The 144,179-nt window shown below is 38.5% G+C and overlaps 8 protein-coding genes and 1 long non-coding RNA gene across 16 annotated transcripts in view; 4 read left to right on the top strand and 5 right to left on the bottom strand.

Moving 5' to 3' along the window:
- The first annotated feature begins 38,947 nt into the window (after positions 1 to 38,947).
- On the top strand, positions 38,948 to 54,200 carry LOC135263582 (soluble guanylate cyclase 88E-like). 2 transcript variants are annotated; one of them, XM_064351805.1, is made up of 17 exons: positions 38,948 to 38,999; positions 39,802 to 39,984; positions 41,488 to 41,620; positions 41,726 to 41,900; positions 42,858 to 42,949; positions 44,289 to 44,546; positions 45,228 to 45,366; positions 45,577 to 45,702; positions 46,383 to 46,503; positions 46,705 to 46,834; positions 48,288 to 48,434; positions 49,071 to 49,217; positions 49,496 to 49,652; positions 50,099 to 50,208; positions 50,336 to 50,425; positions 50,656 to 50,774; positions 50,946 to 54,200. In XM_064351805.1, exons 2-17 carry the CDS (start codon positions 39,857 to 39,859, stop codon positions 51,307 to 51,309), a joined length of 2,436 nt encoding a protein of 811 aa, XP_064207875.1. In that variant the 5' UTR covers positions 38,948 to 38,999; positions 39,802 to 39,856; the 3' UTR covers positions 51,310 to 54,200. The 2 variants fall into 2 exon arrangements, with proteins under 2 accessions (XP_064207875.1, XP_064207884.1); XM_064351814.1 differs by lacking the exon at positions 38,948 to 38,999 and adding an exon at positions 39,204 to 39,266.
- A 4,403-nt stretch (positions 54,201 to 58,603) lies between these two features.
- Positions 58,604 to 68,868, top strand: tnfaip8l2b (tumor necrosis factor, alpha-induced protein 8-like 2b). 2 transcript variants are annotated; one of them, XM_064351791.1, is made up of 3 exons: positions 58,604 to 58,899; positions 65,951 to 66,273; positions 67,192 to 68,868. In XM_064351791.1, the coding sequence occupies exons 2-3, from the start codon at positions 65,956 to 65,958 to the stop codon at positions 67,432 to 67,434; spliced, it is 561 nt and encodes a 186-aa protein (XP_064207861.1). In that variant the 5' UTR covers positions 58,604 to 58,899; positions 65,951 to 65,955; the 3' UTR covers positions 67,435 to 68,868. The 2 variants fall into 2 exon arrangements, with proteins under 2 accessions (XP_064207861.1, XP_064207851.1); XM_064351781.1 differs by lacking the exon at positions 58,604 to 58,899 and adding an exon at positions 58,944 to 60,344.
- Positions 68,869 to 70,829: 1,961 nt separating this feature from the next.
- Positions 70,830 to 75,712, bottom strand: lysmd1 (LysM, putative peptidoglycan-binding, domain containing 1). The gene is made up of 3 exons (XM_064351768.1): positions 74,750 to 75,712; positions 73,942 to 74,270; positions 70,830 to 71,687 (listed from the first exon to the last, which is right to left on the bottom strand). The coding sequence occupies exons 1-3, from the start codon at positions 74,927 to 74,929 to the stop codon at positions 71,516 to 71,518; spliced, it is 681 nt and encodes a 226-aa protein (XP_064207838.1). The 5' UTR covers positions 74,930 to 75,712; the 3' UTR covers positions 70,830 to 71,515.
- A 476-nt stretch (positions 75,713 to 76,188) lies between these two features.
- scnm1 (sodium channel modifier 1) lies at positions 76,189 to 80,089 on the top strand. Of its 2 annotated transcripts, none has more exons than XM_064351745.1 (8): positions 76,189 to 76,574; positions 76,730 to 76,800; positions 76,988 to 77,076; positions 77,192 to 77,286; positions 77,456 to 77,556; positions 77,983 to 78,167; positions 78,293 to 78,428; positions 78,888 to 80,089. In XM_064351745.1, exons 1-8 carry the CDS (start codon positions 76,524 to 76,526, stop codon positions 79,030 to 79,032), a joined length of 873 nt encoding a protein of 290 aa, XP_064207815.1. In that variant the 5' UTR covers positions 76,189 to 76,523; the 3' UTR covers positions 79,033 to 80,089. The 2 variants fall into 2 exon arrangements, with proteins under 2 accessions (XP_064207815.1, XP_064207825.1); XM_064351755.1 differs by having other exon boundaries at positions 76,217 to 76,574; positions 78,004 to 78,167.
- Positions 80,090 to 81,143: 1,054 nt separating this feature from the next.
- On the bottom strand, positions 81,144 to 93,473 carry tmod4 (tropomodulin 4 (muscle)). Of its 2 annotated transcripts, none has more exons than XM_064351724.1 (10): positions 93,197 to 93,473; positions 88,392 to 88,563; positions 87,735 to 87,891; positions 86,068 to 86,190; positions 83,821 to 83,913; positions 83,409 to 83,539; positions 83,054 to 83,161; positions 82,722 to 82,865; positions 81,981 to 82,125; positions 81,144 to 81,587 (listed from the first exon to the last, which is right to left on the bottom strand). In XM_064351724.1, exons 2-10 carry the CDS (start codon positions 88,500 to 88,502, stop codon positions 81,565 to 81,567), a joined length of 1,035 nt encoding a protein of 344 aa, XP_064207794.1. In that variant the 5' UTR covers positions 88,503 to 88,563; positions 93,197 to 93,473; the 3' UTR covers positions 81,144 to 81,564. The 2 variants fall into 2 exon arrangements, with proteins under 2 accessions (XP_064207794.1, XP_064207802.1); XM_064351732.1 differs by having other exon boundaries at positions 88,392 to 88,542.
- Positions 93,474 to 94,358: 885 nt separating this feature from the next.
- LOC135263547 (uncharacterized) lies at positions 94,359 to 105,830 on the bottom strand. The gene is made up of 2 exons (XR_010332485.1): positions 97,559 to 105,830; positions 94,359 to 96,492 (listed from the first exon to the last, which is right to left on the bottom strand). It is a non-coding gene; the product is annotated as an uncharacterized LOC135263547 (long non-coding RNA).
- Positions 105,831 to 125,593: 19,763 nt separating this feature from the next.
- On the bottom strand, positions 125,594 to 129,967 carry mcl1b (MCL1 apoptosis regulator, BCL2 family member b). The gene is made up of 3 exons (XM_064351688.1): positions 129,281 to 129,967; positions 127,159 to 127,409; positions 125,594 to 126,664 (listed from the first exon to the last, which is right to left on the bottom strand). The coding sequence occupies exons 1-3, from the start codon at positions 129,768 to 129,770 to the stop codon at positions 126,548 to 126,550; spliced, it is 858 nt and encodes a 285-aa protein (XP_064207758.1). The 5' UTR covers positions 129,771 to 129,967; the 3' UTR covers positions 125,594 to 126,547.
- ensab (endosulfine alpha b) lies at positions 129,861 to 139,001 on the bottom strand. Its single transcript, XM_064351704.1, has 3 exons — positions 138,818 to 139,001; positions 135,985 to 136,107; positions 129,861 to 135,474 (listed from the first exon to the last, which is right to left on the bottom strand). Exons 1-3 carry the CDS (start codon positions 138,872 to 138,874, stop codon positions 135,304 to 135,306), a joined length of 351 nt encoding a protein of 116 aa, XP_064207774.1. The 5' UTR covers positions 138,875 to 139,001; the 3' UTR covers positions 129,861 to 135,303.
- The window catches only part of hormad1 (HORMA domain containing 1), a 9,666-nt gene continuing 4,461 nt past the window's right edge, over positions 138,975 to 144,179 (top strand). For 2 of the 4 annotated variants that reach the window (XM_064351659.1, XM_064351650.1), the window contains exons 1-10: positions 139,499 to 139,868; positions 140,388 to 140,446; positions 140,800 to 140,944; positions 142,050 to 142,113; positions 142,415 to 142,451; positions 142,678 to 142,698; positions 142,785 to 142,811; positions 143,024 to 143,091; positions 143,422 to 143,573; positions 143,911 to 144,068. In XM_064351659.1, coding sequence (XP_064207729.1) covers positions 140,414 to 140,446; positions 140,800 to 140,944; positions 142,050 to 142,113; positions 142,415 to 142,451; positions 142,678 to 142,698; positions 142,785 to 142,811; positions 143,024 to 143,091; positions 143,422 to 143,573; positions 143,911 to 144,068 — 705 coding nt within the window. In that variant the 5' untranslated portion in view covers positions 139,499 to 139,868; positions 140,388 to 140,413. Of the gene's footprint in view, positions 139,108 to 139,236; positions 139,428 to 139,498; positions 139,869 to 140,387; positions 140,447 to 140,799; positions 140,945 to 142,049; positions 142,114 to 142,414; positions 142,452 to 142,677; positions 142,699 to 142,784; positions 142,812 to 143,023; positions 143,092 to 143,421; positions 143,574 to 143,910; positions 144,069 to 144,179 lie in introns of those variants that run through there. The other 2 variants (XM_064351675.1, XM_064351668.1) reach the window with 2 other exon arrangements.

Genomic DNA, 144,179 nt, shown 5'->3' with positions numbered 1-144,179 from the left:
TCACTGACCAGATCAGACAGAACCAAAAAGAAGTGAGGGCCAGAACAGCTTCAGAAGGCCAGAAAGCAGGATGACATAAAATAAAAAATGTATCCCTGAAGTTGGAATAAAATAATAAAAAAACACCTCAAGCTAGACTCCAAACAAGTACATTTCCATTAATCAAATTACCAAACCACATGAAACCTCCCAAAGAAAACAAGTAATCTCCAACATTTGAACTTAAATCAGCATTACACATCATTCAGTAATTTTTCCCTTTGCAGAGCAAGTTCGGTCAGGAAATGTTCTCATACTCAACCAATCAAATACACGAATTGCTACATGCTCTCATGCTTACATAATCACATGCGCATATCTCTAATGGAGTGACTTTTTTAAACTGACATTGTTGCTCATTGCCTGCATTGCTCTTTGGGTGCTATGCTTGCTGCAGCTCACAGAATTGCACTCACCCTCCACCACCCCAGCTCTCACATGTTGTTTTGATCAGGTAGCTTCTAGGTTTTAGTATTTCTTCTGTTTAGTAGGGAAGATATATTGTGATCTCTGATTTATAGGTTAGTGCCTGTTGGTGTGTGCACAGACGTACCTAAAGCAGATCCATATAGCGCCAAAAATTACCTGAACTGAACTGCATTTGCTGCATTATGCCCTTGCAGGCTGCCCCTCACCCTCTTTTAAAAAACAACAACAACAACAAAAACAGTAAATATTCATGTGTTTGGTGGAAATCCTAAAATAGCACCTCACTTAACCTTTCACAACCAAATCAGCTGTGATGGAACACTTTTTCTTCTGCCTCAACAACTCTAACCATGAACTTGCTCTCTCATCGGCACCTTCAAAAGCATAGGATAAACTGTTCTCTTGCCAGTTCAGAGAGAGTGCCCTTCCTGGAGCCTTGGCCCATTGGTTAATAATGTATAGCAACCAGCCTGTGGCTCCTCACTCTGCATGTGTCCTCAGACCTGTCATAGTGTCACCTCTGCAACTCAAAGGATCTCAAGGAGACAGCCCTGCTTCCTACATTGAGATTTATTCATTATTAATACAATAAAGGTATTAGGCTTGTCAGCAGAAGGCCTTGGGATCAAACTCCGCATGGGACACTGCTGTTGTGTTCTTTAACTATGGTAATTTATGCAACAGACACAGTGTATGACAGTTACTGTATGAATTTTGGCAAGGATTAATGTTAGTTGTGACTTTGGGAAAGGTTATCTTTTAGCGCATTAAATAAATGATGCTTTTAGTTCAGAACAACCACTTTTTCCAGTAATAGCCCTTTCACAGAAATGTACTTTTTTAAAGTTGTACTTTTCCCATTTAAAACAGCATGACAATCTTGAATGAATCCAGAGGTAACTTAATTGCAATATGGCATTATACTTGTTTGGAGGACGTTTTTCTCTTGTCTTCACCTGAAGCCAGTTTTATTGAACCTACAGCTGAGCTTTCATACTTCGAAAGTCTGCTGCAAGTTAGCTTATGACATACAAAAATAAACATGTATGCACATGAAAGGAAATCTGCTATTGTGATTAAACTATAACTGAAACACAAATGAATACTGCCCTGTTGTTCTCCCCTGCTGTGTTTACTGATTCAGCCATGTGCACTGGTTAAAAAACTGGGAAATTATTAAGCAGTGGTGGAACTGAAGGCCAGATTTTCCCCTCAGGAACAAGAGGGCCCAAATGACCTTCTGGCACGGATTCCTCTGTCTGCATTCAGCACTATTTAATCAAGCATCACATTTGCCTGAGTTGTACAAAGTTACCTCTGGATTTGGAAGGACAATGCATCTAGGACCCTTGAGAAAAAATCTGACTGATGCTTAGGACACATGGACTAAACATATAAGCATACAAAAACATGAAATTAAAATGAGCTGAATAAGAAATAATGTAACGAGCATCCATCCCCTTCCAAAGCAAGGAAACCCCCAATAAATTAAAAAAGCCCTTTGGGGATGATGTGGGGATGCTGTGATTAATTCAGAACATCTACTGGGAGGGTGTCTTGAAGCTACCATGACCATGAGTCCGTTTTTTTATTGACACACGAGTTAAGCTGAAATTGCACCATGGGAAAAGGGGCTCATTCTGTTTACACAGGAATCAATACCCCTATGACTTTAAATAGTGAGTAATCTCCAGGTCAGCTGCGGAAATAGAAATGTAGATAGGGGGGAGAGAGAGGACGTTCCCATCTAGACCAAACATCGCGCTGTCCATGTCTCCTTTACAATATCCATCTAATAAGAGTAACGTCTGAGTAAATCACATGGGATACTGCACAATACATAAGGGTTACCAGCATGATGAAATACAAGGTGGCAGCAGATGTATTGATTCTGGCAGAGGAGCCCGAGGCAGAAATCACTGCTGTTGCAGGCCACCTACAGATGGAGCAGGGGTGCTTGTCTTAAAGTGATTCGCTCTGCCAACACAGACATCAGACCCTCTGTGGATGTGATATTGTTTGATTTGACGGTACATTAAAACTGGAAATGACCGGATAATGTGACTACCACTGAAACATTCAGCTACTCATGTTTCACCAGACTGTAGTTGACTTTAATATTGCCTTGATGAACAATTAAAAATTTTATGACCATAACTTTGTAAGTTGCCCTCCAGTGGTTTTGTGTTTTAATGATTGATCACTAGTCAACAACAATCTCCCACGTGTGTACAATTAAAATATTGGCTTGATTCAAACCGCATTATTTCAGAGTTCATGAAATTCCAGATTTACGGGGCTTGTTTCTTCATTCACAAATATTCAGTGGATCATGGACAACCACTTTTTTTGCCAATCCCATTTATGTCACACGTCACATAGAAATCTTTGCCCAATGGAATCTAGCTGTCAAACACAACCTAGCAACTTTTTAGGCCAATTATTGCAGTCAGCCATAAATGTCTGAGCCTGTTTCTCATACATTTTTCTCACACTGAAGGCACCAATGTAGAGGCCAATTTACCATTCAAATAGTCTAACAATCACAACAAATGATAAATCCAAAATCCAAGTACACTTTGATTGAAGATTATAGCCAAGTGACAGGAACTCACAGCAGTGTGGACAAATATCGTTTACTATTTTTTTGTGGCAGAAAGGGTTCTCACATACTAGCTAATAGGACTATGAGGAGTTATTTGGTCCCACTGGGTTACCAAAACCCGAGCTGACCTCCATATTTTGATGTCAGTAGTCCACAATGCCCAGGCAGGGAGGGGGATGCATGTGAATGATTTTAAATGGTTGGGGGACTCATAGAAGTCAATATGAAAAGAACAACAGTAAATCAGTCATGTCACTGTACTGTAGATCACTATATTCCTTACTTGTCCTTTCATCTTTGATGAAAACACTCTGAGAAACCTAAATAAAAATAGGTAAATGAACATAATCTGGCAATACCCTTGTCATCACATTCTATTGTCAAGGAAACACACTCTAAATTATATTGCCTTCAATATGGTCAACCTTCACCTTTAGTTGCTATGAATGCAATCACATATCATCAAAGCTCCATGGCTATGAGTTAAATATTGAATGCAACAATGCAGGATATCTCATCCTCATAAAATGTCGTTTAGGAATTTTTAAAATGCATTTGCATAGAAAGGCAATTTAAATTTACATCTGCAATATAATATAAATGAGCTGGCTGTTCAGAATGTATTTATTCATAGCACACTATTATAAAAGCATGCTGCAAAACCTTTATATACTGAAACACTTAAAATTCTAATCAGTCTAGGTTCGAAATTCTTGCTAGCTGGAGTGTATAACTTCTCATCTGCTAGATATCCATTGGACAAGTGGCTTGGTGAGACTTCGTGCATTAAGTAGCCAAGTGCTCAAAGTGAATGGCTCATCAAAATGGATGGGTACAGTTTAATTTAACCCTTGTGTTCTATTTACTTAATAGTACCTGTATGCAGTAAGTTTTTATATTATCTCAACTCAATTCCAAATAATATAAACAATATATATGGTTGATGATTACCGATAGCATTACATTTAACAATGAAAGTGCCATTCATCATTTATGATAGAAACAGGTAGATTAAAAACTCACTGTAATGAAGGCATGAGGGACATAATTCATGTCTATCTGTAAAAAAAATTAAATGAAAAAAGGTTCTCATGCATTAAATGTATTATTTAAATTAATTATTTTAAACTGACATTTTCAATTATTTTTCACCATATATTACTTATTAAATTATAAAAAAATCATATAGCGAAAAGACATAAAGTAAATACAAATTGCTGTTGTGTACGCAATGACGCCAGGATTAATTATTGTAATGACTCCGAAAAGTTAATTTGACTCAATTAGCTTTTATTATTTCACAAATAAGAAGCGCTGTGCTCCTTCTTGTTCAGCTAAACTGTGAAAAAATAAAAGCATGGGTCACCTCATTTACTGTATACCCATGCTCTCCAACCAATCAGAACACTGAACTTAGTTACATGTTTTTTTAATTATCTAATCAACAGACAACATTCTGAATACGCCACCATGATGAACAACAATAATAAACAGAAGACAAGAACAGATTTTCACTGGTTTAGTCACTTATGAAATACATCTCTAAAAAGTGTAATTCCTTTTTTGCTATAAATATAAAATGGCTCAATTTGACCCAAAGGATCAATGCACTGTACAGTTCTGCGTGAGAAATTCACTCATTACATTACATTACATTACAGGCATTTAGCAGACGCTCTTATCCAGAGCGACGTACAACAAGTGCATTGGTTCACGATGTAGAGGTGCAAAAGAAACACTAGAGTGAAGTAAGGATCGTAGTGCCAGAAGTGATCACATCGATCAGGACTCCAACCCTGTAGAGTAATCTGTTCAGCAAACAAGAATCCTACCAAGTACAAACTAGCACTGGAATCACATTTGCCTAATCAGACAAAAACAACAATCCTGCCAAATAAACCAACGTAATCATATTATCCTAACTAGGTACAGTGAGCTAAACTATAGGCTAGGGAGGGGTGGGGAGAGGTACAGCCTGAAGAGATGAGTCTTCAGTCTGCATTTGAAGGTGGTAAGATTCTCTGCTGTTCTGACCGCCACGGGGAGGTCATTCCACCAGCGAGGGGCCAGGACAGACAGCAGACGGGAGCGGGAAGTACAGACGCGAAGAGGGGGAGGTGCCAAGCGTCCAGAGGTGGCAGAACGGAGAGGTCTGGCTGGTGTGTAGGGTCTGATGATCCTCTGGATGTACCCTGGTGCTGAGCAGGGGGGTGACATGGGAATGTCTGGGGAGGTTGTAGACCAGACGTGCTGCAGCATTCTGGATGAGCTGCAGGGGTCTGATGGCGGATGCTGGCAGACTAGCCAGTAGTGAGTTGCAGTAGTCCAGGCGGGACAGGACCATCGCTTGAACCAGGAGCTGGGTTGCGTAGGTGGTGAGGAAGGGGCAGATTCTCCGGATGTTGTACAGGAAGAACCTGCACGTTCGACTCACCGCCGTGTGACTGTCCCTCTCCCATGTTCTGGGAGAGGGACAGTCTGTTGTCCATCATCACTCCAAGGTTTTTTGCGGTGGGTGATGATAATTTGATAACACTCAGCTTACTCACTTTCCCTGTGTTTTTTTTTTGTATTTGTTTTTGTCAACATTTTGAAAATAAAATTCTTCTTGGTTGTTAATGTGTACTCTGCTCATCTATTAAAATTGTTTTACAGTGAAATAACCATTCAGCACACTCTCAGCTGCAAATTACAGTCCATTAAATTATGTTCAATTAAGTTATGCGCAAAGATCTTCAACTGAGGTCATGTGCAAATAACCCCATGGAATTCTTCCTTATTTAAAATATCATAGTTATCGCATTACTGCCAACTTTGAATTATGGGTAGCAGCCTGGGGAAACTCTTGAAAGGGTGAAATAATCTCTGTCCTGTTCAGGATGGTGCCTTTGCACACAAGTGCACATGTGCTTCACTGTCACTAGATCTCCTGTCTTATATCCACTTTATTTCCTTTATATCCATTGCAACACTATCCATAAAACTATATCCACTAAACTATCTTCTCTAAGAACTGCAGGATTTTTTTACTCATTTAAGCGAATGTGGTGAATGAATGGGCCATAGAGCCCTTTGTTAACAGATTTTATAAATAAAGAATTGCTTTGCTAAAGGAAAAAAAAATCAAATAGGGAAACTATCATTATTTTTTGTTTATAAATGGATTAAAATAGGAAATGTCTTAAAATGTTGTGGATGTACATCATGTATGCAACAATCTACTGTACATGTTTTGTTATTTAAAATATCCATGCTGTTAAGTCAATATAAAATATTAAGAAACACATTTATAAACAATTACATGATTTTAAAAAAAGAAACCCATATCACTTTAATATGCTGTGCTGGTTTGAAATAATGTGCAAAAGCTAAATAATGAAATGAACTACAAAAAATAAAACATGCACCAATCAACAAAATTATTTATTATTAGTTATGCCTGGGCCGGCATGCCCCATACCTATATAGCACTGAGAGTTTGGCACTTTTCAGGTTTTCCTACAGAAATAACCACAGCCCTTAAAACATTAATTTCTAAACCTTCTGACCTCATTTCAACAGATTCACAAACAACTTCACACATCCACACAATAAAGCCACACTTAGGGGGTTTTGTGTTTCTTCTTCTTCTTCTTTTTCTTCTTCTGCTGCTGCTGCTGCTGATCACATCATCACAAATGCTTCAAGTTACATTAAACAATTTTGGAAACTTTGGGCAGCATTGCTTTGGAATGAAGTTTGGTTTATTTGTGTGTTTTGTTTGTTGGCCTAATTTTGATATCAGTACTTTTAATGGCAAGCCTAGATTATACAAGTTTGAATTCATAACTTACAGACAGTCCTTTGTATGGGTAACTTGCCATTTTTGCTGCACATTAAAAATGTGTTTTAATATATAAAACACTGCATAGCAATATCATATAAACACTGCTAAATTGACTTTATGACAGTATTACAGCAAAGTTGTGTTAAAGCTGTGTGTTGCAGTGTCCCTATGACATATGTGTTCAACAAAATCCATAAAAACAGACAATCAAAAAGGAAAATGTCACACCACCTTGAGGCTGTGTTCTATCCATGGTTTTTACTTTGAATTGACAGTTGACATGACACCAGCAACTCCAATGTGAGCCAGGTGTTAACCTCACATACAAAAGAGGTTATGGATTTTATTCAATGAGTCACTTGGGATCACAGGAAACACACATTTTGAGGTGACAGCACGGGCCTTCTTACCCTGATGTGATGTGACATGATGTGACCATGAAGGTAATCTGAAGAATCATCAGTTTTTCCTCCTTATCCTTTTGGACACTATCTGGTTCTCACACTGTAAAACCTTAGCTGTCGATGAGAAGAAACAGTCTTTCTCAATTTTTTGGGTGTGTGTTCTGATAATAAAACAGGAACATGTGCGATGAACAGAATAAGGCAAAATACAACCTAGTAGCCTCTCAAGTGTTTGTTTTTAATGGGCTAATTATGTATCCTCACATTATAAGTCATTTTCAGTTACTGGGGGGGGGGGGGGGGATTATTAGAGAAACCTGGACATCATTACCTATTAAAATGTAAGTCCTGTAAAAATACACATAATAAACTGTAAAAAAAATTTAATACAGTATGCTAGCAAATTTATGTCAAGTTCCATTCATTTATATGGGGTGGTTGATACATGTCCTCTTAGCAAGCTTTTGGTTGCTAAGAGGACATGTATCGACCACCCCATATAAATGAATGGAACTTGACATAAATTTGCTAGCATACTGTATTTTTTTTAATTTATTTTTTTGCTGGACCATCTCTGACTTATTTGCCGGCACAGAAAAAAATCGCAGAAGTACTGAAAAAATAACCACTGGAGGATACCAAGGATATTTTTTCCTACATAACTAGGTACAGGTTGTTACCGATATTTCGCCTATTTCATATATAGTTGCAAATCTGTTTATGTTTTCTTGTCTGTCAAACGAAGGTGGTCGCTAGTAGGTGCTCTCACTCTAGCATTAGTGATAGATGCACATCAACCGATTAACGGTTACGTTTATTCTTTTTTCACCACCTCAGGTGGCCCATCTGTTGCTAGGCAGAATTTGTGAAACATTTCTGCCCCTCCGCCCAACATTATTTGCGGGAGGTTTTCCCTGCTTACGCAGATCACGCTCACGTTGTCCTCCTAGCAACGATGGGGCAGAGTGCTCCGCTGCCCCACAGCAGAGAGATAGAACAGGGAGTGCAGTCCGCAGCGTGAGCACACACATAGGGCCTACACACAAAGGAAATGACTCTAAAACAGCACTAAAAGGATTGTGAGTCAAGTGTATTATATTTACACATGCCAATTTCACCACTGAATCACTATTTTGTATTAAATATAAAATAAATTATCCCACAACGTTCAGATGTTACAATAATCTTGCACCACAGCGCCACATTTGGTGGGGCACTGCTCCACATGCCCCTAATGTAAAAACGCCCCTGGTTCTGTATATTCTCAGCATCGCTTATTTCGCCCAAGATATACATGCCACATGTTATGTCCCATTCCATGCGCGTCTGTGTTTGTGTGTGTGTGTGTGTGTGTGTGTGTGTGTATTGAGTTCATATTTTTAAACATGCATACAGTATTTTGATATCCATGTGAATATTCACAAAAGATATTTACACAGAATTATTTTCTTTTTAATTTACATAGTTTTATTAGTGTTTTAATACATTACATTACAGGCATTTAGCAGACGCTCTTATCCAGAGCGACTTACACAACTTTTTACATAGCATTTTACATTGTATCCATTTATACAGCTGGATATATACTGAAGCAATGCAGGTTAAGTACCTTGCTCAAGGGTACAACGGCAGTGTCCTTACCCGGGAATCGAACCTGCGACCTTTCGGTTTATTCATTTCTTTTTTTTTTTCATTTATTTAATTGGAATTTGGTAGTATCCCTCCAATTTCAGATGGTGCATTTAATCTGTAATGTCTTAATGTGAAACTGCATGGGCATCTGACTAAACATGTGCAGTGGAAAAATGAGATGGAATGCGAGGAAATACTCTGGCGAATGAGCAGGACTCCAAATGGCCAGAGTTCCACTCCGTTCTCCAGCCCTGGCATGTGAGAGAGGCCCTTTCTGAGATCGATCTTGCTTTGTTTACCCTCTTTCTTCAGTCAGGTGTGATTTATTATCCAATACAGACTATAAACTGCTCAGCAGGGTGAAGCAGGGGTAATGGGAGGAAGAGGAGATGAAGCTTGCCACCTCTGCTGCCACCTCTTTCACTGCATCTCTATGGGGCTCCGAACACTAAACTCTCCCTCTGCGCGCACATTCAGATGCAAATTGACTGGAAAAAGACAATGTGGAGTCCTAAAATGGCGAATGCTACACGCGGGCGGTCATGGCAGACTGGATCTGGCAGGAGAGGGAGGCACGTGGCTGTTGTTCCATGCTGTGCCATCTGGCAAGGGTGGTGTGAACGAGCACAGTGGCCAGGATGGTTTATCTCACCGCCCAGCAGGCACAAAGACAATGGCTCTCGCAGACCAGCCTTTGGCTTCCTCGCTGAAGTCTTCATTATGTCTGCACATTAAGAGTTTGCAGTAATCGTCCATGTTGTTTTACTATTTATTTTTCAATTTATTTATGTAGGCTAAAATGGGCAATGTTCTTGGGGGTCCTTTTAAAAGGGAAAATTGTCTGGCAGCTGTAGTTGCTCCCCCTGTAACTGTCCCTCAAAGGCGCGCTTACACGAATCGGTTTAATGCTCTCTTGGCATGCAATCACAGACGACGGTTATAGCCACAGACAGCTATCATGAATTGATTCTATAATAAGCTTACAGCTGTTATTAAGCATAATGATAATAATTAGGCACATATTGTACTCGTCTGATTCATGCCATGTCCAGTGTGCACACAATAGAAGCATATTTCATTATTGTTTAGTGGATAAATCACAAATACTCAAGAGAAATTAGCTAAATTAGGAAAATAAAGGAAACTGAAAATGCTGGCTATTGTATATTTATATGGTAGACATATGAGAAGCAAAATATATATTAGTTAATTTGGAAAAATACTGCTTGTATTTTATTTATATATTATTATTATTATTATTATTATTATTATTATTCAGTTCAATAAAGCTCAATTTTTATCAGATCAGCATGCTTGGCTTTTACTTTTTTATATTAATTTGTTACATATTTATTAATGTCATATAAATTATATAACATGATGTTAATATAAATATATTTCCCTTTTCAGGGTTTTTTTTTTTTTTTTGTGAAGAGTTTACTCATCATTTAACATCTATCAGACACACCAATACAGTGCTGCTCTATTCCTCTGTTGCATTGACCTAATGGAACACCTTTAGAGCCAGAAGCCTAAAAAGTTATTTTTATGATGATAATAATACAGTATCATTCATTAGTACTATGTAACTCATTAGTCGAACATGCTACTCATAATAGGCATGACTGGGTGGTGAGCTTTTGGCTCATTCATGAAATTCTTCTGTGATCCCCAGAGGTGGTTACTCTTCATAGTTTTTTCTTGGCGGTGGGCCAAACTTTTAAAAATATGGGAAATGGCTATTTCCTTAGCTGTGTCTGTGCAGTATCTGACCTTGCATTCTTTTCTTGAAGGAAACAAGAGGTTATGTGGGCCTTTCTCAATAAGGGAAATTATTCTGTGTATAAATTTGGCACTCAATGTGAGGCTGAACATATCCAATTCCTACCCTAAATAAAAATGTTTTCCCCCTTTCTGATTTCCTCTATTATTGCATATTTGGCACACTGAATAGTTTCAGATGTTTAGGCAAAATTTAATATGAGACAAAGGGAACCTGAGTAAACAAAAAACACATTTTTTTTTAATTTCATGAAAAATTAAATTTCATTTATTTCATGAAAAGTTATCAAACACCCATATCACCCATGTGAAAAAGTAATTTTGCCATCAGAATTTTAGCCCCATCTTTTTAGCAGAATTGCTTTTAAATGTGCTTTGTGTTTACTCAGTTTCCCTTTGGCGAAGTACATTTACTCTAAAGATCTGAAACAAATTTGACGAAGTGCAACAAATATGCAACAATAGAGGAAATCAGGAAGGGAGCAAATACTTTTTTATGGCACTGTCTCTCCTACTGTAACATAAGTCAGAGGAAAACCTTTCATATGAGGCTTTCACGTGCAGTCCAAAAGTGACCAATCGACCAGGGGGGGTCACTGAAGAGCAATGAAATTAACCCACCCATACCCTGAGCAACAAAATCAGCAATTGCACATTGTCCTATGGAGCTACCAACCACAGTTGTTCTTGATTTGACTTGAGACTGTGGGGCTCATCCTGGCACCGCAGAGTGGTGCCTATACTGAATGAACCACCCTGCAGCCTAATGGTAAATAGGATTAAGAGGCTGCCTGGTGCTCATTAGACTGGATTGAAGGAGAGCAGTTTTTAAAGAGTTACTGTAGGTAGGTATTGCACATTGATGTAGTCCCAGATGTGCAGCAGTCCTTGGGGGCAATATGAGTGCCTGGCATGATTGGATGCTGATTGGTAAGTGATGCTCAGTTCAGACTCTGCTTGTTTCACTAATGGCAGAAGTAGAGAAGGAGCAAGCCCTACAAGACCTTACCTTTTTCATTTTTATATTTTTTCACTTCCACTGCCACAGTGTGCAGGCCTGGGTTTGGGCCATATCTGGCAGTTCACTCAAAGTTCTAGAAGCTCCCAATAGCATTTGATGGGTTAAATATGAAAACATTTACATATCATAATTTTCAATCTGAATACTCAGATGAGGCCTTGATTGCACCAGCATCAACTCAGAATAAGTACTTAAATACTGAAGTGGGGATCTGAATTCAAAAGTACAATTCTGAAAATATGTTTGGAAATGCAAATATCTGGTTGTGATTTGAGATAGTGACACACAGTAATATGAGAGGATACACAAGTGCCCTTTAGTTCCATACTAAAGACACTGTTCATAGGCCAGGAAGTTCACAACCTGCTCCCAAACTTCACTTTATCTCTCGATTAAATGAGAAAATATATACAGTAGCCTCCAAAATTATTGGCACATTTGATAATGATGAATAAAGAAGACTTTATAAAATTAAACATATAGCTAATAAGCTACAAAATGAGCTATAAAAACGTAAATCTTTTAAACCCATGACGCTGCCTCTGATGATCTTCTCCATGTGTCCCTTGGGCTTCTTCTGTTTGTTTTTCCTTGTGGGCTCCATTTTTAAAAGCTTGCCTGGTGATGTTTGACCTTGGTGTCCTCAGAGTATGCTTAAATCATTCCCCCTTTTTGCATTCAATTTGGATCTCTGTCCTTTCTTGTTTTGTTTTTTCCCCATAGGTCTTCATTGGTATTTGGTATTTGGCCAACGCATTCGCACATAGGCACTAGTTAATGAAGGACTAGAGTTTGTTGATTGCTGGTCTTCTTGTTTTCCATGTCTCAAGAGTACTGATTTGACATGTGTAGCTTGGTGGATTGGATATGGTGGATTGGTGGAGGTTTTTATTAAGGTCAATGGAATCACAAATTTTAGCAAGACCCAATGCATTTTGGCCAAAACCCTAGTAGCCTTGCCAGGAAGCTAAAACTTGGCTCTAAATGGATTGCTTCGCAAGAAAATTATCCCGAGCATACCTCAATATCGACCATGCGGTGGTTAACTGACCACAAAACTATTGTTTTTCAATGGACATCTCAGTCTCCAGTCTAAAATTAGTGATATTAAAGAGAAAGGAGAGCATACTGCAAATGCAGATTGAAAATTATTTAGGGAGGAATGGTTAAAGATCCCCCCATCAGTGATGAAATACTATAGCATACCACTCATCAGTGTTATCTATGTGAATGGAGGGTGCAAAGAATACTGAAAACAGAGGTTCCAATAATTTTGGCATGTGTCTTTTTGGGAAATAAAATGAATTCTTGTTGAAAAAAAACCTTCTCTGAACATTTTTTTCACACACGATAGAATACATTACCTGTGTAGTTTGTGCAGCTTTTTTTTTGGCAATCTTCATCTATGTTTTTGGAGGCCACTGTATAAGTTTTTTAGACAGTGATTGTTCAATTCAATATCCTTAACAATTTCTGGAGAGCACAGAATGGTATTTGTGTCATCTGAAATGCATGATCCCCTTCAACCAGGGGAGACATTACATTAAATCATTTGCATTTAATAGATGCTCTTATCCTGAGCGACTTAAACAACTTTTGCATTTATTTACATATCCATTTATACAAATGGATGTATGCAGAAGCAATTTAGGTTAAGTATCTTGCTCATGGGTATAACAACTGGTGGTGGTACGTTGTGTCCTCAGTGTCCAAGGCACACCCTGAATTTGATTGGTACACCATTTTGTGAACTTTGTAACTTTGGGGAAAATTTGGGCTGGTTTGGGAAAAAACACATTTGAAATGGTCGGCTCTTTTAAATTTTTCTGAGTGCAATTCAAAGGCATAAGAAAAAACAGCCATTTCAGAAAAATGACAAGATAATTATTCCCTTTGATGGTGTAATATTGGAACAGACTTTGTTCCTAAAGACAAAACTCACTGATTTTCGCTTTGGTTATAAAACTTCATATCCTGCAGCAAAGTCATGATCTTTTCTGTTTTCTGCATGCAGTATGTCAGCATGCATATGGCTGAGGGCCAAAGATATTCACCTCAGCTTCACCACATCAGAAGAGCCAGCTAGTTTTTTCCCCCCTCTACCAGCACTAACTGATTTAAATTAAGTTTTTTAAGAACCATTACCTTAAGATAGTTTACTTGCTAGATATTTTTGATATTATTTTTAGTATATATATATATACTAAAAATAATATATATGTTTTAGGTATTTGAAGAAATTTCTGTCAATCTGGAAACGTTACAATGGCTGGTATAGGGTCTGTGGTTTAAAGCATAAAAAAGTGAACAAACAAACAAACAAACAAACAAATACATAAATAAATAAATAAATAAATATTGCAGTGTATTAATAGCCAGTTTGTATTTTTAAATGTTTTGGCTGGGAATGAGGCAATAAAATTACTGACCCATTCATCAAAGTCCATTGCAGGCTAAAATGGCAGAAAGACAGAAACGCAGTTCTGAGAACAAGACAAGACAATGGCCTCATAACCATAAGGTCATTAGATACCCTCTCCAGCTGTTAGCTTACAGGCAGACAGATCACGGAGAGCTCACATGTTCACAAACTGAACTGACCATTTTATTTTATGTTTTCCTTGACCCAAGGGAATGAGGAAAATGACTGTGTTCATACCAGAAGAGAAACAATATTTCTCTCTTATCCCTGTAAAAAAAAAAAAAAAGAATAAGATGAACCGAAACAGGAGGATTTTAAAACCTACCATGCAGCTCCTAACTAACCAGCGTGTCTTGATTAGGTCATTTTATAGGTGTTGTGCAGAATCTGGTATCAATGTGAAAATCCTCCTTGACACACAGATTTAGGCAGAATTTTCAGCCCCTGTAAGCTGCACTGGAGCGGCAACATGTCTGCAGTCAATCTCAGTTGGAGGTCCTCAAAATCAAACCTAGCTTTCAACCAATAGGAATTGTTATGCATGCTTTCATTTTCAGTTTCATGTCAAGCCTGGCCATGGATACTAAAGTGATAATTCTGATGGTAATTCAGTTCGATATTTCATTGAAAAAATAGTTGGCAGCAGTTAAAATTAGAATTATAAGCATTGTATGTGATGAATATGTAACAGCTGACAGATGGTACTTTCTGTGATGTCCTCAAAGGTGTGCCTAAAACCAGTCAGTAAGATTTGAATCACAGTATACTGTGGTTTTTTGAGTTGTCAGTAAGAGAAGGACTGCTTTATACTGAAGGAAATTTCCTCTCTGGGGCCAGTAGGGGAAATTTGCCCTTGAAGACAAAATAAATATTACAATTAAGTACATTCAAGCCTCCTGCCAACAACTAAAATATTGCCAGGCCTTGACTGGTGCCAGACTGCTATGAAGGATGACTTCCTTTCAAGGGATTAGAAGGATCCAAATGTCCTCGAAGAGCCTCATTTTTTTACCTTTGACCTAAGAGCTTTAAATGACTCACTGGACACATGTAGTACAATTGAGGCCACAAATGATCACTGTAGTGGTTGACCAAAGAAAAAGTCATTTTCATTTAGTTGTCAAACAGATCAAGAACACTGTCCAGGATGTACGCATAGATGTGTAAAAGACTAAATAAAAAGACTATATCAGCATAGCCTCAGGGGTTCACTGGAAGATGCAAACAACTGAGAAGCCTGAAAAACAGAACTGGCAGGTCCATGATCCAAAGCACTCCCCCCACCTGCCAAAAGCTCACTTGCCTTTATTGATGATGGGACGGATTGCTGATGGAAGCAGTAGAATGAATTTTGCAGAGTACAGAAACATCTGCTCAGGTCCAACAAAATCCTTCATAATTAATTGGATGGTGCTTTATTTTATCTTTTAGCAGAACAATGACCTCTAACACACTGCTAAAGCAACCAAGAAGCATTGTTCCAAATGAACATGCATTTGACTTGCTGAAGACAAGACTGAAGGAAAAAAAAAAGTTTTGATAAATACTAATAGTTCCTTAAGTTGTGAAAAAACGAAAATGTGTGGGATCAACATGAGGCATTTCCATTCCAAGATGGATGAGTCACATGTTTGATGCTGTAAGCAAATGATTTTTTTTTCTAACTAAGCTAACACCTGCTGCAAACCTACAGTACATTCCAATTCCAGACTCATTTCATGTTCCCATAAAGGCTCTCTTTGTTATGTGCAGGTACATCTTCCTTCCTCTCACTATAGAGTAAGAGAAGAATGAAAGGAATGTAATTACAGCAAAGGCTCTGACAATTAGGAGATGCATCGCCTTAAAGTGCATAACTTCAGGGAGGGAGGCTGACAAGGAAGTGCTGGGCAGTACCTCAATTATACTTGTGACCAGGTCCAGGTACTACAGCCATTAGCCTCACACACAAGTCTTACTGGCATCTATGCACACACTGGTCCTCCTTACCAGCGAAGGCTTAGATTGCACACTTTTAAACACAAGGACCCAACTCGTGCCTTTCACACCACGGAAAGGGATAATTTACAGATGAAGCACCGAAGGCACACAAGAACAAGCAGGTGCCCCATTTCTCAGTCTGAAGTGGCCTTGTCTTAGAGTACAAGATTCTGATACAGCTATCTCCATAGTTTTATAGGGGTTTGCGTTTGTTCTGTGGCTGTTTTATGTTTATTTTTTTCATGTTTATTTATGTCTTTATCACCCTATGGAGTTTCTTTTTGCCACCCTGCAAGCTATCTTGTGGAATGCACCATGACAATCATGTTTGATTAGACACAAACCGATGTTTCCAAAAACCACAGAGAGCTTGACACACAAATATTACTCCCTAGGAAGGATCTGAAGATGTAATGTGAGGAGGTGTAATGGTAAACGACACATTGCCGAGGTGTGATGAAACACCAACAGACTCATGAGTCTAATTGGTCTGTAGCTGGTCATTCCATGTGTCTCGGATACAGTTTCTACCCTTTAGAAGCAGGCTCATCTTAAAAAGAAAAAAACTGCATCATAACATAAGGTCTATTTTTGGCTGGACCGCAACAGCGGGGCCAGCCCTACAAACGCGAATGTCTGTGACTGAGTGACTGAGTGATGAAGTTACACCATTGGTCGGCCGAGTTATAAAGTTACAACATTAGGTCGAGCCATATACTAGGTTTTGACGTGGGGTCATATAATGGAATTGTACTAATAGGAAACAAATTGCATAGTCTTCATAGTTCCTTTCTATTTTCAGTTCAGCTTTCTTACTCTGGCTAAACTTCAAAATTCTATATGCATATTTAACAAGCATGAATTCAACACACACACACACACACACACACGCACATACATACACAAATATGAGTAAAGAGAGCTGTATGAAATGAACAACACAACCAAACAGGTAATGAGCTATATTCTATGCTGAATAAAAGATGCATTATATCATTACATTTTAATATAACTGCTGAGGAAGATCAAACTTGGCCAAAAATAAAAAATAAATTAAACTAAGACAATGATCCCAATCATGCTGTAAAATCAATCAAGAGATGGGCAACCTTGCAAAACGAGGGAGCAAAAAATATTTAAAACAGGGATGGTAATAATTTTGACACCTATCTTTTTAGAAAATAAAATAATTACTGGTTCCGCAAAAGACATAACTTCTGTATTAACCTATGCTTATTTGAAACAGTATTTAATGAAAATCTTTATCTAGGGTGCATGCAATTTTGTGGGACTCATGAAGCATTGTGTCTAGTTTTGAGCATTTTTCTAGAAATCCAGCAGTCAGCAGTAACTCTCATTAGAAATTGAATGCATCAACCCGTCAAACATATTTATCCATTTGAGTTCAATTTTCCAGTTCTCCTTTTATGTGTGCATAAACAGTCATCATTAAATCACAGTAAATTCATTTAATCACATCGGATCAAAAAACAGGTCAGGAAAATGCATGTCTTTAACATAATTATCGTTATGGAAATTGCTCTACCCATGTCTCAGTATTGTAGTTCAGTGGTAAACATGACCTACTGGCACATGCAGTCGATACTGTATAATGAAATGTACATGCAGTAGGTACACACACACACACATACATTCTATGTATACATTATACGGAATAATATGTAACAAAGTTCACATTAGCTCCTTGTTTCAATACAGGAGCAGCAGGGTGCAGAATGAAAGCCCAAATGGATGAGATCTCCCACACACATCATCAAGAGCCATACAATACATTGCACAATGGTAATAAGTACAGAGGTAATAAGCAAGCCAGTCAGAGATATCCATTTATTCTCCCCTTGACTATTAACACATATATGCACATTTAGAAGCAACCACAGTGTGTACATCACTTTTCTAATCCCACTGCTTACACTACCCCATACAACGATCACAATAACAATCATTATAAAAGCCTGCATGAAGCCACCTCAGGCTGTAACTCTGGGGGAAGCGCGAGTTGGGGGGGAGGGAAAGTTATTAAGCCAGGCTGTTTTTTAATTTAAATGAATGTTTGAGTTGCGGGAGGAAGGCGGTGAGCCGAATCGTTCTGTGTGAGGGAGAGAAACACCCCCGGGGACTCCTCTGCGAAAAGGCCACCCGACGACACATTAGCAGCCTGTCGATTGTGTGCGTCGCCCCGAATCTAAAGGACATGAAAAATGCAGGAACCCTGAGCTGTGATGACTCCGAAGCTCCCTGTCGAAGCGTGTGCACCGGTGCGTGCACACAATGGGCACCAGCCGCGCTGCTCATACTGCACGCGTGCGCGTGGGGGGCACATTACAGACATATTTCAAAATTAGATTAGACTTGCAAACTGCATTAAAAAAAATGGGGTTCATTTTCTTTTCTTTCATAACCTATTAATTTGATTATGTAAATCTTTCTTAGGGTAAGTACATTAAAAAAAATAAATCAGGCCGACGCTCTTAACTGCTGTTTCTTGAGTTCTCAGGTGTCACCTCTTAGTACACAGTCTCAGCTTAGAGATCTATTGCCTGCATCATCAGAGTCTACTTGAGGATTGTATAGGCTGCATGATTATTCTTTGAGGTGGCCAGGTGTATTATAACACAGGTCGGGCCATGCAAGAATATAGAGTATGATAAAATGTGATATGAGTAAAATAAAGGCTAACTTTCAGTGTTAAGTCAAAAGCTCATTAAAAGGCTATTGGCCTTCAGGCACAAGGCACTTTAACCATGGAAAAAAGTGGGAAAATTAAAGTGGCTAATATATTCTAATATGCTATTCCTTATAGATTATATGATGGAAATCCTTTCATGTTGTGCTGTTAATTCCAAAACAGTTTACATCTTCTTAATTATATGTAGTCTAGCTCTCTAGATGAATCATACACAGTATTTTATTTTTTCATTTTGGACTTAAAAATGTGGTTTTTTTCTCCTGAAATTAAAGTAGCTTAAACATGTGTTGCCTTTAGAATAATTGGTTTTATAGAATCAAGAAGAAAATATAAATATGATTTATTGTACAGATGCTTATGTTATTTCAGACTTTGTAAATAAACTTTCCTTTTTGTACTTTCCTTTTGTACTTACATCAATCAGAGACTATGTGATGGTTTGTTGTAGCACTGTGCCTAATGGAGAAATAAAATAAAGTGGATACAAGCTGTGTAATGCAACATGCTGAAATATAAAAATATCAAATTAGACAAATATTTCCAGTCCGAAATATATCCTTGTCTCCCATCCTTCACATAGCCTCTGTTTTTCCTATCCAAATACATAAAAAACTAGTTGTAGAGACAGTACCTCAAAAAGCATTTAATAAAATATTCTGCTATTCTGAGTAATTTCTTTATATTCTTATTATAAAATATTATTTTAAAAAATAATAATAATAATATTAATAATAATAAATATATTTGCTATTTGTCTTTGGCCTATTTTTTGAGCAATGTGTGGACAACATTCCTTTGACTGTCTTCTTCACTGTCTACTAATTGTCATTGACAAAATAATTCCTTCTTATTGCATAATACATTCTCACAGCAGAATTGTTATCATATATGTTATTGAGTTATTGTGATACATGATAGAAAACTCCACCACTACAGAACACTTGCATTGAACTTTTAAATCAAACAAAATGAGCTATGCAGTAAAATAGCTTGCTGGCAGTTTTTAATGCATGAGAATACTGATGTGCAAGAACCAATTATACAAAGGACTCATTTAGTAAATATCAATCAGCACAACTAGATAGCGACAATATGAAAAGCATGTAATTATGAAGTAATTCAGTGATATATGTTACCTAGCTACAAAATTGATATTTACAAACTAATTTCAAGAGGAGTCACTCTTTAGCAATGAAATTAAGTTCAACTCAACCCACACCTCCTGTGGCAGCACTATTCCCAATTATACTGTGCTCCACACTACAGTCCTGACATGGTCAGTATTTGATACTGCATTTGGAGATTTAACGATCAAATCCAACCACATTTCCATTGGTTTCTTCCCACCTTAAAGGTAGGCCGCTAATCATATTGAGGTGAATTATTTTTGAGTAACAAATACAGAACAAATCAATCACAGAAGCTACAGAATATAAGATATTCCCCTCCGCAGCACTCTCTCACCATTCTGCCCTTTGCTGACGTCTCACCTTTCAAGGGCTTAAATTACTGAGTAGGCCTAAATGGGAATAGTTAAGTGGCCTAGTTATAGCAAGTTTAATGTGTTCCTCTATTACAATGCTGTCGAAATATATATACTTTTTCAAAGTCCGTGTTAAGGTTTTCAGTACTTAACATCCTGGCCAAATGATTTTACTTTTTGAATCTCAGATCAAAACAAAAATTACTGTGTAGAATGACTGTTGCTATCTTGGATAAAAATGCAACTAAAATGTTATTTATCACATGTGACACAGGAAAAAAGTCAACAACAAACTTCAAGGTGATACCTTTTCATTACAACACCTTTATTGTAGTGCACCATTTTTTCTGTCACTTTTTCGTAATACCGCTTGAAAGATGACTCATATGCGCATTTATTCTGCATATCAGTCAGTGTTCACATTGAAAAAAGTTTCGATTTAAAATCTGAATGTGCATAAATCAACATAGTAAGTAAAGTGGATGTCAATTCTTCTTCATTGAAAATGCACAAAAAGCCAGAATCTAAGCCAAGTCACAATAGGTGTGCATCTCCTCTCAAAAGCACTTAAGTCAATGTTTGCACTTGCCCATGACATGATGGGTGAGCAGTCAAGTGTGTTATTAGACTCAATAAAGTCAATGCATTCTTTTTTTGAAGAGAGCATTCAAATTTTGCTTAGAACGTAGCGAAGTGTTACACTTCCATTTTAAGGGTCATTCTGTATAAGACTTTAAACACTGCATGATACTAGGAGCAACATGATTGATCAGAAATGCTAAATTTGATTCTTAATATAAGCAAGGCTATTTCATGGATAAAGACAACTGAGGCTCTTGAATGAATTGGGTTTAATCTCTCTTTTTTTCTGGGATTTAGTAATTGTCATAGACAGTGTACTCATCACTTCCCTGTAACCTTTGGCTGCTTTAATGGGAGTTGTGGGGTTAGTTTCTCATGAATAAGTTAATATGTTGAATAGTGGATTTAAAGTTATGGATAACCCACCTTTAAAAAAAAAAAAAGTATTATTTTTTTTGCTGAGGGGAAGTCTTTCAGAATTTTAAAAATAAAAAAAATTAAAACCTTTTTTTAATATACATTTTAAATTAGCATAAATAAAATCTAAAAACAAAATAACAATAAATGTGCTTTATTGTATAAAGTAATTGAGTTGATATGTGTTTGTTGATAATAATGATTTTAATAATGGAACTACAACAGGAGATGTTATGTTCCATGCATAATGGTATAAGAATATTATTACAGGTGACACATTTGAATTTGCTTGAAAACTAGATACACATATTTTATTCTAATATCTCAGTTGGAGATTGGTTGATTGAAGTTAATTTGCAGATTGTCCCAGATGGGTGGCAACCCAACCAACCTCATCGTCTTAAAATGGACATACTGTAGGTGGTATATGGCAAGCTAGACAAGTATAAAATATTGGCAATCATTATAACTGTGCTGGCAGTGACCACAAACTTAGTTGCTATGGCAGCGCCAGCCATTTATTTTATGCTCTATTGCATCTGTTGCTAGAGACATATTTTTTAGCCTCGACTGATGGGGGCTGGTACACTTACAATATGAGAACAATGCAAAGATGACATGACAACAGTCCATCTAAAGTGGATGTCCTGATGGAAGTTACTTACCCAAAACTACAATAATCAGAGCAGAGGGCCTTATTCAGACAGATATAATATATTTCTCAAAACTGAAATGTCATTGTGAAAATAAACATAAATATCATACTTTTTAATAAAGCAAGGAATGCAGAAATAAATTCATGGGATTTCTGCTGTACACGCAATGGTGGAGGGGTTTACTTAAGCAAAGACATTTTGGGGCTTTAGCTGTCAGTCCTGATGGGGAGAGGATATATAATGATGATTATACCTATGAACTGCTCTGCCACCAGCTATTACTAGACTCCAGGATGCTTTAATATGTTTCTTCACAGAACAGGAACCTAGTAGCAGGCTGCACCAGTGCCTTGCTCTGTCCCACCGTATAGTGACATGTAACAATTCCACATCATCACCCATACATACGCCACTGCAGTGAGAGTGAGAGAGAGAGAGAGAGAGAGAGAGAGAGAGAGAGAGAGAGAAATTGAAATAATGAGATAACAAGGGAATGAATCTGCAGTTTATTATAGTCTGAAGTGGAGAAATTTCTTTAGGACAACTGTGCATCTGTCTTTGCCTGTACTTAAAACAAGTAACAAACAGCCAGTGTCCACTCTTTTATTTTTATGAAGTACATATAATAACAAAGTATTGCTTTTTCTGTATAAGAACATTTGTGGAATGATAATTGTTTCCAAATATAGCCTGCCCAAGTCTTTTTTTTAGCCACCACACTACTGAATACAGGGTGGCACTGACAGGGCAAAAAAGTGAAGCCACTTTTTGAATCAAATCATGAAGGTACTCTTTGAATTTTTTCCCCTACAAACCATGGTTTGAAGTTCACACATGCCTCAGAGAGAGTAATAACCAGTTCCTCAAAGTTTACAAGTGCAGGGGGAACTCTCTGAGAGAAGAGGATATGATATCAGAAACATGGTGTAATGGAAAAGGAACCAAATAAAACATTTCTGTCTCTAGAACATTAAAAAATCTGAAAAACAATTGACGGACTTTCGTCTTCCATTGATGGGCTTAATTTAAGGTCTCAAAAACACAAATGTACACTTTTGAAAAAGGTTTGGTACAGATGATTTTGTTCCTTTTCATCTTTCAAAGCTGGTACAGTGAAAATTGCTTTCCCTCTGTGTTTTACTCTTTCCTGTTAAAATCATTTTCAGATCAAATATTAATAGAGCAGTTTGGTGTGAAACACCTTGATGAGAATGATTAAAGTTCCATTTAAATTTATGCCTGTGATTGTTGTATTTGAATATTAACCCCTGACTGCTGCTGTGTTTCTGTGCCTCCTCCTTAAAACCCCATGGACATTGAAGTGTGGAAGCCAAGCTTGTGACAAATTGTGATGGTACTCTTTTTTGTTCCATCCTTCATATCTAAAGTGTGTGCGTTCATTTCTCTGCGGTTTACTTTAAAGTTGTCATCACAAAGCCGTTGCAGCACATTCCATGACAGAGGCAAAGCAGTTTATTTCACCAACAACTGACTGCTGATTTTTCAATTATAACCACAGCAAGATTTTGACCACCATTGCCACAAAAACCAGGTTCACATAATGGACAGTAATCCTGTAACTCATTCATCTGACAAAGCAGCTTTCACAACCCATCAGTAAAGCATGGTGACTCATGAAAGTGGCCGTGTTGTGTGAGCACTGAGCTTACCTACAAATTGCAAATTGTGACCAGGTTGACTAAGGGTGGCACAAAATTGCTCAGGGACCGTGGGGAGCAGCAGCATGTTTGACAATTTAATGTCAAAATTACACTAGGGATAGCAAAGTGGATGAAGTTCTGAGACACAAATCAAGCAAAACATTATGATCATCATCCACTGCTATGGAATGTGCTTTAGGATCCACGTTTAGACGGTCGTTTTTTAGCGGTTTGGTATGCAGAGAACAGCTTTTATGGGGTGATAATTGTTTCTTGATATAGCTAGCCTGCCCAAATAATTCAAGCGAGTAGGATTTACAGAACCAATAGTAAATGCATGAAGACCCACTGTGACATAATATATTCACAAACTTCATGCATTTGGTTAATCCTATATCATAATACATCAGTTCTCAAATTGATATTTATTACAATAGTCTGTGGTAACCTTAGGCACTATAAAGGCACATGGACAGGAAATGGCAACCTTTATGTCTTGTATGTTACTCTTCAAAAATCCAAATCAATTGCAAAACACCTCACATTTTTGAATGATACTGTGGTGATAATTGCTCAGAAACAATTATTTTGTTGATTTTCCGCTGACAATGAAAAGTTCACACTGCGCTGCAAGGATGCCGCCCGTGGTCTTGAAAACGGACTGTGCCGGGGCTGACTGTGGCCATTAGCTCCATAAGGTGATGCACAATCGGTGATTGCATCGCCCGGGGTATGGGAGGGTTCAATCGGTCAGGGTTCCGGATTTCATTTCCCTTCAGTGACCCCCGCTGGTTGATCGGGCGCCTGTGGACCGCATTTTAACGCCACTTATGAAAGGTCATCCTCTGACTTGACTCTGTGTAATATCCGCTGTAGCCCGCAGTGTGAATAGAAGCAACTGGTGACACCACATGTTTCAGAGGAAAGCTGTGTGTGTCTACACTCTCGTCAGTGGGGCGCACACATGAAGCCAGCTGTGGCTGCAGATATCGCAGATGTTGTCCACATACCTTCGGAAATGTAGTGTATATATTTAGTGAACTGCAAAATGTTTGGATGCACAAAGCTAGACCATGTGAAAATGCAAAAAAATAAAATAAAAATAATAATTATATAAACAAAAGCAACAATGAATTGGCATGCTTGTGAATATGCATGCTTATATTACAGAATGACAATAAAAGTATATATTTGATTGTTTTTTGTTTTTTTAATAATAATTTATGTACAGTAATAATGGACATTATATAATGCAAAATACATACTGAACTTGTAACCTGTCTTTTCTGGATGCACATTATCTGGGGCAAAGCACCCAACTGTTATTGTATGTATTAGGTAACCATGAACCTATTATTCAAACCCTACTGTTATTGTTCAGTTTTTTTTCTGCATATCTATAGTGTACGCTGAAAATCTATGTAAGACATATAGGTGGCAACAAGGTCAAATACTCCAGCCAAAATGGTAGGTTAAATGTTCAAAATAAGTTCCAGGACAGCATTTATGTAAATACAACACCCACCTCACCAAATGTCAATGTCAAAGTCAATGTCAAAAAAGCAGCACTTTCGGCCTTCAGCTCTTTCAAGGACCACATGCAAATTCCTCAGCCCAGATAAACGGGACTCTCTTAAATCCCATTCTCATTGTTTCAGCTATAAAATCATTAACTGAACAGTGAACCGCTTAAACTATTCAAGGAAATTGTCTGGTCCTGTTCCATTTAGTGACTGATCATTCCAGCCGACTGAAATTAATGTACACATGAAAATTCAAGAAATGTCTTTAGCAACAGCTGCTCAATGATTCAAGGAACATTAGTAGCACTGATTACAAATGAATGTATTTTCAAACAGCGGTTCTAGACAGCTATAAAAGCCATTTTCACCTATCTCATTTAAATTTTTATTGAGTTGACACAAATGTGAAACTTCCAATACAATTGACTCCATTATGCGAAAAATATGTTAAATGTTTTCTTAAGGGGTTTAGCACAAAACGCATTTTTTTCTGCTTTCAATGCATCTGTGTTATTGTATGGGAGCATCTATTATGGAGGACCATTCAGTTTCATTGGTAGGCAGTAGTTATGTCATGTCTTGAAAGGCCAATTGGATACACAGTATAAAGGCCAGATAAATAAAACACCGAACAAAGGCCCCATGTCCAATAAAAGGAGGTTGCATAACTGAGGTTGAGGTTAGGATCGGGTTTGGTGGAAGAAATACAAAACAATCCAAAGGCTTGGATTGGATCACTGCCGCCAACAGGACAGCCCCCATCTACTTGCAGGACATGACTCAATTCTATGTGCCTGCTCGACCACTCCGCTCTGCGGCAGCAGGGCGCCTTGTAACCCCTCCCACCCGCCCAAAGGGATCACAGAGCTTCTCCACCCTAGCTCCCCAGTGGTGGAATTAACTCCCCGTCCCTCTCCGAACCTCCCCCTCACTATCCATCTTCCTCCGTGGCCTGAAGACTCATCTCTTCAGACTATACCTAGACTAACCACCACCACGCTGTATAAAAAAAAAAAAAAATAAATAAATAAAAAACCCTTTTCCTGTCACTTGTTACATGTTACCCCATCCCTGTACTTCTTGGTAATTTGTATTTGTCCTAATACTGTAGCTTATTCTTCTGCCTGGTTGGCTTTGCAGATGTTAGACCAGAATAGTGTTCATTGTTCTCGGCTAGAAATAGCTGTACAAAATAAGTAATTGTACCTTACTGAACCCATGTTCAGCAGTTGTCTACGATCATGAAATGCACTTTTTTGTACGTCGCTTTGGATAAAAGCGTCTGCCAAATGAATGTAATGTAATGTAAAAAATGAAAGTCAAAATGCATGAAAAAAAACTCTGCATTCTATACATGCAGATATTCCAAGGTCTTTTTTAAAGATTACAATGGACGATGACCCAGACTTGAACACCAACAAAATAATCACTCCTGTTTCTTTGAGCCAATCATCTTCGGTACCTTACATTTGTGTTGTTTATAGATCATAATATTTACACAGCCATTGGTCACATTAAGCTGTATTTAGCTTTTTTAAGTTAATGCATTCAATTTCTTTTCAGTCTGTATCATCTTTGTATTGTAGCCAATTAAAACTTTATTTAAAAAAGAAGGCTAGTAGTACTGCGTAAAGGTTGTCCTCTGTTTAAAGTGCATTTCTAATTATATTGTGATATGTTACCTTCTCTGCAGCAAGCCATCAATGGTAAGCTAAAATTTTATAGCTATGTTTTTCATCCCCACTGTGGCAATGTCACTATAATATGTGTTTGCATGTGCTGAACCTTGCACATGTTCCTGTTATATGGTGAATAAACTATACAAGTGGTAAGAACACGAAAGCAATTTATCACAATGTGATTAGTCACAGTGTATTAAACAGGGTTACAGTCTCTCTGTGTGGGAATCCATTCAAGGGTCCAGGTTGAAAAAATGTTGGCACGTTTCACCAGGCGATTGTGATATCGACTGCAATTTGGCACATTACGACAGCTAAATTCTTTCACCCTAGACAGCCTCATTTGTTCTGTTGACTAATGCTACCCTGTGGGACCACTAGTGTGGTAAAGTGAAAGATGCAGATCCAAACAGTATGTCAAGTAAGTGAATGTTTTTAATCAACTCAAGTGTATCCAGAATAATCCACATGGTTCCGTGCTCAATCTAGGACCCCAGTGGACTCTTTCACTATTGTTTTTTATTTTATTTTTACGAACAGGTAGGGCTACTGCAGTGCCAGTATTAAGTAGTATAACCAAATTACTGTGTCAATGTTTTTTGACATGTACACATCTAAAAAAAAATAATACAATAATAATATGTACTGTAAAAATCTTGGTAAAATCATACAACTAAAGGCACTATTATATGAAATAACACATAAAACACTAAGTATACCAAGCACAAGTTAAAAGCAAAAGAAAGTCTAATAATTATTTTATGAAACAAACACATCATCACAAATATTGGATATTGTTTCACAAATGATTTATTGAACGGTATAACGACAGTGTACTTTAGCTCCAGGTTGTGATACTTTTTTAGATAACCTACACAGTGTGAGCGGCAATGCATGCAGATGCTAGCACTCACATAAATGAATGTGCTTTCAGATATCTCAAGGTGGTCAGATGGGCAATGGCCAATGCTGCAGTTCGGAGAGGGTGTTCAGACAGGCAGCAGGCTGTGAAATTGCTCATGAGTGCCAGCTGTAGTGAATGCGGCAAGGTGCTGATGTAATGGAGGGCCCCGGGTAATGCGGGTGAAAAAAAAGGAGGGGGGGGGGGGTGGCGCTCTGTTGGTTGTGAGGAATCAGTATACATAACAACATTAGAGCTGTCACACGCAGCAGCTAAATGGGATTAGTGTCACCCTTGATAAGGCGAAGGGCAGAAAAGGGAAGGGGGGAAAATGGAGAAAAAAACTGCTTCTCTTTCTCTTTTTCCCCTTACAATAATTTCATTCAGAATCAGCCAATGGAATGCATAAATGGTCTGTAACAGAGCTCTGAAAAGTTAATGGAAAATGTACGCGCTAGTCACCACATTTCCTCTCTTTTGTGGCAGTCTGTTTTTCTTCATTGTTCTTATGATTACCATTGTTGTGATTTTATGGTACTTATCCATGCGCCCTGGAGCTTGAGAGCAATGCTTCTGAGAATGCAATGGAAAGAGATGTTGGGAGGAGGTGAAAGGAAACCGCTGTTCAACTAGAGTTATTACAGCTTCACTGGCACAGGTAACTAGAAAAAAAACGAAAAAAGGTCTGTGTGGCATATTTTCTGAATGTTTCAGTAGATCCAATTAAGCTAATGCAAAGAGTAAGGGAAGAGAGGAGAGAAGCCTATGAATACAGAGGGACCTCCAACAATGCAACGTAGGGCACAATTACTTTCTAACTGAAAGAGAGGGAAACTGGACGGGCCCAGGAGAATGGGCCACGATGCAGTTGACATTCAGACAGTGTGCTGCTGAATGCAAGGTAAAACCAATAAGGAAGAGTATCATGGGATTCAGAAGCAGAAATGTGGCAAATTGACGTATGGGGTGACTGAAGGGGATAGAGAGATGGGGAAAGGACATACAGAATATTCTGTTGGTATTCTGTTGGTGCACACAATATAATGAGAGCATTCTGGCTGAATGATTTCATATGAGGACCTCTGTGTTACCATTTTTGTGTTAACACAGACGTTGAACTGGTATGTTCTGTGCCTCAGGAGGGACAGTACGACGAAACTTAGCATATGCTTGATTTGGCATTAGAACACAAGGTAAATGTATCAAGTGCATCATATTGCTGATTACACTGTATGCTGCAAACTCACAAAGGTAAACAAAAAAGAGCGCAAAGGTATTGCAAAGCTGTATTTCTTATTTCAGCAGATTAAATAATAAGAAATATATGTCATTTACCCCCCCCCCCCCCCTCCCCCCCCGAAAAAAAATAGTGAAGAAACACCGAGAGGACAGAGAATGCTGGGAACACAATGGATGGAATTTACAGGGACCTCAAACACTTCCTGTCCAAACACAGGAGTGAAAAAGCAGATGTTCAGTAAAACAAACAAAAAATGTTTAGTGATCTCCTGCCTGTACATCCCAGAAATGCAAAAAATAAATTATTGAAATGTCAAAGTTTCATGGTGTCTTTCTCCTTCTGAAAGGTCTTCAATGTGAATCTAATTGGTTAGGAACGGTTAGTGAATAACATGTAACTTTACCAGATTTTTGCATCAGTTCTGATGGGAAATCCTTTTATGGCTCTACCCTAGCACACAATCTGAGATACTAAGATGCCGTTTTAACTTCATTTGTTAATTAAGACATCAATGAAATGTGACGTTTCATTGGAGCCAACTTGGTTTTTCAAATATGGATTTAAGTAGGTAAGTTCAAACATTCGAACATTTAGTACATGAAAGTGGTTGAAACAATGGTAACACCTACTTCTCAAATGCGATATTTCAGAATTCTAAATACATCCAACTGATGATAAAGATAACCAGCTGCCAGAGAAAATGTCAAAGGAAACACAATTTCACTGGTCACTGGTAATCACTTATTTGTCAGTGGAAATACAAGCAATATCAAACTTCTGACACCATAATAGACATAATGACCACAGATACATTTTAAGTAAATATACCTAGTATCATAAATCTGCATTGTAAAGGACACTGAGAGTTGTGCTTAATGTGTCCAAATATTTTGAAATTCATATCAAATAAACTATATACAATTTAAGTTGTTATAATTACATGGTCTGTAAGCTACAGCATGTTACCTTTTAAATGCAAACTGCTGAAAATATATACATTACATACAATATGTGTATGTGGGACCTAACAGGAATTTGTAATGAAATCTGATATATGTCCATCATTTTAAAATTTTAGCCTTGGAGTCTGTTATTGTGGTTTCTTAACATGTCAACATTCCTCTATTATTGCATATTTGTCAACCGGAATGGTTTCAGATCTTTAGACAAAATGCAATATTAGACAACAGGAACCTGAGTAAACACAAAACACATTTTTTTAAATGATCATTTATTTAATGAAAAACGTTTTCACACACCCGTGTCACCCATGTGGAAAAAGTAGTCACCCCTTAGTTACTCAATCAACTAATTAATCAAATTTAACTGATAATTAGATGCAGCTGACTGAACACAGCCAGCCATCATTGCAGCCAGCCCTGTTGAATCTTAATCTCACTCATATCAGCTCAGCTCCTTCACCACCACTGTCCGATACAATGCTCGCATTGCAGCAGTGGCTGCACCTAGACAACCGTCTATCTCCAAACCCCTTTTCCCATACACCCCTGAATAAGACCCCAAAATACAAAAACTCCTCCACCTGGGGCAGTGGTTTCCCCCTCAATTGAAGCAGACAAGCTATTTTTTTCCGGGGAGGACCATAGCCACAGTCTTGGGGGTGCTGATCCTTATCCCAACCACGTCACATTCAATTGTAAACCATTCTAGTGCACATTGAAGGTCATAGTATGATGAGACTAAGAGGACAACAACATCTGCAAACAGCAGAGAGGCCACTCCTCTGTCCCCAAACTGGACACACTCCATACCTCAACTGCACCTTGAGATCCTGTTCATAAATAGTAAGAACAGGAGGGGAGACAAGGTACACACACACAAAGTCCGACACCCACTTTGATCGAGCTTGACTTAATGCCAAGAATGCGAATACAGCTCCCGCTCTGAGTATACAGGGAACGAATGGCATGCAATAGAGATCCTGGTACCTCATACTCCCCCGGTACCTTCCACAAGATACCCGGAGGCACATGGTTGTATGCCTTCTCCATGCCCCGCTTTCCCTTCCGGAGGTGCCGGAAGGTTTTCCATAACTTCTTTGGTGCCGACTGAAAGTCTTTCTCCAAGGTCTCTTCAAACTCCTCCCATGCCCCGGATTTTGCTTCTGCATCTGCAGCAGCTGAGGCCTTTTTTGCTTGCCAGTACCTGTCTGCTGAATCAGAGGTTCCCCACTCCAACCAGGCCTTGAATGCCCCTTTCTTCAGCTTGACAACCTCCCTCACCACTGGATATCACCAGCGGGTCCTTGGGTCAATGCCAGGACATGGACCGACCAGCTTTTTACCACAACCCCTAGCAGCCGCTGCCACAATAGAGGTATTGAACAGAGTCCATTCAGACTCCATTTCCCCAACCTCTTCCGGGATATGGGAGAAGCTCTCTCGGAGGTGGGAATTGAAATCCTTCCAGACGGACTCTTCTGCCAGGCATTCCCAGCAGACCCTCGCTACACGCTTTGGCCTACCTGGTCTGCCTGGCAGCTTCCCCCAACATCCAACATCTGATCCAAATCACCACCAGATGGACAGCTTGTCATTATTGAAGAAACTATGAATTATGCTCCAAGAGAAAGATGAAGATAGAGGAATTAAAATGGTGCTCTACACAATATGCCATGTGTAGGACATCTGACAGATCCACCACCTATAAATTGCAGCTCCAAATGACTATGTATATGATACAGAATATATATATATATATATATATATATAGACTCAACTGTAATATGGACCACTAAGAAACACATTACTTCCACTGAGAAATTGGTAATTTGCGTACACGTCTATATAAAGAGCTAGCTAGCTAAGTTAGCATTAGGTAGCACTACAGCTAGCACCTTATGGTTATTAAACTATAATTTGCGGTATTACTCTGTCAAAACAATGCACTCTCTCACACACACACATAGGAGTACAATATCCAATATCCAAACCAGTATCTGATATGGTAGAAATAGAAAGCCCATGAAAAGGTTGCATAAAAGACAAAAGTGAGCATGGTATTGTCAGATAAATTTGTGCAGAAGACCAGTACATTCAACATAAAACAGAAAACACAAAACAACAACAGAAAAAATGACCTGAAAGTTTTTTAAAAGAAAGTATTGTGTTGCCATAATGGTCGACTGAGCAATGAGTTCTTATTTACCACAATAACCTCAGGAAGGAAAGCAGGTAGGGAATGTAGGGGATTTTGTAGCCAGTCAGCTGTAAGGTTAACAGATTGAGAGTGAGTTTGGGAATTTGGTCTGAATAGCAGGGTTTAACACCCATTCTCTGTTGATAGGTGACCAGTGAGGCAGAACCTTGGTTTAACATCTCATTTGAGAGACAGGAAGTCCTGCTATTCTTGGACATGCAGTGGTAATGACCTGCTCTGAAAGTTGAGTGATGAGTAAAAATTTTGTCACATAATTCTAACGATTTAAAGCCAATACAACAATTAAAATGATTTATCAAGCATAAATGCTCTCATTACTAAGGGATCAGTTCTAAACTTGTATCCGATAGCTTTGAATCTGGGTGTGAAATGGGCAGACATCAGTGTGTTTTGTGGAAATGAAGGATTGTTATGGGGCAATACTGTACCTACTGTAACTTATTGTAAGCCAACATACCACTAATAAAGACTATTCAGACTGAAACACAGTAATTTTTTTTCCTTTGAGACAGAATAGTTTAAGCAAGCAAAAGGCTCCAACCCAACAAAGAATGCTACATGCAATCTATTTCCATCTGCTTATTAATAGATGGGTAGGTAAAAATAATTAAACATGTAAATGTACGCTGAAAGGTCTTCAGCTTGCATTTGCTTTATTCTCTAGCTGTTTACACTCTCCAAAGGGACCTGGGCCTGTTCCAGCCTCCTACTGGTTCTGTATGAGGAAAACAGAAAATAAAATGACCTTTATGGAAATTACCATATTCATGTCCCGTCAACTGAAACACAGCCTGGGTGTTTGGGTAGACTTAATTTGCAGCCATCAGTGAGAGATTAGGATATTGGCAGGATGGGGGCAGAACTGTTGTTCTTCTTACATACTTGGCAGGTCTAGAGGACCTGCAAGCTATATGCAATCTGGCAAGTGAGGCAGGAGTAGTATTGTTTCAAGCCAAGTCAGTTTCTGTTTTAGGATGCTTTAGTGAAGCCAAACTAACCTTGGGATATCGAAAGACTTCTTTGAATTTTTTAATTATTTCCATTAAAATAATGTAGATAAATGCAAGGATGCACATAGCTATTCTGATGCAAAGACATGACCGAGGGCCTAAATTTAGTGACACCACAGAAACAAAAATTCAAACATAATGTGATAGAGGTAAATCTGGCTGACATTTGGCCAGTTTAATTTAGTTTTTAAGCTGGAAAAAGCAACTCAAAAATATGACTCTTCCTTTCTATGGTAATAGAAAAAAATGAACCTGATAACCTTAGAAATAAGAGGTGACACAACCTGTCACCATGAAAAGGCTAAAAAAAAGAGTTAGAAAGACATTTGAAGACATTTTTGCTGTTTAATGCATTATGTGTAATGCACCTCTGTGCATGTATGATCTATAAATGCATCCTTATCATGGATTTATGAATTGTGTTGCCCCTGTTCTATGTAAATCTAATATAGTTTCATTGGTGGGCAAATACTTTTTGGCATTAAAGTAACATGAATTACTCTGGCACTATAGAAAATTGTATTGAAATGAGCTTTGTAACTCCCTTTAAGCTATTTTAAAATTACTTCACATCTTTTAAGTCACAGTACAATATGTTTTTTTTTCAGAGCACTATTACTGTATACATTACATTGCTTTTCTGAAAATGTATAGTTTATCTTCCAGCCTCTTTTCTTTAATTGCCTTCTAAAGTTCTCCATCCCATAGCATAACAATTGTACTCAAAAACTGTTAAAACTTTGTAATACATTATCTTACAAAAAAAATCACGTGTTTAAAAATCATGTGTCCTAAAACCACATGTGAACACCCAACAAGTGAAGAGTACACATAGGACCTATAAAAATAATCCCCATTTATAAGATAAGAGCGGGAAAAGGTAACCTATGCTATTGCAAATCACATGTTTTGTTTTCACCAGTGCAAATTGTAGTTCAAATTTGAAAATATTGTCATATGTGAAAATGTTGAATTTCACATGTTTTCATGTGGAAATTTTAAGTCATGTAAAAAAGCCATTCATATATGAAAATGTCCAGTTCACAAGTGACATTTTCTTTTCACACGTGAATATTTGAATTCACATGTGAAAATGTTGGCATGAAAAGTCAAATTTCACACAATATTTTGTAAGGGTTCATATGTACAATCCTCCAATTTAATTTCTCCTTTCTGAGATATGAATACTATAAATGTTTATTTATAGTTCTGGGAGAGTAAATTATGCTAAAATGTATTGTTTTTCAATATTTACTCATCAGATTTTATTTTGAAATATAAAACTGGGTGGTAGCAATAGAAGATGCAGCCATTGTGATACCCTGGATGATCCAACTGCATAAATAACTTTATATCCCTCAAACTTCACTTCTTCATATATTCATCTGTTGCCAGTTGCAAAAACATACTTAAAGAAATGAACACAGGGGCCTCATAAAATTATATTTTCAGACCTTCACTCCTCTGCAAGGAAAACAGTGAATAGTACAGAAAGCTGGAAATGTGTAAGCCATTTGTGGAGAACAAAACAGGTCACGACTGAACCACGTGGAGGACTGCTATATGCAATCAACCTGGACACGAGTGAATCATGATATCCATCTACACACTCCTGCTCCCAGCTTTCTTGGCAGGGTACAGCCTGAACCCCCTCATGTCTGCTGTTTAAAAAGTTCCCATTTGGACCGAAGCTGCTGACATCCCACCTCAGATCCCTCCCCCTCACAACTTTTCTGAGTGAATGTGGCTAACATCTCCATGGGCGATAGATTTTTCATCTTATCCCACCAGTTTTGTTTCCATCCCTGTAAAAAAAAAAAAAAAAAAATTCCTGAGAGTAAGCTTGCCCCAGGTATACATTCATTCACAAGTCAGCGGTTTACTCAATAGCAGTTTAAGCCACATCATTGTTGTAGATCTTCTATCTATTGCTCAAAATAACTTGTTAATATTAAATGATATCCCTCATTGAAATTTTCCCAAATAAAAATATATTTCCAGGTGCCATTATAACTCAGCATTAAATGAAACATGTAATTTTACTGACTTCATTTTAAGTGACTGCAAAAACTAGCAGTTCGGCTATCACTCTACACCCCGTTTCCAAATGTCAAGGGTTTACAGAAAGGCCATTTGATACCAAGCATATAAGCACAGATGCACTAGAGTGTTGCAACAGTGTCCCCTAGTGATTCTACTGCATTCCATCACAGTATAGTTCTTTGATTCTAATTCAAGTGAGAACTAAGGGTGTACGGCAGATGCCTTCTCTCGTGAATACATTTTTATGGAGCTATCTATAACTGTGTATAAATTTTTCTTGGAATAATAATTCAAATATGATCATGCATTTACATATTTACACTTTCATTTTGAGAAATTACATGACTTATGTTACGACTTGATTAAACTGAGGCGCCAAAAATCAGTTTCATTGCTGGACAGTATGCTTGACCTTATGTAGCTTGGCAGTAGGTCCATAATAATGAATGAGCAAAGGTTAGATAACCATGAGATCAAAGGAGTAAAGGTGAAATGTAGGACTGTTTAATTACAGCTTTTTTTTTTTTTTTTTACAGCTGTCAAAGTAGCTAATGATAATTTGTGATTTAGGCCAGATAATCAGTTTTGCATCACCATTTGAAAGGAGCAGGGATGGTGAAGGTAGAATTTAAAATAATAATATATCATCCCAAAAATAATATTTTCAGTATCCTTTCACAATCTACCTGTTAAATTATCCATAGCAAATAAAATAGTGACATTCCCTTCATATTCCCTTGTTATTTTAATTGTTTCTAATACTACATCATATATGTGTAGCTAATGCCAAAATATAATGAGGTCCAATTACACTGTAGTCTGGCATTAACTTTTGTCAGTCCACTGTGCAGATCTAGGTATAATTGATTCTTAGAAATGTAGGCTTGATTTGTGAATTCAATTAAACTGACAGTGGTAATTCATTTCATTTTATACTGTAACTGAAATACAATGTAACAAAACAGTGTATTAATCCATCCATCATCTAAACCCGCTTATTCCTGGTCAGGGTCGCAGGAGGTACAGTGTATTCATCCATCCATCCATTATCTATACCCGCTTATCCTGGGCAGGGTCCTAGGGGGTGCTGGAGCCTATCCCATTGTCTATTGGGCAAGAAGCAGAAATACACCCTGGACAGGCCACCAGTCTATTGCAGGGCTCGTACACCATTCACTCACAAAATTTTAAAGTCTCCAATTAGCCTAGCTGCATGTCTTTTGGACTGAGGGAGGAAACTGAATATCCAGAGGAAACCCAAGCCCAGGAAACAGAAAGGCCCAGGCCAGGACTCGAACTCAGGACCTTCTTGTGGGGAGGTGATAGTGCTACCCACAGCACCACCATGCTGCCCTACAGTGTATTTTTTAGGAATAAACTTTAGTTCATTTATTAATTCTATTCATAACAATCTATTTTTCTGAAACATCAAAACAATGCCCATCTAATACAATTAAAAGAAATACCACGTGTCGGTATAGACAACTCAAAATGTCTTTCTGAAAAGGGTCAATGATATTCTATAACAGTATTAATTACAAAAAACTGTTTTAAGTGAAATGTTTGTGTTTTCTGGAAACCTCAAATGAATTGGATCAGTCCTAACATCAGCTGGCTCCCCATCACGGGGTATCAGGACAGATCTTTGAAAACTGCCACAGCTCTGTATATTTCTGCTGTACTTCAAACAACATGTACTCATCACTCGGCAGATTGCTTAAGATTCAAACCTTCTTTCAAAGAGCGAGCCAAATTCATACTCTTAGAGTAGTATTGTGTACAGTGTATTGGCAATTTTGAATGGGAAATATACTTATGGATTTTGCGCTTGCATGCTTTATTTCCAACATGTCTATGTGTCCTACTTGGGACCACATATCTTTCAGCAGAACTATAACCACAAACTGTGCCTACATTGCATACAATGTTTAAACTCATGTGATTAATCGATAGATCCTGCATTAGAGTGTATATTATAGAGTGTAGCGTGTAAATTGCAATGATCTCTTAAGGATATTAATCTAATTTTCAATTTATAACTCCAGGTCACATGGCTACTACATCACTACATCATAATCATCATAGTACTAGGCCTATGGTTCAGTTGGTAGTGTATTGCGCGAACAGCGCAAAGGTACTAGTGGGTTCGAATTTGAGACTACAGATGCAGGAAAATATATGCATTCATAAACTGTATGTCGCTCTGGATAAACGTGTCTGCTAAACCGGAAATATTAAAAGCACGCATGTCTCAAAATGACCGATAGAATGAGGGATCTTTTGTCAGGACCCGTTGGGTTTAATGAGTTACGTTCGTGCAAAAAAAGTCTGCATTCTTAATGCTGATTTTTTTAGGGGTATCCACAACACAGTATGGCGTGACGTAGCTATAACAGAATCGGCAGTTGGCGAGTCCATAATTATTATAGTCTACCTGCGAAGTGGCACCAAGAATGGTTTTGAAAAAACGTTAAAAAAGCGCTGTTTTACATGGCAGAGCTGTCCAACGTAAACGTACACTGAGCGTATGGAAAAGTCAAATTACATTATCGTTCTTATTTTAATGTCGCTTTGGGACAATGGCTATTCTATTAAAGACTGTCTATTAAAGACTAACTAGACTTTTAAAAGCATTACCACAAAATAAACCTTCATTTATTTCCCGCCTTTACTTTGCTCTTCTATACATGTATTCTACTGCAATTCATGGCACATAAAATAGCTGTCAAAGAGCAGCATTACATTACTGAATTAATATCAAAGGTCAAAAAGTATCTCCCTGTAATTGCAAGGCCACCACCATGAATAATTGTAGATATAAATTCCGTCAGACAGGCAGAAATAAATTATATGAAGTATAATTTGCATCAGAATAATCAAACTACCCTTGAAAAGCACATTTGAAAAGATTTGGAAGATTTTTCTTTTGCCTTCATTTATTTCTTTGACCAGTATTCCTAGATGATTCTCATACATGCCAGAGCATTTTCAGTATTTCAAAAGAAGCCAAATTTATCCTCTTGTCAAATCTTGTTTTTTCATGGAAAACAGAGGGTGTTTTTCCGCAAGACTCAGCAGCTGCAAATGACTGGAATCAAGATTGGGTTGAATTGTTGAAATTGTGATGTAATTGTGGTTCCCATAGCAGTTTTACAATGGGCCTGGGCAAAAATGCACATTTCCGCTCATAGTTTCTGAGCAAATCACTTCTGATTTTACAGGATACTGCATATTTTAGCCAAAATACCTGGATTCCAAAAAGCATGTTCAATAATGCAGTAAGAAAACCACATGCTTGCTCACAAAGGGACACATAATTATCCAACCAATATTTGCTAACAAAGGATAAATTATATCTTATCAATGACCAGTTAGTTCAATTTTTTCTGTCACATTTGTTTTCTGATCTGTGTTTTTGATTTGCATTTTTTAAAAATTATACAAATGTATCTGAACTGACAAAGACTATTATCGAATTTAGGATTTTTTAATAAATAATTGTGAATACTGGAGCACTGAATTTTGACCCTACACAATGCTGGTTTATATTGGATAAGACAATAAAGACATTAATGTTACTCTTCTGTACTTCGATACCTGCCAGAAACATGCTTTGGCCCTTCTATTTTAGCCCTCACATCCATTGCCTTGACAAAGAAATGTCTCAAGAGGCAAAGGTGCCAAAAACAGGTGTCAGGACACAGCAAGGAATAGCATTCTGCCATAGGGTCAGTCAGTTGGGCATTTGGATTACACAGGATCTAGAGACTGCAGGTAAGTGAAAAACACTTTTTATGCTTACTTTTAGCTTATTTTAAGTTTTAAAAGAACGTTAACAGGTTCTAACCTGAAGGCACAATCATTGTTTTTCTGATGTTTTATAAGATGTCTCAAAATGAGGCCCTCAGAATAAGAACAATTGTCCCAACCTCCAGTTAGTCTTAAAACATTTAAATGTTTTTTTGTTTGTTTTTTTTTAGAGATAATCACCATTACTATTTAGACAGTAAACTTTCTACAGGCAAATGCTGGAGAAGCTAAGTAAGTTATTTGCTACTTAAAAGCTGCAACTTTCAAAGGCAAAAATATTTTTCAGCCAAATCAATCTCTGTTTGATTAGGTCTGGAAATGATATAGGCCATTTAAAGAAGTCTTTGAGTAGCTTATAGCGCTGGAACAGTACACCTCATGTAGATATGTTGAAAAAACAGAACAGTTTCAAAAATTATGCAGAATTCAGTGTTGCTGTGTTATTCTGTTAGTGTAGAATTTTGTAGTTTTGAGTTGTGAGAATGTTAATGATTGCACACCCCTGCCAATGTCTGTCCTTCATAAAACAAACACGCATTACATACACAGAATGTGATTAGGTTCTCCACTGTGCACAGAATGTAACATAGAGCATTGTTGCTCAATGACTTAATGTGTGTTACCGTAGTGATCATAGTGACACATATAACAGATTCCAGGTTTTTTTTTTCTTTCATTTTTATCTGCATTATCTCACTCACATGTACACTTATCTCTTCCTCCCTCTCTGAATATCACTTTCTCACTCACTGCTTTTCAACTTTAGTTCAGCACAGCAGTTAACCTAGCCAGAAATCGTGGAGGTTCCCAACCCCCTGAAGATGTACGGCCTGTACCTGGAAGCAGTGAATGACTACATCAACGAGTCCTACGGGGAGGATGTATGGAGACTGATTGAGGCCCGGGCCGAGATCCCACATCTTAAGTTTGTTCGCCACCAGATGTACAAGTATGTACACTTTCCTACACTCAAAGCTCAATGCATATGATTCTCTGAGAGATATTCAATAGAATAAACTGAGCTCGCATGAAAATGCACAAAATAATTGCACCACAGCATTCTCTTGTCAAAGACAATAGATTTCCAATAGCAATTTTGTTTTCAGGAAATCATGAAAAGACAATGCTCCCCTTTCAGTTCTTCGAGCCATAAAAACCTTGCAGCACAAGAATACTGAAATTGGTTGACCCCACTGATGTAAAGGCAGCATAGATGAATTAGCTCCATTTCCAAAACATTTGTGCCAAAAAATTCAGCAACAAAAGACTGTCTCAACCTTTGTTATATCTCCATGGAAACAGGCTGTATTTCCTCAATCACTGGTAGCAACAGCTTTTGTCACTAAGACAAAATGGATGAGCAATTAAAAAAAAACAGCCTCCTGTCGTAGGAAAAGGTTCATCGTCTTCAATTACTCCTTTTTTATAATAATCCCATGCTATCGCTTATAGCTTCTCCAGGCTGAGGTAGTGATAATAAGCCTCAGTTTTATCATCTAGGATTGTCATGGGGATCACTGGCGCATGAGGACGTCTTCCAGTTTATGACATGACATAAATTTGGAAATGATTTGTGGCAATGGGAAAGTGAGATTTCATAAACACCAAATTGGTTGCACTAGCACGTCCTGTCAAAGACAACAATTTAAACTAACAATGTTTTACAATGAAGAGCAACATCATTCAGTTATTTCAGTTATTTGTCCATTGGTCCTAGCATACCAGGCAGTCAAGGGATCAGCCCCAGCATACCTTCACAAGATATTCAAACCCTACATGCCAGCCAGATCCCTCCGTTCTGCTACCTCAGGACGCCTAGCACCTCCCCCTCTTCGCACCTGCACTTCCAGAACACGTCTCCTGTCTGTTCTGGCCCCACGATGGTGGAATGACCTCCCTGTGGAGGTCAGAACAGCTGAGACTGTGACCCATTTCAAACGACGACTGAAGACCCACCTCTTCAGGCTGCACCTCTCCCCATCCCTCCCTTCCCCCCTGTAAATGACTAAACTTAGGGTTGTAACTAGGCAGCTGTTTCATAGGTGACTTAGTTGATGCGCCTGTCTTAACGACTAATTGTATTTTTATTTATTTTTATTTTTCCATAGATTGCGTTGTTGCCGTTCTCGTTGTTAGTGTTAATCAGTTTAACCATCAGGGTCCAAGTTGAACTATGCAGTTGTTCCCTGTACTTGGACCGGTACTTCTCTCTAGGGTTTTCGTCATACTTGTTCCTGGTTATGGTTATACACTTTGTTGTACGTCGCTCTGGATAAGAGCGTCTGCCAAATGCCTGTAATGTAATGTAATGTAATATTTCAAGAGTCAGTGGTTGTGTATGGTAGCTCACGCCAACCACAATGCCCAACTATCCCATTATTAATAAGGTGTGAGTGCGGTATCCAGTTTCTGTCAGTGACAGGTCCTTAACAGAAAATCTCCCTCATCACAGTGACAATTTGATCCTACGCTTGGCCAAGGCAGCTGGAGAGGTCCTGGGTAAAACCCATGATGAGCTGATGTATGCCTTTGGGGTCTACATGGTGAAGAGGATTGGCAATTATGGCTATGAAAGAATTTTGAAGGTGACCCAAATTAATCTTCTTTGCCTTGGTGAACTGTTGCATTGGTCTTTTGAAAATTAGTAGAAATATATGTTTGGTGTGTTTGTCTTTTTTCATCTGTAACAGGTGCTTGGGCGAAACGTGCGAGACTTCATCAATGAGCTAGACAACCTGCACGAGTACTTTCGTTTCTCGTTCCCCAAGGTACAGCCACCCAGCTTTTGTGTGGAGGAGGAGTGTGAAACTAGCCTGACCCTGCACTACCGCAGCACCAGGAAGGGCTTCACCCAGTTTGTGAAAGGTAAGAGATTTACAAACGAGCATGCGAACAGTGAGCCTAGCTCACCATGGTTGTCATTTAGAGTACTTAATCTGTGTGAGGGAGTTGGAGTTTTGGGAGACCAACCGCGACTGAACAGGGGGTTCTTTAAGCTATTAACCAGAGGTAAAATAGCCACAAAGTCTCAAGAGACAAGGGAAAGGAAAACAATACTCCTTAGGGAGAGTATCCCAAAGAAAAGCTCTACACAACCCACGTACTGGGTAAAAAAGAACTAAGGCTTAAGGAGTATGAAAATAAAACAACTGCCGGAGCAGAAAACGGGGCAACTCAAAGAAAACAGACCTCGAACCGAGGCTGAAAAAGTAAAACCCTAAAGAAAGAATACTGAGCTTAGATTGTGGCACTAACTTGTTGCCAACAATCTAAAAAAAAAGCTAAAGACTGTTGTGCTAATTTTATAGCCACAACAATCCAATATCGCAGCTCAATCCTTTTCCTTTACCTTTACCTTTACCTTTACCTTTACCTTTACCTTTACCTTTACCTTTACCTTTACCTTTACCTTTACCTTTACCTTTACCTTTACCTTTACCTTTACCTTTACCTTTACCTTTACCTTTACCTTTACCTTTACCTTTACCTTTACCTTTACCTTTACCTTTACCTCGCTTGACAGAATACCGGCTCTCATGCAACATAAGTGACACTGAAGCAAAGCTTATCGGCTTGCTCAGGGTTTAAATAGAACACCAACAGGTGCAAATAGTAAAAGGAAATTTGCACGTGTATAATTCAATCAACTCAAATGGCCGTAATAACTGAAGAAAAGGTGCATAAAAAAACCAATGGCCGTAATAACTGAAGAAAAGGCACAGGAAGGAAAAGAAATGGTGGCATCAGCCAAAACCATGACAATCTGATGTTAAAAATATATCCTTAGTCTTGTTTCTTCTTATGTCTATGTTCACTCCTCAGGACAGTTGTCTCAAGTTGGACGACAGTTTTACAACACAGACATTGAAGTGGAGATCCTATCCAAGGAGGAAACTGAGAAGATGACGTATGTGGTGAGTGAGGAGAACCATCCCTTCTTCTTTTCCTGCACCACCTTATATGGAGTATATAAACAATAAACCATGACAGGCTTTGTTTTCTGGATGCATATGCATGCCTGGGGTGGAACTGCTGTCCAAGGCTGAAAGCCAAGTGCCATTTCCACTGCAAAAGTTCCTATATATGCAGAGAAAACATGGATTGAAACAATTTATTCCACTTACATCACAGCTGCTTTCCATAAAATACAAACACACAATAACAAAAAAAAATTCTAGAAACGATCACATTTTGATATGTGTAAATCTGCCAGGAAACAATTTCTCATTTGCAAAGATGCAGAAAGAAATGTAGCATACTACAGAATCTTTGCAATGGGCCAAAAAGAATTGTTCAATCACAATAAAAAGGAGAGATATTTAGTAAACAGTGTAGGAAACTGACTTAGTCCATTCTACACAGAACAATAGTTAAAAGCCTGTTATCTTGCTACATGATTAGTTAAAAAATAGCACTGTTGTGAGCAAACTAGCAGTAATTATCTAAGCAAATCAGCACAGCTGAAGTGCTGCATTCTAGCTAGCTAGCTAGCTAGCTAGCATTACAGCTAGATAGCTAATACTAGCTTATGTTAGTCACAATTTTGTGGCTTAAAATGACCATGCTGACATATCATAGGTTCTAGTGTATAAGCAATGTTGATCCTTTTTTAAAGCAAGTGTGTGTATCTCTATGGAATATGCTTTAAAAGTGAGAAGGATAAACAAATCCAGAATGTAATAACCTTATCCTGGTCATAACCTGGTGTATATTGCATGTCATACTTGATGACCAATAGTTACTACATACCAAGCAACCAAGGCTGCCAAAACTAAACCTGTTTGTCTCAAGGTCAAGGAATTATTATAATAATTTTTTTTCCCAAGAACAGCCCAGTGCATCATTTAAATGATGGTGCTTTGCAGTAGGAACAGCAGTAAATATTTAATATATAATTTACAAATGGATAAATCTTCATTTATTTTGCCTGAAATACATTCCTGTTTTGAGTTGGTATGGTTTAGCTTGCCTTTGTAAGAGGATATTAACATACTTTTAAAGAAGTATTTGTGGGGTCAAGTAGTAAATTTTGCAGAATACATAAAACTTAATAGGCTGTGCACTATATTATCACCTGTGCACTAGTAACTGTTCTGGTTCTCTCAATCGTTTAAATTCTAAATGTAAATACTAACTTTATTTATATTCTTAAATTCATTAAATACCATTGAAAGAACCAGAACAGTTAATAGAGCACATGTGATTGCATCACCTTTGAAATTCCTGTAACAGTGAGCTTCCTTTTTGCTACAGGTCTACAAGATGAATTTTGACAACGCCGCCTTCAAGCACCGCATGCCCCAGCAGAAGACTGCTCCGGGGTACGAGAAGCTGCCCATGAAACGAGGCATCTTTTTTGACATGTTCCCCTTCAGTGTCATCTTCCGCCGGGACATGACCATGTATCGCATTGGGGATGGGCTCAAGGAGGTCTTCTCAGACCTGCAAGGGAAGAAGGTCAATGAAGAGTTCACTCTGGTGCGCCCTATGCTGGAGTTCAGCTGGGATAATGTGAGTGCAGGTGGCGGTTGTCTTTAACTCTGTGTGTGGATGTAATCCAGCCTCTGACAAGAAAGAAAATTTAGCACTCACAAGAAACAATGCAATGTTTACTTTTAATTATTTTTATGAATCTCACTGAAGTCTATTCAGAATTGTAATGCAAATTATGTGTCTCACAATTATCAAGATACAAAGAAAAACTTTTTTGCATGTTGTCTGACTTTGAACCCAATAATCCAACCTTTCCCTCTCATCATCTAATCACACAAGATCATGTGATTTAATCATTGTGATATGAAATTATGCGCTTCTGAGTTGTTTTTGCTTTGCTATACTGTAGTATCACTGAAAATAAAGCATAAGAAAATAAACCATCATATTTTCAAGGGGTATTATACTTGTATTTTGCACTATAGCAGGATTACTCAACCCTGTTTATGGAAGACTGCAGGGTATGTTGGCTTTCTGATGTTACTCAGCACATCATTTCTCAAATAAAGCAGTTGATTACAATTAACTCATTTCACCTGGTTCTTAGGGTCTAAATTAATGTTAATTTTAATTTGAGTACAAAAATGAGCATATCCTGCAGGTCTCCAGGACCAAAGCATTCCTCTCTTCTGTCCACCATTTTCTCTTGCATCTCTTGGTAACTGTGCAGCCAAGTATTTGCTCTACCATATTCCTCAGATCTATACCCACCTGAACAATGTCTTTGAGCTGCTGTCAAAGGCTGTTGTGGAGAGCAAGCAAAAGGTGAACATTCCCAAACTGAGCAAAGAGGAACCAGAGGAGAAGGAGGAGAGCGAGAAACCCAAGGAGGAGAGAGGTACATTCATGCCCCCTGATAAGAACAAACTATAATAAATAAATTATACTAATACCACTGTTAGGATATGATGTTTAAAATTCAACAATAAAGAAACCTGCCATTTAAAATGGTAGAATTAAAGATGCTGGCAAGATATCAGTAAAAGCTATTCGGTCAGGTGACATCAGCTACAATTCATTGACGTCTCATTTTGTTGCGTGCATACAGAGATCAAGGCAATAGAGGAGATGAAGGGGACGGACCAGGAGTACAGCAGTGCTCTGACGCAGTACAATAGCTCTGCCAACTCTGGTGGAGAAGACATCGAGCTGCTGGCCTTCCAGACCGTCACAGGTCAAACTTCACCGCACAGGATATTAATTTTTTTCCCTGCAGTAATTTATACTGTATATAGCTCCAGCAGCATGTACAATTTTTGGTTCAGTGCCAGGGCTACATAATACAAAATATGATGAAGCAGCAAGAAAAAGATAGACAGTTTCTTACAAGCATAGTAGTGAAATGTTGTACCGTACAGTATTGCTTTGATCAGGCCTCTGACATTTCAAAAAATTTGCATTGGATTGTGAAAGAAAAACATCACATTAAAATGATAAACCATGTCAGATCTGAATAACAACATTGCCAGACCAGCATCAGGAAGGTATTGTTTCTGGGAGAACTGAACTTATTCTGTCTCATTCTAAGACACAATCTCTGTCTATCCCATCAGTATTTCGCTTTCATTAGCATTAATAACTGGCATATGCTAAACAATCAGCAGAGATCAACAAATGGCAGCCATATTTCAAAGAGCATCAGTGGAATGAACTGCCATATAAAATGGAAGCTGACTTATCAATACAGTCTATGTAGATATTTTATGGATACTCATAAAAATGAAACAGTCTTTGTCAGATGCATTTGACCATCCTGTATTACAGAGAGAAAAGATGTAGTGTAGAAGTAATTATCATCTGTCTCTCTATTCATCATTCTATTGTAAATGTGCACTTATTCTCTCCAACCCCCAGGAAAGTGCAGTGAGACTATATTTGAGGACATGCGTGAGCCACCGAAGAAGCCTCTTCACCTGAAAGGCCAGATGAAGTACGTCCCACAGTGGGACTCCCTCATCTTCCTTGGGACGCCAATGTAAGCTTCACTTGGGGATTCTTGCATGCCAAGCATCCAGCCCAATGTGGAAAGAAGTCTGTGACAATCAGATAGTATAAAAGCACATTTACAACTACTGTTACCCATTCCTTTTCTTGGGTTGGGCCTGTGAATGAGAATTTGCCCATATATATAGCCTGGATAAATAAAATCTAAAATCTAAATCTAATCTCTTTTCAGTATTGAAACAGTAGAGGACATGATCAAAATGGGTGTGTATGTCAACGATCTGAACCTCCATGATTCCAGCAGAGAGCTAATTTTAGCAGGAACTCAGCAATCAGCAGAACTGCAGCTAGCTCTTGACCAGGTATTTTTCAGTGTGAAACATATGCACTCTACACACACATAAAGGTTGGCAGGGGCCTACACACAGCCGCACAGAAGCAGATGCACACAGCTTCAAAGAGAGAGGATTAAAAGCTTCATCTTTAGCCAGCTGACTGTCCTCAATGCCCTTATTATTGTATTGCATGATTAGCAATTGCATCAGTTTAATTGAAATCACCCATTGTGAGTACACAAAGGTTATATCACCATCTTCTGTGTGGTTATGTGAAAAGGGGGCAGCTGCAGTTTAATGATACTTATGCAAATTGGCACAGTGGCATTATTTAATCTAGGCCATGCCATTGTGCCATTGGCCCCCTAGAAATCATAAATGACCCACTAGAAACCAGTTGGGCCCAATTGACCCCCTACCTGATTGACCAGGGGGAAAAAACAAAATGTAACAGTACTGTTTTCTTTGTAACTTTACATAACTTTAGAACTTTTTACATCAGCAGCCACACCAGTAACATTACTAAATGTTGCAAGTTAGTTAATATAGCTAACATGATCTATTTAGATAACATTCTGTATTCATATAGTAATTAATCAATAACATCAACATTAGTTATGTCTTGTATTAATGTAACTTCTCTAGTTGGCAAAGTGAGCCAGCTAGCTAGCTAGTTTCGCAGAGGCATAAACCCTAGTATTATCTTGTTAGCTAGCTAGTTGGCCATCTGTAGCACTAGCTGCAAATCTTTTTATCTAATGTCACATCAGTAATGCTCCAAGCTAGCTTACTAGCTGGCTAAACTACAAAGTTAGTTACCATATTAACTATGGTGAATTTCTTGCAGTAAAATGAGTTTTTTAAAAATCAGTAACTGTAAGGTTAGCTAAGTAACTTAATTCTTACATTACTCAGTCGTGGAAAGACAGTGCTAGAATTCTATCAGCAGTTGCTAAGGTAAAGCACAATTGTTATTTCAACGATTGGACGGGTATTCTGCTGTAAGATGAGCATTCCAATTCAAGTTAGTGGGGGCCATTTGTAAAATTCAATGAATGTATTTTTACTGTGTTTTTACAATAAAAGATGCATTCATATATCATTAATTAAAGATTAATTAATATAGTGTGTTTGTACAATAAAAGTAAGTACAAATTTACTTCCAGGGTGTTTCTGAGTTGTTGTTTTTTTTAACTGACTCCTGACATTTGAAAATGGCCCTCTAAAAACAGTAGTGAATCCTGGATTAAACACTAATAATGGATGGATGGACATGGACATGGATAATCATGCAAAACCATGAAAACAGGTCCATAAAAATTGTAGATGTAATTCTTATTTACATTGTTTTCCTCCAATATTTCATTATACGCAAACCTCTACCAGATGGAAGCTCGCGCAAACTTACATGTGCAGTTGCTCTGAATAGTAAAGTATGCGATGTGCGCATTCACATCTCTGCTTGTGTCCACCACCCAAGGAGCAGCAGAAATACGCCCAGCTGCAGGAAATTATCAAGAAGCTGGACGAGGAGAAGAAGAGGGGAGACTCGCTGCTGTACGCCATGATCCCCAAGGCTGTGGCCGACCGCCTGCGGAAGGGCATCACGGCCCTGGAGACCTGCCAGGTACAGACAGGGCACTTTTATCCAAACCAACCACTTTCCTGTGCTCCTCTAAAGACTCAGTGTTTAGTGGCCCTTACAAAATGGAATATAGAGATGTTACATTGAGATGAAAAACAGTATGAAAAAAATAAAAATGCAAGAAGTACCTTCTTGTGTACAATAAGAATAATACAAATTTGTATGTGTTTCTTGACTCATTGATATATACATTTATTAATTACCAGTGCTAGAAGAAGTTAAGTTGAGCTTTGTTAATGTTAAATAGAACATTGATGGTCCATTGCTCCACTTTCAATGTTCCCTCACTGATGCCATGTCTTTAATGACATGAGTTTGCATGAGATGCCAAGAATCATTCTTACTGTAGCTTGACTTGAGTCACAGTAGTGCTTTTCTTGATTTTGCACAGCTTTCTGGTTTTCTGTAACTGACACACATAGGTTTTATCTATATATGGTGGCACGTGTATGTAGAAACTGCTTTGGAAAATATATTTGTAATTTTTCATTTTCCAATATAATGCAATACTTAAGTGTATTTAAACTTTAAATGTGAATCTAGAAATCTTTTCTTAAGTTGTGGATGTGCACTAATTGGAAATGATCTTATTAATGCCTTTCATCTCGTTGGTTGTAGGTCTTCCCAGATGTGACCATCCTTTTCAGTGATGTGGTGAAATTCAACGAGATCTGTATCCACATCACCCCCATGCAGGTGGTGGACATGCTGAATGAGATCTACATTGTCTTCGACACACTCAGCGAGAAACACAACGTGTACAAGGTGACAGGGCCAAAGCAGGGGATTCTGGGAAGGCATTCAAAGACAGAAACTGATCCTTTCCTCCATGAGCTCTGATGTATGATGATACCATGGCTAAATTTCACGGCCTACAGCATTAGCCGAAAGTGAATCTTTGTCATGAATGTAATAACACCATTTGTGCCCATTCAAATCTATCTCACTGCCGGCGTGCCACCATATACCAATACTTACTGTATTTACTTTGGTGTGAATGGAAAATTTAAGTTGAGCTCCTCCATATCGTGTAACAATTCCAGGTGGAGACCATCCGAGATGCTTACATGGTGGTAGCAGGGGTTCCCAACAAGACCACCTTCCATGCCCACCACATCTGTGACATGGCCCTGGATATGCTGAGCTCTATTGACCATCTCAAAGACCCCTCCACTGGAGACAATATCCAGATACGTGTGGGTAAGTCCAGTATCAAAGATATTCTTATTAACTCAGTGGTGTACATGTGTAGGGTATACTCTCTCAGCCTATATGTGGGTGGATGGCTTAGCTGCCATCCCAATGAGAAATTTGACTTGAAGTCATACTGTGCCACTCTGTTGGCTTTTGAAATAGTGCCCACAGGCTGGTGAAGAAGTAGGCATCCAAAATGAAACATGAAAAATGAAATGAGTCTACTGTAAATGCACAATATTAAAAAATTAAAAAAATGTGGACAGTCTTTTATTGTATTGGGACTTTCGGATTGGGATTTGTGATGTTAAATCTGAAAATTGAATATAATGTACAAGAAAAGTACTGATTGTGAATCACTCCACAAGGTATCTCAGAATCACAAGGTCACAGAAAAATGAATTCACTATATATATTTTTTTCATAAAGTTGACTTGTGTTGTGTCCTGCAGGGATCCACTCCGGCATGGTCGTGGCTGGGGTGGTGGGGCTAAAGATGCCTCGCTACTGCCTGTTTGGAGACACGGTCAACACTGCCTCCCGCATGGAAAGCAATGGGGTGGTGAGTGGGAGCCACGTGTTTTTGGGCAGGAACTGCAAACATTTGTCCATGGGGTTGATGCGCTGGTGCACAATGTTTCCAGGAAGCTGGTTAACTTTCTCTTTCTGATGTTTGACTATGTGTGCAGGGAATGCAAATCCACATTAGCCAGACTACCAAGGATCACCTGGAGCATGAACCCTACATCATTGAGGAGAGAGGAAAAATCTTTGTCAAGGTGAGACCCCCTCGCAGCTGCCGAACTCACTGCCTTTAGTTTGCTTCCTGGGACAAACCAGGTACTACACTAGTGCATGAAGACATTTACATTTACATTCACATGATTTAGACCCTCCTCTGAGCAACTTACAACACAGTGCATTTATTTACACTGTTGACATTACTAAGTCTTTACGTGTCCACCTTCGATGTCCTCTTTCGGTATCCTCCTTCCATCCTTACCTCCAGGGTAAGGGTTACATGAAGACGTACTGGCTCAAGGGGAAGAAGGATCTGTCATTTAAAACCCCAGCAGAGCTGAGGTACAGCAGTGAGCAGAAAGATTCAGAGGACAGGAGCTCCAATAGGTGAGTTCAGTAACAAGGCATGCTGACCTTACTGTTCCAGTGTGGGTGGACAGCATATTAAAATCTGGCATAAAAGATTGGCATTAAAACCACAGGTTATTGCTGTTTTCCTCCTGTGACAGCTTTCAGATGTTTTGGCTAAAATTCCCTTTGTCATTTCCTGATTTGCAGCTCCAACTGTAACGATGCCAAACGCTCCACCTCCAACCTCAATATACCAAATGAGGAGCAGGCAGAGGGGAAGCCCACTCCACCTGACCTGCCACCCGATACCCTCCCACCTTTGGAAGGCACAACAGAGGCCCCCACCTCCTCCACTGAGCCCCAAGACAAAGAGAAGACCAAAAAGACTAAGAACAACAAAGGAGGGAAGCCTGACGCCAGCTCAGGGAATGCAGAGGAGAGGCCTCCCTCTGTTGGTGGCTCTGAGAATGCAGGTCCAAAACTCTATAACAAAAAGCACAACTATAAGCACCAGTACACTCGGTTACCGACTACCCATCCCATGCGCAGCACTACCTGTATTGTTCTGTGAGAACAACAGTGATGGAATAATTTGTCCCTACACCCCACCTCACCACTTAACTTTCTGACAATGGACTGGCTTATATGTACTAAAAATGATCCACTGTCATTGAACAAAAATATTGAGCAGTCAGTAAGACTGTTTCATAAGGATGTCTTCACAGTAATTATCTTAAGCATACATAAACACATGAAATGACTGTAAACTATTTTTGTTCATAAAAATTATATGTACAGTCACAAATATTTCATATTTTGGCTGCCAATGTGATATTGGATTTTTTATGTGTTTGTTTTGTAACATTTGAATGATGTTCTCAAAAAGGATAGTGAACAATAATGATCAGACTTTTATTTTATTTGAGTCACTATGGGATGGTTTTCTTTTATTCAATCTGTACTGGCCAAATTTTAGTTACTGTAGATGTTCTTGTGTACACAATGGCTATATTATCAGTCTTATTTCATAAATCAGCAATTGGCTGCTTTTGATCATTACTAGGACAATTTTCCACCATACAATATATGATTACAATTTCAATAACTCACTTCACTACTGTGAGGCTGATACACACAAGAAGCAGACAATGAAAAAATGCAAACTTAAAAGAAACATTTTATGATGTATTCAGATATATTTACTACTCATATTTTATTATTTTATGTAGATTTGTTTTGTTCCTTTGTTAATATTATGAGGTAAAAATATGCTCTAATATATCAAGACATGAAAGGTGCAGTCATTAAAGGTGCAGTGTATGTTTCAAATTTAAGAAGTAAAGGAAGTTTAAAGAAGAAAAAGATTTTTATCAGAAACATACTCTTGAGTCATTATATTTTAAAGCTACCATTATATTAGTTACCAGTTATATTTATTCTTTTTATGTATTTTATCCGGAGTAAAATCAAAGGGACCAGAAAGTTAGGACTTAAATTAAATATGAAATTAAATATGCCCTTTGATTTTTATCTTGGACTTATTATTTTATTTTTTAGTCAAGGATCTGCCTGTGTGGTGCATGGTTTTCAGCCACTGCTGACTGACAGTAGGATTTATCCTTTTCTATATAGTGTTAGGACAATATAGCATTAAATGACATTGCATCACATTTTATTTCAGAGACACCAAAACAACGATCAATAAGTCTGTACCGAAGGTCATTGGAACGAATACAAATGCAGGTCAGAGGAAGTACAATTCTCATAAAGTAGCAGGTATTCATAGCCATGAACATCAAGTCTAGTTCACACAGAAAAACTTTGACTGTGACATGACATAAGCCATGAGACCCTGACCCTGGCAGTGACCGGCAGCCAGTGGCGATAGTCATGGCGAGCACTAGTAGTATCAAGGGCATGTGTGGGATGAAGAGCAGCTCTGTTTTGTCGAGGTTGAGCTGCAGGTGATATCTAGCCATCCACTTTGAGCTTTCAACCAGACAGGCAGAATTGGGTGTCATCAGCATAACCGTGGTAAGAGAAGCTATGTGAAGTAATGACAGTGCCAAGAGATTTTTGTAAATGGAGAACAGCAGAGGCCCGAGTACAGATCCCTGCAGGACTCCTGTAAAAAGGGGATGAGGTGCAGAAACAGACCCCCACCACATGGTAGGACCTATCTGCTCAATAAGATGCTATCTGTGATCAGATTGACTCTCAAGAATAACTATCTCTGCAGGTAAAATAATATATTGTATCCCATTTTAGTCATTGAACAACTTTCCTTGTACAACTTTGTTGTCAATAGTGGTCAGAAGGATACAGGGATGTAAAATGTTCAATATAAGCTCACCACCATCAATCTTCTTCAGCAGGAATAAACATCATTAAAAATCAAGTCGGCTTTTTAAATACGGGAAGGAGGAAACTATGATGTGGATTGAGGGCAACAGGCCAGAGTGCGGTTTTGTACAAGATCCAAACAGTTTTAGCATACTCATCAGATTGAAGAGCGCTGATAGTAGAAGACCATCATTGAAAGGCAAATTCAGTTGCTCAGCTTAGCCAAACTGAAAGTCAAAGCATGCTTATCTAGGTGTTTCTTTCTCACTCTAGCCTCAGATAGCCCAGCAGTGTACTTCACAGTTGAAGGATGTTTCGCTTGTTTTAATTTTGTTTTTTAACTTATTTTCCAAACACAACATATGTATTTTACATGTTTCCTAAAATTGTGCTGTTGTAGGGCATAGTTCTGCCAATTTTTCAGATAACTGTGTATCATAGTCCTCCAAATCTGAGTGAGGTAGTTAGCAACAGTAGTTAATTTAATCTAACACATTTCATGACTGAATGCCAATTGTATGCTCTAGTGGAATAAAAAAAGTCAGAAAGTCAATTAGACATGAAATTCTGGCACATGATTAATGCATGTGGATTATAGTTATAGTACATTTACTGAGATTGCAAAACCAAAGCAATTTACGTAAATCGATGAAATATATAAAATATTGGTAACACTTTACTTGTACCCTTTTATGTCATTTGACATGAAGTGATATCATCTGTTATGCCATCTTGTGAGAGCTGTTATGTCATGTGTATGACAGTGCTATGTCAAACGGTTCAAGAAAAAGTATTACCAAATATTATTTTGAATTTGGTGACATGTGTGGCCCTTTCCATAGGGTAGCTGACCTCTTGAGCCATATATGAGTCCCCCTACATGGGCAGGGGTCCCAAAAATAATTAAAACAGGATTTTGCATTGTGCATTAAAGCCATAACGGCAAAAAAAAAATATATATATACAATTACACAAACACGGATTCACAGCCTGAGAAATTTGCACAGGAGAGAAGGACTGCTGACATTTTTATTACAGGCTGGCTGAGCTGCCACTGCAATGGAGACAAAAGGTATTGCTTATTATGCTGCTTATAATGCTTAACTTTGTAATAAACAAATGAACCATTTTCTGTCTTTCTGACACTTTGTACCCGCTCTTATAATAAAAAGAACACATCAATCTCTTCCATAATGCAATTTGTATGCTATAGTGCAAGTGGTAGGCTGCTCATTTAGCAAAATAGCAGCAAATTCACAACACAAATTAGTCCTCTTGATACACAGTGCACAAAAAAGGTACAGCCTAAAATAGAATGAAGTGTCATGAAATTCCTGAATTCTGTAATATATATCCATAACATGAACAGCATAGCCTATATCCCATTACCTATCTCAATACCTAACCATTTTTGTGTGGGATAATGAGCATGTCGGTGTGCTCTGGGATAATTCTGGTGCCCAGTTTGGTGAAGGTGAGACTAGCAGAGATGAAGATGTGCACAGACGGCACCGATGCTCCAGGAATTGACAAATAGCATTTTGCTAATGCTGCCAGTTCAGGGAAGCATGGCTCATTAACTTTCCACCAGTCAAGGGGATTTGTGTCTAACAACAGAGAAAGGTCTTTTTAAACCAAACATCTAATCACCAGCATTAGGTTATTTGTTGATGGTATATTGAAATTTAACTGTTTAGTTTATAAAATGAATCGATCAAAATTATTGTTAACAATTAACAGTTAATCAATGTATTGTTGACATCCCTAGACTGGGCAAAAATGGGATTCAACAGTAGCTAGGCAGAAACCACAGCTAACCAAGAGAAAAATCAGTGCTAATCTGGATGATCCCAGAGCCTTTTGGGACAATTCTATAGACAGATGAGTCAAAAGTGGAACTTTTTGGACAACATGGGTCCCATTATGTCTGGCATAATACATAAAGCAAATACAGCATTTCACAGTAAGAATATCATACCAACAGTCAAATATGGTGGTGGTAGCATGATGGTGTGGAGATTGCTGCCTCAGGACCTGGAAGACTTGCCATTATTGAAGGAACCATGAATTCTGGTCTGTACCACAACATTCTTTAAAACAATGTCTGATCATTTGTCCATGAGCTGAAGCTGAAGTTTCATTGAGTTATGCAGCAAGACAATGATCCAAAATACTAAAGCAAGTACACATCTGAATGGCTAAAAAGAAGCAGAATTAAAGCTGTGGAGTGACTTAGTCAAATTCCTGACATGAACCCAATAGAATTAAGACACTTCTGCAAAGAAGAGTGGGCTAAAATTCCTCCACAGCAATGTGAAAAATAAAAGTATAGGAAGCGTTCGGTTGCCATTGTTGCTGCTAAAGATGGTGCAACCTGTTATTATGTTTTAAGGGTTCAATTACTTTTTCACATTGGCTAGTTAATGTTTGATAACTTTTTTCATTAAATAAACAAAATAATTTGTCTAATATTACATTTTGTCTAAAGATCTGAAACCATTCAGTGTGACAAATATGCAGTAATAGAGGAAATCAGGAAGGGGTCAAATACTTTTTCACAGCACTGCATGAATGATCGGGTAAATCCAGCCAATTCATTTTCAGCTAGATTGTTTTGAAGTAGATATGTATGTGCATATCTATCTATGTATTTATGTATGTATGTATGTATGTATATATGTATGCCTGTTGCATGTATGTACTGTATGTCTTGCAAAAGGGTGACAGAAGTGAAAGCAGTTAAAGTTTATGATCAGAGAGAACTCAGAACCCTACAGGATCCAATACCCACCCTGCAGTCATTTCCGTGTGCGATGCCATTAGATGATAAAGAAGCAGCGATCAAGGAAACCGCTTCAGCTTCACTTCCTGTCAGTTGCTACGGTGACTGGCCTCACTGTGGTGTTGCACTTGCTGTCTCACTTGAATTCTCCAAAAGAGCTGAGAGAAGAACAACTGCAATAAAATGTAGTCAGGGCTTCTCATTATGAGCACCTCTCTCGATGGCATTTGTTCTGGCTGAATACTCCCTTTGTCAGAGTGAACCCTGAGCTGAACTTCCACTGCTGGAACAGTTTTTATGTGACAGGGGACCAGTTGAATAAATAACTTTTAAGGGTGGGGCCCATGCATTTGTTACAGACTATTCTTTCATAACACAGATTTCATTAAAATTGCATTGAAGCAGTTCACTAGCACAATGTTGTCACAGTTGACAAATCTCACAATACTGTCAATGATAGATCCATTCATATAAATTCATAATGCTATGCAAAGCCTTTTTTTGTACAAATATACAACATCTGTCTATCTGTGTCCTGTATAGAACAGGGACATTTGAACATTTCTGCACTTGTCTAATATACATGACCATATCACGTATGAATACAATACTTTGCTCTTCATGTTTTTATTGTCTGTTTTTTTATTTTATCCCTGTCTGAAATGTCTCATCACCAAGGTAATCCTGTCCAACTGCAATAGCATCCTCTATTAATTCAAAGAGCACCCAGCACGTGCTGCTCTGTGGAGCTACTGATCACATTCAGTGCAGGCACAGTCTCAGCATGTCACTGCACGAAGGCCCACTGTTCTTGATCGGAACATCACCTGACAGCAACTCTTTGCTATATGCATTTTGGGGTTATATTGTCTTTTTGTGGGTGCATTGTCTCAAGAACCAACCAATTATGCCACCTAGTGGTTCAGAGAGAGAGACAGCCATGGGAGCTCCAGTTAAGGAAGGTCACATAGGTTTGAATTCTGTTTACCAAGATGCAGGTCAGCATGACTATAATTACATTACTAAGATGTATCATTTGCCCTGTAGTGTGTTTAACAACACAGTCGTGACTTGTACATATAACGTTTTTTATCTTTCAAGGGAGGGAGGAAGGGAGAGAGAGAGAGTGTTGTGAGAGAGAGAGAGAGAGAGAGAGGGAGAGAGAGAGAGAGAGAGAGAGAGATGACTCCAAACAATACATGCTGGTAATGCCTCACATCACCAGATCAGCTATATACATGCAATTACATTAATTTACATAATTAACAGCTCAAGAAAAACACCATAGCACAAAGTAAGATACCTTCAAACAAGCACAGATATACTTGGAACACATATAGGAAAGATTATTCTCTGTGACAGCATGGGGATATATTCGTTCCAAAGATAAATTAGTTCTCTATTGTTGTATAATTGTTCTTTGGTGTATTATAGCCATTATAATTGGCTTTTCTCTGATTTTCAATTATATTCTCTATTAGGTTAAATTTTGAGGCACTGCGGTTCAGTAATGCCCATATTGGCATCCAATTGAAGACATGGGAGTTATATTATGCAGGATTAGAGAGGTTTTAATCTAAGGATCACAGTTTGAAACCTCAACTGTAAGGTTTCATATAAACGTAAAATTATTATACTCAAAGACAGGTTGTATATCATCCAAATTAATATTTTCCCAAATGCCAGCTCATTTCTGTCACAGAATTTCTGTCTCCCAAGGTTGGAATGACCACATAAGGACAATGTCTTTGTTTTGTCCTATTTCCCAAACCGGTCACCTTTTCTGTAAACTGTTCTGCTCTCATTTCTCCTTTAAGTATGTCTAGGAGTTGGGAGTTTGGAAATGGAAGAAACACAAATCAGACTTCCTTTATCTCCTCCACAAATAGGAAGCATGACACTTGTTTGCCACTTTTGAGATGAGCTGGTATTTGAATGCTGTCCTACCAGATACAAAGACATCAACAAAAACTACAAGCATACTTATGTTAATTTTCTTCTGGGCCTAAGCGGTAGATATGGCTCCAACCAGGACAATTTATGGCAGTGAACCAATCATTGACAAACTTGAATGGTTACAACAAGGTGCTGTCTGGTTAGTTGAGGGAAATTTGAGACATCATGTGCAGTACTGTGAAAATGAAGGGCTTTATTTTAGTATTCTTTTTACACTTCCTGAAAGCGGATTCCAGCAATACCACCTATGGGAGCCGACAGCAATTTTCTTTCTATCGAGATGTGAACTGTCCATTGATACCAAACTTATCAAAATTAGCTCCCATATCCATGACGATATGACATAATTTTATAAAATTATGAAAATATATTGAGAAGGTTTTCTGCATATATTTTAAGTTCTTATCACTATCACTATAATATTGCATATGTAAGTTTACTTTACTGGAAAGATTTTTCCCACAGGAAAACGTTAGCCACTCAGTGATATCTGCCAACCCCATAAAATTTTCTGATTCCCTGTCATTGCTCTAAGAAAGTATAAATTGTTTCCATGTGCTTTCCTAGGAAGTTTGTATGATGGACATGGTAACAGAGTCTACTGCTGACAGCACCTGCATTCCTGCAATAGTTATCACAAAAAAGGGTTAAGCCACCTCCCTTTGAGAGGAGTTTGCCGCTGGATTATTGCAAAATTCTTTCTGAGGATTGTACTTGTCAGAACAGGCAGAGGCAACCCACAGTGTCAGCAAATAGAGAGTGGGGAGGGGGGAGGAAGGGAGGATGAACAAGAGAGGAATCCAATCCACAGAGAGAGAGAGAGAGAGAGAGAGAGAGAGAGATGCATAGATGCATAGGGGTGTGTCTTAACAATTAGTTCTTCAAGGAAGTGCAGCACAAAATATCTTGAAACAGATTCACAGACAAAGCGTAGCAGAGAGACAGAAAACAGAGTTTTGTTTTGTTTCCCTTTTACATTGTGAGCAGAGGGGGATCCATGTAACTTAATGCTGAATACCTGATCCAAGCCAGAGAGGAACCAGAACTTCAGAGGAGGGAGGGAGACCCACAAAAACTCAGGTAAGGACCTTCTCAATTTGGTCATAACCGTCTCATCGGTTTCTGCAGGATTGTGAGGTTGCGAGTAGACAGTAGATATAATGCTGACATTTCAACTTTGTGCACCACACTTCCCCTTCCTCTACTTCAACCTGATATAGTAGTTCACTGTGGTATTTTTTGTTTTTCTTTGTTATTTGCAAAACATGTATCTGAACTGTAGAGAAGAACTGTCACTACTGCTAAAAAAAAAAAACTTTAGTTGTTGGCAGACAGCCTTTGCTTTGCTAATAGCTTGAGGAAGAAGCACATGGTAGAAACACATGGCATGACTTGGCGTGTTCATTCTTGATCAGAGGTCAAAACTGTACAGATAATTTCATTTCTCTTTCTCCACTTTTACACTGATGTTAAACATTCATTGAGACATTCCAGACCCCTGCTTAAATCAAGCTGCAACAGGTAGAGCTGTGGAGATATAGCCACATAGTGATATATGGTCTTTGGAAGTTTATCCAGTCCTGATTGATGCACAAGTTTATCTGCTGGGTTTATCTTCATGAAAATGACTAAAGCTTGTAGACTCTTGTGCTCTTCAAGATTGTCTGTATAGAACAATATCAATTGTGCAGGTACTTTGGTATAAAAAAACGTTTATTTAAAAAGAGTTTTGAAAGAGTTGTTCTGAATCTGAAGGAAATTGCATCTTTATGGTGATGCTGTGTCACTGCAGGGCTGTATAACTGATTAGTTTCACTTCCTTCTTGAACGAACAGAGATGTGTATTCATTTAGAAACTACAACTGGGTCTCCCTTCTTAACAGATATGATCACATTCAGTGGCCTACAAAAGATTTCCTGCTTTTCTGGATATTTTGTTTTTACATTTCCCTTTACCAGTGTACCATTAGACGGCTGTCATTGACTGAGCATGACTGACTACGTGTCAGGAAACATGCAGATATTTTGTTCTGATGTCCATGGTGTGATGCTGTGTCACATGAATATGGCTACACACAGGGGTTACGCCAGGGTAGGCTGGCATGCTGCTCAATGGCAGAGGGAGGGAACTGGAAACTTCTGCTCTTTTGTGGGACGCTACTCTATGGCAGGGGTGACTGGACCAGCCTGATGTCCAGTCCCCACTGACACATGGTCAGGTGACTGGCTTCAGCATGGTCCTGGAGCGCAAAGCTTAGAAAGATTTGATGCAAGCTTTGCAGGGCAGCACTGCATGGTGGCAGACAATACTGCGGTCTCTGGCCAAAGCCCCTGGAAAGTACAGGGCTTACCTCTGCAGACAGCTGCAGGCCACAAGGGACCATCATTTGTGGTATGCTAAATATTTAGCCCACTTCATCACGTGATCCTCCGAATTACCCTCTTCATTTCAACACCTTCCAATTCTGGCTGGATCACCTCTACCTGTCCTGCACAGATGGAATTAAGTGAACCAAGAGAGGCAGGTAAATCAGCCAGGATTTCCTCTGGTCAGAATTCACAATGGCTCAGAGGTACTTTCTGACAACTGTTTACACGCTTTAGCTTTCAATATTTGTCAAATACAAAATTGATTTCCTTTCGAGTAATTTGTTTGGATTGCATTTTCTGACCAACTGAACTGCTGGGTTTCATAGAAAAATGTATAATAGGACTGACATGTATAATAGATCACTGAACAGGGCAGGGGTGTGGGGTGGGGGGTGGGGGGGTGAGGAGGGGTGTCAATGAACACACACCTCTGTTCTAGTCTGAAAATGGCAAGTTAACTTCAGAAATATACAAATTCAATGATATAACCATATTTTATAGATCTGAAAGAGCACAAGTGGGTTCTTTAAACAGAGCTCTAAGTGGGTAATCCACCATGTAAACTATTGACTGCTTTTACATTGGCTGAACATTCTTGGGCTGAAAAAATGTCTGGGTATAGTACATTTTATATAGTATATAGTACATTAAACAGACACTTGAATCATAACCTTTCACCTATTGATGATGCTAGATCATTGTAAGAAGTTATATTATAATGAACTACTTAGGCCCCAATGGTCTGTTCAGCTGTGAGCATCATCACCATAGAACTGTGATGACAATGAACAAGCTGTTTTCTTTTTTGAAACATATCCCTATGAGACCTTTAGACATAGTGACAACATGCTAACCTAATCACCAAACCTAATCAAGGCTATGTTCCAGTATTTACGATCATGGTTATTTATCATTCTGTATTTCCTCATAGTTACAGTTGAATTCATATGATGTCATTTAATGTCAGAGCTTTGCAACTTTTCAACATGAACTGTATTCATTTAACTAGTATTTTTGTTGTAAAGGACGTATTTTTAGAGGTTGAAAAGCACCTTGCTGTCCTGAATCTATCGAAAGCAATGGTATCACCACTTGAGAGAACATTTAAAGTCTATGGCAGCACAGATAACTTATTACCTATTTAATGTTGTACTGTCATTTCTTTTAATCCAGGGTTAAACATTACAAAATACACCTCACACATTAAGAAATCGTACCTGAGATTATAGTTGTATTTGTTGTATCAATACTGACAACAAGCAAGGTAAGAGCTTGTGCTTTGTGCTGAAATAATGTATCCATATCCTGATCTACATTGAGACAATGGTCACCCTCAATTGTAGTGCTATTTCACAACATTGAGGGGAAGCACTTTGGTTACAAAAGCTGTCTGGTGCTGGCTGAGTAAAATCACAGCTTATATTTCTCTTTCAAATCACTGCCAAAAACAGCTACAGATTCATATTCCTGTAGTGAAAATGAGCTGATTGTCTCTCAAATCCCAGTATGCGTATTGCCATGAAATTTGACCAAGAGTCTCTGAAATAGCTGTTAAGCTATTCCAACTATATTATCAATTTAATAGGAACTAATAAAATTAACGTCTCTAATCCCACCAGAGAGAAAGCTTTGTACTGAAGCTTGTCATTAGAGATGCACCACTTGCTGTGCATTGTAAGTTCTCTGCTGTCAATAAGACACAATTTTAATAATTGAAAAATCAATACAACTTATAACTAAATTTAAAAAGGGTTCTACCGATCAAACGTTGAATCAAATCTCCGACTTTAATGTATAGGTAAATATGAGCAGGTGGTTGATGGCTTCCTCCATGTTTGCAATTAATGCATTAACACTCAGATCACTACATAAACAACATGATCCAGAGAGACAAGCTATTTTTATAGTCTATTTAGCTGTTGCACAGCCACAGTTCACAATAACCAGGGCTGAAACCCAAAACAATTGCATCACACATGCTGGGGGAGGGGGGGGGATCTGGCCGGCAGCCAATCACAGTGGAACTTTAGCCCAGTGAAAGGCTCGTCAGCTATAATGATGGGTCAATGGGTAATGATTGGTATGCCATAGAGCTCGGGGGATCCTATCTAGGACCTGAACTGATGGTTTAGGCATTAATATCAAGGCTTCATTTCTTCAGTTTGTTTTCAAAGCAAACTGGGAGTGAGGGCCTGTAAAAGCCTGTCTGAGCTATGCAGCCCACAATCTTTGGTCTCCTGCTTGTCTGAGCAGGCAGTTCATTGCTAGTCTTCACTGAACTACTTCTGGACAAGAGCCCTGGAACTTTCAACAGCAGAACAACAAGACCAGCTGTGTTTGAACAAAACAATAGAGATACAATGCTGCAGAAATCCCAAATTCAAGTACTGTAATACTTGAAATATGAAAAACAGCACACAGCCTAATCCCGCTGGTCCTATAGGATGAAATGGTTATAAGCACTAAAGGAAAGTCAGTAGTAATCACTTGAACGGCAAATCGCAGAGAGACATAGCGATAGAGGGCAATGTTCAGTGCGTTGTGATCTCATATATTCAAAAGACCAAAATTATTGATGACTGATGGGAAGATTATAAACTGAAGGGAGTACTTTGTTTGTCATATTTAATATAAATAAGAGCATGGAGGTTGCACAAGGACTGTAGAATAAAAAAATGGTCTTGCTGGTGAGTATGACTTCTTTTCTGATTCATATAGATGTGTATTGATCTGAAGCCTGCTGCCATGATCACATTTCCCTAAGGAGGATCTTTAGTTGGCTATACTCCTCTCGGAGAATCCAAACAGTCTGTGTAGTAAAACAGTGCTGTTTATGCTATGTGTCGGCTGAACTCTCAGAGGGAAAGGGCCTGTTCCCTCGTAGCACGGCAGAGGGTTTCATTGCCTCAGCCCCAGAAGAGCCCTTTTTCATGACTTCCCTTAAGTGGAGCGTATCCGTGATACAGAAAAACAAACGGGGCATGAGATAAGAATTATAATGATAGACTGATGAGCCGTGACTTCAGCTCTGTCTGGTTGCGAAAGTTCTTCTCAAAGCAAGAACATACTGTAGCATGGTTTAAATGAACCCAAGTGCATGTAGTATGGGCCTTTGTTTTGGATGAACGATAAGGTAGGAATTGTTGGGTAGGCTGTTCTTGGTAAGAATAGATAAGGTTTCAGGATTAGTATTTTTTAAAAGTACATTTATTTCATTATGCCAAGAAAACAGAAATTGGTCTTTATTGATTGAACCCAGTAAGATCCTCTCACTCAAACAATTTGGTGAAGATACAGTGTGTGATAACTCAATTGCCTGCTTGTGGAAAATATCAAATAACAATCCAGTTCAATGCATCTATTGTCCCTTTGAGGATGATGGATGTAATTTTAAGTAAACAAAGGCACACTTCATAAGCAGATGTTTGCACCCTAATAAAGATAACATCAAATATTGCGACAAATATGAAACCTGTACTGTTGGGCAGTTGTGCAAATGTGTGGTGACATAAACTGGAAAGTGATACGACTTTAATAAAACATGCTAATGAACATGCACTTTACTAATTTTCTCTTGTTTGCACCGTGAAATATTTTGACTCCTTAAATCTTTGATTTTGTTGATGCAATCTCAGTCGTCTCATTTTCTTCACACATGGAGGTGCCTGCCTCTCAAACATCTGCCAAAACTCAATCCCCATGGCAACATGGTGGATCCGCAAAAACAAACATGTTCAAGCCAGAGCATTATTATTCATTTCCCTTAACTCCTTCCCCAAAGAGGCAATACACACAATGCCCCATGTGGAGGTTAGAATATCAAGAAGCAAAATCTGCCTGCCTTCTTCACTGTGTTGCTAACTCTTAAGATCATCTCACCGAATTTACCTATAAATGTGCTGTTCTTTGCTATGTTACAATTACAATTACAATTAGGTATTTAGCAGAAAGTCTTTTTGACTTACAAAGTTGTACAGCATCGGGAGTGAACATGGCAGGATCAATGATTAGTCTCCAAGTGCTGTGCATTGGCAGTAAAGAGAAGACCAAAGAACATACAGGACATATACACATATTCCAAAGTAAAAGTCAGAGGACACATCAAACTTAATACAAAGCAAGCAAAAGGAGTTCATCGTAATGTCATAACATGAGGGTCCAAGCATAAGTTCAATGTGGACAAGCGATAGGTCTTGTGTATGGGTTAGGATGGACTACGTGATGTACTGTGGCTAGAGCTGGCTGGGGGGGTGGGGGGTGGGGGGGGAGGATTGTTCCACCACCTTGGAACCAGGCAGGAGAAGAGTCTGGACCGGCCAATCAATGGCCCGTCTGTTGCAAGGAGGGAACGACTAGTCAACCCGATGTAGCAGAACACAGGGTGTCAGATGCACACAGATAACTACTGTGTGTAGTGAAGAACAACAAGGGGAATTCTTAATGTAAACATATTAATTTATTTTCACAAGGATGTCATGTTATGATTGCAGCCTATGAAAATCCCCCTTAATGCATGTAAGTGTTAGTAAGTGTGCCTTGCAATATTTGCAGGTGGCTGTCTTGAAAAATCTGTCAAATAAATAATTGTAATTTGCGGAAATCTAATTTCATTCATTTTTCAGTTTTAATTTAAATACATTTTACCAGATTGCCAGCCATATGCTTGCAGGGACTTTCCTTTTATACAAAATTATTTTAAAATCTCACATTTTCCTGAAATTTTCCAAAGAAAGTTCTTGGATATTTGATGCATATTTCTGGTATGGGTCACAAATATTACTGCAGAAATATTTTGAGAAACTTGCCATCATAGGACCCATTTTGGAAAAATATTTAGGGCCTGTAGGTACGTCCTTTAAGATCCTGTAATTAGCCATTTTTAAAATAGTTTTTCTATTCCAATTTTCTTTTCAATTGGTAGCATAATAATTCATTTCTTAACAATTCATCGAATTATTTGCATTATCGGATAAGCCCCTCCCAAGGGGTTTTTACAATGACATTTTTTCTGTGTTTACTTAACACTGGTTATATCAGAAAACAAGCAAAATAAAAAGGTATTTGTGACCTAAAACTCAACTATATGTTCAATAGTCTGCCTCCATAGGAAGTTCCCCTGTACACAATTTCAGTAAAAAATGACGTCAATGGAATTTTGTGTCCAACATCATCTGGAATGTCCCTACAGCAATACAAAAACCAGTTCCACAGACAATAAGTAAACTACAGTATTTCTAAGTTATGAATCTAAGTCCATGTGTATAGATGATCAATACATGTTTGTCAACCATTGGCAACCCCGATGCAAACTGAACAAAAAGTGGCCCAATGGATTTCCAATGAGATTTATTATGTTATTAAACCAAGTGAATTGTTTTCCATCATAGTTTACAATGCAAGTAAAGTTGTACTTACATGCTTGTACTATGTATTATAATTGTGCTCAGAAAGCTTGATGAGCTTTTTAATCTGCGGTGGTGAGCCTTTTATGCACATCAAGTACAGCCAGTCAGTCATGTGATGGTTTCTCTTTGAATGTGTGTATAAATAGGTTCCAGTAAGTGAGCAAGCATAAAGTCAGAATAAGTGTTCATATGAGTAAGTATACTAATTGTGCCTGTATAACACTTATCAGCAGGTTTAGGGAGTACCCTACGCATACATTCCTGGAATATGCCTGCAAATCTCTTGTCTATTTATCATGTCTGCAAAATAATTTTCACTGGTCTAACTCTGAGTCTCCCTCTCTTCCATCTCAAAGCAACTATGGAGACGTTCAACTCCAAGGATATGGCCATGAAGGCACAGAAGAAAATCCTCAGTCACATGGCCAATAAATCCGTTGTTCATATGTTTATTGATGACACCAGCAGTGAGATTCTGGACGAACTCTACCGGGTCTCCAAGGAGTACACAGGAAACCGCACAGAGGCCCAGAAAGTGATAAAGGACCTGATCAAGGTGGCTGTAAAAGTTGGTGTCCTCTTCCGCCACAACCGTTTCAATGCTGAAGAGATGAAACTGGCCCAGGACTTCAAGAAGAAGTTACATCAGGGAGCCATGACTGCCATCAGTTTCTATGAGGTAAGCCTACCTGTTCCGTTTCTGCTACACACATCTTCATATCCACAAAACCACACTTTGCAACTCTGCAAAAATGTGAGGCACGATTGGTAAGGATACACACTGACTTAAACCAATGTTTGAATAAAGAAAGTTCTAAGCAACACACCAAATTCTTCATATTCAAAGATCAAATCTGTAGCTGCAGATAACTTTAGAGATATAAAGATCAAATTTAACTCAAGATCAAATTAAACCCTTCAAATGACATTATGGGCTGCTGGGTAGCTCATCCGGTTATGGCATCATGCTATGGTGCATGGATGAGCCCCACAGTCTTGGACTGATATCGGGCTACGCTTGTGCTGACTATGGCCAGTAGCTCCATAGGGCTACTGGCCATGTTACACATGGCATCTTTATTGCCATGTGTAACAAGTACAATGGAATGCTTACTCCCCATTCACTCCCGCAGTATAAATTCTAAAACATAGATATCAACAATAGATAAAAAGTAAGTATGTACACAATAAGTACAGAAGTAAGTAAGACTTTTCAATACTATGGCGCATTATGGCAGGTGGTGCAAAAAAGTGGTAAAGTGACCAAGTGCAGTACAGTAATGATAGCAGCATAATAAACACAATAAAAGGTCTTCCTCTGATTCCAGTTTATGCAAGCTTAGCTGTAGTCTTTGGTGTGAAAAGAAGCAGACTTGTGACAGCATGTGTTTTAGAGAAGAAAGAAGGTTGTCCACACTCACCAGAATTAGCAGTGGGGTTCTCGCGTGAACGTGGCTGCAGTTGCAAACAGTTGGCCATTCCAAATAAGGGTGGGAATTGGACATACTCAGCCCCATGTTGGGTGCCAAATTTAATTCATTCATTCATTCATTCATTCATTCATTCATTCCTCTCTCTCCTTTCTTCCACTGGCCAGGTGGAATTCACCTTTGACCAGACAGTGATTTCAGAGATCTTGACAGAGTGCAGGGACATACTACTCAAGCTGGTGGAGAAGCATCTCACGCCAAAATCCCTTGGACGCATCAACCACGTTTTTAATCATTACTCTGACCCAGAGCTGCTGGCCTCCCTCTACAGTGCGGAGGGGCCCTTCCGCCCCAACCTCACCAAAATATGTACCGGCCTCAACAAGCTGGTGGAGGAGGACAAGCTATGAGTTGGTTGACATTCACGGGACTGAATGCCTGACTGTGGGTGGACCTGCTCAGAACTGTGTACCAGGGATGAGTAAGCAACATTACCTAAAAAAGATTAAAGTCTAAACAACAACTGGCTTTGAACAACTCACACACAAATCCAACCACATTAGATGTGACACCCATGCTAAATTGTCTTACTATAAGGCGATTTTGTCCCACCCAGTCTGCTGGATTTGAAGATGAGGTTAGCACTCTAAGTGGTTTATTTCACATGACATCCATGCACATTCAGCTGAAGAGTAGTTATTTCAGTGTTATATGAAGAGACATCAATTTTTTTTGTGTTTGTCTGAGGGATTAAAATTCTGTTTTACTGGACACTGTAAGAATTCCAAGCAGGATACGGACAATTTCAGCCTGTGATTTTTGGGCCAGAAGAGAATTTCCGTCCTGCATTTTCTGTACACAAAACCTTCCACTTCCTTGTGTGAATGTGTCCCTGTGTATGACATTCCCCAGGATAAATAACTGAACAAAAATTATTAAAATGGAACAGAGAAGACTGAACTGTAACCAAGGTAATACAACATTATTATTATTATTATTATGCATAATAATAGCAATCATCATAATAAACACATGGAATATTTATTATTACTGAAAACTGTAAGTGTAGAATTGTCATTTCACTGAATGATTGGGTTTCATTACTATATATATATATATATATATATATATATATAAGGAATACTGGATTTGAATAGTTAAATTTGAGGGTTGGATATTACACTGCCATCTACTGATTAAATGTGGTGTTGTGTGCTATGTATACAAATATACATAAGATTGTTCAAAACTACTGAGATTTATAGATCTGAAATGAATTTATTAAATTTGTTAAATACACTCATTTTACAATTATTTGAAATTAGACTGTAATTTAAGCATTTTTACATTGAAGCTCAATATGGATTCCATATATACCTGTACTGTAAATAAAATGCCTATATGTAACAATTGCTCACTTTATTGGTTCACTGTTGCTGTGAATCGCTGTCAATATGTCCATAGCTGTAACATCATTATATAACAAAACCCTACCTTGAAAGATGTATCAGAGACCAAAACATTTAAAAAAACAACTCAGTACACAACAATACACAATAATGCATCACACTCAATACAGAACATCACACAATGGTAATTACATGCTTGCACACACAAAGGATCAATGAAGCATGGATTTGCATTTAACCATATCATCATGTCTGGTCTAAAACTAGTAAATGTTGCAAACTAATACTAGAAGTATTACAACACACCTCTGGGTGTGTTGTTCCATATAAAAACACTGCCCAAATTCTGTATACCTGAACAGAGCATTACAACATGAAGCAAAGTTCTTGTTGTTCAATTTGGTTGATTTAATAAATAATATATATTAAAATGTGTGACATTTATTTCCAGTTTTTATTGTAATGGTGGGTCCAGAATTATGTTTGTATACTGCATAGTGTAGTTTTGTTTTCATTACTCTGGCTTGAAACCAGCTCACAGTGAAGTACAATTAATGAAATGGGATCACGGAGTGCATATGCAATTTTGCCATCTCTACAGTCATTGGTGTTCTGATAACAGAACTTACGATGGCTAAGTTCATCATCACTGTCATGCACTGACAATGCATTGTCTCTCTTCTGGCAGGATTGAATAATGAAAAAAAAGTTTTAAATGACCCTGCCTTGTCACATAAATATATAGATTGGGTTATTAAAAAATGTATATTTATACATAACAGCTGAAGATGAATTGTCATAAATAATTTCACAGACCAGGTTTTATTTTTAAATTAAATTTGAAATTAAATACTAGATCAAATGGTAGTCCGAGTGCTATTTGGGGTCTGTGCTGTACCACAGCAATGATAAAATCAACTCTTCCATGGGTGCTACAACAGGTGAAAGCAGATAACAGCTGTCTGCTATAAACCAGCAGACATCTGCAAAAAGCATATACTGCCCTTATATTTAGAAATGCAGAAAAAGCTACATTAAATCCTGCCCATAATGTAGCACAATGTCTGGCCGGCTTTGATGATGAAAATAAATAACTGGAGATATATGAATAGAGTAAATGGTTGAATTTGTCATTTGTACATTCTCTCAACTAGTATGTAGCTGAGTTTAAGGGATTTCATAAATGACCAGCTGATAAAGGAGTACTTTGGCTGTCCTTTGCCCATGTCTACAGTTTTTTCTCCCTTCATGACAGACATCCTTGTTTACATGTCTACAGCTGAGGAAGTTTATTCAGAATTCAACCAATTTTGCATAATTCTGCAGCTCAAATGTGGGTGGATCACTTTAAACAAAACAACCAAACAGAGTCCTGCTTCCCCACATCAAAGCACTGAAAGCAGACAAAACCAGGCAGGCGCACAGATAGAAGCCTTTATTCGCTTGGAGAATATAGCTCAGGGGCCAGGCTTTGCATGAAGGCACATCCTAGATGTTCAAAAGGCATAAAACAACAGGGCTTTGTAGAAAATATTATATTTAACCAAGATGTGTTTTCTGAAGGCAAATTAACAAATGCTTCCAGAGACTGAAAAAAATGTCAGAAGTGATTACTAAATTTTCTAACATTTTCCATGAGCATAACTCAATACTTACCTTTTTTCACTATATTCAACATTTTTAAAAGACATTTGCTTGTTTTTAATCAATCTGACATGTGCAATCCTGTATTTTTAGACCTTGGCCTTAAAATTAATTTAACACAATTGTTTGGCAAAAAGAATGGATGTTGACATTTATGCCATATATATCTTCTTCTTCCTCAGAGGCCATTCAATGGGGAGACCTTAGTAGTGAAGCCCAAAAAAAGCAGTTTGTCTCTGCACATTTACTAGGTTTCACAGTAAATGTGTACGAGATGATCCAGAGTTTAGTTTGGTCAACACAAGCCATCCATGTAAGATGTGTCCCATACCAATATTAATCTGCAACATTTCATTTCCTTCATGCCAGTCTATGCCAGAAGAGGCCAAACTGAGGTGCCTACAGCAGGTGCAAAGCAAAACACAAAGTCATCAAATAGACACGATCATGGCAAAACAGTATAGCTCAATGATCATGCTTGCACTACTTCAGTAAGAATATCACACTGGGTTAACCTTACACTTCTGTAAACCATCTTACAAAGGTAATCAGACAAGGAGCAATACAAAAATTCACAATCAAGAAATACGTCATACTGTTAGAGATAAAGGCTGAATAACCCACAGTTTACTGGCAAGGCCAGCAAATAACAATTCTTTCTGTTCTTTACAGTGGCTGAGACATTACCATTGATTTTGGAGATAACAGAATTTTCACCAACTGGAATAACACAAAGTAATAATGACACATAATCAATATACAAAACCCTTTTAATATTGGGCAAAGGGTACAAATCAGTAGATCTATTGCGTGGAATAAAATAGTTACACTCATTCTATATTCTTTCACATTTTTGTAGTCTGGCAGAGGCACAAACACACACCCACACGTCAGAAATGGGCTCATTTGTGCATTTCATCAGTCTTACCTTGTAAATGAGCTGACGTGCTTCAGTGTACTTGCTCTAGAGTGCAGGTGGTTTTTTTATTGACCAGTCTAACATCTAAAACTGGCAAATATGCCACCGAAGTATGACACATACTTATGACAAAGTCTATAAACACTGAAACATTTTTTTTCTAAAATACAGACAGACACACACATATTTAATTATTTATTTTTCTGCAGGATCCCTGAACTTCACCTATTAATAAATAGTGCATAAGATAACATCTATCATGACTGAACAGTGCATTTTTCTGCCATTTTTTCTTAATACCAGCCTATATTAAAAGGTCAAGAATACTTAGAAAACTGTTGCAAAATGTCTGTTGCTAATTGTTACAAACAAAAAAAACATAACAAGCACCCAATGATCCTTAAGTTCTTACCTTATAAGGTAAGAACTTCAGGATCAGCCAGTTAAGCCTGCTGACTTAAAAATAAAAACCATGGCATACTGTACCTGCCTCCCTATAAAAGACAGGCAACAATGACATCACAGTTCAAAGATCTCATCCTCCTTGTCCTTCAGTTTCTTGGTGCATTTGGTGACGGTGAGTGGGACAGCCCCCAGCACGGCCCGCTGGTGGGTCCTGAGAGAGGAACTGAAGCTATGGGACTCCGTAATCTGACTGGCTGAGGCTCTGCGGGTGTGAAACTGACCCACACTGAAAAAACAAGAAAAGCAAAAAAGTCATAGGTTAAACATATGACTTACAATAAGGCAGGAAGGATAAATAGTTTACTCAAAATGACAACAGCCTGACATCACAAAGTCAGCCATTTAAAAAGAGCGCCCGTGAACACTACGCTCAGCAAGAAATACGGGTCTTTCCATACATTCATTTATTGCCATACAAAATTATATACTAGCAATGAATCATACAAACAATGTCCAGATAAAGACTACCAAGCAACATGCACATAAAATGAGTTGAAAATGTATTAAATGCAAGACAAAAAAAGCAAAAACATGCTTCAGTGGCCTTATAAGAAATCTTCAAATCTTGATATTCTTCAAAGGTTTAAAAAAATACAAAAAAACAACCATAGGTGGAACTTCCTATGAGTAAATGAAGTGGGTAAACTGATGTGAACTTACAGTGCTTCCTGTGATTTATAAATATGCAGCTGCCAATTTTTAGACGTCTAACAAATAAATATTCTGAACATGGGACTACTGCTTAAGGTTTAAGGCCATTGGTTTTCAGATCTTCCATCCAGAAGGCCAAATGAACAAAAAACAAGAAGCATGAATTAACAGATTAACAAGAATATCTGCTGATCCCCCCGCACAAAGCACACAACTGAACAGTGGACTGGTGGTCACATTTGGACTTGCTGAAGGGCAGAAGGATCAATTACCTCTTCAGCAGAACCTCACACTAAACTATCACCACGCCACATTAACAATACTGTTGTATTATATGACATGTATGAAAAATATCCTTCTGCATAAGAAAATCTATATATGCTGGTTACCTTCCTGGTCATTATGTTTAAACAATATATAACAATTATGCTTTCTGAGAAGTGGCGTCACAGGGCGACATAGCTCAGGAGGTAAGACCGATTGTCTGGCAGTCGGAGGGTTGCCGGTTCAAAACCCCGCCCTGGGCGTGTTGAAGTGTCCTTGAGCAAGACACCTAACCCCTAACTGCTCTGGCAAATGAGAGGCATCAATTGTAAAGCGCTTTGGATAAAAGCGCTATATAAATGCAGTCCATTTACCATTTACCAGAAGTTTCAAATTGTAATTTCATTAAATTACAACCTGTAGAATACATCTGAGGTTATACACAAAAAATGCTCTCTTCAGTTCTCTTCAATCCGTAGCTCATTCCTTTATAAGAGACTGTGGATATAGTCTTGGAGTGTGCAAACAGTTGAAATGGTCCAATATAAATGGCCTAGTAGAAGAATGTAGGAGACCCACATGTTGTTGCATGAAAATAGATAAAATCCAAAGGAAAGGCTTAAGGTGGCCTGTATACATCATCAGTTTGAGAGAATTCTCCTCTCTCTACTCAAAATCTAGTTAAATATTTAAGATTAGAATTTTAATACATAGCTATATTACTCATGTTTTGTAGCTTAATGCTTAACATTGGTAAATTGTAATAACTGTTTGTATACCAATCGATGTTTGGCCTGCATTGATTGGATATTGACTGTTGTGTCCTAATTAGCCAGCTGTGCCCTATTTATCATTTGTATGCCTATTTATCACACATTTTACAGCTTCAATGTGAACTACTGTTCCATATGCATCTAGACGCTGATGAAGGTCTGTGACCGAAATGTTTGTCTTTCACCTTGAGCACTGCACTTTATAATAAACTTGTATTTTTCCTAAAAGCCTCTTCTTTGGATTGTATTCACAGTTATGCAACACTGTGGGTCTGCCACATTTTCCACTAGCTTGTTAATTTACCCATTTTGTTTAAGTTTAAAGGATGAAATAAACAGGCATAATTTAAGAGCCAACAGAGAACAATCCCTTTTTTAATTAAAAAAAAAAACATCAGTAGGAATTGTATATGTACAAAGTTCCAAAAGTAACATGCAAGATGGCAAATGTATGTTGTGGTTACTGATGCCTTGCTCTGTAATTCAGCACAGTTTAGCAGCTGCTAGTGAGGATAATTGACACATAAAATGTGGTATATTGGGCTGAACCCATTTTCTCTGCAATGATAGACAAGCTATCTGCCAAGATGCTACAGCATGGATTCAAGATATAGCTACAGTGTGTATATTTTTTCGATGTAGTCTACATTATAAAACTGTGTACAGATGGTCAGAAGATGCACATCCTAAAGACTTAAGTGCACCCTGTTGTCATTCAAAACTGAAATATACAATCCTCACTTGAACCATAACACAATAGAATTGTTTCTTTCCAGGAAAATGTTGCCTTACCCCTTCTCTCCTTCTGCAATCTTCCTAGCAGCAGCCTGTTTGGACTGGTCGATTGAACTATCTATCCTTTTCAGGAAGTCCATTGGTGAGATGTCAGACTCTCCCTCCACCCCACTCGCATGCCCATCACCTGTCCCGTTGTCTTGCCCAACATTGTGACTCTGGTCCTCTCTATGGTCACTCTCAGCCGATTGGCTGGATACTTTTTCTGCCGACTCTACTCCATTGTTAGGTGAATCAGGGTCGGTCAGCACTGGGATGGAGAGTGACTTCTTCAGGAATATGGAGTCGTTGGTGTACAGTCTATTTGCCCTTTTAATCTGTTCCATCTATAAAACAGACACATGCATGTTTTTTTCTGATGGTTTAGGGTGTAGTGTGATGAAGCATAGTGGGGTTATGCAGATAAAGATTAGAACTAGACATTGGTTTTCAACAGAGAAAACAGGTCATCCGCTACAGCTTGCGTTTCCTCATTCAAAAACACATTTACATGGGCTAAGTTAGACATCTGTTGACAGCAGATGGTTGAGAAGTTAAACTGTATCGTTAGCTAATGTGAGCTACAAACAGGCTATATCAGATTCCAAAGGCTTCTTCCCATTCATTTGCATTTGTTAAGCGTTTCGTTTCGTTTCGTTTCATAGAACATGTTAGACATTGTTCGAGTCTTTGTTGGTTCGAAAATGTAAGTTACCCAGGTATACCGGATAGCAAACATTAGCTATGTAATTGCATTCCAGAGATAGCTAATTATACCTCAAGCAACTAACTTAAAGAAGAAAAAAACTTTTATCATTGTACTCACTGATACGCCATACTTCAACGCGAGTCCTTGCAGTGTATCCCCTGGTTGTACTTGATGTTTTACCCGTCCCTGTTGCACTGGTGACACGGGAGAACGTACAAGACTACCGTAAGACTTGGTTCGGTTCCCACGAAGAAGCCCCGTAGCGCCAGCAGGAAAGGGGGCCTGTTCAGAGGACATGGAGGCTGTGGTCGTGTAGCCACCGTAACGGCGGAAAAATATAATTACTAGTTAGCTGACTTTGGCTAGGTCCGTTTTGAACATTGTTACTGGCGTATGTGGAAAAAAAATTTAGAAAGCGAACCAATTCGTTTTCATGACGGGCAACAACATATTTGTTTCCCAGTTTACCATTAACGTTTCCACGGCATCTGGCTAGCTAGCTATATCAGTAGACGCAAAGTAGTTGGCTAACTAGGAACCTAGCTTCAGCTAAACTATTAGCTACAGTATGTAGCTTCGATAGATACATAGCTAAAAACACAAGATAGCCCAATTAGATCTGACGCGGAAACAGACGCTCATACAAATAAGTGTTATCTATCGAGTTAACACGCCAGATAATGTTTTATGTATTCAAGCTTAACAGCGTTGCTGATTCCAGTTAACCATTACACCCAGCAGCGAGCTAAATAAAATGTCACGGAACACGACTAGCTCAATCTAGCTAACGCATGCTAGCGTGAACTCCTCGGCACGTTCACAAGATCTAGCCGGTGCCGCCTAGCTACATAGCAAGCTAACACAAGGTCCTGCTACTTTCTGATTCAAAATGCGAACATAATGCAAGTGATGTGGCTGGGCGCAACATTCTGACATAAAGTCTGTTAGAAAGCAGCAGATTGTAGCTCCCTCAAAAAGAGTTTTTACTGATGTTGCCAGATTTCTTAGAATGGACAATTACCAACTGCATCTCATGTAAAATGCATCTCTGACCACCATTAATGTTTGTAATTGTACAAGGTTTCATATATAAGTAAAGCAAGCAGGGAAAAGTCAAAGGGACTTATTAAAACTATTGTTTGCTGTTTAAGAAGGTCGATTTCACATTAAGTAGCTGAAATTGTTCACAATCTCCTTGGCCTGTAAATTAAGTTAAACTCAGTGCCATTTTAAAATGGCTATTCCGAAGTCACAAATGAAAACAAATGACTAAACACTGAACAAATTAAATATATTTATTTTCATTTACATTGCTTTTGTGTGCTTATGGAAAAGTAATATATGTAGCTAAGCCGTCGGTTTTAGTATATGCACCCTGCAGGGCTGAAATTTTGTCAATAATGAGGAAAGCAGGGGCAAAAGAGGAGGGTGTGATATGGTTCGGTTTAAGAGAGAAGATGGAATGAAATTTGGACATAGTTTTAAATAGTACTCCTAATGAGGAAGTAGATCAGTGAGAGTTGAGATGTGGGAGAAGTGACTGTTGTTATCTTGCCCAAAATCAAATTTATAGAGAGAAATCTTGGTTAAGAATCTGGGAGATAAGGGGATAAATTATGATTTGAAAGAATTATAACAATGAAATTCAGGGAATAGGTGTTATTTTATATTTCAGAGGTTAATCAACAGGATGTAGTTTTTTTGTTTTTGTTAGGCTGATTCACACTCCTTCCCATTTGGTGGCGGTAATGCTACTAAACGTTCGTTCTAAACCACCCAAACCCATAAAGAAGAAGAATAAGAAGAAGAAGCTCAAGCTAGTGATCTTTGGAAGTGAGATACTGAAGAATTGCTTTCAGGTTATTGAACAGCAGCTGAAGGTTTCGAAATAATGTCATTTAAAAGAGAAGGGGACGATTCCAGTCAATTAAACATTCTTAAGGTAAGCAGTGTTATCACGACGGTAACGTCAATGTTAAATATACATTCACTGATGGCTAGCTTGGCAAATGAAGTCATAACAGCATGATGGGTTTTACAGCAACTACGACGAGGTTCAGTTTTTAGCTATTTAGCTAGGTTATGTTTCTTTCTCAGAAACGACGTGTTGCAGATCTCTTGTCAAACTTCATTCCTGAAGACGAAGCTGCCTTAATGAAAAACGGAAGGTAAGAGCAGTCGCATTCTAAAGCCAGCATTGTCCAGAACGTTTTAGAGCTAGCTAGGTAACTAGAGTTATGTAAATTGTATCTTAAATAGAAAAATGTGTGCACAGTTATTTTTTTACATTATAGATTTTCGAATGTAGACTTCTAACAATTTTTTTGTAATACCTACCGACCTTTCTACATTTAGGTACACCTGTTTAGTGTGCTCCTACCGTCCTGTGTTTGATACTGTTGACATGCTGACTGTTCACAGAAAAGGAAGGCGCCATCTAGAAGGTATGGTCATACCAAAGAGAATCTCTTTGGTCATACCTAATATGTTTGCTTTGTTGTTTGTCAATCCATTGGACCGCCTGTCACTGACTTTCCTAAATAACTCGCTGATTTTCAGGGCTGAAATGGTTTTATGGAAAGAAGACAACGTTACAGAATGAATTAGAGAAACGTAGGCATCATAATTATGTTCAGGCGGAAGAAGGCAAGCAGGTATAATGTTAAATTATTTTACTTACGTATTTTTCTACAGACCTTCGTATACTACACACATGCTCAGAAAACCCAGCATCCAGAGTAATAATGTCTGTGGTGTTTGGTTTTTGTTTTTCATGTTGTGTTACTCATTGCTCCATGACATCCACTATGCATTCTTTCTCAGGAAGAAGCAAAAGCTGCTCCTTTACTTGCACAGACCCGTAGTATTACCCACCATGCCCTGCTGAAGTCCATACCCTATAGCAGCTGCCACAAAAAAATAAGGTGAGGATCAACAAGCTTGGTATGTTGCTGAAAGTAATTGAGTGCTGAATTTTCCTGTGGCCTTTAAACAAATGGATTGTGAGAGAAATTCATGAACAAAAATCTGTCCAAATGCATTGCTAATAAAATATTTTCCGAGCTACTGCCAATCTTGTACATGCATTCTTCCTTGGGTTTCTGTAGAACACAGTGGGCTGCATTTGACGTACATAAAACAAATCCCATGCCATGCTTTGTAGAATCATCACTGATACTGTGTGTGTATGTATGTACATATATATATATATACTATTCCATTTTGAAGGTAAAGACCATATCTTAATGCTGTACTTTTCTTGAGGTACAATGCTCTTTATTCTTTGCAGTTTGATTTCTCTCTGTCGTAATCTTATATCAGATTAGAGATTAACTGTGTGTTTCTCATAGTTTTTCTTTGATTCCCATTAGCTTGAAGTCTGAAAAAGGCTCAGCTAGCTCTGGTCTGGATTGCCAAACTTTCACCCCCCCCACCAACAAATCTTCAGCACTAAACCCGGCACCATCTGCTGAGATGGTGGGAGGCGTAAGGAAGGTAACCAGATCTCTCCCAGATTACTGCTGCAGCACAAAAGGTACGGTCTTATTAATTTGTTATAATGTGCATTATTGCTCTGTTGTCCTTGAATAATGTGTTTTTTTTGTGATTATGTAGCTATATTCAACATGTCTTCACTTGAATTTGTGACACTCCAATCAGACCATCAGACACAGCCACAAGCTCAGAAAAAACAGGAAGCAGTCAGGAAGAAGTCTAGGCCCACAATTCCCTTGGACCCTGAACCCATATCAGCACAGAGGCGCAGAGAGCTGGATCACTATCTCAAACTGAAAAGGTACAGTAATTCTGCTGTGAAAGCAGTTCAAGTCATTTCAAAATTACATTTGTAATTACATTAGTAAATTATTAATTGTTAGTGAGTTAAATCGTAGCCAAGTATCAAATGTATTTTTTACTTTTATTCTTTTGAACATGAAACTTAGCGGTCTAGCGGATAACATTTCATCCAGCTCCTTGTCAGTTGCACAAACTCTACTGATATGGTTTGAAATAAGGATAAAATGGGGTGTTGGGCATGATTCTGAACTGGGTTACTTACTACATAGTTTATCGTAATTTTTTGGAGTATCAAATTTTTTGTTGAATCATTGTTTTCTTAGTAATATTAAGTAATCATCTTGGGTAAAGCAGAATCTGGTGTTTGACATACATTCTTGCAGTTCTGCTCACCCCCCACTGAGTGTCACTGTGGCGTGCATCTCATGCTGTTCCCTTGTGTGTCTGTTCCTCTCAGTTCCGGATGGCTGCAGGACAAAAACGGCAGTTGGGTAAAGGATGAAAATGTGGAATTTGACTCAGATGAGGACCAGCCCTCTCCCCTCCCCCCTCTTCCCCACAGCACTGAGTTGACAGACATCCCAGAGCAGGAGCAGCTCTGACCCCCTGACCCCTTATCCCAAATGCACATAGTCTGCATTTCCCCAACCTGGCAACCAACCAGAGGACAAGTGCAGGCACTGAAGAGAACCCATGGTCAGTTCTGTGATCGGAGTTGTCACCTGGAGGGAGGACAAAAAGGATGCTATTTTCAGCACCCTTTGTGTTGTTCTTTCTCTCCAAGTTGATTTGCTTTTAAGACCTTCCATTAGAAATAAGTCCAGGCCAGCTTACTCTAAATCAACATCAGCTATTCTAATATTAGTGCTAATCTGAACGAGAGCTGCCACTGGTTAGAGTTCTTCATAGGTTTCATGGTATGGTCATTCATACTCCTCTGTGACCCACAACTGTCCACTTCGAACAAATCTAATTTCCCCATGGTTTAAAGAGAGCGAGAAGGCTTCATTTAGAGTGGCTAGCTGGCTCCTAAAGATCTATGTCTATGTTTAACTCAGATTGCAGCATGTTAGCATAGGGGGATTTTACATGTGTGTTGAGGATGGTGCCAGTGTTTAGTTTTCCAAGTTTATTTTGTATTTTAAAGTGCCCATAGAAAGAAATTCCAAAAAGGTTAATTTATTAGTATGAGGATATGTTTAACATTTATTTGTTGAATTATATTTGAAGGCTGGATGATAGACTTGGTTTATTGTATATGCATAATAGTCATGCTCTAAATGACTGACAGCTTCCAAATTGAATTTTTGTGAAAAAATATTTTTTACTGAGCCAATGCAGCTACGTGGACCATATCTGCAGATGTTCTCTTAAGGGAACAGGGTATAACGATATATAGAAATGTTGACAATTATTCCAAACTCTGTAACTACCAATCATATGTGCCATCTGTAATATCCCAGAATTGACATCATTTGTTTATCATTTCTGAGTGAAGATATTATCTTTTGCTATATGGCCTGAGCTACTGATCAAAAATGTTTACACAGTTTCCCTGTCTCAGCAGTTGTAGTCTTACCATTGTCTGGCTACCTAGACATATTTACATATTGTATTTATTGTATTACAACATGTACTAAGAACACCTGTATCATCTGTTGTGACGAGTTATGCTTGTGGTTCAAAAATGTGGGGACCACTGTGCTCGCATTGTGTTTTGCTTAAGCTGGTTATTTCAGTGAAAGTCCGGTTGTGTCCTTCACCTTGGTACCGCCCTTTAAGACCAGTTATAACTGGCTGTGTGGGAAACCAAAGCTTTTTTTCTGTGGTCAGTACACAGGGCAGTATGCAAAGGAATGCGGAGCAGGTGAGGTGTCATTGGACATGCTGTGCGTGTCATTTGATTTATGCATATCTGGTTTATCCAAGTGTTGGTGAAAGCCAAAAGGGAAACATAGGATGTATGCCAACACCAGCTGTAGCTCTCCTTATTCTGCCGCATGTTGTGGTGTCTGTGAGTGCAGCTCCTGTGACACATTCCAATGTTGATCTACAGCACTCTACATGAAACAATGTGCTGTTCTCAACTGGTAAGTCCAATGTTTCACCATAGCTCCAAGTAAGTTTAACTTGTTTCCATGAGCATCGGTTTCATCCAAAATACACAGACGCCGCACATTAAGGTATATTTGATGAAGTGAAAATTGGACCCTTCTTTAGACTGTGAAAGTCTTGAGAGGTTAGCAGCTGTTCTGGAGAGATCTGTAAATCTCCACTTAGTCTTCCTGGATGCGGTCTCCACTTGCCTTATAAATGCAGGAGTATTTTGAGCACTTGTAACCCAACCGCCACTGAGCTGGTTTCTTCCACTGTTTACCCTCCAAGCTGCTGGTATAAATAGGCCAGGTGAAGGAGGGGGCCTGACATGCCCTCCATGGTCATTGTCTAGTTGTGCAGATATTGTTCAAGACACCTAGAGGCACTGCTCTACTTCAGATGTATATAAGTGGTGTAGCATCTGCCCCATTGACAGTTGGTACATCAATAACACCTTTTATTTTTTATGGTTTCCTCCAGTGCTTTGTGACCAGACCAATGCGACTGAAAATGTCATTCCAGAAATTTCTCAGTGGTATAAAAAATAGCAGTTATTGAATATTAACCAAATAATTTTACAATTCTGGGTTGGTTAAGCAAGACCACCTAAACCATGAAGAATTTACGCATTTATTCAAATTATTTACAGAAAAATGGTTTATGATCAGCAGCTATTTGAAATTTAGTACAATTGTGGGGACATTTTGTAGAATTTTGTTGAAAATGTTTGTTAGTCACACACTACCTACCACAAAGCTTTCCCTTCTCCTGAGATCAAGTCAAAGTACATGTGAGGCCTTGAGGTGAGGCTCAAGCAGAAAAACCACAGCCTACAGAATCAGTATGTTGTTGATTGGAAATCTTTGGCCTGGGAAGGATAACAATGGACCATGTACATCAATTGGCACAAAGGGGAATTAGGTTCATCATAATCCACTAGCAAAGCTGATGTTCATTTGGGTTTCAGTCTTGGAGCCATAATGTAGTAGAAAGCCAGAGAGCAGGCTCAGCTCCTCTTAAAGTTATGTGGGCTTCTTTCATCTTACTCTCTGTTGGCGAACTGGAAGAAATAATGGGAGGGAAAAAGACAATGATAAGACTAAATGGGGACATCAGTCATGCACAATAGCATCTTGTCATTTCATCTTTCCGTCAATCAAAGATTATAAATATAACTAAAATTCCCAGGAAAATCAAATCCATTAAATACCAATTAGATGAGTTGAGATATCTAATAAAATGCCCTTGTCTTAAAAAATATATACAATTGTATCAAAACAGATTTAAACCCCTGATGAATTTTAAATCTTTTCCCAAAAAAATAAATTCTGTCTCTTTTCCATTAAGACAATTAATAACATGATATTTGCCAGTAGTTCAGACGGGATTGGATTGTGCTCTAATGAGCACCAAATAGGACAGGCAGTGCACAGACAGATGGGCATGGACGTACGGATGTCGGTGTTCCTGGTGATGGCCATGGCAGCCCTGGCACGGGGGCCCTGCTGGGTGAAGTGGTACCCAATTCTCACAATGGCTGGGTTGTTTTCCAGCATGTTGGCAATCTCCATTTCCACAGAGTCTCCTAACTGCTGTCTCTGTAGGTAAAGGGCAGAAGTGTATTAGAAATTGGAGCTTCTGTGAGACAGAGAGGGACACTATTTGTGGTATAACTGCGACACTGCAACAGAAAGTCAAGAGGGACTTGAGATTCAGTAACAAAGCTCACCCATTTTCATATTGTGTTCATATCACAAACTTATTCAGGGAAGCCATGTCTGATTCTTCGTTTGAATAATCTGTCATACTTGTCTCTAAATACAAGCCCCCAAAGATCCTATCATTGCCATCTGCATCTGATGCAGACTTGAAAATTGTGCACACATATCTGAGGTTTAATGATAGCAAAATATTGTTTGTAAATATGTGACATTTCAGGCAGTAATGATGATCTATCTGTCAAACAGGCCAATAGTTTTGGTAGGGAAGTTGAATCAGAGAGGAGAAGGCTCTTAGTTCTTTGGTTCTCCAAAACCAGCTAACAGATTTTTTAAAAATGAAGGTGGCCATGTGAACAATCTGTGTGAACATGGCAACAGTGAAATTCATGAAGTTTGACCTTTTCTGTAATCTTAGGCATAACACTTTACCTCATTTATATTGATATTATAGACCCCCCCACCACATATCTGACCTGATTGCCAAACTTAATTTCAGTCAGTGTTGTGTTCACAGCCAGGGCCCTGATGATAGCCTTCATCCCATCCCCGGTGATGAAGTTAGACTCAATGTTAAGACTCTGCAGGCTCTTGTTGGCCTGCAACATTTCAGCCACAACCTGGGAAACAAGGAAGCACTATGTACAGGAACAGCTACAGGAAATGAGCGACCACTGTCGCAACACCTGCAGGTAAACAGCACCGTCACATGGCTCAAACCAAGGAGGATAACAAAGTAGCTTTCTCAACAGAAAAGCAAATATCCGCTGACTTAGAATATATCTTTGAGAATAGAAAGAGAACTCACAAAAGCCACAGGGTCCCCGCTGCGAGTTCCAGCAATGCTCAGTGTCCTCACATTAAGGTTAGTCTTCATGGCCTGGAAGATTTCTTTCAGTGTTTGGATGGGAAGGTCCTGCAGACATTGAATAGGCTTCATTTGCTCACTTATTGTCCAGGACACTGACCAATGAAAACACCATAAAATGGACTCTTCAGAGGTGCTCAACCAGATACAAAAATGTGGCCATTCTGTTAAAGTTTTCACACAAGCAATTGCAATACAAATGCACCTGACATATTTAAATGACAACTATTTATTTTATATAGTGATTTTTTTATTTATTTTGTTTTTTGCAGCACAAGTCTTTGACATGTCTTACCTTGATGTTGTTGAGGTTCACCTGGGTGAGACTGCTGTCGTTTGTCTGGATCTTTTGAAGGGTCTCCTCAACATTTGTGGGGTTGGCGGGCTCATCTGGGTAGATTTTATATTGGTCTGGCTTCACGACACCTAAATGTACACATGTACACTGTAGTCTAAAATGTTGTTACCTCTTTCTGTAATTGTTTGCAGTACAGCAAAATAAGCACAATGGGATGTTTTTATTCTCCATCTGCTTACAGTTACCTGACATCAGGAAACCACGCATAATCTTTCTATGTGGATCAATGGTGGGCTATTCTAGATTAACTGATCATCTAACTTTACACTAAAGGCTTTATCGACCCTTCCATCTTAGTAGAGTTCATGCATAATATACAATACTTACTGAATTTAAAGAATGTACTCACTGTTGATGCCCTCTGTGTTGGCAATGGTGCCAGTGCAGCCTAAAGCATCATAATACTGCTTGTTGCTCATCAGTGTATACATTCCTAAAATGGCTGCAGAGATCAGGGAACATGAAGATCAAACTGAATGAATGATGTTGACACAATGGGTTCTGAAAAGGAGGGACAGGGAGGTCAGGGATGTACATTTACCTTAGTGTTATCATTGAATGGAAAGAATGATAGGTATTAGTTTGTGGGTGGCTCATGGACGCTTTATATCAGTACACCTTGCAAATGCGTAATTTGTTGAAAAAATCACCCTTCAAAAATAATCTATTGAAGGATGATGAATAAATATCAGACCATTTATTTACCTTACATTTGGATGCTCAAATAATGTTCTCTTTTTCCTGAGAATAGTGTTGAAAATATTTCAAGCATTGTTTTGATGTACGTGTATATGCCTTCAAGATAAGTAATGATTTCAGATTAAGATTTATAGTATGTTGTACGTTATTTATAGTGGGGAAGCCATGTGGCTGTAAAACTTTGAAAGTTATTGAAAATTTGCTGCTCATTAGATTTCCCAAGACTGATTCACAAAAATGTACTGAAACACAAACCCCTTATAATCCCTTAGATGTTTCTGTTACAAACTGTTGCAGTGATGTACCAAATATAAGCAGCAGAGGGTGACAATGTACATGACATTTCCCTTCAATACAATATAATTGTATCAGGCCAGCTGCTTTGACAGCTTTGAGCAACAGCCACAGGCAATCCATTTGGGCAGAGAGGGGGAGGGGTTTGAGAAAAATAAATGAGAGAGAGAGAGAGTTAGCCACTTCCAAGCTGGCCAATCAGTATCAGACCAGTCAAACTGGCCTATCACATCCAGCGTTTGGAACAGCCTTACAGTATTTGCATCCATGCGATAAAATCATATAAAATTATTATTCAGTTCAAATCAGGAACAATGTAGATAACTAGTTGTAGAGGATCTTTCTTGTAATGTAAATCTATTTCCACAAAAACACACAATAAAACAACACAAAAAAACCCATATCTCTAAATTTATTTATCTGACTTTATATGAAACAATTATGTTTCCCAATGAATAATTTATCCAATAGTGGTATTATACTGTAGATTCCTTTTTTTAGATTAAACAGATTGTCTCCTATTTCAATGGAATCCCCATGACTCCTATGATGTAGCCCAATACTGTGATATGACCACATGTTTTGTGATGACAGGGTTACAATTCTCTTCTGAAGAATAAATAGAATATGGCCTCCCATGATGTTTCCAACTAAAGTACTGGTGCAGCGGTCCGGAATAGACAAAAAAACAACACACATAGAATCTATTCTGGACAGTCAATCCTGGCCGTCCCATTGCTGACAGCAATGTCCAATGGGAGATGTGAAATTGGCCTTGGCAGGGCTATACAATGAGAAATACACCTGAACTACAGCAGCAGTGCATAATAATGGTACATTAGCAGAACAGGAAATAAACTCTACCCCTTTCCCTCTGGGTTTTCTCAATACCAAGAACGCGAACTCCGGACTTGAGGGGAACTTGATATTTGAGGGGAATCAAGACTACTTCCGGGATTTTGAACCGTTCTTGCTTCTATGCATTCCTGCTTTTGGAACAGGACTTGGGCCGTTAAATATGATGTCACACAAGTTCACAAGAACACACAAGTACAGACATTGAGAAACACCTTCTGTCAGTCTCTGTCACCTCTATGTCATTCTATCCTTAAGGCCCAGTGCCAGGTATTTTTGTGTTACTGGACACTAGGATTAGGAAACCCCATGCCATATCCCTGCTACATCTGCATCAGGATGATTCGGCTTGTGTGTCAGATCGTATAAGTCATAGGCTGCACGAAACAGTATCACCCATTAAAGGCATGTGCTGGACTGAACTGCCCCGTAATGCCTGTCAACTCTGATATACTGTAGTAAACATTACTCTGATAGAGTACATAGCATCCCTCTTGGGCTTGTCTAAACTCTGTTAGAGTTAAATGAATGCTGAGCATTTTACTGCGTCAAACCAGGCAATAAAAACAAATGGTTGCTCCAAAAAAAGCACCCCAGCCCGTACATCACTCAGGTGAACCAGTGCCATAGAATATGACGATGCTCCACATTTGTCATTTGTGCGTACTGCAAGATAACAGTCCTCTTCACAAGTAGTCTTCACAAAGAATTGTCCAGCGCTGAAGAGAAATGATACTGAAGGACTTACCCGCAATGTCACACATTTCAGCGTCCGTGGCGTTCTTTAGGGCTTCCTCCAGCTCTGGTTCCAGGCTAATCTGCTCGTGGATGGGGATATGACCAGAACCAGGCTTGGGCATGAATACCTTGCCTTGAGAGGTGACACAGAAGGGAAGACTAACTGAGAGTCAGTTAACGCTGGATGTACAACACGACTGATATTCAGGATAGATAGGGCTTCTCCATGTTCTTACATGAGCTAGGTCTCCATGAAACAGGGGGTACTATATTTGGTCAACATTACAGTTAATAATGATGTGAAAAATAGGGTTGCTTTTTCTTTTACAGCTACTCAATAAAATGTTGATTAGCCGAGTCTGTCCAAAGACACAAATTTCCCATTTATGGTCTTGCCTACAACCATGCCATGCATGAATGTTATATTATGCTATTTATATCCATATTGATTTGGCTAAAAAAGGATCTGGAGCCAAGTCAAACACTGTGGAATAAAGGAATGTATGTAATACAATACCCCTCGCAGAGGCATGGCAACAAAATGTAAATCATCCAGTGCTCTTTCCAAGCAGTACCCTCAGCAGTGATCACACTGCCCAGAACACTGCAGCGTTACCTTGAACCAGTCACAACACCGATCAAACTCCAACGTCTCTCAGTGCCCTCAAGTCTTCATGTGACTCTTTCTCTTCCAACCACATATTATATTTCAAACAAACGACTTTTTTACTGGACAGCAAGCAGTGTTAAATACTGTTTTTAAGCCTGAGAGGAAACATAACCAGTTTGTTCATGCCTGGAAGATCATCCAACTCGGTTTTTTATTACAGTCAAATAATCATATGTAAGGGATTCTTTTTACCGCTCTATGGTTAATGGCAGTATGGAGCCACTAAGGCATGATTCTGGGGCTCATGATTTTTTCATTATACACACTACTGCTCTGCAGTATTTTCCCTTGAAACTACAGTGCAGATGATGGTCAGCACTATATGTAAATAAAAGCAAATGGTGAAGAAAAGTTTCCAAGCTAAAAAGCTAAGATGCATTAAGAACAAGGTGACCTCAGGCTTTATTCTGTGTAACTTGGAGAAAACTGAAAGCATGATTATTGAGCCTAAAATAGATTTTTTTTTATTTTATTTATATTATGGGGTATAAAATTACCATGATCCTATCTGTCTAATACAATCCATCACAAGTATGTAGAGACCTGGACCCATAGCAAAGGGGAATAAGCTGACCCTTGCAGTCTGACTCCCCGAGGGGGAAGGGGAATACCAGAGCCATTTTTCCTGCCAGAAATGGTCTGGCTACACTTAATTTGAGAATGCTGCAATGCTCAAAAATAGGGGGTTTGTTAATTTTGTCTCGCTATTATCATGGCAAGGCTAATGCAACACATGAACAAAGAAGGAAACATACTAAACTGTAACTTTTTATCATACTATTACCACATATTTTGCGCTCACATTCAGAACTGAATACAGGATTCTGAATGTAACTTCTGCAAGTGCCATCAAGCTGTTATCAGTTGAATCAATTCACTTGATCACACCCTGGTCACAACTCCCCATTATCAAGCAAGCCTACTAAATATCTCTGATGATTCAGTGTAGATGTGTCTTGTACTTGTGACGAATCCATGCAAAAACTAATAAATAATTGTAGCAGTACCTTTCCTCTCCCCGGTGAAGGGAACCAGGTCATTCCGGTCTTGATATTCCAGAGCCTGCTTCTTCAGATGCTTCATCAGGGCTTCCCGATCCAAGGGCCCCGTTGGGCTCTTCTTTGTCTGGTCGCGCTGGCGGAACCCCGCAGGCAGCATGGCATTCTGGGAAACAAACAACAAACAGCGGTTTAAAAAAACGTATTTTGCTTATCTGAGGAACTGAGAAGTATGCTTAGTTATTGTATAATGGTGCTCTCATCAAATAATTATATAGTTTTAGAAGCAAGCATATTTTACATTTGGGTACAGGCTATACCCAATGCAATATAAACATATTTATTTACCTAATGATTGCTTAGGTGAGGCTAGGGACACTTTCAGGCACATTCCATTCTTTGTCAAATCCATGACGGATATATTATACAGAATAGTGTTTTGAAATGCAAGTTTGTACCAAACCAACGGCAAACATTAGCTCTTTGATGTTCTTTTAAATAATGCCGACAAACAGCATTACTCGATTTATGGATGCATTTGCTTTTCTTTAATTTCAAACAAATTCAAGCACAATAAGTTCTAACCCCTTTGTTAAACTGTAGCGCTAACTCAACGTTGGGATGTGACCTTGTCACCTCCAGCCGGAGAGGCCCAGTGGTTCCTACCTCGGGATCCATCTCCTGCAGCTCCTCCTCCAGCCGATCAAGCTCCTCAGGGCTGAGGCTTTTGAGGATGGCATCCTCATCAATGTCCCGGGGGTCCTCCTTCTTGGACATTTGGGTGGACTGGCAGGACTCCTATGGCACACCCAAACCCCTGGGCGGGGGGCGAGGGACACTGAGTACACAGGAGCCAAGATGCAGGGATATAAAGGGACATTCTGAACACACCCCTGTCCATGTCTTACCATTTTCACAGCACAAACCTGCACTAAGTACAGGGCGGTCAATAAGATGGGAAATGATATGCATCAACCCTGCAACCCTGCACAAGGTGTAGACAGTTAACTGGCATACACACTGATACTGGGTACCCTACAGCAAAACAATGACACTGAGCCACTGGGATATCAGTGAGTCCCAGTACAGATGGGTAGATGATAGGCACAGGGTCAGACCACATCGTATACATTGGAACCTGAAACTTGAGAGAGAGAGAGTGAGAGAAAAAGAGAGGGGAGGCTTAAATAGAAAGACAGAGACAGACTTTGCTATTCTTAGTCACATAATGGCATGATGGGGTTTAGAGTTACAAAAAAGAGAAGGGGAGAAGAGAGCTGCATACACACACTGCCTGTCATGGAGAAGTCACCCAAATAACCCATACATATTCAGAGGAATTTTAAGGGATGTGAACATGCTTGTTTGTTTCTATCAATCTCCCTGAGGATCTTTGTACATCTCAGAATATATGTATTGGCATATTGGCAGATTGGCATAATTCAAGCAGAAGGAATTGACATATGAAGCATAGTGCAATTTAAAAGTACCTAGTCACAAACATTTGCATTTTAAAACTTCTACAGATGAAACATATTTTCAATTCTAGTATGAACATGGGTACTACCTACTTCCATTTTGTAAGAATTCAACTACAAATATATTGGCAGTTTTCTCGAGGTGACATAACATTTACATTAATTTGCATTATATGCTCTTCGACACATAATGGTACATTAGCAGAACAGTGTTACACCCCAGATATCAAGATTAAATATTGCAGCCATAAGTCATTTCTGAGTAAATCTTAAAAAGCACACTGCTGAAATTAAACATGGGCCCTTTCTGACAGTGGGGACATTGGTAGACTCTATGCTGCAACATCTGCAAGCTACAGAGATAAAGATACAAAAGTTACATTAATTCATCCTGAGAATTTTTTTCTGTGTGACCGCTAACTTCCCTCTCTGTAAGAGTGACCCAATCTGCTTGTACATTAAAGACTGGATGTGGAAACCTCAGAGATGAGGACTACTCCAGCAAATGCAATGCACAATTGTGACTGTAAACAACACAAGGAAATACAAACAACTAGTGTCTATAAAACATCTCCAGAACATCTAGAGATCTTTTCTTGTACTGATAGGAATAGTATTAAAAGTGCCACTGAACAGTAATTTGATCCTATATAGGAACTAGAGCTGAAATACAAGATTCCATTATACATATATTATAGATCATGCCTTGGTTAGGATACTGTAGCAATGCCTTTAAATATGTTAAACAATTTCTGACAGTAAAACAAGCCATAGTGTGGTATGAAAGGAATTAGATTTGTCACTCTAGAGTTGTAGTTTTTTTTTTTTTTTTTCCTGGGTAAGGCACTGCTGTTGAAACCTTTTGCTAGTGACTTAACCTCAGCTGCTAAATATCGAGAGACATGGCCCAGGGCACCTCTTGTGATCCCCATTTTAAGTACTGGAGTTTTATTCAGTGAAAGGGCAGTAGGGTGGTGAAATGTGGGGGAGAATGATTAACGAAGTAGACAGGAAATCTAAAGGAGTGGGTAGGGAGCAGGCACAAGGGTGCAGCTCTAATTTGCAAAGCCAGGGACACAACAAGCTCAGGACTGGACAAAAGCTACACCCAAGGGTGCAGTGTGTGGCACAGTCCATAGGGTAGCCAACTCTCAAGCTGTATGCGATTCTCTGCTTTCTACTAGTCTGAATAGAGCAAAAATAGAAAACAAGGGTGGACTGGTCTGCTTTTCTTAAAACACACACACACACACACACACACACACACACACACACACACAATTTGACACAGATTCTGCATTGCTAAACATTGCTGGTGTGGTCTAAGGAGGAAGTTTATGATATAATTGGTATACAAATTTCTCTGAATAAGAGGCTCTGTTAAAATGCCAAAAATGCAAATGATTAATTTACGACTTAATGGATAAATAATTTGCTTCAGTAGTCACATGAATAGTTTATTAGTGATTTCATAGTGCTATATTTGACAAAAATTGTTCTAGCTGAAGGCATTCAATGATTGTCATTCATATGGCACCCTCAATAATGTTTGGGACAAAGACATTTTTTTTCTTCTTGATTAGGTACAGTTTTACATCTGTAATCAAACTATGTACATGTGGTTAAATGGCAGATTCTCAGCTTTTATTAAAGGGTATTTTTTTATACATTCTGGTTTCACCATGTATACATTATACATAGTCCCTCCCATAATGTTCGGGACAAATGGCGATCAAACACCTGGAATCAAGACTAGATAATGAAAGCTCTCTTATACCTGGACTAAGGAAGAAATTGAACACACCTGATTAAAGAGAAACACCTGTGAACTCATTTGTCCCAAATATAATGACGTGTTGAAATGGGGGGGGGGGGGGGGGATAAAAGTGGTGTCATTTATACATAGGGAAACCAAAATGTATAATGTATAATCTTTAAGAAAAGTAGAGAACATGCACTTTAACCATATGTGAATTATTACAAATCTAAGATTGTAGAGCCAAATACATTTTTAAAAATGTCCCAAAATGTTATGGAGGAGAGTGCATGTGAAATTCTTTAAAAGGCAGAAAAAGGAAGGATTCTACATGAATAGACAAACTGGTAACTGGAGGTTCCAGACAAGAACATTGCCTATTTGGCAAGTGCAGGGCTGATAGAGAGGTCTGATTACTGGATAACTGTGCTGTCCAGTAAAACCCACAACAGCTCTTTTTACTTTAGTCCATGGTCCCAATTTGGGAGGGTTCCATGTTTTCCATGCAGTTATCCAGCTAACTCAATAACCCTGCTTTATGAAATAGGGCCTGGACAAATATTTTCTATTACTTGTGTTAAAAAATGTTCCAAAATATTGGCCATATGCAGCCAGTACTGGAGCAAATGTGCTATAGGGAAATGGCATTTTAGCAGTAAATCCACAAGTATGTGTCAAAATTAATTGCAGTTGTATTCAAAAATTAACATTCTTCTCTATGTATTGGCTCCCATGGATCTAAACAAAGCTGCAAATGAATTGGTCGGTGTTCTAATAAAACACAACAGTACTGATGCACATAGGAATGTGTGCGTGCATACTGATATTAAGGGCATAACTTGGCACCAGATCAGGACTCTATGGAGCAGGAGTCACCACTGGATTAGTTTCAGGTTGTTTAAGATCCCAGCACTGGTATCAGTTACTCCGAAGGTGGATGATGATCATCACTGACATGAGTATCTTTTTAAACATTCTCAGAGTACAATGTATTCTGGGTTGCTGATTTGGTCTGTGATATAAAAAAATGTGGGCACAGCACATGTGTTTGGAAATTAATACGCAATATAAAGTGTAGTGCCACAGCACTGAGTGTTTGTCACATCTTTGCTTTATTGGGGAGAAATTGTCATACTTTCCATGGGTCAGCCCTTTACTGGTCTAACCGCATCAGTACAAAATTCCTAATTAGCTTCAGCTGCTAAAATGAAGCTAGAGCTAATTAGCCAAGTGTCAACATTTCCATGACAGAGTTGTGCTATACAGATTCTGATTCACTTTTTTATTTCCAGGTCCAAATTCATGCATTTATTTAATTTAAAAGAAAGACAATCTGGCCTCTTTACATATTTGTTCCATTATATTCAGCCCGGGGAAAGCAGAGAAGGTTAAAGATAGAGATGGGATCATGGTAGAGAAAGTGGCATGGCAGGAAATTAAATTCCACAGGGGGATTCATAAATGGGTCGAGCATTGGCCACCCTACGGTCTGTGTCATATGGTCTCCCCTCAGTGCAGTTTTTAAATGTACTCTATATGTGTCCATAAAGTGAAATTTCTTTCAATGTGCACGGAAAAGCATTGTTATAACACCTGTGAAAACATGATAATATTATAAGGTAATGACTGATTTTTACCTTGACAAAATTATATGATTGGGGTCAAAGTGATCAAAGATCACAAGGCATGCTGAAAAATATTATAAGGCAGCCTATCAATACAATGTTACAACCACTGGGTTGTAATAAGCAGCAGAGTTAACGCATTAGATGTTATTCCAAGTCCACTGGGACAATATATATGTATATATTTATATGGTTTGTTCAAAGAAGAGAGCACTACAAAAGCCACGTGTTCCCTGTTGAGTATATACTGAATATTAAAATATTGGTAATGTATGAACATGTCATTTCTGACAAACAGGAAACTGCAAAAACATAAGCGCATATGACAGCAATAGCCAACTCCACACAAGCTCTCATCTTTCCACACCACAGCACATGAGTCAGAAACTGTCAACACAGTCACAGGACAGTCAACCCATGATGATTCTGAATTGGCTTCGGAAACAACGGCTCAAATAAAACCCCAAAGGGAGAAAAGGTCCTCTACTCTTCCCCTACTCAGTAACACACAAGCAGTGCAACTGAAAGCCCAGCCCCTCCATGCACACAACTGGAGCTCAGCCCCCCAAGCCAATTTCACTTTGCAGTAGAGAGAAGCTTCCACCCACCTACCTTCAGCCAGTATCAGTTGCTGTTGTCCTTTGCAAGGTAGTGCCAGAGCATTACATTTATTTTTCTTACTCTTCTGTCGTCTCCCCCTATCACTGGCTTTCTTGACTATGCTGACACACGGAGATGGTGAGCACTTTGTGAGGTCAGCATTTTATTACTTTGGCTCTGAACTAGTCCCTGGCTACTGGCTATCAGAGAGAGAGAGGGAAAGAGAGAGAGAGAGAGAGAGAGAGAGAGAGAGAGAGAGAGAGAGAGAGAGAGAGAGAAAGAGAGAGAGATACAGAGAAAGAGAGAGCGAGAGAGAGAGAGAGAGAGAGAAGAGAGAGAGAGACAGAGAAAGAGAGAGTGAGAGAGAGAGAGAGAGAGAGAGAGAGAGAGAGAGAGAGGGAGAGGGATGACTCCAAACAATACATGCTGGGGGGGGGGGGGTGGTGTTGCTGGGTCCATATGATTATTAGTTTCTTAATTTAATTGGGACAGATGAGAAGAATGAGGTGGAAAACAGTGACATCTAGTGATGCTAACATTAGGTCACTTTGTAAAAGTCAACGTGAACAGTAATGTGAGACAACCAAGACATGGTTTAACTTCAGAATGTTTTTCATTCAGAGATGGAAGCAAAGATGTAGTAATGGTAAATCCATCTGTATATCTAGCCTTTGCCTTGGATTACAACTTTTTTTCTGTTTCAAGATGGAAATAGGAATTCCCAGCTCTTGATTATTAATTTATATGTTTAAAAGCCAAATCATTCCTACCTCTAAGTAGATTGTGGGCATAATATAAAAACTAAATAGCTACGTAATTACATGCTTATTTGGTTGTGAGGGATTTTGATATCATTCTTTGATCAATGCAATTTCAAATTCTAACTGGAATAATGATCCAGAGTAAGACATGGTAAATGTATGATCATGTATGAGCAGGAATATAATGAATAGAATTATGTTACTTAAAACAACAAATGCACCATTAAAAAATAAATTCCCTTCCATACATCAATGCTGCCTTTGACCTTTTAACAAGTGTTTTACATAGAAACTAAGCAAACAGACTGGGGAAATGGGAAGCTGGTAGGTTCTCTTTTCCATTAATAGAGTGCTGCCCTTTAAGCCACTGATGTTAAATGCTTTAAATAACAAATAAAAGTCTGATCCATCACTGTCACACAATTATTTTTAATGAGAAGACCCAAGATGCTTGTAACAACTTTGAACAGGCTGTCCTTGTCATATATGTCCCAAACATTTTCTATGCATCACTCATCAATCATTGCTATAGCAGTCATGGACGTAAACTACAGTATGCAACTTATGAATAGTAGGGCAATAATAATGAAACTATAAGAAGTAGAAGAAGAAGAATAGGCTAAAAATGTCATGTTTGTTTGTCTGTGATAAAAACTATATGCATATAAATCTGTAAAAAATAAATAAAAAAAAACTTTAAAAAATATATAAAAGGTCCAACCGATATTTCCTTTTGATACTGGTGGAAGATCATTAATCAGTGATTATATAGAATCCACGGGGTGACTGGCTGCTCCTCCTCTGCATTAGTCACTCCTCCAAGTCATGATGCACATTTGTACTGACCCTCCAAAAGTGAGAACTTACTTAATTGGTCAGGACAGGAAAATTAATCATCAATTGGGTAAATGAATTGGGTATTGCTGGAGAGATTTCAAGTTTGTTATGATGAAGCTGTGTACAATACATAGCGGAGGAAATTGCATAGTGTTTGTTGCAATATTCTGCCACAAGATGGAAGCACAGCCTTTTTATTTAATCTCCATACAGCACTTCAGTTCCTAATAAAAAGGTTTTCCTTTGATTTATATCAAGAATTCCCTTGTTTTGAAAGAATTCAGTGTGCAAATGCATGACTAATTGCTGTGACTCATGACCCGAACATGACTCATAGAAACAGAAGTGAGACATCGCCCCTGTCCCGAGGGTATATACTGTACCAAGTGTGGTACAAGGCAATGGGGTGCAAATCCCAACTTCCTTCCCCCAATACTCACCAGATGCTTCTCCACCCCAACACTGGACAAACATTGGCAGCATTTGCAAGGGCTAATATGGCATGTATGCTTATATATCCATAAGAAGGTGAAACTGAAGCTATGCCAATGATAGGTAGAAGCAATCCAAGTAATGTAGATCATAGGAAACACATGGAAATCGTATATATTGCAAATGTTCAAAGGCAACATACATGATGTTATTCTGATGCTAGGGATGTACATCACAATGTAACAGATTTCCCTGACAATTTTCATACATCACAGAAGGGACCTTCCCAGTTTGAGTGCAGCTGCCGATATGACCACTAGATGTACTCAGAGGTGCTACTTGTCACATTGGTTGGGTGTTTTCTTCTTCAGCTCACAATGCATAAAGGGCCTTTGTCAGAAGGAATGAAGTTTATTAACGGAGCATAATACAATGTAGAATAGATTCAGGGGTGGCAATAGTGTTGACAGAAAAGCTGCGCTCTTCTTTGACAAACATTAAACACTTACACACAAGCAGGTTTCCCCCCTAATTTACAACCAGATGTAGGAAGTTAGAATGTCAAAATACGCAAATACACACACGCACACGCCCACACACAATCTGAAACAGAAACCTGTGACTCATAGCCCATCTCTTTATCTTTATTTTACTTCATGTCTCCCATCTGTGGCTATTGTACACTCTCAATGGTCACATTCAGGTCTACCTGACTGTAGAATGTGTTTGTGTACAGCCATCAAAAACATTTATCCCTAACATTGTATCCCTTCACAAGTATCAGGTGCGTATTTTCCTTTGCCTCTACAGTACCAGCCATCTGTTAACATAGCGTGGGAGCAAAGTTTTTGGGAATTTCAGTTTTACATGGCATTATTCACACCTCTCTGTGTGGAAGCTAGTTTGAGAAGTAATGAAATATGGCAAGGAAAGAGTAATGAAATATAACATCTTTCGCTCAATTTCTTCAAAAGTATTCTCGTCAGAAATGCACTCATACGAAAGTAAAACATTTTTCTGTTCTTTTCATTTTACGAAAAATAGAACTTCCTGATTCAAAAACACAACCAATTCTGTTAAAACTGGTTTGATGGCATTTAAATCAGGACTGGGATTAAGTTTCTCCCACACAAAATGAACTACATGCATGATGACTTCTGGAAATTCCCCAGAAGTTTGAATTTTCGGTTCAGACTTGCTTCAGAATGGGTTGGCACATTCCAAGTCACAGGAAGGTGACACGCCGACGCGCCTCAGCTTGTTTCATTGTGACTCATGCTGATTAAAAAGGTAATGATTAGTTCCCATATACCAGTCATTTACTGCTATTAGACTCAGACATTTTCCGCACTGATAAAAGTAAAGAACAGATGGTAAGGCTGATTTTTATAATATAAATAGCAGTCAATATTAAATCTGAATATTTTCAGGTTTATTCCTTTTTATTTCGTTGTTGTGGGTTTGATTCACAGCTGAGGCACTGTCACTGCATACCTGAGCAAGATACTTAACCTGAATTGCTCCAATAAAAAAATATGGACCTGTAGAAATGGATTATATGTAAAAATGTAACCTGCGTAAGTTGCTCTGGATAATAACAGCATCTACAAAATCCCCTGCAAAGGTGAAATATTCCTGCCTCTCGTTCAGTACATGCTGGGATAGGCTCCAGAACCTGTGCCAGGTCACATGAATAATCCTTTTTTTGTTTATGATGTATCTACACAGGAAATATTCTTACCATTTCAAAACTGCAATAGTCTACAAAATTCAAGATGACAACAAAATAGAGGGCAAAGCCTGGGATTGCTTCTTATTGTGGACAAATAATGCAAACGCTTAACCACAGGCAAAAAACGACCTTATAGAAGTGATCTTACAAAATGTGCTGGTAAAAATATCATATGAGCATCTGAATGTAACTCCATATAGCAAGACCTGTCTTAATATCTACAAAGACATAAAAAAACCCCACCACTAGCACGGCTAGATTTTTTTTTTTAAAAGATAAAATAATAAAATAAAATCTTCCACAATATACATATTTTAAAAGCATTTTATCCTATTCTTAAATATGAATTGTATTTTTAATCTGATCTTATCCAATAGCTGCAACATCTTCAGTTCAGGAGGATGCAGACTAGAATGTTCATTCTCTGAAATGTGTAAAGTCAGCCACCACTTCTTTTCAATTTACTATTCACCTACAGAGATTCACTTATCTCTCACTTTTCATACTGGAGGACATCTTATGTACTATACCGAAGGACATCTTATGTAACTGGTGCAGGCAGGCAAAATAACTTAATAAGAGAATGCCCCATCTCCCCAAACACACACTCACATCTGATAGTACGTTTGCTTGTAAGAAACCAGCTGGTGAGCGTCTGTTTTTCAAGGCTCCTAGGGTCATGTGACAGGGGTCCTCCACACGAAGACACCACTGAGAAAAAGGAAGCAAATACCACGTTTCCCCCTGCTGCTCCCACTGACTTAATGGGCCAGGAATGCAAAAACATCAAGGATCTGAGCCTTGTGCTGATAGAGTGGGCTGTACTTTCAGGGGGTTCAGACCTGGTATTCAGACCACACATCAGGGGCTATTAGGCCAGAGGGGTGGACGAGAAAGAATGAGGATGAAATGTGAAGGTGTGTGAGTATGCATGGAAAGGAGGAAAGAAAAAGGGAAGAGATGTAGAGGGTGAGGAGGGAAGAAAAGAACAACTGCAGGCATTACAGAGGAAAGAATCACTGGGAGAGGACCAGTAAATAAAAATGAGAGAAGGAACAAAAATGAAAGCTCTGAAGAATCAAGGGTATTAAATTCATCCTAGAACAATTTGGGAGTGAATAAAGTGACAGAATGCAATCAAACATTTAAAAACAAAATGAAAATAAAATATTAGTAAGGTTTTTTTATTTAAGCAAACGAGTAGTGATACAGAAGCTGGCGAAAGGAATACAGGATGAAAGGAATAGAGATTAAAGATCTGACAACAATAACAAGAATGTGCAGGAATGCGCAATGGGAAAGAGAACTCCCCTGAAGTGGGCATGTGAGCACAAAGCACCGAGGCGCACAAAAGCTTGAAAGGATGACAAAACAAAAGAGAAGTGTAGGAACGAAGAACAAAAGTGAAAATGAAAAATATCTGCGATGACAAAGAGTGAAGGAGAAAAAAGGGAGAAAAGCAGACAGAGGTTAAAAAAAAATTGTGGGAGGTGAACATTGCTTTTCCAGAGAGCCCCCAAAATTGCATTCCTGTCTGCAGACCATCCTGTGAACTGCTACTTGATACAGAACAAAACAGAACAGAACAGAACAGAACAGAAAGTTTTGTTCTAGATAGTACTGTCATGATAAGAGATGCAATTTGTATATGTTAAAGGTAATATTTCTCAGTAGTGTGGGAGTGAACTGTGATGAAATTGGGTAGATCCCATTTGTAAAGGATTTTTCAGGCGTGATTAAAATCCCTAGCTTTATTGTTTACTATTTGTCTAGCCCATGGCTAGCTCAGTTTAAGAACACGTCAAGTAAGCTTACACCAAGGAGATTTTCTTGTGAAGACAGAGCACAGGCCATTCGAGAGAATGGCTGAATCCCCAACAATGCACACCACTGTGATTTTGAAGCAAGGAATATAAGCTATTGTACAGTGAAGTATTGTACACACATTGACATTCTGAAAAGGAATATATTTAAATTATATTGTCATCCTTGAATGTTGTGGTACATATTTTCTAAGCATATCACTGATATCTCCTTCAATTTCTGTTTATATTAATATGAATTTGTGTACAAAAGTCATTTAAAAATGTCATGTCACGATAAATTGATTAATGAGCAAACCTAATTTAGGTAATTTTGAGAAATATTACATTTTAATTGGCTTGTGATGGAAACATTGTTTACTATATCATCACAAAGGTTCTGTATATTGTAAAAATAATATTTCAAATTTTGCATTTATAGCTTATATGTCTAGCTGCTCATTGTCCCTTGATATTCATATTACCTAATATATCATGCATTCCTAATATATAAATAGCAAGGGGCAATTGAACATAACTCAAACTCCATACCTCTATTACAGCATTATATTAATCCTTTCTTTTTACTCCCTTACCATGTTAATCCTTTTCTTCTTACTGCTGACAGTGTAAGAATCTATATTTCTGAAAAAAGAAAAAAAAAACCTCTAAAAATGATGTCACCAATGACAACAGTAACCACTCCTCTGTCGTTATGTTATTCCCTTTTCTGCTTTGGTATAACCTACAGTACATGTGGTTACCGAGATGGTAAAGAAAGAGGTTCCCTCTGACTCATCAAATGGTGGTTAAACTCTGGTGGTTACATAAAGCTTCTTAGCAACAATTACTGCTGCTTTTAACAGACACGGGTGTCCAGTAAGTAGGCCATGCTGTCTAATACCCGTGATTCTTTCCATAAATAACAGTGATGTGGCAAGTTCATACTTGGCTGGATTGCTTTGTTATGTCCAGAAAAGATACAGCGCAGTACCTGCCCTGTCATTTCAGCATCACCTTGTGAAGTATTACACTCGGTTGCATCGTCTGCTTATGTAAGCCCTGTCTGCAAGTTAGGACATGTCTCAGTCCAGGCTGGATGCTCCGTACAGAATGTGCCTGACCCAGCTTGCTGACACAAATAGTCCAGGTCAGTCTGCATCCTGCTACAGCCAGTACACACGCACACTCACATGAACACATTCACAGAAACACACATTGCATCTTATACATGTTAACATGTTAATATTTAAATATTATTAATTTTAAAAAACTGACATGAAGGTTTCAGTTTATATGTGGATTAGCAAGTTACATAACCATACATGTGTGGTTGTAGATTCAAACCACAAAGTAGCCATGAAATCTGTGGTGGTCCAGCAACACTGTCCCCATGCATATGAAATGAGGCAGTTTATCACGTTACACAGAGAACATTACTGAGACCCAGCCATGTCATAGTTGTAAAGAAAAGGCAAAAATGTGCATAGCCATGGCTCTTTGTAGATTGTGAGGTATATAACAAACATGCACTCTCAGAAATTGTTCTTAATAAATTATTGCAGTATGCAAAGTTTAAAATAACTTTACAAGAAGCCATTCACAAAACAAAACTGGACGACAGTGATAAAATATTGCTCAGAATTTCACCATCCTAGAGACCAACTGGAATGCTGTGATGATATGATTTGGACACCTGAGATGTTTTAGGTATAAGTACGTCAGTTAAATATTATTAAATAATATAAATCCCACTGTGCACAACAAATATATTTGATTTTATTCTTTAAGTACACTGCACCAAACAAACTTTTAATAGAAAGTTGTGAAGGTTTCACATTCCACGCGTACATCAATCAAGATAACCACGTGATTAGTTTGTTTTGTTTTTTAAATGCTACTAAGAAACAGAGTATGTGCTTGTAAGATTAAATGTTGGGCGAGACTTGATATCATAGCGATAAAACAAACAGAAAAGGAATGTTCCCTTCTTCTGGTATGTGGCAAGACCTTTCATGTGCGTCCTACTTCAGCTGATAAGAACCCAGTTGCCTTCCATTTTAGCTTCAATTTACCCTTTATTTCTTTTTCCTGGAAAAACACATTCTGAAATGTCACAAGTAAGTTAAATACAATGCTTAAATTGTCACATCACAGAGCACACAAGTATGAGGCGTATAAACAGGTTTTTTGACGTTTAGTCCTTTGTAATAACTTCATGCTCTGAATAGTCAAGCACCTCAAAGTCTCAACCAAGCCCGCGGTAATCTCGTTTAGACAGAGGAGCACATACCGCAGACACTGGCTATCTGTAGGCCAGCTCAGTGTGTTCTGCACCATTTGCAGCAATAGCTGCAACCAAATGCTTCCTGTAATTTGATATCAGTCTTATGCTGAGGAGGAATTTTAGCCTACTTTTCTTTGCAGAACTGCTTTAATTGATGATGAAAAAGATATTATGTATCTATCATTTAAAACAGACCATTCTTTATCAACACAACAGGTAAATAAGTGCAAGGGTGATACATTGACTTTCCTGCTGGGAGGCTAGAGGAATGAATGAGTCATGTCTCACGTCATATCCAGTATTCTGGCTGTGTGAGTATGTTCCTCCAGCCTTCTGTTGTTCATGTAGACTGTAGATGCCCATAAGGAGATCAGGTGATTTGGAGGGAGCTAGCAGTATGTGGAGTGCACTGGAGTGCAGTGCAGAGCAGTGCGGGGGTGGTGCAGCTCACATGACTGGGAATGAGGAGCTGGCCAAAGGTTTACCACACAGGCAGAGATCCACTGGCCAGTCAGGAGGCTCTGTTTGCTGGTAGCAGGCCAAAAAGAAAGAAAAAAACAACACTGCCTCTGATTCCAGAAGGAATGAGAGCAGTTCTGAGAGACATATAAGCTGAGAGACTCTCTGTGCATCTGCAAAGGTTAAATATGCTTCAGAATGTTCAATGACACTGTAAAAACTGATCTTTCATTGTTAATCTTTCTATGTCCTCAACATTCAATGATCTGTGGTGTGGTATTGCTTTTGTGTACAGTGTAACTCAAACTCAATACTTAAACAAACCAGGAAATGGGATTGATTTATTGTGTTTACTGTATTTCATATTTGCTATGTGGCATGAGAGTACCAGGTGGAGTTTCAGAGGAAGACTACCAAGAACCTGAGAATACTGGTACTTTCCAGTGGAAACATTGCCCAGTGGGGAATATGATACTCAATATGAGCGCTGTTTGCACTTTCGGGATATTCGGTTTTCCATTATTAAATGAGATGACGTTCGCTATTATTTAATTTCCGTGCTTCACAGTCACTCCTGAGTATATTGCACTCAAGGCTTCTGTCAGGTATCTCTCTGGTTTTCTGAACACCATTAAACAAAACAGAATCATACTGATTATTGGTGTACAGTGCGGCTACAGTGGAAGGAAGTGAGGATTAGGACATTGCACATGGCCTATATTGTTGTTGTCATTTCACTTGGTGTTTATATAGATCTATAGGTAACCCAACCTCAATGACAAATGATTTTAATAAAATTAATAGACATGAAACGGAAGACTGTTGGTCCATGTTGTTTCCTCGTGTAGAAACCAAAAACTGGAACTTTGTCATGATATTGCACTTGTGCTGCTTCATTCTAAATCAATGGTACTCTTCTCCATTTAAAGGGGAAGTTATTTGAATGTTTTGAGGGTATGAAAACAATGCTGGTCTGATGAGTTCCATGAATTCGCAATGGCGCAGTCAGACAGATATGTGGCTGAAATGCGGAAATGGAGAGCACTAATTCTTGTGGTGATAAGTTGTTTGCTGAAAAATTAATACTTGCTCATTTTTTTATTTGGCATTAACAGTTCTAGCTTTCTAGAATGAAACATTCTACTGAATGGAACATGTCTGGCATGATAGAAATTCACTCTTAGTAATTAGGTGCTGTAAAGAAAATCCTTTGAACCTCAGAACCACTTGACTCTGAAATCTATGTCTTTAATGCAAAAAAAAGCAAAAACACATAGCACCTATAAGTGCAAATTCAGGAATGATATTGTACTGCATGCTATGCTTTACTTGTAGTTTTCAACTAACTTTCATTTCCTGAAGTCTTCATGAATTCATTATCCTGCAAAATCATGCAAAATCTGGCAAGAGCGCTGTATTGGATAAGAGAGTCGATTCTAAGGTCAATAGAGAGAACTCCATGTGAAAAGTTAAAACAACATTGTTTTCTTACAGCAGGAATTTTGGGTGGGAACGCAGAGGAAGAACAACACTTGTGTTTTCAAACACTCGGGAAAAGGGCAATAATGTGAATGGACACGAAGGATCTCAACACGGGAGAACCGTGTGACTGTTTACGTTTTCTGTGTCAGGTGACAGTCTTTTTTTCCCAGAGCGAACCTTACAAAGCCCTCATCTCATTTTACTGAGAAATGCGTGGGAAAGTCTCCATTATCAGGGCTCTGTTACCTCACGCTGTGCTTGAGTTCAGTTCGCCTGCAGAAAAGTGACATAAACAGGGAAGTGGAATGCTATCTCCAGTACTGGAAGGCACGAGTTGTAGCATGTCCTTGTCTGCTAAAGATTACATATGCAGAGAGATCACAGGTAGAGCAAAGGCCGCTGACATGTTTTGCACACCTTATTTTCTGTCATAGAGCGCTCATCCAAAGTTTGCCTGTTTACCCAAGACTCATACCGTTGAGCTAAGGAAAACATACTAGGTCTCAAGGACTTAGGATTGTCCACTACTGGCATATTCTGAATACAAACAAACAAATCTCAAATAAATATGACATTTTTTAGGAAAGATCAAAGAAAAAATTGTAGTAACCATACAGAATAATGTATTTAATTCACAACCCATTTGATGCACTTAATTTCTAAAGGGCTTGGGAATGTTTTTTCCATTCCACAACACATTCGTGCCATTCTTAGCATATGTGAAACTAGAAAATGTATCTTGAGATCACATCTCCTGCATGTCACATCAGTTACTTGTGACATTGCTATTTATTTCCATGCAATACATGGTCAACAAGACTTACGAGAAGGAAGGGTGAGAATGGTTCATTGGGTGGCATTCATCATTATTTCACCAGTGATGGAAGGATATTACCGGAGCTGGAGGTTTGGTGGTGTGAGCAATTGAGAATGAGACCATCAGTGCAAATGTTTGTGGCACTCTGACTATTGACCACACCTCACAAACAGAACACCGCAGGTATGCGATCTGTGCCTTAACACAGTGAGGTGTGAAAGGCTGGGCTGTCTCGTTGACAGGCCTAGTCTTGTGAGCCTGTTAGCTGACATGCCAGAGTAAATTTGCTTTGCAAAGGAGCAAACACACTTTAGAGTCTGAGAAGTGAGGTGTTCCGCCTGACTCACGAGGACGCACTCAGCATTGAGAAACACAGGGCATGTTTGCCTGGACGAAAAACAAACATACACACCAGTGTTACAGGGGAAGAGAAATGCAGCCTTGACTTGTGTGGGAAAGGGAATAAAATATTGACCTATGTGTCTGCATTCAAAACAGGTGCCTTGGTCTTTCAAGGATATCTTGCTTCAGAAGCAAGCAACCATTTACTCTTGAAGTAAGCCCCCAGCAATTTAATCAATTTAAATACAAGTCCCATCAAAGTCATTTTTATGAAACTTTATTTGGGATACGGTAAGATTGTGAATCACTATATTCCAACCGATCACATTACATTTACATTTTACTGATGTAGAACTAATAAACTATAATGTCTGACAAAACATTTTTGCCAGGGTGGACAGACAGGTTTAATTACTTACAGAAGACTTATAGACTGCAAGAGTATGGTGGTATTGCAACAATCGAAGGGAGGTAATAGCACTGCCTGTTTATCAGCATAACTTTTGAAATACCAAAAAAGCAGATAAGAGAGTGATCCAGACCAAAACTTTGACTATCTGCAGAGGGAGGAAGAGATTGAAACTTTACAAGGCTGTTGTTTTTTTCAGTCTGAGGAATGAAAGAGATTTTATTCTTTTTTTTTCAAACCCACGTCTTTCCCTTGTCAATGGCTGTGTGTGGGCGGTCTATTTACTCAATGCTGATTGGCTGATTTCAGAATCCTGTATTGCTGAGCTAGAAAACCCCCGCCTCCGTTCTCAGACTGCAGAAATGTGACCTTCTTTAAAGCCAGTAGAACAGTGCTGCATAGTGCAGAAAGAATCATACTGAGACTATAACATAATATGAAGGGCTAATTGTGCAACCCTCAGTGGATTTCAATTATGTGCCATGACCTCTGTTCCCAACCTCATACAAAGTATCATTAAAAAATAAAAATAAAAAAGAATGAGAATCTCAAAACATAGAAGATGCATAGAACAAGTACATTTATGTCCTTGCATGAATACATAAAGTACAATCCAGAAGTACAGTTCTGTATTGTAGATATTACTTTTCATTTTTCAGATTTTCTGGATCATTTAAAATGATAAAATAATAAGTACCTTTAACACACATTGTCTTGATTAACCATAGTAACTCATCCAGCTATGTAATTAAGAGCTTGGATGGAATTAAAAAACCATTAGCAGTTTCGGTACTCAATAGCCAGTTGCATACCTGTGTTGCACACCTTTGTTTATAGTCATCTGAGAGCCCTGACTGCAGTGCAGTACATTTGCATTTGCATATTTCTGCAGTGCATAATAGGACTAGGAAGGACAATGGCATCTCTTTGATCTACTTAAAACCAGAGGGTGTGCATAAGGAGGACTGCATATTTTCCTTTTTGAATACACAACCCTGATAAGTATGTAATAAAGCCATAATTTAGAGCAGTACTTTGGCAACGCAGTCACAGTTTGTTTTTATCTTTTCGGCTTTGAAAATTCCCAACTACACTCCATCAAGACTTCTTACTGCAGACAGCCAACTTTCTCAGCCATGCTTTATGCATAATTATTTGGTACAACATGCACAAAACCCCAGAAAATTCCAAATGGGTTTTTTTTTTACAATGTCAATATAATAAACAGGACAACTGAGAGACTTTGAATGCGGAAATTCTTATTTCAGAGAAGGTACTATCATGTAGATTCATTAGGCATTTGTTGTACGTCGCTCTGGATAAGAGCGTCTGCTAAATGCCTATAATGTAATGTAATGTAATGTAGATTCAGGTGTGTCCCTCACTAATGTTCCATATCTCCTCAGTCCTTTTAACCTGTCTTTCTTCCTATGTTTACAAATGAGGTATGTGTTTTCCATCCTGGTCTCCACCTTCTTCTGTTTCAAATGTTGAATTGTCTTTCAGAAAGCTGTTTGGTTCTTATCTCACGGGCTACTTATGTTTTACATTAACCAGCCAGTAATTTCTATGAGCAAAGAAAATCATTTACACCTAAAGCCATTCGATCACAATATATATAAGGAACATGGAATGTGCTGGAACAGAACTTATTGGAATTCCCTTAAATTGCTATCAGCATCAGTTATTTTTTTACACTTTATGTAATATAATATGTAGATTTTAACGACAAGTGTAAGGTCAAAGTACTCCAAATTGTTCTGTAAAAATGGGCGTTGTTTACGTATGTAGAATGCACATGCAGACTAGTCACATTACAGGGCTTTGGACCAAAACAACAGTTTTAAAATAATTCCTGGAATGTTACTGAAGCAACCTTCTTAAAATGACTATGCTGTGAAACACAGTAAAGAGTTACACAGAAAATGGCTTGAGGTAAACGTATTTGCCATTCTAAAGAAGTTTCATTTGGGCGTAGAACTTGATTAGGGGTTCCCATTGGGAGATCTAAAATATGGTATACGCTCATACGTGCACAGCGAAGGAGCCATACTGACTCTGATTGTGCAGGCCTCAGTAATACTGAACCTTTGAAATATCTGAGATTTACAAGAGGAATCATAGGCCCAAACAAGCCAACAGCATTATCTGAAGAAGGCAAATCTTTTGGCCTTTCTGAGGCTCAGCAAATAGATAGCAGCTATCGAGTAACATTAGTTACTTTACAAATAGTTACAAGTTACATTACATCAGAGTTACATACAGTAGTTATAATAATAGAAATGAATGCATCAACTGGCTTTAGGACATTTCAGTCTACTGGGAAATATCACGAAAAACAATCTGATGATTAATAACTTCCCGAACAGATTTTGTTTCACCTACTATTTTAGACCTTTTCTATCTTATCAGTATTCACAAGAATTTTTCAAAAGATTTGGGTGTGGCAAAAATGCCTCATTGTTAATGGCAGGCGTCATTCCTTTTTCCAGCAATAGGCGTCTTTCAGCTGCTTGCTTACTTCCTCTAGGGGTCCCCTGTGGAAACTTTGAGTTGTCATGTGAGATTGATTTATTTATGATGTTTTTAAATACATAATTACGATAATTACTCTGAAAAAAAACTATTCAGTGTAAAATGGAATGGTACAGGCTACTGCCTGAATCCAATACACAGTGTAGGCTGTAAGTATATGGACAGTGACAAAATTATACAATTTTTTGTCATTTTCACTCTGTACTCCAGCACATTAGATTTGAAATAAAACAATGAATAACAGGTTAAAGTGCAGTGTCAGCTTTCATTTGGAAGTATTTAGTAATATAAGTAAAATTCACAGTTTGATGTGATATTAAAAATAGTCCACAAAGAACAACAGGAACAATCTTCTCCCCAACATGGTCACATGGAAATGAGATTCAATATGTGCAGTTTATTAGATCCCATAAAAATTCCATATATAATTGTATTTCACTTAAGTGATAAATGGATTACAGTGTAATCGTATTCTCAAGGCCATGAGATTTTTTTCTTTCTTTTGTTGTTGGCAAGCCCGACAAAACCACTATTCAGACAGTTTGTTTTGGTCTGTTTTTGTGCATGTGTTTCACATTTTCATAAATGTAAATTCTAAAAAATGATTCCCATAGCAACTATTATGCCAAAGAATTGAAAGAAAAAGTACTCTAATAAAGAATGGCATATGCAGTCCTGGAGAAAATTACTTCACAGCACATGACTTCATTGAAGGACTGTTATAGTTATCTTGTCCTGGGCCTTTCTGAAAGAGAAGAAAATAAACATGCAGTGCAATTGAGTGAACATTAACAGTCCCGTTTAAGAACTTGACTACTATTCACAACTCAACTGCCGTGCCTGCTCCTCCAATAAACCCAGGTAATAAACTATTATCAAAACACAAGGAAGCTTTCCAGTTGGCTGAATGGAAGGTACAATTTCTGATTATCTTATCGGGACTTAAGCCACAATGGGGCTTGCTGTGCTTATACTGCCTACGCCAAGGATTTAAATCAAAGGCCATAAACAGAACACAATCCCGCTTAAAAGAAAGAATTATCACCTTTGGTTGAAGATAACATTTTCAATTATCAGATGACACTGCAAATATATTTTCTTGAGAATACTCCAGACTCCAAAATTGAAAGTATACTAAAATGTTCCTACTCATTCAAAGTTAGTCATACAAAATTAAGAATAACTGGTTGGATGCAATCAATCAAAATATGATTACATTTGAGGGATAGAATTTCATAGAGAAGATACAAATTGGTTGTGAGACCAGGTTGGATAACTGTGATGAATGTCCAATTTTGAAAACAAATTCAAATTTAAATATCATTCTCAGAATTGTTCTCTTCAAAGTCACTGTTATAAAACTTAGATGATATAACCTCAGATTATAAACAACAATGAGCCTTAAAAAAAATCTTGAATAACATTATCATGCCACAAACTGTGACTCGTTAAATAGTACCTTCAAAATAGCATCCCATTTGCAACATGTAAACAAAGATGTCTCACTTCACTCCGTAGACAAGATTGGGCTGGTCAGCTTTTGTCTGACCATTAAAAACAAAAACAGTTATTTTGTCTGTGCTTTAATCCCCATGTTATTTATAAGATAAAAACAGCTCACAGTGGAAGGCCTGTGTTTAAGCAAAGGATGCAAAATTCACTGGAAGATTCTTTTCTCACTTAATTACAAGGACTTAGTTGGGCTGTCTCTCAAAATAAACAAAAATATTTAACAACATTAAAAGTCCTTCGACATATTAAGTGATTTCACCACTCAAAACCCTTGACAAAAGGAACCAGTATTTTTTTTTAGGCCTACCACTGGAAAATATACATTATTTATTCATTAGGTTCCTGTTACAAAGGCTAAATGGAAGATTCCTGCTTAGAACTCTTGATCTCAATGTACAAAGATAAAATATGAAAAGACCATTACTGGAGGTAAGACCCAAGACCCAAGACTGTGCTGCATTTGGATGTATTTAAAAACGTAATATGGTCACACAAACATTATTTTCTTATCAGAAATAAAATATGTTTCTCAGCCATGACTGCTCATCCAGTTAAAACACTAAGTTTTCATTTTAGTGAGGGACATGATCTGGAATCAAATCCTGACTGTTTTTTGGTGTGGCACTTTTACAGCCAGATGTAAAAAGACAATTAAATATGGTTAAGAATAAATAAAAAATAACAACAACTTCAGACTCATTGTTGCATGTATGGTCCAAGGGGTTGCTTCCCAGACTGAGGATGCATTGCATAAGCTCATGATATAGAAAACAGACCTTTTGGAACCCCAACTTAATTAGACCCCAATTTAATTGTTTAACAGCATGTAACTGTCAAAGAAGCTGGGTTTTAAAAAAATCTATGATTCAGGACGATCTGCTCCTAACACTCCAGACTCTGATGGTTATTGTAGGCCAAATGACCAGGCAACAGTGAGCATTCCAACAAACAAGCCAGGACCAGTAGACAGCTGACGTCGACAGACTCTGTTTCTAGCATTTACAGACACAACTATTGTTTCTTTTGCAGAATGTCTGCACAAACTTAGCATTGAAGATAGATTTGACTTTGAGTCTTGAGTATCAGTACATTATATTCTACATTTTATTGTAATTAAATAATCATGCACCATGAAACAGATATTGCTGACATGATGAAAGTCTACCTTCCGATCAAAATGAAACAACTGGTAGTTCTCCAATACTTAATATTTAATAGGAGGGTCAAATGTTTTAATGAATCATGTAGGTCAAAGTGAGGACAGGCGGACATTCGTTTTCTTTTTCCTTATGGTAGTCAGAATGCAAACAAATATTTATTATTTTCCTCAATGCCTTAAAGCCAATGCAAATTTAGTTTATAAAATGCAATATGATATAAATTGATCACGATTAGTGAATCTCAATTTTCCTAAGTAGAGCAAGTCACTGCAGAAAGCAATATATTTTTTTTGCTGGTAAGGTATTCTTAGAAACAGTCCCTGTTTCCTCCATCCTTGTTTGGAAGAGAACATTCTGAACTGTGCCAGCCAGGAGCATGTGTCCCTGACAGCACTGAAACCTCCAGGGAAGCAGTGAGAAAACGTGCTTAGATACTCATCGTTGCCTTCTCAGATTCCAGATATGCATTTCTCCAGAGACCATCCGGCTCAACAAGCATTACAACGACGCTGGGGCGCACAAGGAAAATACAACCAAAATGTCCGTTACAAAGGAGAATAATTGTTCATAAAACAAAAATAGGCCTTCCTTTATTATTACATAAGATAGAGACTGGCTGTGGAGTAAAGTCCTGTCCAACTGATAGCCACAGTCTGACTACAGCAAAACAGGTGAGCAGAGTACATTGTCTGTACTCAGTAATGGCAACACAGCACAAACACACACTAGAACTACTATGCCAGATATAAAAATGTCTATATCAACGCATTCTTGATCCATTAGAGTAACTTAAGAATTTTCTAAACGTTTAGCCATTTCATTTTTTAAACCATAAAAACACTATGTTAACTGATACCTGGCCTATCCTTTATTATTTGTTACCAAGGCTACTCTGCCCTCAGCTGTGTTTTACTCTTTGATTTTGTTCATTATAACGCTCCCTAAGCAACCCCCCTGGAAACAGTGCAAAACTTTGTTTCTTGGAAACTCTAACGTGTGCATTTAAATACAATGCTTGATTGTTGATGTTTGCCATCTCTTCATAAGATTTATAGTTTTATTAGTGCGTATACGACTCAATTCAAATATTACCCTAACTAAATGTTGGGTGATGATGAGTCGACTGTGTATTAAAATACCATATCTTTTTTAGTGATTTATAATGTCAATTACTGCAGAGGTAAAAAGTAATTATAATGACACCCCTTAAAACTCCTTGGAACAAAATTAATTTTTTAAATTCTGTTTGTTTTGTACATTTATATTGATGTAAATATATTTGTTATTGTTGGTGTTCTCGTGACACCAACAAGTCATTTGAGTATTTTCTTTTGTTAAAATGTATTTGTTGGATAGCCGGTAGCTTTGACGTAGGCCTAGGCTATATAAGGTTCGCAGCAGTGTTAGCTTGCTTTTAGAAAAAATAATTATATAGATCTAGGTTGGAAAGTTGAAATTCAGTGGATCCAGGGCCGTTTAAGAGAGAAATGTGTCCGGATAAAAGCGTCCCAGTTTTAAACGCCAGTTTAAATCACAGACTGTAACACGGACGGTAATGTGAAACTCCCATTCATTTTGCCATAGAGAAACCATGCTTTGATCCGGAAATCCGTATATGGGTAAAAGTTTTCCTCTGCATTACATCAGGCTTCTGCGGCCCATTTCAAGCCCCGCTAGTAATAGTGAATGAGTTACACGCTATTGCAGTTCTCGCGGGTAGCGGGTCTTAAGGTCAATTCCTGCATGATACTATACTTTGGCAACGGGTTTGGGTAGAATCGAGATTTAGCCTAAACCAATCCAAAAGTATTTTTGTGTTGTTAACATGTAGTTGTGTTGTAAAGCATGTATATCACTAAGAATGTGAAGAGATTTTCTCACCGCCCTTTCATTCATATCGGCTATTCAGATAACTGGATTCAAAATAATTGTAATAAAATGAAAACAGTTTCACAAAAGTTTTTGTTTTTCAAAGGTTTAAACCTGAAACAGCTGGTTATTAAAGCAGGCTTTGTTGGGGAAATGAAGACATAACATGCACAAGGTATGTTGGTAAAATAACAATAATGATATGAATAATACATTATGAGCAATACATGAAAAACCGCACCACCTGTACTGTTATGTGAAATACAATGACATTTGTTTGTTTCTTTTCTTTTGTCACACTCTCTCACACAAACTTTGAGGCATTGCTGAATACAATTGTTCTGGTTTGGTTTTGGTTTAGTTCATTTAGTTTGTTTAGTTCATTTGTTGAAATGTCTGTGATCTGACATGTTGCACTGCACTATGCCCAGACATTGGATATTCAGTAGGCAGACATATAATAACCGTGGATGATATGATCTTGGAACCACAGTTCTACTGTTGTTGGACTGATCTGGCCATAGTGATTTTTCTGGGTTGGAGTGGTGACTCTTGGCTGGCTTGGATATTAAAAGTCGCTAACAAGTCAGTATATGACCAATACAAGGGACTGTTGTTAACCGTTGAATACTAATGGTCAGTCTGGTCATTTGGTTGCCACTTTGGTTAGAAAAATAATGTTTGGAGTAAAGAAAGAAATGGTGAGAAGAAATTATCAATATTATTATTTCTACATAGTCCATAGTCCATAAGGTGAACCATGTAGGAACTTGTTTCATTTAACGTGAAATGCTGGAATTGAAACAACAACAAAATGGTGTCAGTGTGCAAATACAGTACTTACAGGCTGCACTGTATATATTAGTGTGGACATTTTAGAATTGCACAATTTTTTCACACACACGCACACACACACACACACACACACACACACACACACACACACCTTTTTAACATCCAGATCCACGCTGATACCCTATAGGGCCCTTGACTGTGGATTTCTACAGTACACATGACTGTCTGTCAGCTGATAAGTTTACTTGGACTGTGCCCTAGAGTAGCACAAAGCAAGAACTTTTAAATAATACTTGTTTGTTCAAATTATAAGCAAGCCAGCATTTTGTGTTTCTCTGCATTCACTCATTTTATCCTCCCTCCCTTTCCTGTCACTTCAGGAACTTCAAGTCAGCTGACTTCTGAGAAACTTTGTTTTTTGTTTCTTTTTACAGCCACGGGGGCAGGCTGTTGCTATGGGAAAGCAGAAGAGATCTCAACCAATCACTGGCCGTTTTTGCCACTTCTAGCATATGATTTGCTACAGTCTCTTTCAGTTCCCTCAACTTTTGTTACAGATTGGATACTTCAAAAAGGTTTTCTGCTGAAGAATGTTTATTTTCTTTTAAAATGAAATTTTTACCTGTTTCAATGAATAATAAAAAACACTCAAAAAACATGCTAGTATGCTTCCATTTCTATTATTTGAAATATATGCAGAGAAAAGGTCATGGAAATAAGTTGCACAAGAAGACAGTAGGCTATATACAGTACTACATTTAAGTAGCAGGTTTGTTTTGATGTGCCATTTTTACCATAATTTAAAATTTCAATAAGTTTCACTTGTATGAAATCTCAGGAGTATATAGAGTGGTATATTCTGTGGAATGTATTAATGTGTATGTTTTATTTGGTTATTTTATTCAGCCAATGTGAGTGAGACAATGAGACAATAACTGTCTAAAATACTGCAACTTGAATGACTTAATGCTGACTAAAATGTTCTGGCAGTATCAGTCTGTAGTGTCTGCACTTGCAAAGTGCAGTCTGCAATCTTTCCACATTCCAATGGAAAACCCCATTTCATCATGGGCTTCTAAGCAACTGTAATTTAAGTTTTGCTGTGAATTAATATCATTCACTACACAGAAAAGGATGTTGTTATGCAAAATTCATTAGTTGCTGAAACAGCTGATATTTTATACAGATATGTAGTATCACTTTGCTGTGTGGAATGAGTATATGAACCCAAATGCACCAAGCTACTGCCTTCAAAATCAGATAAAATAAAATACTGATAATTGCCTCTGACCACTGCGTCGAATAATTCCAGTGTTGTTGATGAATCAATGAAGAATTTTATGGGCATCTCAGAGTGCAATGTGTTGTGACAAACACAACCAATATGACCAACAGGACACCTGAAAATTTGTCTGACATACTTGCTACATGCCTTTGCACAAATGAATGATACAGACATGACTTATATTATATGCATGCACTGTATAAAGAGCAATGATTTATTACATAAATGTTTATAAAAATCAATAGGAGATATTGCACCCAAAACAGTTCAGCTCAGGACCATGGTACCTAGATTTATTAATAGTGACCTGTCTTTCAATTTCTGTGTAATATTGTATGTTTTCCATAGGCTGTTTATTTATTAATTCCACCTATCTTAATCCCTGACTATGCAAAAGTATAACACAATTTAAAGGATTAAAATGAGGCACTGTCATTACATTAAATAATATGCATGTTTCCCATTCTCAGAATCACCAAAGCATAGCTGACATTATTTAGGATCAAGGATAGCACAAACCCATTTTCTTTTTTGGTCTTGTCAAATGAATGAGACCATTTCTGTGCTTCCAGGCCCCTGGAACAAGTGCCATAGGCCTTCAGAAAACAGGAGATGTGGTTATCTTTTTTGGACTGATATAAAATAAGGCAAGAATAAAATGCAAATAACATCAGCATCATCAGACACACTTCCGGTTTAGAGAATTTGAAGGGAAGTATCAGTGAGGATTTTTAAAATGTAGTTTAATTTATTTTTGATGATTGCTTCTCTTCTTTGATCAAGAGAGTTTACAACGTTTGTCAGGCCATGCTGTGTTCCAGCTGACATTTTACTCATCAAAGAGGCAAATTAACAATAAATACTAAAAATGCAAACATCCGATCCATCAAACATCAGTGTGGTGAAAATCTCAATGACTCACGACGAGAATGCAGGTCAACAAGGTAAGCCTCTTCTCTGAAGCTAGTCACAGAGAAGGGCCATGAAAGCCAGGGTACAATGACTTCAGTTCATGGGAGAATTCTTCAGTGGTGACTGACCCCACATAACCTATTTCAGGAACTTACTGATGCTCAACATGAAAATCCAATGAACCATGTTCCAAATCCAGTTAGGATATGCTTCAGACACCACAAGGTCTAAGAATATGAGTGTGTCATGATGATGTAAGCTCTGGATGTTGACACTTTAGTAAAAAAAAAAAAAAAACAAGAACAAAGCAATGAACTTGTCTAGACCACATCCATCCCAAAGCTTTGTAATATGTTTTTTTTTTTTGTAATATTGTTTGTAGTAGCTGTAGTTTTAATATCTAATGGTGTTGACATAATTATTATAATTGGTGGGATCTACTGTGCTGTGGTTCCAGAAAATTAAATATGGGTGTCTGTAATAGGAAAGTCCAGAGGAAGAACGAATTGGTCAGGGAGATTTATCTATAGTAAGCTCCTTTGCTTCAGTTGATTTCTGGTAATTACCAAGTGCAGGCACATACAATTAAATGCAAAAATATTTGGATAATGACACATTATTTTTGTTGTTTTGGCCCTGTATCCAGCACATTGGAGCTGGAATTAAACAATGCATATGAGGTTAATATGCAAGAATTATAAAAAGGGCTGTAATTCTTATATGGATTATCAAATTTGGATGTAAACACCCTCGAGTTAAAGCTGACAGTCTGCACTTTAACCTCATAATTTCAAGTCAAATGTGCAGGAGTACAGAGCCAAAACAACAAAAATAGTGTCACTGTCCCAGAACTTTTGTATTTAACTGTGTACTGTATGTTTGTGTTGTGCATCATGAATACACTTGTGGAAATTAAATATTGTGTATGTGTGTGTGTGTTGAATAATATATTAACTGGACAATTGGAAAATTATATAAATATCAAAACACATATCGCATATTGTACTTCCTGGATTTTGACCCTGTGGACTGTTAAAATATGCATGTACTTACATGCTTTTATTTGCTTGTCATTATCACTTGCAATAGCATGTAGCTAAAAACATTTGTAGGTAAACTGGCTATTTTGTGTATGCATTTGCTAGTCAGACGGCCAAATTGCATATGTAAAGCTGTAGGTTTGTGCTTGAAAAACAACCATCTCAGACTGATGTTGTGCATGCTTGTCTAACATTATATGAAACTAAGATATTATCCAAATCTTAGCTGCGTAATACAACAGTTTGGGTTTTTTGTAGCATAGGTAACTTTCATTGCTGGATAAAGTGACAGGTTAAATATCCTAACAACATAAATATAACAGCTTTGATAGCTAAATCAATAGCATGATTTTTTTAAATATAAATTACATTGCATTATATGATTCAGTGATAGCTTCCAGCCCACATAGGGGGAGTTCTACTCTCCCATGAAAGTAACAGGCTGCTTTGCAGTGACAGCTACATTTAGTACTCAGCCACGGGAGACCCCGGGGGTGATGCAAGGGCTGAATAAATATTGCACCACCTGTTCTCCTTGCTGGAAGCGTCGTGCTGTCCCCTTTTGATTGGGAATGTGTATATGGTTCTGAACAAGTCCATCTGCTATAGAAATGTTCACCATCTGAATTATGGATTCTAAGAGACTGGATGGCTGGCATTTAAAAGTTTTGTTACCACAGTAGCAGAATACAAAAGACCAAAAACAAAAGTCAAACCGGGACATACTTCAATATAATAAAATACAATGATCTACAAAGATGCACTGTTTAGCAATGGGAATGGGCAGGTAGTGGTGTCTGTACATGTTAAGAGTCTGAGTACATGAGGCTGAGTGGGAGTTGTACTATACTCTAAGGTTCATTTTAGAGTGCTCTATTCACAACTGAACCCTCCCACCCCTTGTTTACGCCATATGTGTATTCCAAAGTGTTTTTGAGCTTTGCCACATTACCCCCTGCCACATATCACAATCCCTGACTAGGCAAAATATGACAGAGCATAAAAGATTAAAACAAGTCACTGTTGTTGCATTATATGCACATTGCCCTTTTGCTGAATTATCAAAGCATTGCTGACAAGGAGCCCCCATACATGGTGCTTCCGCTGTTTTTGTTCCCTGTTTAGCCAGACCTCGGTCCCCACTCCAGTCTGCAGCAAGGCTCTAATGAGCATGCAACAGGGAAATCACAACAGTGGCTAGCAGCGCTGGCTGAGGCACAGTGAGCAGGATCACCATGGAGAGGCCTGCTGCATTAAAGATAGGCCCTCTGTGTTTGCGCTGTAACCAGAGACACTGGGAGGGAATCCGAGCAAACAATGGCGTGGAAAAAGTACGCAGGGAGATCAAGGGCTCAGAGCAGGGTGTTATTGAGTTACATCAGCCTGTAGATCCATCTGCTGGGGTCCACACAATCATATACCCTGAGCAAGTGATGTAATGTAAAGAGCAATTCATATCATCCAGCATACACGGACCATTGTAGTTGTGTTACAAGCCTACTTGGCTGAACACCAAAGGCTGATTTTTCCAAATGCATTGCAAAAAGCAGGTGCTGCATGTATGAGAAATAATATCAAGAAAGCAATACGAATCATCAGACAAAAATTCTGTGACGTTATTGATTTATTAAATCATTAATGATTGTAATGACCTCATATTAAAGGGCAACTTGAGTAGCTCCCAGAAATGATGAGCAGATTACTTGATACAGTTATCACCTTATCATGACAATGAACCCCAGGCATTTATAAACACTCAGCAAATCTATCCAATAACATTTCCTGGGTTTAGTTTATATTCACATAGAATACTACAGTCCACTTAAACCGATTATAGTCAGATTAGGTGTTCTGTGAGTTGCTACACCAAGGGAACAATTTAGTTGCATGCTTATTAAAGCCTATAAACAGTATCAGTGCAGAATGGCCTTTGGAGTACCAGACAGGTGGAACTAATAAACCATTCATCATATTTACACCTTTCTCCTGATATTACCATCTAATATGATGGCTCCAGCTTCCTTTTTGGTAGCTATCTGCAAATGGGAAACAATGGCCGCTGTATGTGGCTTCATAGTTACTCATATCAATGACAGAATAGACAGGCATGGCTATCACTTCCTTGCTCTGTGCTCCCCTTGTCCTGGGTTCTCCTCCTACACCTCCAGGGGAAAACCTCCTCTCCCAGGACTGTCCAGGACGTGACCTTTCCCCAACAGGATAGGTTACACAGGCAGCAAAGGGCACTGTGATATTTCCGCAACACCTTCTTTTGATAAGCAGTTAATCTTTTGCACACCATTCAAAGCTTATGTCTGAGCAGGGTTTATGGTTTCAGAGGCAACTCACTCAAATATTTGCATTGGATGTGATGAAGGACATACAGTTCATACAAAACATCCTCCATTTACAGTGATATAGCAACACAACCATGTCTGGGTCATGTTTTTGTCATTTTTGTCAGTATGTATTTACATAGAATATGCTTTTATGTAGACTGAAGCATGTTTTTAGCATATTTTACAAATGACCCTTAGTCTTGAGATGTTTCAGGAAAAAACAGGTGCAATTTATTTTCTATATTTGTATCACAAACTTCACAGAGCCCCTTAATACAGTACGTTTTTAACTGAAGCAGTCGCGATATAAAGTATGGTCAGGTGTTATAAATGCCAATCATGGAATAAAACCAAGAATGCTCCTTTTCTCCCAGACTATACTCTGCAGCCAGTCCTTTTCACAATGACACTTCTTGTGTCTTGTTGAGTCACATTCCATACCCAGTCTTATAATAGTGCAGTTTTCCACTTGTGGCATAACCAATAACCTTACCATGCAGGTATTTCTTCAAGGCACATGGAACCATTACAACTGTTGTGGCCCCTTACGCTTTTTCAGTATGAGGTGTTAATTCAAAGCATAACAAGGTATTTACTGATGCCACTCCACTACATAAATTAAGACATGAGTTAAATTATTAGGACAGGAATGTCAGCAAGTGGCAACTCAGACTATTTTGAATCAGTAATGTATATGTAAGACCTTACTGGCATTGTATTTATTGCTTGAATTTTAATGGCAGTGCAGTCATTATGATTAAATGTTGCTATTAATGTCTTTTGGTTTTATTTTCACAACAATGGGCAAAATTATATCGATTCCTCTGGGAAGACAAGAAGGGAAGAAAATCGTCTTGGTCAAGCTGTTTACCATGTGACCCAGCAGCAGGCAATGCAAGCTTCATTGCCCAAGAGCATTTTCTCATGTAAACTGTGGTTCTCAAATGGGTAAAAACAACAGGAACTAAAACACACATAATGTAATGACAGAATTCTGGTCTTGACCAGGATCCTGTTCTCACCACTGCTTATGTTTAGAAAAATTTCAGGTTAGAGTGCATGGGAACAGCATTTTCTGAGTGGGCAGTAATTCTGCAGTTTTTTCACTGTGGTTTTGGTGGACAGCGCTAAAGTGAAATATAGAACTTACTGTGCATTTCTACTATACAAAAATCAATTGCTAACAAGCAGCACAGCCTTTAACAGCAGGATTGTGATTGGGTTCACAATCAGTGACCACTTACCTTATCTTGGTGCAAGACTACCTGTTATCTAAAGCTTTTCAGGTCAAATTCTGAAAACAGAGTGTGTGACAGACAAAGAAAGAGAGGAGGGGGGGGGCAAAGAAGAAGTTAGATGTATCATTCATGCCCCTACCGAAGATTCTTCACATCATATTCATAAAATGCATCACCTGCGATAAAAGAGGATAGCCGCAAGGGTTATTTTTTCAAAATCACAATGAGATGAAAGAGTGTTAAAATACAGACAGATTACATGAGCCATCCTGGAATGTAATAGCCTGTTGTTTTCCAAGACTTCAAAGTGACCACCATATAACCTGGCCTACGGCGTAGGCAAGTCTAAAAGGCCGTTTGGCAGAAAAGGTACTGCATCACAGCTCCTACAGGAGATTCTAACGGAGCTTCACTTTGCAATAACAACACAATTTGTTCACAGAAGCATGTGATAGGTCTCTATTAGTCTATCTTGACCAATGACCAAACACAATTAAATACTGTGTAGGCCTATATTTACATCATGCAATAGCAAAAATGCTCTTTTAACTGTGTTTTCCCTGAAAAATATTGGTAGTTTGTGTCTTCCAGAGAAATATATGGCCATATCTACACTATTCCCTTCACTGTAAACAGTAGAATGTGATCACTTGTGGGTCTACTCTGGATAATTTTTCATAAACAAACTGCAGAGCAACCAAACCCATCTGCTAACCAGTCCAGCAGCGCCAGTCAGAGCCTTGCTCTGATGTAATAAGTAAGCAACAGCAACTCAACGCTATCCAGCACAGCCCTCATTGAAGTGCACCTGGCGGTTGACATCAGGTGCTTTTACAGCAGACAACAGCTTGGCATCTGGCAAGATCATTAAGTAGATCAAAAAATGTTTGGATAGGAGCGCTTCCTGGACTCAAATTGAGTTTGTTTGAGGTGCTCTTTGGATGGGATACTTATAGACATAAAAAATCAAAGAAAACTCAAGGCACTCTCTTTTTTAACAATTAAAATGCCTTTAAAAAAAACAAACTCAGACGCATATCAGCATCAAGCTTTTGAAAGCTTGATGCTGAAACGCGTCAGAGTTTGTTTTTAAAGGTTTAAAATGACCCTGCCACAACAATAAAGGCATTTTAATTGTTAAAAAAGAGTGCCTTGGAGTTTTCTTTGATTTATAAGATCATTAAGTAGTTGGAAATATGTTCAAAAGATCAAAAGCTTAGTGCAAGCAGGGACAACCGATGGAGAACACTTTCCAAGCCACCAATGATTGTTGTATAACCTCTGCATATAACCTCTGTGATCATCTAATCTATGTTTACAGTTAAACTGGAGACTAGGCCACAGGGTCTCTTTGTGATAATTTTTCTTTTTTTTTTAAAGAAAAAGCACAACATCTCCGTTCATATCAGAATCACTGTACAGAGTGTCTGCAAAAACATCTGTCAAAAGAATGGATAACAAGTCTTTCTATCAGGGTTTTCTATCAAGACCTGGATGAATGTTACAATGAATACACTAATGAGGGGATGGTCCTCTCTTCCTCATAGAGTCAGAATGTAGAAGTCAATTTGTCAGCATGTGACCATTTTCCAATCTGTTTGATTGGCAACTTTTACTTTTAAAAAATGTTTACTTACAGCAAGGAATGCAGTCTTTAACTTACATTTACTCATCTATGAATGAGGAGTTATCATAACTAGAATTTCAGCACAATCTTGGGAAATTAACAATAAACCAAGGACAACATGACTTAAAACAGTCACAAGCAAGAACTATCACTTGATAACATAACCAGTGATGCAAGCATAATTGTTTCTTGACATATGATTTGGAGGAATTATATGAAAAACTTTATTATTTATTATTTACAGTTATTCAATCCATCTTAGAAGATAATTACCTCATTCACTTTCCCACTGAAAACAAAGGGGAGCTTGTCTATTCACCAAATCAACATTATGGCATTACAGCAGAGTCCATTGTGAACCAACACTGAGAACTGAGAAGTGGGAAAATAGGCTTTATTCTGTGAAAACGAAATGGCTGTTAACTCATCCTTCTATCCATCCATCCATTTTATAACTGCTTAGTCCAGATCAGGCAAACTCCTGTGCCCCCTCAAATATCTGCAAAAGGGTAAAAAGCTGGCCTGCTGTTCCACGGCCTGGACAAAACCCGCATTGTTCCTCCAGAATCTGGGGTTCGACTATCGGTCATAGCCTCCTTTCCTGCACCTTGGCATAGACTTTCCCAGGGAGGCTTAGGACAGTGATTCCCTGATAATTGGAACGCACCCTCCAGTCCCCTTTCTTAAAAATGGGGACCACCACCCTGGTCTGCCATTCCAAAGGTACTGTTCCCAACTTCCATGCGACATATATGATTTGTGTCAGCCACAACACGCCAACAACATCTAGCGCCTTAAACATTTCTCAACGCATCTCATCCACCCCTGGTTCTCTACCACTGAGGAGCGCTCTTACCACCCCAGTCATTTCTGCCAGGGATGGACTCATCCCCCAGATTGCTCCAGCTCAGCCACCTGAAAGAGGGCGTGTCTGTCAGAAACAGGCAGCTAAAGTTCAGAAGATGCAATGTGTGAGTGTGGATGAGACAGAAACCAAGAATCATCTTATGGTTAGTATGAAATCATTTAAATGTTGTACCATTTCTGACTTTCTTCTTTTACAAGCAGGAACTCCTCACAGAAGCAGCAGTGTTCAAAGAGGTTATTATATTTGTTAATTCACTTTTCACAATATACAGCCTTTGGCTTGTAAAACACAGCCAAAGAAAAAATAATTTATGATTCTTCAAAAAAGTATGGGAAAGCACAATAGGTGACAATTCCTCATATAAATTGTACCACTGATATACAGTAGGTGTCAGCTGGATAGTAAAAAATGTGATCTTCCTCTTTTCTAAAGTCCAATTCCTGTGGGAGCCCCTCCACTCTTTGCCCTTACTACAGGTTCCATTTTTTTTCTCTGTAGACTTGCTTTATGTATAAGCGCACGGATATTTTTCCATACTTTGTTTAAAAAATCTCTGTCTGAGAAGTTGGTTACATATTCTACTACTTTTGTTCCAAGTAATCAAAAAAAAAACGCATTCAATTATGAAATTGAATGTGTTTGTGATTACTGAGGAGGCCAGTCCATTGTTCAAAACACCGGCAGCTTGACCTTCTTAGCAGTGTGCCTGGGGTCATAGTCTTGCTGTAGAACGAATTTGCTAATCAAATGTTTCCCAATCAAACTCTGTCCAGAGGCTATTGCATGACATGTTAAGTATTTACCAGTATTCCTGATTCCTTCAATGAAAACCAAATCCTGTTGTTATACAACCTCAAACTTGCACTAATTGTCCACCATGCCTGACTGTTGGTTGTAGACCCGGTTCATTGCATACATGCTGCTTTTTATTCCAAAAATCTCACATTTAGACTCATTGGTCCATAAAACCTTTCTCTCAGGTGTCCAGTCCGGTGTACTATTGCAAAATTCTCTTTATTTCCTTTTCTTAGTTGCGGCTATTTGACCGCTAGACATCCTTTCGAACCCATAGCATTCAGCTGTTTTCTCACAGTGGATCATCTGTGGATTTCTTTAAGTCTGAAACAAGAGTGGAGCTTGAATTTCTCTGTAACTTCCAATAATCTATTGAACTCGTTTTTTTTTTTTTTTGAAACTGCCGTCTTTTTTTAAAACTGATTTTCATTTAACCATTCCATCAAATATTCAAGCCTTGCATGCATAGCTACAGTACTTCTTCCTTCATGTGTCAATAAAGTGAAATTACCTGCCTCAAGCAAGTTTAAAGCAACTTGTTTTCATTAAGAATGAGAACAGAACAATCAAAAGGCAAAACATTTGATTGGATGAAACTATCATTTTGTATAGTAATAAGGTTGTTGCATCACTTGCAAAACATGTCAACTTGTTTTCTTCAGGACCCTTTACAGTAAAAAATAATTAACATTTAGTCATACAGTACTATTGAGGAGGAAGTTGTTGAAATGTAATTACAATAAGCAGGTTATTCAGTGTTGGGTTTTCCCAGTTTGTACCATTAATTTCCTTGTTAAAGCCACTTCCTCTTAATAACAAAGCCCATCACACTACAGTACCAAAGAGGCTTTGTCTACACGGCTAGTTCCTTCATAAAGTTTTGACCCCTCGCTGATTATTTCTCATTTTCCTGTGATGCAAAGTCAAATTAATATGTTTAAATTGAATTTATTTGTACTCCCATATAACTTACAATATCATAATGAAACAATGTGTTTAATATCTTCAGAATTACATTATAAACTAAAATCGGACAATGACTTAAGTATTCACTAAATTTCTACTAAGTCTAAACTGGGCAAGTTGTATTCAATTTCCTTCAGACCACACTAAATGTGTTAATGCAGTCCACCTATGTTGATAATAAATACATGAAAATAATGGAAAAATAAATATCTTTGTGAGGTCTGAACTGAAATGGCAGACCAGTCACACTGTCATGAAGACAAAAAAACTGCCTGCGGAACTTATGGAACTAAAGGAGGCAAAGAACTCGAGCTTATACAATGATTGGCAAGGCTCTGAACCTCCCTATGAGTACTGCCAAGTCACAGAGTGGGAAAACAAATGGCACAGTGCAGACACTACCAAGTTCAGGCCATCCTACCAAATTGAGAATGGCAAGTGTCAGAAGTAACCAAGAGCCCAGCTATAACACTGACAGTTGCAGGGCTCATTGGCTCAAAGGGGGAAACTTTTATTAGCATAAAGATAGATGGAGCCAAATACATGCAAATCCAAAATGATAACCGGTTTCATAACTCTGTTCGGAAGTTTTTTTTTTTTTTTTAAATAAACTTTTTTTGAATCATAAATGTGTTGCATTTACTGTGTTGGTGTGGCGATGAGGGGAACATATATCACTCTGATTTACGACGGTATAAAAGTGGTGACACGGATGTAAAATCCGTTTGTCAACAATCACCATGCACAAATGCATAAACTGTTAAATCATACCACTAAACAATGTTAGGCAATAATCAAAAATGTAAGGACATGACTGGTTTCTACGGTCAGGTGAGACTTCAGAGCGCAACTTTTTGGCCATGTAAACCATTGGGATGTTTTGCATCAAGAGGGGTACACACAAGGAAAGCACCCGATACCTACCGCAATATCTGTTGGAGGATCATTGATGTTCCGGGGCTGCTTTGCTGCCAGTGATCCAGGGGCCTTTGTTAAGATCAATGACATAATGAATTCCAAGTACTGGGACAATTCAGCCAAAACTCCCAAACTTACCTCAAAATCAACATAGAAATGTTTGTGAAATCAAAATTGACATTTTGCAATGGCTCTCTCACGCTGGACAAACCTCACTGAAAACCTGCGGCCTGAATTGAAGAGGACAGTCCATATGGGTAAGCCTAAGGATAAACAACAACTTTGAAAGCTTCTGCATGGAGGAATGGATGATACTACAAATAGGTTATCCAACCTAAGCAAATATACTAGAAAAAGGTTTTTTGCACTTATCTTTGCCATGGGAGGCTGCACAAAATACTCATTATAGGGGTGCCAATAATTGTGAGACTTAATTTGTCATGGAAACTAATAACTCATTTAATTTTGGCTGATTCCACTGAATTAGCAGTACAATGTTCCCATATGGGGAAATTACTATGTATTTCAGTGATGGTGTTATTTGTGCAGGGTGCAAATAATTTTTGATCCGATTACGTACGCACATACGTTACACATTTCCATAATTTACATACAAATAATTACATTAGGTTTGAAAGTAAATCGAGAAATTTGGCACTGCTCCAATGGAAAGAAAAAATGCAAATGAAAGGCAAAGTCTGTGAGGGTGCAGAGAGGAAACCAGAGTAGGCTGTCATGCATCTATTGCAAGTTGTTTTGCATGGGCCGGCAGAGCAGCGATGGAGAGATAGACGATTTGCAGACACTCTGAAAATAACTCCCACAGTGTGGGAGCAAGTGTGAGTGGGTGTTTGTGTGTATTTTGCAAACATCTCTGTTGGGTAAAAACAGAACAGCTTTGCAGCACCTGCAAACGGTCTTCAGCATCAAGCAGCAGACTGGCTTTTGGCTTCGGCCCCTCTACTCACCAGGGGCACACCAGCTGGTGGGCAGTTTTTGGCTATTCTCATATGCTCTGGCCTATTTGTATGCGACAGCTAATTTGTAGTACAGCATGTTGCAAATAAATAATTAAATGAGTAAGTAAATAAATATTTTTAAATGAGTGTCCTATCCTTTTCTGAAGAGTCTCCTTTGTGTGCGCCGTAACGCAATTACAGATGACAGAGAGATTAAATGAGATAAGCCAATAGTTTTGAATGGAATTTACAGCGTTGTGCAACACAAACACTTACCCAACCTATAGTGCCAAAGCCTTCAACAGAATGCAAGTCATACAAACTTTTTTTTCCTCATTTTTTTGACTGGCAGCAGGAAGTGTTACAGAGAGACATTTTTGAACATTAGTGGTCAGTAACAATTCAGACCATTTCCTACAATATTTTGAGGGGGGCAAGGGGGGAATAAAAAGTAAATGGGTAACAGCTTTACATTGTTAGTGGAATTTAAGTACAGCTGACTGACAGACTGACTTTTTACAGCTGAAATTTACTAACTCTTGGTAATCTGACCATTTTCTACAATGGATGGAATTACAGCTCAATTGTTTGTTGTGCATATACCACAAGGGAAAAGTCAAAACTATGTCTATGGACATGGTCAAAGTTGGGTAAAAGAGGGACATCTTGGGCAATCCATGAAAATCCAAAACAAATAGCCTACATATTGTTTGTAAATAAAATTTTATATAAAAATAAAATTTTCAGGTATACATTAAATTAAAAAAAATAATGAATATTTAAAACCCTCAATGACATACAGTGATGGCATTCTGATAGCAGAAAGGCAGGTAGAGTCAGTGTTCACCGTTCAATACTGGATGTACTTATGATGTAGTCATTCTGAAAGTTAAAAAATGACTTTCAGCTACATATGCTGGGGGATAACGGTGAAAAAAACAAAAAACGCCACAGAATGTGTTGTGCAAACAGGTGATGAATTGCCAAATGTCCAGTCACAAATCAGTTTGGCAATGTCTCAAACCAACCCCACCTATGGGGGGGGGAAGAGAAAGGAGGGGAAAAAAAGAAAACCCAACCTGCATTCATTCGGTTTCAAAAGTTGGAAATTGAGAGCAGCCATCACTGTAGGTTTATCTTCAAAGCGTAAGTTCGATCTGTCCATTCTTATATAGTCCAACAGATTCATCGGATCAAGTATGCAAGTCCTGCCCCTATCCCAGCCACTCCCGCAAAAGCCATGAGTGCACTTCTCACCACAGATTCAGGGTCTTCCACGTGAAAAAACTCCACAAACCCCTCCTGAAGAGCACAGAATGCAAAAAAGGTCAATTAGAATCATTTTTAAATAATACAGAAATAGGATAACACAAAGAATACTACATTTGGGATTTCTGTCCAAAAGAGGAAGTTTAAGGAATCAATCTGCTGCAACATAATGCGGCAGCCTTCAGAACTTTGCTGTGCCATTCTAGCAGACCACAGGAACCATGAATGGAAATGCTTCCTCACATGCCACTGTCACAGTCCACAAAGGGGTGAAATTACAGGCTCAGAGTAATGTAAGCACACCTTTGGTATAAGATGTCAGGTGGAGTAATAAGGTACACCATGTCCCACAGAGGAGCTCAGGTTTCTAGTCACTTAAAGGTGTGTAGTACTTGCATCTATCCAGAAAATTTTATGAATGGTAAGGCCATTGCTAGCCATTGGGCCTACAATGGTCTCCAAACATAATTTAAGCTGCAGTACACCATGATAGGATGTTTATCCTTCAAACTTTTTGAAACACTCACCCAGGCTTTGTTGTTAAGCAGCCAATCCCGCTGATCAGACAGGAGGAAAGAGGAGATTTCCTGGCTAACCACCGGCACACAGTGCTCTCTCCCACTATCTTTCAGGTGCTCGCACACCACAGCACCAAATGCCAACAGGCTGGCAATACGCCCCCAGTTGGTGGTCCCATCAGAGAAGATGTTCTTAGCAATACATGAGATGAATTTCATGCTGTCCTCCTGCTGATCCAAACTCAGCTTGAGGATCATACCTGAGAGTCAAAGGGAAAAGGGGTTAATGTGATTTACTGAAACGGCCCAATGTCACATGAAGACAAATCTAAATAGGGCTCCATGAGTTGATCCCTGCCCAAACAGTGAGTCAAAATGAGTCATACTTGAGGTATGCTAAATTTGGCTAAATTTGCGAACCAGGGAGGTCACAACACAGTGGTTTGCGAGTGTGCTTGCACAACTCAGAAACACTTCAGTCAACTGCCATGCACAACTATGTCAAGAAGGATCTTTGGTCAGATTGGATAAAACTCACAACTTCAGTATGACCCTTTTAGTTTGCCAGGAAATGGCACTGAACAGAATGTGAGCTCCAGTCCCTACCCACATCAATGTGTTGTGTCACTACGAAAGTAAGTTTCCCCTAATGATATCAATAGACCAGGACTGGTTAGACCAGACACACCTAGGGTTCCCTTTGAATAGCCAATGACATAGCTATTATTCTCAAAACGTAAAATCATATTAAACCAAGGCAGTTAAAAGAGAGGGACTTTCGTCAGTGCAGGACTGGATAAAGGAACAAATTAAGCAGAACTTGACTCATTTCTGTGAAAGCTGATTTCCAGAGACATCTCAACAGTTTAAAACCACACCTTTCAATACACTTCTACGGACTTACTCAAGTGAGCTAATACAGCAAGAGAAACCACATTTCAGATGGTGGGAGATATACATTTCCTGAAATGTGCAGCTTTCTAGTAGCCTATTGCATACCGACATTGTATCCTTCAAATTGACTGGCAGAGATGTTCGACACATGCAGCATCTGTCTCACTATAATTGGTCATGAGGTTACACATTAATCATTGTCATTTACCCTTGTGATTCAGTTTATGAAAGGATCTAGGAGGAAGCCAATCGGCTGTGAGCGGCTTTGAGAGTAAGATCTGACAGGTATTTGAATATAAGCCACAGATACTGCACCAATTACGGCACACGCATCCATAGAGAATGGCTTAATTCGTATTTCCGGAGATTCGTTATTTTAATAAGTCACGTTGTTCATGGTGGACATATCGTTACATACAGAGACGCAGTGAATAAGTTACAGGTGTCCCGTTAGTTTGACATTTACAAATAAACGCACAGGTTTATATCGATCAGAACCAAACTTTTCACTGGATAACTACTCATCAGAATATATGCAGCACCTTTTCGAACACATTTGCAAGTGGTCACACGGCACACCACGTTAGTTTGTTTAAAAAAATAAATAAAAACGGATAATATACGACTGAGAGGGACAATCAAAAACTGAAGAGTAGGAAAACGTCTTATCTGGGCGTCAGTAGGATTTGCTGGAATCAGCAAAGCGAAACCAGCTAACGTAGCTAGCCACAGGAAAAGGTCCATTTAACAGGAAATGAAACTATCGTTACTTGGATAAAATGACCTAGCTAGCCTAACAAATTAAAGGGTGCGAGAGTAGTTACTGTACAATTTCCAAATCCGTTAGCAAAATAAATCTTCCGCCCTTATTTTGTGACCTTACCTAGTATAAGCCATTCGTCTAGTGGAAAGTTAACTTCGCTAGTCTAGCCAACTTAACTACACAAGGAACTAGACCTAGCTAGCCAGGGGAACTAAACATCTTTGTCATTCCTAATCAAATAATAGCTATATAAACTAGCTAGCTAGTGAACAGAGATGATCACAAATAAATATTCAAGGGTAGTCAACGTCGATATAATACTATCATTGCCAGCTATGAGTTTAAATTTGTGTTCATTGTAACAAGAAAACTAGTCATTACATTTCAGTGATACGACACAAAATGTCTAACAGAAGCTAGCTACTAGCTCACGTTTCCAGGATAGATTGCCAGCAAACTAGAATTGGTATTTACCGTTGTAGGCGAACTGGTGTTTTTCGATTAAATGATCCACTACTCGTTTCATTGTTGACAAAACCTTGGTGTTGGTTTTAGCTGACCGGGAGTCTCCTGTGTGCGTCCGATAAAACATTTCGATGATTTCCAGCGTTTCCTTTTCAAATTTTCCGTTGGGACTGGCGGGGAATTCAGGCATTTTCCCACAGGCCGACGGTGTATCGGGGGAAGAAGGTAAAGAACCGTCCGCGTTTGTGCTCGACGAGAACCGGGTATCAAATACAAATGGTTTCACAGCATTTTTCCCTGGATCCGCGGAGCTACGAGAGCAACCGTCATCTTCGTCCATATCTATCTCATCCTCAGAATTTAGCTTAGTATTTTCGTTGGCGTAGGTATCGCCGGCCCCAGTTGCTGAATTGAGGCAGTAAAAAAATACGTTGTCGACTCCATTTTGAATATGTGGATAATAAGTTCTACCAAGAACATTAGCAGAAACGCGCTTCATTGTGGAAAAAACTGATATTTAGACGCTATTTATTTGCCCTATTCAACAAAAGTAAAACAAACAATTTAATTTGATGGACTAGCATAAATGGTCATTCCTTCTGGACATAGGTTTTTTTTTTTTTTTTACCATTTAGCTAGCCATAGGGCTGGCTGGTTAAAATTACATACTAGCTACATTCCCCTCGCGACAATGCAGCGGAAGTAACTAGGAAGGCAACATATATATGGTCTACGTATCTATTACGTAGCAAGGAGGAGGGAGCTTAGCTGTTGCTCATGCCCACTCATTAAAACAAATAAAGTGACAGGTATCAATGATCAACGTAGAACACGTTTCTTTGTGATTACACGTGAATAAGCTAATTTAAAAACAAAAAACAACAAAAAAACGATCAGATTCATAAATAAGTGCATACATTGAAGAAAAGAATGCATTAGATGAAAGTTGTCAAGTGCGTATGTCAGTCAGTTCTGCTTCCCTCTAGCGGCTAGCAGAAGCTGACCAAGTAACAAATAATATTTGTGTAGACCCTTCATCAATAAAATAGACAGCTTCTCTGATTAATGTAGGTAGGGTTTTCCACAATTTGTGAGCAAAATGAATAAAAGCTGCCTCACCACTTGAATCTAAGTGCTCTTGGTGGGACATAAAGTGACATAAAATCTGAAATATAAAAAAAGTTCTATACCATTTTAAGCTTTGTATACAAGTGAAAGGACCTTAAAATTAATTCATATCTTTAGCATTGTTACACTCCGGTCATTTTTTGACGTCTAAGCTAGGAAGTACTTGTAAACAACCAACAGCTTTTAAAAACAGCTTATTTGCTGTCATGTTATATGTTGCTGCAGTGTTGATCAACACAAAAACACCAGAAAAACATCATTTCAAATGACAATATATGGTTATATTGAATAAATCCACAAAACACACTCAAAATTAATGTAAAATTTTATTTTCAAATACTGACAAAAATCTCAGCAATGCTCCCACACTATTGAAACATTCGTTGTAAATTTAGATTTGTAAAACGAAACCCATTTTTGTCACAAGCATTATTGAGCATGTAAACGTCACTGCTGGGAAACAAAGGCGCTCCCAGAATCCCAAAGTGCACATTGAGCCAAGGTTTGATATTAGGCAACTGTTGCTCCATTATGAATTTAGAGAAAAAAACATTCTGCATCAGAATGTAGCCACTGAACAAAACATTTTGGTGGAGAAAGAGCCTGTTGTTATGAAGGTATCATTACTTGTTTAACATTGTTTCATACATGTTAGCCAGGAACCTACAGGAATAGTGGTTTTAGTGGTTTAGTGTACCCTTTCTTGCTCATTGCAGTGTAATATTCACAGAGGTTCAGCCCCCCAATACACAACATTCTCAAAGCAGGTATGGTGAGCCCATTTCACTACTGTCTCTGAAGTTTCATGGCCCTCTGATTACACAAATACAACAGTCTTGTGACACATTTTCTTGTGGTTCCAAATATATCACCACTGCATTAAACAGAAGCAGATATATTCACACAAATTATGAGGTCAGGAAACATTAAATGTTAAGTCTGTAATCAGAGCCTTTGAAGCACCAGTTACTTTATAGATTATGCTATATGATTTATTACGATCCTCGATTCATATCGAAACAGCAAAGTTACAACCTGAAAGATCAGACTCAGGTTATCATTGTTTTTTAATGAATAAAAAAATATTTGACTAATTTGTCGACACCCCAGAAATTCTAACGACATATGCTTTTCAGTGGTTCTGGATAGCCCCAATTCTTTCTGCCACTGCAGCAACACAACAGCCTTAAAACCATCTCCAGAGCTCCCCCAACAGGCGGTTTTCAATGGTTCCAAATCAACATTTATACACTATGGTGACCTCTTCCCTGAAGATCCAAGAGGTTAGTCATTTTATCTGTATGATAATGAAGGGGGCCATATCTTAAAGGAAGCCCCCTTAGTAAATACCAGAGGCTGTTGGCACACCTCATGTTAAGTCATTGCCTTCCACCTCACATGCATACACAGCAATGGTAAGACCCACATCTTAAAGCCAGTGACTGATTGCCATAAATCCTTGATTCTGCAGGTGGTCAGATTCAGGACTCTTGGACATATTCTTTCTCTTTCTCTAAGGGGACACCCAGATGAAGACAATTGTGTCATTTCTTTAATCAGCAGCATTTACACTTATTTATATTGTACATATAACGTCTTCCTAACATCTGGCCGGCAGCTTTATACTACACAGAAGACGGGTGCAGTAGAAGTAGTGTAAAAACAAAACAAATTTACACTGAGGAAAATAATTCCCCCCCACCAAACAAAAAGGCCTGGGGAGTATAAGATCCATGTTCTTTTTAAAAAAAGAAACAATGGAGAAGAGAAAGCATGGATACAGGTATTATAGAAGAAACAATAGTAAAGTCTATTTACAACCTGACTGGGATGTGAACATCATCTCATGACAATTTACAAAATGAAATGTTTTTAAGTGGAAAAAAAAAGTCACACACAAAGAAAAATAAGCACTCTCACGCTCAAGCACAGGCACAAATGCATACTCAATGCAAATCCTCCTTTTAACTCCTGACCTTTGGCATGGCTAAGTTCCCATCATATCAATCCCTTATTGGCATTTGAGCACTTAAAGTACTGGGAGGACCAATATAAGTAAACAATCAGGCAAGACTCAATAATTTACTTGAAATCCTTGACTTCTTTGAAAATATTATTTCACAAACTGACAGCATGATATAATGGTCTATCTTTGGACAAACTGTACAGGCTCAAGCTTTAATATTTTTCCCAAAGATTCCCTACTATTCCCTTTTTTATTTTCATGATTCCAGATACATCTATGGCATTGAGGGAACACACTTAAATTGGCTCAAGGAAGAACAAGAACAAGCAACTACTGTAGTCCTTTTCCTCTGTAGTGAATGTAGCTGTACATGTACAAACATGTGCACAAAGTAAGTAATTCCAGGCTAGAACACCAGGTTTGGTCAGAAAGCACAGCTCATCCAGATACTATTACCTAAATCTATTCTGGCTTAACTGCATAATCACAAGAATGATGATGTAACCTCTTACAGCAGTTTGCCTGCACCATTCATTACTTTCCTGCTTTAGCCTGTAAACCAGCCCTGAGGAATTAAACCCTGATGACCACAGGGGTTCCACTATCTCACCACATCTTAGGACGTCCTGATGTCCTAACTTGAATAGGAAATCAAATCCACTGCTGTAGCAGTTCTTGAAGGGGGTTGGACAGTTGCCCATCCAGCCTGCACTGCAGTCTAGACCCTGTAATGATTTTATAGGCACTGTACACCTCATACACCTCTGTCACTCAAAGTTTCTAATGTACTTTTCTAATCTTATTGAAACAACAAACTGTGGCCTGACATATTCACAGCAGACATCATATCCTTTCAAACTCAAACTAAAACGAGCACAATTCATTCACAGCCTCACAGTGCTTATACCAAACTTCTCCTATGCATCAGACTTTTCCCCATACCCATTTATGCCGCCCAATGAACCATTCTACACCTGTACTAGAAACAGGGAAGAATCCCTCCTCTCTGCTACCACCTGCCTCTCCACCTCTCCTCCTCTCCCAGAAGAGAAGTGGTTGATTATAGGATTATATGTAAAGGGTAATGGGTGAGAGCTGAGCAGATAATGCTTACAGCCAGCAGATAAGGGCTTGCATTAACCTATTTCTTTCTTAAGCAGATGCACACTCAGGCTAAGCACACAGGATACATGCTCTAATTGTCAATACCAGGGCTTATTACACAATTCCGTCCCTTTCCACTCTACACATAGACCAATTACAAGTGAGGAATTGCTATTAGTTACATTTACCAATACAACTGCAGTTACTGTAAAGACTACTGGACTAGTACATGAGTGGGGACCATAAGAAACAAATTAAATAAGTAGCCCATATCTCAGTGGGACATTTGACAACACAATACTACCTTATTTAGCCTTTTTCAACAAGCTTCTGGTACAAAACACTTCAGTAAACATCCAACAAATGTGGACATAAGATGCTTTGTTGTGCTCAGTATCCCATAGCTGGCTAATTGATAAGCCAAAATATGCCCTTACAGTAGCAATACACCGGGTGTTATTATGACAATGAGTTCATGCCCCATTTCCGAACATTGTATAAAAATATATACTTGAATACACAGTGCGGTGAGACTGGCAATGAATTTCCTACCAATCATTAAGGCTTGTTTTAAAAAGGGCAGATAAATAATATTACTGATGGCTGACTGAAAAGTACAACAAACACCTTTCAATATCTAGGGGAAATGTCATACAATTTTTAGTTCATATATATTGTTTCCTCTTTGTGAAAAGACCCAGAAAAGGAACCTGACTCTTTCATGAAGTGTTTTTGATTTTCCATTAAACAGAACTACAATTTCATATGTTTTCTCCCCAGTAGACAAAACAGCCATTTCTTCAGCCAAACCAGTTACAAAACTAATAAGCAATAACTCACAAGGCTGTTACAAAATCCTACTCCAGAAGTGGGAAGCCAATAAATGGAAATCGCACAGCCTGAAAACTAACCATCGGTTGTTTTTTTTTCCTGTGTTTCTCTCTTTTGGGATTCTTGAGCTTCCATTGGCGTGGCACATGCACTGACAGACAATAGCCACCTTGACTGGTTTCCAAAGAAAATGAACAAAATGTTTAGGCCCCATAGAATAGTACAGGAGGTTGTACAGGTAAGAGTAAAGCAAAAGTAGAAATGATGCCGCTTGTCCCAGCCTCAATATTATACAACAAAATACATTTAGCTTTTTTGTTGCTTTTCTGTGCAGTGAATAAGGGAGAAGGGCAGGGGTATCGGGTGGGGCAGGTTGTGGAGGCAGAGGGGATAGAGTGTCTGTATTGGGACTGAGGGGATAACTAGGCTCCACGCAGGTGCATGCTATTCACCATCCCTCACTTTAGTAAAAACCTACCAACTATGACCTTGCGAATGAAGCTGCTTACAAATAAAGCAAGTAATTGTGAACTTTAGTGACTCAACACAAATGGAGATTTTTCTGTGGCAACCTAATCAGCAGTTGTGTATCCATGCCACAACATACATGGCTGAGGTGACATCATCACTTTATCCACTGCCACCATTTGCCTTCCCTTTCATTCCTAGTTTTATGCGTGACTACACAACCAAAGCTTTCACAAGACCTGGTTTGCACTAATGCATCATATGCAGGATTCCTATGTATGTTTTCAAATTTGTGCTCTCATTGACACAGATGTACAGACAAACTAAATACAATGACTTTGTATTCATGTACTGCAGATCTTCAGATCCCCTAAATGTGGGCATTCTAGGATGTAAACGAAGAGTTTGGACAGAGAGCAATAGAGGGAGAGCTGAATCTACACCTCTCCTGGATTGTAATGGCATGTGGAGCCTAGTAGGGGGCCTGGGTTAGGTTGAGGTGGGGGAATGGAGGGCACGGTGGAGGCGGGAGGAGCTAGCCCGCCAGCTTGCTGGTAACCAGGGATGACTTCCTCTGAGGCAGGTCCTGCGGTGTGGGAATATGGTCTCCTGTCACCAGATTCTTGTCCGGCCCGGCAGTGGGCAGCTGTTTGTTCTTCACCTTGGCTTTGGCCATGTTGTAGTCACCTGAATCAAAGTACTTTTGCTGTGTAGGAAACAGAGTGCCATACAGTATAAATGGAAAATCACAAAGGAGGGTTGGAGGTGATCATCTATATAATATTAACCTACAGATGTTTCTGAACATATTATGGGCTTCTTGCAGTCATTCAATCTTGGAAAAATAGCAGTTCATCAAAGAGAATCACAGTTCAATGGTGCATACATGTATACAGTGCATGCCAATAGTATTAGGCCACCAGTAGTTTAAAAAATAAAATAAAAAAGAAACTTCAGGTGGAAACTTTAGGAAAAGTCACCTTTTTGTGTCGTGTAGGCAGAAAGTATTGATACATTTCAGATAAAGGATACCTTCAAAATCCATCAAATGGTCTAATATGCCTCATCCAACCGAAAGTGCAGCAGGCTCAGCAACATTGCCGTTACTCCGGAAACACAAACCCTGGGTACAGGATCTCACACACTACTTGGGCAAGACTGGACACTGCACAGTTGCCATCACATATTCATACACCAGTAAGGAGACTCCACTCACCCCTTTTTGTAGCCTTTTCATCAAGAAGTCAGAGCCGCCTGGCTTCTGCCCCAGGTTGGGGTACTTGGCTTTCAGCTTGGCCTCCTCTGCTTTCACTGGATTCAGACTCTTCTCCTGAGAGTCCTGTCGAAAGAGAAATAATCCTGTATCAAGGCTATTTATTACAATAACAACTTGTGTTTTATTTTTTCTTTGGGACACCGATACAGCGATTTCTCAGCACTGCATGACTCCACATATCCTAAACACCCAAGCTTGTGTAATCCTGCGATAGAATAACATGGCAAGATGTTATTGGTTATTAGTTTGAAACACATTAATCACTGGCAGATTTTGCCCTTTCCATCGAATGCAACCTTCTCCCATTTTCAACACAGTGATATGGATGACTGCAGGTCTAGCTAGCCTTTCAGTCTGTTTTGGAACACAGGTTTTCTTTGATTGAACTGGGGGCTTAGGAATGCCTTGTCTTTTACAACCCCCAATGCATACACATGAAAAGCATCTTCCGTTTAATTAAATTAAGTTTAATGCATTTGATTTTGCTAAAGGTTTTGGCTGCAGCAAGCTAATAAATCACAACATTATTTACTCACCATGCAAAACATTTCACATTTTTCAGCACATCTGTGCTAATACAAACACACCAGCATAAAAAATATAGTCCATATACTGTACCATTTGTTTCTTTTCTTTCATTTATACTAAATGTACCATGACAGTTTCTACCCTGCAATTGAAACTACGGGAATTATTCCACAGAATTTCAATAATTTTGCAATGTAATTCTTGCATAATGGTGTTTGGAGATTCTTCCGGGACCTTTGAAAGTTTAAAAGTGCCATGGAATCTTTTGTTTCTTTGGTTAGGACCACAAAGTCTTGTTGTCTTTGATGATAGACAGTTATTTCCTTATAGATCAGAGTACAAAAATGCTAAATCCTAATGTATTGGTCTACTTTTAATCTACATTTTGTATAGCTCATGCACACACACACACACACACACACACACACACACTGTGCATAGGAATATACTATCATTTCACATGGATTGTGGTGAAGCAGCAGTATATTTTAACAAAGGCGACATCCAAGGGACATTCTGAATTAATACATTATGAGACTTCAATGACTGTCACCATCAGCATCCCCATAATGTCTCTAGAACTAAAAGAGATTCACATCTGAAATGTGCTGTGTCTGGAAAACCTACATATCTCATGCACATTAATTTAGCTTTAACATGAGACCAGATCTGATGGCAGACATTTCTGTAAGCATGGAGTGCATTTTCATATATTGCTTCCAGGAAAGGGAGATCAGCAGTAGGCCTAAATCAAATGAATGAAAAGTTAATGTACTGAACAAGTAGAAAAACAGGTTCAAAGGGAAACATTGAAGAACATTCTGTACGAGACTAACAGAGGTGGATCTCATTAACAAATCAGCCAGGATCAGGAATAGGGTGTTTAAGGTGTGTTCCCATTCCCCTGCGCCTGGAGAAGGGTTTGGGATCCAGGATAAAGTGGTTAGGCCCAAGGCAATCAAGTGGGTCACAGTTTTCCAATGCACATCTCTATCACAATCGCTTCAGCCATAAGAGGCAAACGCCCAAAAAAGGCAGAGGGAGGGTATTTGTAGTCAATTTTAAAAGGTCTGTGCATCTCATAGAGGAACACATCAAAGACCAAACATAATATGTACACCACCCAGCATTTAAGCTCTCAAATCGCAGACAAGGACCAAACTCACAGGCATGCATAGCATTCATTGATATAAAGAAATAGCACACAATATAAAGTACAACATAAAGACAAATGATCATTCAGACAGATAGGAAGTCAATGGTACACACCTTGTTTTGCATAAAAACACATAACACCTTTGTTGAAGGCTTGTAATATATTAGCTACCTAAAACAAAATGTGAGTGGAGACAGCAGTGTGATTTTTTGTGTGCACAGTGCAATTCATTTGACTTCAATCTAACTCATTTTTGAATGGCTAGAGTACACTCAACTCCAACATCAGAAAAATCCACAAATATGTTTTGTTCTGCAAGATTTCTGAATGCATTTCTCGTGCATTCAGGTTGTCTTACCCACGTTGCCAGAATAGACCCCTTCTGTAAACAATCACAGAAACATGAAAGTGTCTGATTTTACTCTATAACTATAAAACTCAGACTAATAAGGCATCTAGACTACATCTTTTTTTTAAAATTCATCACACAGGGGAATATTTATAGTACTGCGGGAACAGTGACAGATCAGGATCATTCTATAATATGGTTCAGCCTGAACTTGAATCTGGCGCGGGTAAAAGCAGTGAAATTTCAGCAGATGCAACTGTAAACCAGGCGTTTTCAAACTGATCTGTGTTGACTGTTTACTTGTAAAGTACAGTTTGTCAAAAACTAGCAGACACTGACGCACTTCTTATCCTAATACACAACCGGAAGACAATTTTGCAGCCTAACAACAGCAGACCAATGAAATCCAAATAAATATTTGACCGCATGACTCCTTGGCCAATGAAACGGCTAAGCTTGAACAAGAGTGGTATTCCTTGTTTAGGCAGAGTGAAAATAAGGCACGAACACTCCGTTCTGATGGTGGGCAACAGTAAATTCGCATTTCCAGCTAGATAATTTAGCTGGGTGATTACAGTAACGCTACCTACCTTGTGATTTAGAAGGTACGCGTGGTGCCAGCAATCGGCGAAGAAATTTATTTGTAACGTTTAGTCACTTACATGAGCTCAGGCACATGAGAACGCCTAGCTCCCCATAGCAACCTTGTCACTGGCAGCATAACGCTTAAATAAACCCACCTGTTTTTCCTCGCCAGACTCCACCTGTGCGTCTGTCTCCTGTTTGTCTGACGACATGGTTAGCTGTATTAGACTGTCACGCTCCTTAAGATTGTTAAACAAGGGGCGCTGCAGATATTTAGCTAGCCCTCTAACACCAGTCCCTAACCCTGTTCGACAATCTTCAAAATGGCGAGCGTCTAAAGTGACATCATAGAGTGGGATAGCCAGCTTTGAAAGACATTTACAGTAACCAATCGACAAGGCAAATACCTGCGAAGAACATTAAAATATCCAATGAATTATCAAAGGTAAAACCTGCTATGATTGATATGGACTTAACCAATGGTAATGCAGTAAGTAGGCGTGAATTGGTTCGACATATTTCGTAGTAGGTCAATATTTAGACGTACAGGAGGGTGGTGATGCTTTCTTACTTTAAAAACTTGGCTTTGTTTATTTTTTAATTTCCAACAATGAGGTCCACAGTGGGCTTGATCTTATTTGGTGATAGTAGGATACTGCAAAATCACTCCCCCCTTTATAAAGACAGTTGGCCCGAACTGCTTTTTCAAATAATATTGATACAGCAAATATGTTGATTAATTAACCGTAAACGAAGAAGAATCAGGTGATCAGACGGCCGTCAGCGCTCGTCCATGATTTGTTCAACTGTGTCATATAGGCTAGCATGCCTGAGCCAGTTAGAGCGCAATATTATGCAGAGATATGCGCCTGTGGTGATACTTGCTATTTAATAGTTCTGCCATTGTTACTACGTTTACCAGGGGCTTAATTAAAACACGGAACATATTCATTTAGATATTTAAAGCAGGGGTGTTTACGATTGTTGAAATTACCTAGTCTATATATTTTGAACCGTTCTAGTTCTACGAAATCCCGACAGGTCCATTTTAATGTGTGGTTCAGGGCTGACGATTGGTTATTTGTGGCTAACGCTAGAAAAAAGAAAAAAAACCGATGAGGCGGGAAGCGCGTGGACAGTTGTCTCTCGGACGACAATATGAGACGCAAAATCAGTTAGCAGTTAATAGATTTATTCACGTAGATTGTAAGTATAATGGATTTTTATTAACATGGATGTAGTTACACTGATTTATGTAGTTATAGGTTTAGGTAGTCTAACTGTTAGTTAACCTTTGAAAAACAATCCCAGCAAGGCAGATGAGTTGATGCTTAGGCCAATAAATGTTAGCTAATGTAAATGTAGAATCTGATATGATAAGCAATAGCTAGCTAGCTGGTCTACAGTGGTACTAGTACAACCTGTTGGTATGGTCTGGAAAGCTAACTGCCATACATTTGCACCTATGATTAATCATTGAGTTTTTACCCTCTTCGCTACCTGTGTAACATGCGGTAAAGCTAGACAAAAAGTAGGCCGCATAGTCACCTTGGCTTCAAGAAACAATATAACGTTAGCCACCAATTGTGTTGCCTACGAATAGGCTAACTCCCTGCACAACCCTTTATCATCATAAAATATAGCCTAGTTATCTGTTTAGCCAAATTTAATTTTCTAAGATTATGATTGTAGTTGGTTGTTAATCATATGTATGTGGTATGACAGGAATGAGCTGAACTGAAGTTGTTTCCATGGCTTGTGAGCAACAGTTGAGACAATCGCAGGTAAATTCCCACAATTCAACGAACAGTTGTTTGTTGTGTGACTCCCATTTTCTTCATGAAATCTAGGCCTGCTTTGGAATTTAATATCGTAATAAAATGTGTTTTTTTTTGTCTGCAAATGAGCAAAGTAGATAGCTACTTTCTTATTTTAAACAATGCATGCTTAATACAAGTTCAACTGGCTTATTAACACAACTAATTTAGTGGCAGATAGCTTGCTGCAATGTTACTATACGTGATACATTGGTTCTATACCTTCCAGTTTTTTTTATTGAAGTTCGACATTAGAGATAACTCAAACTGAGAAAACTTCCCTTTTGCTCCTCAATCTGTAATCACTCCCTTATGTTCAGGGCACAAATTTGCTGCCAAATGAAGTTACCACAGAACAGCAGTCCTTGATTGTGGTGAAGAAACTTCTGGCTATAGCTGTCTCCTGCATCACGTATCTTAGGGGTCTGTTCCCAGAAAAGGCGTATGGGAGCAAATACGTGGAAGGTAAAGCACATGATATTAAGCATATAACATATAAAGCATATAACAGCAACCTTGCTGTGTACTGCTGGTAATGTGTATGTGCCATCATTTAAAAAAAATCCTTGTATCTCCCAAAAGACATGAGAAAAAAGTTTTATTACATTGCATTACATAGAACATTTTTGGTTAAGTGGAGCTGTGAATAAACTTTATTAGTCACAGAGCCAGGAAACACTGATAGTGAGTAATTGTTAGTATGAGCCTTCTGTTAATTTATTAAACTAAAAAACATTGGCGATTCAAGGTTTTAAAGGATACCAGTGCATTTGATATGCAGCAATGCTTCACACACAGGATTGTTTTGTCATTTTATCTCAAATTATTATTATTTTGTTTTGCCCTGATGGTAGATTAGGTCAGTATGTGTGTTGGGGAAGAATAGAGTAAGGGTAAGGCAATATTTGGAAAGAGCCATTGCTATTGAGTTTTTTTAATGTAAATTTTTGGTGCTTTGAGCAACTCAAATGTTGGCCCCGTTGCGGTCCATTATATCAGAGTGAACTACATCGGGTATGTAGAAAACTCAGCATAACTATTTGGATGGATAGATAGCGGAAGTGGAAATGTAGCTTTATTTTTGGATGAACTGCCCCATTAACATTGTGCTGCTGCCTAGAAAGATGCAGAGTAGCAGTTATAAAGATGGCCTATATGTGGGTTGGACAAGATTATCCATGAAAACTATGCTACGGGTTGTCTTAGTTTTCAAAACCATACATGCGAATTAGGCTATTCATGATATGCTGATAACAAGAGAGGACACTAGTGCAAAGAATGTGATAGCACGTTAAACATTATCCCAGGCCATGTGATTACAATGGAATATGTATCTAGAAGGTGGAGAGGATGTTTTCATTGGTTGGGAATTTTAATTAATTGATTAATTCATCAATTAATTCTGTAAATGAATTATTCTACTTATAGTTTTCACTTAAATGCAGATGTTCACCATCACAAAGGGCACAGTGATGGATTTCTATGATATTGCACTGCTGTTAATGAAATGTTGGTGCTGTTTGTAGTGTGCTTCACAGAGTTACTCTGGTCTGCTTTTTCTGCTTTACAGAGCAGAAGGTGATGATACTGAGAGAACAGCGGAGCTGCCCTGGAGCCAGTCAGATTGTCCAGTGGTAAGTGGCTCTGGACCAATCAACAGCAGGAGATTGGTTTTAAAATTGGCCACAAATATTTTTTTTGGTTTTTTTTTTCATCTTTTTTTGTATTAGTAAAGGAAAATACAGATGAAGATACATATATGAGGGACTATGCAGACTTTTGGGGTAAATGATACAATTTTACAATAACTGATTCAAACAAGGAGGTAGACAGGGAGATGCCTGTGACAGTGCTACTGTATGTGTAGAATGTATATTTGGTTGATGTGTAATAGGAATGTTTGCCTTTTTAAAGTGGTATGATTTGTCTTCACAGGATGCATGGATGCTTTGATGCTCTTCAGAAAAAATATGTAAGTCATTGCTAAATGTCTTGCAGTATATTACACAATCTCCCAAGTGCCGACTATGCTACAGGAGTTAGTTCTAGGAGTTCTACTTTCAGCCCATATCTTTACTAGACCAGTGGTAAAATGATAACATGTTCTCTGGAATGAACAAGAATTTATGAATATAGTCTGTTATGTTAGGAAATGTTTAAACCATAAAACTGATATAAATCCGCGATCTTTCCTCTAGCTGCGACTGGTTGTTCTGTCTGTAAGTATACCCATTTACCTTAAATATCACAGTTTAATCATTTTCCTTATTGCTTGTTGAAATATGTATGCTTTTGTGTTTTGTAGATTTACACAGATCCTGAACATCCCCAGGTAATTTAATTTATTCAGCTGCTTGAAAAACAAATACATTCCTGCAGACCAGTAAACATGTTTTTATATTAAAGAAAAAAAAAAACATGATGATGTATTGGTTATTTTATTTTTTAACGGCCTTTTTTTCCTGTACAAGGATCTAGTTTTGTGTTTGTAAAAATTCTGTGGTTGTGTGACTGTTGAATGAACTTTTACTAATTTATTTACAGAAAGTTACAGAATGCTACCAGTTCAAAATCCAATACACTGATACGGGACCTCAAATGGAATTTGAAAGGTAGGGTTTGATTAATTTAAAACATAAATGTTGCTGTTCATTTGTTCCTTTTCTATTTTCTTCTGTTTCGGTGTAAATCTTGGTTTAGGTTTTCGGTAATTTAAGATTTAATTCACTCATTTCCATTGTTAAAGTCTTCATCCAGTAGTTTCTTGGCATAAGCTAACCCTATACACCAGAAAGTGTGGTATCATTTTTTATTTGTGTACTGTCATCCAAACACATATACACATTATACAGCTTCGCTAATGCTTCTTTTAATCAAAGCATAAGTCTGGGTACGCGGTGAATGATCAGAATATTTTGTGTAATGCTGGCTTATTGTTCCAGCCGCAACAACAAGAAAGTGGCAAAGATGGCCTGTAGCAACGTGAAGAAGGCCAGCGTCCTCCTGGTGCGCAAGCTCTACATGCTGATGCAGAACCTGGGGCCCCTGCCTGACAGCGTTTGTCTCAACATGAAGCTTTCCTACTACGACGAAGGTACAGCTGACACAGCTGGATTTATTATGACCTGGGTTGCCTAAAAGACTCCATTTTAGCATCAGGCTCTTGCTACTGTTTTTTGTATAACGCTTCTGGTCCCTGTCAAATATTACTGTCCCATCCGAGGTCCCGTACGAACAGTAGTTCATGTATGATTTATAATTACTTGTGTTAGTATTATGATTATTTTATTTTTACAAGTAGGTGTCACTTTGACATTGGTCCGCTTGTTCTGGGTGGACACAGGAGTATCATAATGGCTGCTGTTGTAGATCTCATGGAGGATCACTTGGAGGCACTGTGATGGTTTTGTCACACTGAGTTTCTCCTTCAGTTACACCTCAGGAGTACGAGCCTCCTGGCTTCAAGGAGGGAGACAGCGACAGCATGATGTTTGAGAGAGAGCCTGTGAACCTGACCATGGGGGAGGTGGTCACCCCCTTTCACACCCTGAGGGTGGATGTGACTACAGAGAAGGAGAGGCTGGAACAGGTGTGCATGTGTCGCTCAACTGTGTACTCAGATCAGCTTATACTCCCTACGTTTTAATACATCTTATATGCTCTGTTTCCCAAATGTATTTGGGCAGCTTGAGTGATAGCT

This window comes from Anguilla rostrata, chromosome 1 (assembly GCF_018555375.3).
Source record: "Anguilla rostrata isolate EN2019 chromosome 1, ASM1855537v3, whole genome shotgun sequence".
NCBI lineage: Eukaryota > Metazoa > Chordata > Actinopteri > Anguilliformes > Anguillidae > Anguilla > Anguilla rostrata.
The sequence above is the reverse complement of the archived record's forward strand: the minus strand, read 5'-3'. Positions and strand labels throughout refer to the sequence as shown.

Bases quoted from the DNA above. Each gene is read 5' to 3' on its own strand.
- ensab (XM_064351704.1), bottom strand. From the start codon at position 138,874: ATGTCGTCAGACAAACAGGAGACAGACGCACAGGTGGAGTCTGGCGAG. The intron at 136,108-138,817 runs GTGGGTTTATTT...CTCTTTCGACAG, and splicing joins AGTCTGGCGAGGAAAAACAG to GACTCTCAGGAGAAGAGTCT. The intron at 135,475-135,984 runs GTGAGTGGAGTC...TTTCCTACACAG, and splicing joins TGAAAAGGCTACAAAAAGGG to CAAAAGTACTTTGATTCAGG.
- lysmd1 (XM_064351768.1), bottom strand. From the start codon at position 74,929: ATGTCCTCTGAACAGGCCCCCTTTCCTGCTGGCGCTACGGGGCTTCTT. The intron at 74,271-74,749 runs GTGAGTACAATG...TCTGTTTTATAG, and splicing joins CGTTGAAGTATGGCGTATCA to ATGGAACAGATTAAAAGGGC. The intron at 71,688-73,941 runs GTAAGGCAACAT...TTGTTTTTTCAG, and splicing joins ATTGCAGAAGGAGAGAAGGG to TGTGGGTCAGTTTCACACCC.
- tnfaip8l2b (XM_064351781.1), top strand. From the start codon at position 60,317: ATGGAATTAAGTGAACCAAGAGAGGCAG. The intron at 60,345-65,950 runs GTAAATCAGCCA...TCCATCTCAAAG, and splicing joins AAGTGAACCAAGAGAGGCAG to CAACTATGGAGACGTTCAAC. The intron at 66,274-67,191 runs GTAAGCCTACCT...TCCACTGGCCAG, and splicing joins CTGCCATCAGTTTCTATGAG to GTGGAATTCACCTTTGACCA.
- scnm1 (XM_064351745.1), top strand. From the start codon at position 76,524: ATGTCATTTAAAAGAGAAGGGGACGATTCCAGTCAATTAAACATTCTT. The intron at 77,077-77,191 runs GTATGGTCATAC...GCTGATTTTCAG, and splicing joins AGGAAGGCGCCATCTAGAAG to GGCTGAAATGGTTTTATGGA. The intron at 77,287-77,455 runs GTATAATGTTAA...ATTCTTTCTCAG, and splicing joins AGGCGGAAGAAGGCAAGCAG to GAAGAAGCAAAAGCTGCTCC.
- LOC135263582 (XM_064351805.1), top strand. From the start codon at position 39,857: ATGTACGGCCTGTACCTGGAAGCAGTGAATGACTACATCAACGAGTCC. The intron at 44,547-45,227 runs GTGAGTGCAGGT...CATATTCCTCAG, and splicing joins TGGAGTTCAGCTGGGATAAT to ATCTATACCCACCTGAACAA. The intron at 45,703-46,382 runs GTCAAACTTCAC...TCCAACCCCCAG, and splicing joins GGCCTTCCAGACCGTCACAG to GAAAGTGCAGTGAGACTATA.
- mcl1b (XM_064351688.1), bottom strand. From the start codon at position 129,770: ATGAAGCGCGTTTCTGCTAATGTTCTTGGTAGAACTTATTATCCACAT. The intron at 127,410-129,280 runs GTAAATACCAAT...TTTGACTCTCAG, and splicing joins ACACCAGTTCGCCTACAACG to GTATGATCCTCAAGCTGAGT. The intron at 126,665-127,158 runs GTGAGTGTTTCA...TGTGCTCTTCAG, and splicing joins TGCTTAACAACAAAGCCTGG to GAGGGGTTTGTGGAGTTTTT.
- tmod4 (XM_064351724.1), bottom strand. From the start codon at position 88,502: ATGTCCAAGAAGGAGGACCCCCGGGACATTGATGAGGATGCCATCCTC. The intron at 83,540-83,820 runs GTGAGTACATTC...GTGTACATTTAG, and splicing joins CAACACAGAGGGCATCAACA to GTGTCGTGAAGCCAGACCAA. The intron at 82,866-83,053 runs GTGAGTTCTCTT...CTTGTTTCCCAG, and splicing joins GCGGGGACCCTGTGGCTTTT to GTTGTGGCTGAAATGTTGCA.